This window comes from Dinoponera quadriceps, unplaced genomic scaffold (assembly GCF_001313825.1).
Source record: "Dinoponera quadriceps isolate SergipeBrazil2010 unplaced genomic scaffold, ASM131382v1 scaffold115, whole genome shotgun sequence".
Taxonomy (NCBI): Eukaryota; Metazoa; Arthropoda; class Insecta; order Hymenoptera; family Formicidae; genus Dinoponera; species Dinoponera quadriceps.
The window spans coordinates 743,139-887,317 of NW_014554511.1; the positions used below are offsets into that span (position 1 = coordinate 743,139).

The 144,179-nt window shown below is 46.8% G+C and overlaps 2 protein-coding genes across 2 annotated transcripts; one reads left to right on the forward strand and one right to left on the reverse strand.

Moving 5' to 3' along the window:
- Window positions 1-7,708: 7,708 nt before the first annotated feature.
- LOC106751706 (slit homolog 2 protein) lies at window positions 7,709-75,817 on the reverse strand. Its single transcript, XM_014632733.1, has 3 exons — window positions 71,181-75,817; window positions 8,901-8,974; window positions 7,709-8,156 (listed from the first exon to the last, which is right to left on the reverse strand). Exon 1 carries the CDS (start codon window positions 74,860-74,862, stop codon window positions 71,197-71,199), a length of 3,666 nt encoding a protein of 1,221 aa, XP_014488219.1. The 5' UTR covers window positions 74,863-75,817; the 3' UTR covers window positions 7,709-8,156; window positions 8,901-8,974; window positions 71,181-71,196.
- LOC106751635 lies at window positions 36,539-50,409 on the forward strand. Its single transcript, XM_014632598.1, has 5 exons — window positions 36,539-36,608; window positions 37,083-37,150; window positions 42,700-43,045; window positions 48,509-48,615; window positions 50,383-50,409. Exons 1-5 carry the CDS (start codon window positions 36,539-36,541, stop codon window positions 50,407-50,409), a joined length of 618 nt encoding a protein of 205 aa, XP_014488084.1.
- Window positions 75,818-144,179: the final 68,362 nt, after the last annotated feature.

Here is a 144,179-nt window from a genome sequence, read left to right on the forward strand (position 1 = left end):
AATCTCGGCTGCTTCTTTATACCGTATAATGATCGCCTCCGTCTTAATTAGTCTTTCGCGCAACTTTTAGCACTGGGCCAAGTCGCCTATCCTCTACCCCTTCGTCTTCCTCCTCGATTGTGTCGTAGGGCGGTTAACAACGGACGGATCGAGCGGTGAGATGACGATGGGCGCGCGCGCGTGCGCGATCGATCGATCGGATCGAGTCGTTCGCACGATTAACGTAACGATAATAACGGATCCATCGTTCGTCGCTTGTAGGGAAATACAATACTCAAGGAAATGTTTGCTGGTCCAGCTAGAATTCTTCAATGTCACGGGTAAAATGTATTGCTATTTTTGTATCCGCTAGAAAATTGTTTGTGGTATAATTTACAACAATATGTGCGAAAAAATTCAGGTCCTGTTATTGATTTTTAATTGACTGCAAAACTATTTTTTTTAGTGCAGCGGCGAACGCTCGCTTGAATATTTCGCGAGTGGACAGGGAGAAGAGGAAGAGGAGGAGGAGCGGCAAACTACGACGCGGGCCGATCTACTTCTCAATTCGTTGCTGGAGAAAGATCGCGCTCTCCGATTCGGAGGGGAGAGAGAGAGAGAGAGAGAGGAGAAGGGCCGTCGATAGTCGACATTATCATTAAATGAACATCAGCGTCAGTATGCGTGCGAGACGAGACGAGATTCCTTCTTCTTCCTCCTAACCCTCCTCCCTTTTTCTTCTCCAGTTCCTCCATACTGCTTCGTATCGCCGTATCTCAAGCGCGACCGCGACGACGACGACGAGGATGTCGAGGAAATGGAATATACTTTCGCGACGACGGGCGACGTCGCGTGCCACGAAATAAATCAGCATTCGCACGCGCCTCGCGTGAAAATAAGAAAAAATGATCGTCTTGTTATCTTAATCGTTTTCAGACCTACCGCGCCGGACGACGACAGTGTCGACGAGGGTGTGTAGAAAAAGATAGGTAGAGGTAAAGAAAGAGAGAGAGAGAAAGCTTCTTTCGACGAGCCCTTCGTTGGGCTCGGCGTTAAACGCGAGGGGGAGAGCAGGCAAGGGCAGAGACGAGGAGGAAAAGGGGGAAGTCTCCGAAGGGAAGATATATAGACCGGCGTACAGTCCATTCGCCTTAACATAGTCACCTGCGCGGGACAAATAACCGCATAAATTTCGCCGCAATTCCATGTTTTATACGCGGTGTTAATATACACTAAAAAAAAAAAATGGTTTTGCAGTCATAGCAAAAATTATCTAGACACGAGAAATTAGCTAAGATCGATAAGTGTCCAGCAAACACTTCAATGTCACACGTGTGTTATATCTAATCAATATATAGGCGACAGAGGCAGAATTTTTACCCGAACTATTTGTCTGATTTAGCGAGAAAGAGATCGCGACGAAGGTTCACACATCCGTCGCGAACGCGACGGGAACCCAATGAGCAGCGGACATCGCTTCCAGTGATGACTGGGATAAAAAAAAGCTGCGAACTAAAAATATCGCGATTGCTAGAAATTGGCGGAAATTGAGAGTGCGAGCACACGTTGGGCGCTAATGGATCGAGCGAATAACAAAATTGACATGAACGTTAAAGCGTGTCTGAAAACTTGGAAAAGCTCAATGGAGTCCATTAAATAGGGGGGCTCCATTAAATACACCTACAATTCGCGTTCGCTCGCTCGTTCGTTCGCGAGGACATCGCTTTTGTCCGCCTCTGATTTATGTTTCATAGACGTATCTATTTTTGAAAATGCCACGATTTTATCACAATTTTTGGGCGACGCGACCGAAATGCGGCCCGCACGTTCGTTCGCTCGCTCGTCGTTTTCAACACGAGATCGATCTCCACACAATCATCATCCACTAAAGTGAGCTAAATCTCTCAGATATTCACCGGCCGACAATATACCTCGCGTGGAAATTACGCGGAATCACACCTCGTCGGTCGAGATGATTCTCTGATCCGTTCAACCCTATTGTATCGTTCGGGTCTATTTGACCCGAAATAACTTTTTATCTTCCTGTTACATTTCTGGTGGACTGAGAGTTCCGGTGTTTCATGACTTTGTTTCACAGCTTAGTTCCCAAATTAATGTTCTTCAGCTGTGACAAAGTCATGAAATGCTATAAAATGCACACTGAAATGACATCAAATCACGTAAAAGTGTAACAGGGAAATAAAGATGATTCCGGATCAAATAGACCCAAATCGAAGGTTGATGACACGGTTTCGGCGAGACCGTTTTCGAAGTTTTCTGCGGCGGGAAGTACGCGTCGAGGAAATACCGTTTCCTTGAGCGAAACGTAGGTAAGTACCTACGTATGATCTCCTTCGAGAGATGTCCGAGACGTGTCGATATGGATGAATCCGCCGGTTGATTCACCGGAAGAGGCCCGAGGACATTTGACTTTATTGGAGGAAATATGAGAGGGACGGCGGTAAGCTCTCTCACCGAGGTATTCCCGGTATACACCGGGAATCGGGTGTGAGTGAGAGAGAGAATGGAAGAAGCGTGAGAGGACACGGAGGAAGAGAGAGCGAGAGAGAGAGAAGGGGAGGGAGGAAGGTAGGACCTGCACTTCCAGCCCGAGGGGGATGTACCTGGGAAGGATTCATTCATATCGCGAAACCGAGTCTCATTGTCGGAAACGGAGCGGCGGACAAAGCGAAAGCGGGGGGACTGAAGTGTGCTGTCAGGACCAGTGCACTCCATTGCGCGACACAAATGGCAACCGAAAGTGGGACGAAGAGGAGGGGGTGATGAGGAGAGAGATCGGGAGCCAAAAGGTAAGCTCCACAGTGGTGGTGCACGAAGGAGGCGATCTGTCCTCGTTGCGTCGCAATCGATCGATCCTCTTCTCTCTCTCTCTCTCTCTCTCTCCGTTCATTTGTCCGTTTGTCCTTTCGCTTGTTCGCTCCTTCCACATGTCACACCGGTTTGGGACTCGCTTGTTCGGTTTTCATCTCGATGAGTTCTTGCCACGGAGCTGTGTGTGCTCGTTTCATAAGTTTTTCATTAGTTGAAATCAATCGGGGCGTACTCTAATGAATTTTAGCATTAAATTAAAAATATTGTGTAATTTTGAGAGATACCGTATAAAAAAATCGCAAGATTCAAAAGAGTAGTACAGAATACCATTCAAGAGTAGTATAAATACGTTTATTTCATTTATATACAAGATTCACCAGCTTGATATCATTACATACACAGTTACGTACAAACGCTTGTAACTGACATCTTGCGTGCATTCTTATTGGCACTCTCCGAGTGACGAAAGTTCGCGCCGAGTGATTTCGGATTTTTATGGAAAAGTGCCCGCCAAGGTACTCGCTGAAATTCAATTTCGAGATAGACCTCAGTAAAAATAGACCGTAGTTGAGACTCCGCTGTATTATCTGCCCTCTAAAATTGTTTACGCACCTAGTGAGTGCGTGTCGAAAAGGGACAATCGTTTTTTGCGACTTTGAAGTTTCCAATATATCGCCAATGTATTGCGCCGCGCAGCGGCAAATATGATTCCCGCCCGCGTGGATCCTCGTTGAAATAAAATCGACATAAAAAAAAGAGAGCCGAGCGAAAAACAGACGGCTTCGTTACACACCGGCTGTATCCCTTCAGTCGCGAGCGCGATTTAGTGAGAGTTCCATTATTTCGCACGGTGTCTCCTTACAGGCGAAAATCCACTGGTACGGAAAAAAACATGCGCGTCGGGTGACCCCGGCGAGGCTTCTCGTGCCACCGAAAGGTCGCGTCTCACGGAAAAAAAATATTTCCCGTCCCGCATCGCGCGTTATTTATGTATCAGAGATCTAAATATGTATCAGAGATCTAAATATGAATAGAGAGGTGTCATTGTGTCCGATATATCGAAAATCGCCATCCTATTTGCATGATCACTTGGAGGAAGCGGGCTTCCAGCAACCATATACTACATTTGTTCCTATTATTTTAACTATTATTGCATTAACTTTGCTTTATTTCTTTCGGATTATACATATGCAGAAAAAATATTACAACTTACCTGTGCATGCACTTCATTTAGGATGACTTTCAATAAATTTTGATTCTTATCGATGAACAGTAACAAGAATTGCCAACACCAATTTCCAATTGTATAACATGTTCTGTAACAAGTTCAACAATAATCGAAAAGTTAATAATTTCTACCTCCGTCAGAAAGCAAACGACACTTGACTGACAGCTAACATGTGACACTTGACTGACGGCAATTTCAAATCGTCGATTAGCTTGATCGGAATATGGTGAAAGTCACCTTTTAGTCGCAGTTCCCAAACAAAATAGTTCCTAAATTATGTTATTCGGATAGCCAATTAAATTAATACTTTCAACGACGTTTCTCTAATTATATCTAGGATTTTATGACTGGATTTGCAATAAGTGTAGTAAGCTTTTTGTCTTTTGCACTAAGTACTTGTTGCGGATCGAGCGAGGCTCGATCGCCGGGTTGCAGTACGCTAGGCGAGATGGTCTCGCGCGCGCTAGACTCTTGCCGCCGCAGTTAGCGGCGCTCGCCGCGAGGCGGCGCACCGCCTGGGTGATCCGCTCGTGAGCTAGTTCGCTCGCCGGCGGGTGTATAAGAGCGCTCCTACGGAGCGCTCGGAGAGACCGTTCTCGTCTTCCATACTGATCGGCACTCGCTCCTCCACCCTGTCTGAGCGTTCACAACAATACCAAATTGTAACACGATTTCTGACAAAAAGAGTTTTCCCACGCTACCAGACGTAGCAATTCCTAAGATTTAAACGGAAAACAGTACGAAAGTCGACACTAAGGAAAACGTCTTTTATCAGAAATTACAATTTTATTACTAGGAGCAGTCTAAAGACTCCATTAAGCGAGGTCCACATTGAAAAGTCACAATTCCTCTTCCGCTAAGCGTCTAGCTCATGATCTATAAATGTAAGTTCTAGTCTACAATAAATGTTTTAAGCTTTAAGCCTCAAGAAATTGACCGACCAATCACAATTAATTATTTTTCTAAAATTCGACTGTGATTGGTCAATTTCTTAAGGCTCAAAGCTTAAGACATCTATTGTAAACTAGGACTTTACACCTGTAGTTATAGATCCCGACTAAAGCTTAGCGAAAGAGGAAATGTGACTTTTGTCACGATTGTTGCTGAACCGATGTGGATTTAATCGCAGCGGGCGGCGTGACGACGACAGTCGTCTCGAGTGTGTCGCGTGTATCTGTAAAGCGACTCGTCAAAGAATAACTTGCCCGCTCGTCCAAGTTGTCGATAGCAAAGGCATTAGAGATATTAAGTTTCTTCCCGGGACGTTATTACGCCGTCAGCTAGCCAGCCAGCCGTGTACACTCTTCCCGCAGTTTCCCGGGCTCCGTTTGGACCGAATAATTACAGAAGTAAGAAACTCGCTTTTCCCGGCGGCCCACGAAACAGCTTCCGACGACCGAGGAATCGCGTGCGCGCCAGGAATTTCTTTCTTTCTTCCTCTCCTCCCTCCATCCTTCCGTCTCTCTTTGCGACACATGAGCGGTGAGCGTGCACAAAGGACATCTCGAGCGTCGAAGAAGAGGAGGAAGAAGAAGTAAAAGAAGAAGAATGTCGCGGCGAAGTTACGTTATCGTCTAGGAACACGTTTCGCGATGCCAAAGAAATCTTACGTACACCGTCCGGACTTCGCTCTATCAGAAACTCGGGTGTGTCTATCGTCCCGAGTGAGAAAAGACGATTCCGAAAAGATAAAGCTAACGTCGATATCTCACGGCATCTCCGTCCAGGGAAGCTCCGTTAACGAATCATCATCACCGTCCTTTGTCAGGGGAAGAAATAATTAAGCGCCCCCACACTGAGACGGACGTAAAAGGCACCCGTTCTTCTGGATAAGAGAAGGGCGCCCCGTTATTGTTGTCACTCGAGCTTTTTTCTCTTCGCAAGAAAGGAAAAAAGGAGAAGACGGAGAGAGACAAGGCGAATAATCTTTGCTAATTGCCGCCTCGCTTGGCGCAGCCCGGAGCGCTTATGGGCGTTTACGAGAGGCGGGGAGGGAACGCAGACATTTGTATTTAATACAATTACGGCACATCGATCATCAACGGAAGGTGGCTAATATTTACACGCAGTCTCGATTTTTCCCCGTCTCGAATGTTGATCTATCCCGTGAGTCCCGAAGACTCGATGCGACTTAAATGGAATTAATTCGCCAGCCGCGCCACTGTACCAACGTCGGACCGCTCGCGAGAATTGATGCCGCAGTAATTTGCACTAATTAACTCATCTGAATTTATATACAAGGGCGGTCTAAGCAGTAGGATTTGAAATTAAACCCCTTTCACTTCTGTACGCTTCTTCCAACGATGCTGTAACTTTTTAATGCCCTCCAAAAGTATGATTGTTCAAAGTCTGCAAAATAGGTATCTACCTCAGTGATGACCTCCGAATTTGACGTGAATTTCTTCCCTGTGAACCATTTTTTCATGTTGGGAAACAGGAAAAAGTCGCTGATGGCCAAATCTGGAGAATACGGCGGATGGGTGAGCAGTTCGTATCTCAATTCGACCAGTTTAGCTGTAGCGATTGCGGATGAATGTGCTGGTGCATTGTCGTGATGGAACAGGACTTTTTTCTTTGCAAGATGAGGCCATTCTTTTTCGGCTCCAATTGGGTTGAATCGTCCCAGCAAATCACTAGTTTTGCCCCGTGATAGATCTTCCCTGGTCCAAATAATCGTTGGGGATTATACCGCGAAAATTCCAGAATACCGTAGCCATGACTTTTCTGGCCGATGGGGCCGTTTTGGCCTTTTTCGGAGTTCTTCCGCCAGGGAAAATCCACTGTTTAGACTGCTGCTTGGTGTATAATGATAGACCCACGTTTCCATCTACAGTCACAAAACGACACAGAAGCTCCGCCTGATTGCGATGAAACAGCTCCAAACATATTTTCGAAGTGACTACCCGATTTCGTTTTTGGTCCATAGCAAGCAACCGTGGCACCCATCGCACCGATAGCTTTCTCATGTGCAATATATCATGTATGATATGTCCTGTGCGTTCTTTCGAGATCTTTACCATGTCTGCTAACTCACGCATTTTTACCCAACGCTCGGCCAATATGATATCGTGCACTTTTTCGACAAAATCATCGGTAGTAACCTCATTTGACCGTCCGGGACGGTCATCATCAAAGACGGACGTGCGACCACGACGAAACTCGGCGTATCATCTAAAAACAGTGCTTTTCGAAAAAGCAACACTCCCGTAAACGGCTTCCGATTTTTCTTGGACTTTTTCACATATTTTCCCATCCAAATAAAGAAAACGAATCACCAAACGATATTGCTCTTTTTTCATATTGACGACAATGGGGCCTGAGGCGTTCACTTTAATCGGCTGCCAACAACAAACTAATGGACGGATATGGCTGAAATTTTGACAGGCATTGTTTGAAAGATGGGGCTATATGATGGTAAAACCGGTTTCGCTGCAGTGGCGCCACCATGCGTAAATCCTACTACTTATCAGACCGCCCTCGTATCTCCTCCCTCTCGATGAGAGACGCGGACGGAAGGTGAATCGTGCGAGCGGTGCGTGCCAGGATGTGAGAAAAAAAGTACGCTTGCCTTGTGATTAAAATATATATAAATAACTTTATTGTTTATATTTATATATTTATATATTTATATATTTATATTTATATATATATATATAATAAAATGCCCTATCTATTTTACAAATATACAAAACTCTCGCTATATGTACATCGATCTCCGCTTCGATTGAAAGAAGAGATTTACCGAGAAGAACTGTATTTTTATCCTTTTTTTTTCTCTTTTCCTTTTTCTTTTTTTAGTGAATCGATCGTTGCGATTAAAACTATCGTCGAGTAGAAAGAGGGGGAGAAAAAACGTTACTTCGTTGCAATTACGAATTACAGGTAGTATGCTTCATCGTTCTTACTTTTCTTTCTTTCTTTCTTCACTTTTTTTTGTCTTTTTCTCTTGCTCGCTCTAAATTACATTTTGCACACTACAAAGCTATCACGATTCTCGAAAAGTACGAATAACCGCTTATTTATTCGGACACCGTATTACGGGTACGTATTTGCGATAGTGAGAAATGCTTCTGATAATAAGTAGAGGAGAGAAAAGGTCGCGATAAGTCAGGAGTGCCTGCAACAGAAAGAAAGAGAAACAGTTCAGTGGCGTCTGGCGATGCGAAAGTGTGACTTCGCGCTCGGCTCGCGATTCACGAAGTGCGTATACATGCACAGACTTTAACAACGCACTTTAACAATGAATAATTGATTGCGCCGCTTTTGCATATATATATACCGCGCGCGCAATATGTGATGTAATTATTGATCACACGGAAAGAATTATTCATTAACATTAATATATTACGTTAATAAATCCATGATAATAATAGAACGGTTTATTGTTATAATGAGTTTCAATAAGCGAACGATCAATCATTATCTATAATCGCCGGAAATGGTACTGTATTACTTCATTTGCACACGCAGATGGAATACGATTACAGTTTGGCCAAAACTGGATATTACTGCGGCCGGTTCCCGGAAATATTTATAATCGCTGCTCTCGTATTCACATCGTAATTGCCTATGTTATACAGGGTGTCCCAAATCAATCTCGATTCCCGTGATGTACAACGGGTGAAACTGAGCAAAAAAGTCCTATATCATTTTGTAAATAACACGCGAAAATTCGAGTTATCGATGATTGAAGATGGTCATGTACAGAGGCTTCATTAATTAATAACTAAACAGTTTGCGCGTTATTTGCAAAGTGATATAGGACTTTTCTGCTCAATTTTACCTGTTCTACTTGCACACCATGGGTACCAAAGTTAGTTTGCGACACCCTATATATGTATAACGCCTTTTTGAAGCTCACCTTCCTCGCTGCGATGTCCAATTACACCATACGTAACGTTGCGATTCAATAATACTTTTGGGAACAGTTCACATCTGAAACAAAGAAAATTATGATATACATTAATTAATGCCCGCAGTTCACAACTCATGTCGTTCGCCCGACTGGTACTCGTTATTAAAAAAGACCGCGCGAACGGCATTTAAATCCTATTTAACGAGCACTGCGCGTAATGAGGGACAAGAAGCGGGAGGAAAATCCAAACAAATTTCGGCAAAATTCCGTTCCGCGTCTCCGAAGGATCTTGTCGGTCTCGACGCGCGGAACGTTCCCCGTGAACTCTCTTCCCGCATACGAGATCAAACTTTTCCGCTACACCGAGCGAGAAGCGGCGAAGTGCGCGCGGAAAGGAGGATACGGCTTTAACAAGTTATATTTTTTAATTTTTCCCACGACGAGACGATGCGACGCGATACGACGCGATGCGGCGCTGTGAAAGTTTCCCCACCGTGGTTTTAGAAATGCATTTAAACTTCCGCTTGGTTGTGCTCCGTGTCAAAATGCATTTCCTTTTTGCGTTGCCGGCACGTCGCGCCGCATCAGAGAGATTCTTTCGCGCGCGCGTCGCGCGCGCGAACACCGCGCGCGAAAAACCGATGCGGCGCGTTTGTGCGGCGTCACGGCCGCGCGGCCGATGGTAGACGTCGCGGCGGAAATGTCCGCTGTTTTGAAATTCTGCTGGCTCTGGTACTGCGTTATGCCTCGGTGAGCACGCCGCTCCGCTCCGCTCCGCCGGTGTGACGGCGCGCGGCTGCGTCCAGACATAGTTATATTTTTCCAATACGAATTTCGTATTATTCATCGATTCTTTAAAATTCGCACAAATACACGCGCCGTACGGATAATCTCGTTCTTACAGCCCGGCGTCACAGATTCGCGACACGAAATGTTAATTTTACGTAAGTACCAATGTGCCGTGATATTTCGAAGAATAAGTTACGGCCTGTGTGGTTTCTCCTCCGCAGCGAACGCGTTAAGTTCGCCGGTCGCGCGCGCGGTGGTCACGCGCACAGCTCGTACATTCAACGTGTATATCCACTCTCGGGTAATAATATCTCGCGGGAGGAGGGATCGTTGCGCAAGAAGCGTCCGGTTGCGGCGCACAGCTGGCGGGATATCGAAACCGGCGCCCTTCGCGAGCGAAATAAGAGAAATTCATCCACCTCGCCGGCCGGCCGGTCGCGCCGGTTTAATTAAACGCTCAAAGAAACAATAAATATAGTCATCGCGGTCGCCGCAACGCGCGTTGTTGTCTTTCATCCTACACGCAGCCTCCTCTATCGCGTCGATCGACACGCAGAACCGCGCGGGAAAGCTCTGAAAGAGTGTGGGGAGGGAGGAGGATCGATGAAATTCCGTCAGGAGAATTCTGAAAGCTCCGCGGCGGTGCAAATGTAATTACAATGCCGGGGCCGGCCGCGGGGGCAGCGAAGCGAGCGGCGCCGCATAGGAAGAGCGCGGTGCGTACACAGCCGAGTTATTGATTGCGAAAAATCACTTCTGGCGAAACGCGCGGCGCAGCAACAACAGTACCGACGTTGCAACGGCAGCAGGACACACGCCGGAATACCGGAGTTTGATTGGATCCCCCGCACTGTCGGTGGTTCCGAGTGACTGCAGCAATACCGGTGCGCGAGCGAGGCGGAGGCGCGATCGCGTTCGCCGATCGTTAATTCCGCCGGAGGCTGCGCCCCCCTCGAGCACTCGGGGGAGGGTGAGAATTTCATGGCGTTTACAATTTCGGTAATGACGCGTCAACTCGTCAATGTTCGCGCGATGCAGCGATCGACGGTGATCGCGTACGGCTACGTCGACATCTCTTTTCCTCGGGTTCAACTTGCTCGCGTCACCCACGAGGGCGACGTCGACCCGGACGGGGTCTCTTACGTGGCGTACGGCTCGTGACAGTCCCGCGCGTCGACTCTCCACCAAATTTAGGCAACTGAATCGACGCTCCGCTTCCTCCAATCTTTCTCAGCGTTCGAAACAACTCCCTTGATATATCGCCGCTAAAAACCCGACACTCTACGAGTGTTAACCGTTTAAAATTAGCAAAATATACTCAGCGTACCGTTGAGATCGGCGGCAGGAGAGAAGCGTCGCGCGATTTTCGGAAATCCGTTGTAGAATCCGACGAGTAGTTCGACGCCGAGATTAACGAGCGTCCCTAATATAAACGCCAGCTTGCGCGACGTTCGCTCGCTCGCAAAGTCTTTATCGAAGATTGAGTTTAATGCGACTCCGCGAGGGAAACTGGGTCGGCCGGTGTCCCGCCGCTCCTTCGTCTCTCCTCGATCGCCGTCTCGTGGATTCTCCCGAAGACTGTTATCATTTAACACATTGGCCATCCGGCCGTACTTCCGTTCTCTCTCTCTCTCTCTCCAGGCCGCCTCTCATCGTAGTTCTCGGGCGGAGCCGTCAAGCGTGCCGCCACTTAGAGATACGGTTTCGGGAGACGAGAGACCGCCGAGAGAGAAGCCCATCATCCAGCGGGATTAAATATTCTATATTTCACGAACAACAAGTTTCCCTCCTCCCCTCTCTCCCCTCCACCTTATCTGGAACGCGTGAGACGGTAACAACGCGGCCGCGGTGTAGCCGGGCGCGCCCGGACAAATCACTGGGCGCGCTTAAGTCCCCCCGTCGGGGGGGGGAGAGAAGCCGCAGCACTTCCGCGGGAATTTCGCGGCGGGAAAGAAGTAATATCATTCAAAAGCGGCGGAAGTTATTCCTTGATGCGAAAGTTTCTCCATTTTACATCGGGGCCGGAATAGTTTCGGGCGGGAAGGGCGCATGGAAGAAAACGGTAGCGGCGAGACTAAGATGGCGGGAGGAGGGGGGAAACGTTAGTTGCGGACAAAACTCCATCCCGGCGATAACTTTTCCAATTATTATCAGATGGCAAATGGACACCCCTTTGTGTTTTCTACGGCCGGCGCGACAACTCGCGGTAACTTAAATTGTAGCGCGTGCGATTTCCGGCGAATAAAGTCCGTCGGCGGTTACGCGAGACGTCCATTCGCGCGATTGTCAGCCGGAGGGACGACGGATTGCCTGTCTAATGTCATTTGGGATCCATCTCCGACTCGCACCTGGCCGGAGAATGCCCCCTACCCCCTCCCACCCTCTTCGGGCTCTCGTCGATTTCTTCCACTCAGGGGAATGTTTTGCTGGTCCAGCTAGAATTCTAAACCTGTCGCAGGTAAAATGTATCGCTATTTTTTGTATCCGCTAGAAAATTGTCTGTACGTATAATTCACAGCAGTAGCATTTTAGCAATATGTACGAGAAAATTTCGATCCTGTTACTGATTTTTAATAAGAAATGTGACTGGCTTTATTCCGGATGGGCTCCACAGAGATATCCTCTTGCTAAATTAGACAAATAGTTCAGACAAATAGTAGAGAAAATAGTTTGGTAACAATTAGCAAACATTTATTCGAAATACTTTCAAATAAATCGTCGTTGGATTAAACCACGTTGGCCGTCAATATATATCACTAATAACGCGTTCAATTCGCATATATCTCATACTACTTTAAAGCTAAAAGACTAATTTATTCCCCGTTGGAGAAACTCTCATCAGGTAATTTTTCTCAAATTGTTCTTTTCAAAACTTTCCTTTAAATAACTCATTTCCGTTCTATTTGAAAAAAAAGAATCTTCTCTTTAGTCCGTGAAAGCTCCTTATGAAAGAATAAAAGTTGTGAAATATCAATCTTCACGAATAGTTAAGACCGCGTGAAAGACAGAAAAATTCAGGGACTAAAATTGAATCCAGTAATCCTTGATGGTGTATTGAGGTTAACGAACACTAGAAACTCTTCAAGTTCCTGTGTTCGTAGCGAAAAATTTCGCCTCTGAAGATTCGAGGCTTGGATAACCAAGCAGCAACCGAAACAGTTGCCGAAGCAAACGTCGAACATGCATCGAGTTATTTTTCATACGCATAGAAAGTGTATTCTCTAAGTCATTTTGACTTTTTGAATTCTTAAACCACTAAATTCGTCGTAGCAATTGTACTAATCTATTTGCAAATATCGCATCTCCTATGAGTGGTTCTCACATGTTTATCTCATATGCAACAAAATAGAAATACAGAAGGAACCGGAAAATTTATCAAAATTCACTCGAAACAATATGCCATGTATGAAATATAATACGAAAATGTGAGAGGAACTTTTTAAATAAATTTTTTGGTGCATCAGTATGACGAGAAATTTAAATTATTGCGTGATATAAATTTAATTAATTTTACACGTTTTTTACAAATTAATTAATGTTACAATTTAAACAAAAAATTAGTTTTCATCATCGATCGCTTCACGTTGTAATAATTAGGACGGTTTCTCTGATAGAAGATGACGTTTGTATCATCGAGTCTCCCTGAACGAATAAATGAGGAACGAACGTAGATTAAAGTAAATGTTTTATCCGAATTGTCGACTTTCGTGCTGTAAAAATACCTTTCGGCCGGCAGCTGACCGCTATATTTCTCTTTTGAAAGGAGGGCAGAGAGAGAGAGAGAGAGAGAGTGTATTCGGCGACTCCTGGGGGTTTGAAACGCACACACCCGCCCTTGCAATTTATAAATGTGCTCACTTTACGCTACCATTGGCTGTTTCGGAAGTTAACGGGGCTATATAACGCTACGAAAGGCTACGAGAATAGGCTCTTCCACGGGAAGGAATCTCCAAGCGTGGAACCGACGGAGGCGTGAATAATCCGCAAAACAAAGCGTTCAAAGGGCGGAAAATGAAATTATATCCTTGCGCGCGACCTGTACGCTTCGACGGAGCACGTTGAAGGAAAGAGACAGACAGACAGACAGAGGAGGAGAAAAGAGCGTGGGAGGGAGAAAACCGAGAGAAAGAGGCGGGGAAAGAGAGAATGAGAGAAGTCGGCGGATTTCCTGCCGAGCGAGTCGAATTCGCAGGCCGGTCAATTCTACACCGCTTCCGAGGCTACGTTCCGCGTCTACGCCGCGTGACGTTCCACGGCGACGACTCGATTGCTTTTTCGAGCGGAGGAGAGCTCGTTCTTGGCCGTATCGGTGATTCGGTGGCGACGACAACGACGACGGAACTTTCCGGTGAACAATAACGGAGAGACTCGAGTTCCCCGGCTGGCCGGCTTGCCGGCGGAGTAATGAAATGGACCGAAGGGCCCGCGTCAGAGGGAAAGAGATGGTGGGAGGGGGGATGGAGAGGCCCGGAGAATTCCTCCGGGTGAATGGAAATCCTCCGGCGTGTGTTTACAAACAAGCGAAACTGGTTTCCCGAAGGGAGAAGAAGCGCTTACACGCGAAAGCGCGGACACGCCCGAGCGTGCGAAAGAGCTCCTCGCACGGAGGAGGAGGAACAAAGCGGCCGCTATATCCTTTGTTTCGACCGTTCCGCAGGCCACAGAGAGGATATACTAACGCGAGTGTGTTAATTAAGAGAGCGACGAGAGCGAGGGATAGGCGTAGGTGTATGTACGAGCCGTGAAGAAATACAGGGTGTCCCAAACTAATCTCAGTTCCCGTGGTGTACAAGTAGAACGGGTGAAACTGAGCAGAAAATACCATTTTGCAAATGACACGGAAATTTTTGAATTATTAATTAAAGGAGCCTCTATATGTGGACATTTTTCAATCATTGATAACTCGACATTTTACGTGTTGTTTGCGAAATGGTATGGGATTTTTTCTTGCTCAGTTTCACCCGTTCTACTTGCACAACACGGGAAGATTGGTTTGGGTATATATATCGGACGAGAATCTGAAGTTTTCGTCGGTGTTCGCGTAGGCGTAGGCGGCGCCGCTCGCTCGAACATAAATTCCGGTTCTTATCCGCCGTGTCCATCGGTGCTAAAAGAACTCTCTCGAATCAGATTTCTCAGGGCGCCCTCTTTCGCCGAAGTTATTACGCTCCGGGAATCTCCCTCGATTAATCGTCCTCCTCTTATTGGGCCTCGGCCGCCATCCGCGATATTTTGGTACGGAACGTATCTCGGTGTGTTGTATGTTGTACGCGGAATTAACGCGCTACCGGTTTAGGGCTTTCGCGCATAAATTGTGTGTCGTAATCGCAAACGTGAAACGTTAAACGTTTTAAATGACGGTACCTAAAATGGGAAGAAACGTGTAAAAAGAGCTTCACATGTGTCATTTTTAGACATTTATGCGTATAAAAGTAATACACCTGGATTTGCAGTGTACACGCATCTAAATCAATGTCCCGATTGGTTTTTCAGTTGAGGTTTCCGTCTTACGCTCACGGTCACGCTAATTTGGAATCCTGTCAACACACGCAGCGAATTAATGTTCGCGTAAAAACCGGGATTTCCGTCAGCGTGAAAGAATAATAAATTCACGTGTCTCGAGACGTCCCTTCGGACACACGCTCGAGACGTGACGTCTCAATTAACGTCTGCATCGATTAATTAAAGCCCTGGCCGAGTTGCTTTCCGACTGTAATTTCAGTTGAAACTTCCGATTCGCCGGAGAGAACATCGTCGTCTGTCGTCGAAATTAAGATCGAGCGTTACCCGCTCGGATGTGTCGCCGCCGACGCCGCGTTATCATTTGAAAGCCGTTTCTTACATCTGAATAAACCGAAAGCAAAATCATCTCATCTAAGATGAATTTTTCGAATTTTCGTCTCATCTTCATCTAGAATCTGAAATCGTTTAAGACAAACATTGGCCGCGACTGAACCATTCCCAGACATCCAGAGCGGAAACGCGCCGGTTCCCGACTTTTGATCCCCGATCTCCGCTTCGGAGAATCCCCAAAAATAGCAGAGGAGAGAAGAAGGGCAGGCAGAGGAAGGGAGGGAGAGGCTGTGCGAGCTGTGAAATCGTGGACTGCGAATTAAAACGCGTGACATCTCATTCGGGTATATCTAAAAGCAACACGCCGCGCGGCCGCGATTAAACGCGATTCGGCGGCGCGATTCGACAATTGAACCGGCCGGTATTCGGCGCGATTGCGGGCGCCATCGTTATTATTCGACGGGATTATTCTGCAAAATTCAACGTGCGCCGTTATTATCCGACGCGCGTTATTATACCGGCAACGCGACGCCGCATCGTAATATCGTCCGTCCGTCCCTCCGTTCGTTCATTCGTTCGTTCGCGTACACGCGTTTCCACGATCGGACGAAATCGCGTCGGCGAATTAATAGCGGAACGCTCAATAGTCCCATCCGCGTGTTTATTATATTATATTCCTACGAAAGAAAAGATATCGGAATGTTAGGCCGAGCGGCATTAATTCCTGCAGAAGTAGCAGTATTAAAATGTCGCGTCGATTTGGAAGAGAAAAGAATATTATTGTATAGGTGATAAAGACAGAATTTTCATCTGAACTGTTTGGTTTAGCGAGAAAATCTCTCCGTGGAACCCATCCGGATTAAGACTAGTGGCATTTCTTATTAAAAATTAATAACAGGACCTAAATTTTCCCGCACATATTGCTAGGATGCCGCTGCTGTAAATTATAAGTGCCACGGACAATTTTCTAGCGGATACAAAAAATAGCAATACATTTCACCTGTGACATTTGGAATTTTAGCTGGACCAGCAAAATATTTCCTTAAGTGCCCCGAATTCTCCCCCGGTAGGATTTGAAGGAGAGATCCGGGCAAAACTTTCCAGTCACTGGAAAGAGAACTGCCTTCTCTCTCTTTCCCTCTAGCTGCGGTAGCTTCATTAAAATTGAAGGTTTCTCGTCGTCGTCGTCGTTGCCGCAGCCGGCTCTCGGAAGTCTGCCCGGAAATCTCGCTTGTTCGCTCGCTCGCTCGGCTTTTCGTCGTACGACGACGGCAACAAACGCGACACGGTGCCTGGCACTTTGTCGTTGTATTTAAAACCAGCCGGCTTCCCTTACGAGCGCGTCGAGAAACCAAGCCAGAAAGAGAGAATGAAAGAAGTGTGTGAAAGAGAGAGAGAGAAAGGGTGTTGCAGCAAAAGACGTGGGAGGAAGCACATCTCGGTTTTCATGGCAGAGTCTCGCGAAAAGTCCGTTGTAGCGCGAAGAAGAGTTTTCCGAAAGTCCGAGAAAGCGCCCAATGCGGTGCGTTTATCTCGCTATATCGTCGCGGTCATGAGCGCCATGTTGTAGGTTAACGCGGTTAACACGGAGACCGGACATCTCGTCGACGACGGATGTCCTCCCTCGCACGCGCGTTACATCCTCGTAATCCCTCGTGCATTATCCACTCTTCTCCCTTTGTGCTCGGCTCTTTTATATTTTGTATTTTACGCTCGGTGGAGGACGACAATCGTTACGACGGACGACAATGCGAAGGAGCACTCGAGGAGTACACGCGAGCGAGCGGCTATTCCTTTCATCCGGGAGGATCTTCTCGAGCGACCGACCCTCCAAGAGGAATTCTTGAGGAACTCTCCTCGACCGATCGGCGGCTATTTCTTCTCCGGTCGCTTTCGTTTCTTCCCGAACCAAGATGCAGGCCGTTTCTTCTGCAATCCGTTTAACGTCTCCGGGAATCGTCCTACGGATCGTCCAACAATGATTACCGTCCCAGAATTAATCGTAATTATCCGTGAAGTCAGAGATAACGCATACAATGTGCCTGACACTGTCAATGATCCTCTCTTCTCCGATGCAGAAGTCGCAGCCGTTGTCAGATCTCTCGCAAACAACAAGGTGCCAGGGCTGGCACGCTACGCATGCCAGAACTAGTACTGATGCTCGACGGTCCCGCTGCTCGTCCACGCCTGGTCGGTCCGGGCGGTGAGTTGGTGCGAGCGAGTGGGGTCGGGCGTGCGCCGCCTAGCGGTGCCTCGGTGGTACTACTCTAGTAGCATTGTTGTTCTCGAGAGAACGGAGCTGCTCGTACGCCGCCTTGCGGCGCCTCGGCAGCACTACTCCCCGGGTGTTCGGGGAGCGTCAGGGCGCGATGTTGTGCGCCCTTCGGTCTGTGGTAATGGTAACGAAGGCTCGGAGGCATTTTGTTACAAGGTTTTAATTCTCCAACATGGTAAAAGCTAATAATGATTTCGATTACCCACGCTATACGGGGTTAGCGAATATTAAAAGCCGCTATACATAAAGTATTTAAATATAATGGCACAATATAAGCATTTTGACGATGAAGGCCTTTTCTCAATTTGTTTATTTATAACACTTTTGCAGTTAAAAAAATGTGTGTTTTGACGATATTTTTACATTCACCTATATTTAAAAGACTAGAAAACAAAAATTGCCAAATATAGCAATGAAAATGTTATCGGCAAGAATCTAAAAGAAAAAAGGTGGGAAGTATACCACTTCCCAGCGTGCTTCTAAGAGTTAAGGGCGTCAAAGTAGCAAAAGAATTCCCAAACTCGAAGTTAGCTTCCGGTATCTCGAACGATAGCGCGCGCCGTGAGACTCGCGTCGGTCGGACGTTAATCGTCCGCATCCACCCACCCAGTTCGAGCAATTGCGAGCTCGAATAAAGGAGATGTAAAAGAGCACTTGTACGGAGACTGCCGCTCTCCCAAGTAACTCCCCTTCCAGCTCTCTCACGCCATTTAATTCGGATCGACGGGCTCGCTTTCGCCACTCGCGAGACTATTTATTCAGCGAATCGATCGGATCGGCGGCATCCTCCGTAGCCGGCGGGACATCTCGATCGACGGCAGGCGACGACGACGTGATCATCCCGGCCGCCGTTACGCAATAGGTAAACATAATTTTCCGTAGAAGACGAGGAAAGCGAGGAAGCGCCGAAACGAATCTCGTTGCATGCATCGTCAGAGCTTTCGATATACACGGACGCATCAAAAAATCGGAACCGTTATATTTTTTTCAGTTCACTATTTCGGTTCTTATTCTGCGATTTTAAATAATCTCTCTCTCTCTCTCTCTCTCTCTTTGCTATCATTACTACAGCCGTTCGAACTTTGGATTGCTTAATCGCAAAATTGGCCTGCCGTTAACGCGCAACGAGCGAACAAAGCGAGCGAGCGGGGGGAAAGGGAGGCATTGGGAAAGCGGAAGAAAATAGCAGATTGAAAATCGCCGGGAAGGCACGCCGGTGATCCGTGGCGGGCCGTTTCACCGGCAACAAAAAGATTCGGGCGATCACGCGCTCCGGGACGCGACGGGAAGAACGAAGAGGGAACATTTCGCGTTGCAATCGTTCACTACCAACGCGGCCAACGAGAGAGGCGGAAAGGACAAGCCGGGGAGAGAAGAATGGAAGTAGACGAGCGCCGCGCCACGGACGGCCAATTTGTCGGGAACATTCGCTCCGAATTGCCGATTAATCGGCGTCGTGGGAGATTAATGAGAATTTAAGAGAATGGGAAAGAACAATAAAATGAAACGAAATGAAACAGGGAGAGAGACGGGAAGGACGAAACGCGAAGGATCATTCGATCCTGATGATAGGAATATCGAATAAATAATGGATCATCTTACACGTATTTTACATTTTGCTTTGCGTTTTTTCTATATTTCATCGAAACGTGCTTATTCGATATTAGACACGCTCGATACTGTCGACACCGAGACTTCGGAAAGAATTCTTTCGCACACTCCTCTGCGCACGAGGCAACTTCGTTTTCTCGCTGCAATGAAAATTTGGCGAAAAACGCGCGTGTACGTTTGCGTCGATCTATGGAATCTGGTTATCCGGCGTGACGCTAATTGCGAAGTAACGAACGAGAGAGACGGATAAAAATTTCAATAATCGTCAGGACCTCCGAAAGTAGCCAGGGTTTCGTCGATCAGTCGAGCGCCGAGAGATAATTCCATCCGATTGTTCGAAGGAAACGGCCGACGCGATCGAATTTCGATTGTTTCGGGGCGATCCCTAAACGGGCAGGAAGGGGCAGGAGGGGGAGGGGGGAGAGAAAGGAAGTGGAGAAGATGTGGAGAAAACAGAGAAGGAAAGGCCGAGCAGGTCCTGAGAGGGCGAGAGAGGGAGGGAGGAAACGACAGAAGGGCGCGATCGGATAACGCATCGTTCGACTTTCAAAGCGATTCGCGTAAATGCGCGCCCCGAAAGGGAACGACATTTCGAAATAATACCAATTTTAGTTCCAGCAATTTCGCCTCGCCGTTTCCGCCTTCCACCTCCCCCCCCCCCCCCAGGGGGCCCAGATTNGGGTGCCCAGATTCTCGCCGTGTCGTTACCCGCCGCCATCATTTCGTCGCCGTCGTCACGGGGGAAAAATCCTTTTCAGGGGGGAGAAGCACGGAACACAAGGCCAGCTCGCTCGCTCGGACTGAGAGCGGGACTGAGCGTGTCCGGATTTGTCGCTCTACTTCGTCAGTCGCACGAGGATCCGATGATTTTCCCGCGGAACGGAGATCATTATTGGTATAAGTCGTTACGCGCGGTGTAAGCCGTTACGCGCCGCGACACACGGAGAAAAAATTTTGCTAGAACAGCAAATTGTTTGTTAATATAGTGACAGCAAAAAATGTTACACGGAAGAAATAATTTTGCTGCTGTAGCAAAACGTCGTTGCGACAATAAAATTTAGTTGGCATAACTAAATTATTTTGCTGTCCGTGTATCCAACAAATAGCAATTTGCTGCGCGTGCGTGCCGCGTTCGAATATTTTTTTTTTCTCTCTCTCCCCTTCTCCTCCTCATCTTCCGATACCGGATATCGATTCGTCTCGACCTGTCCCTTTGAAACAAATACTAGAATAATCTCAATGATGATAATCCACCGACTGCACTTTAGAGAGCGATATTGTGATTCGGACAAATCGTGTTGCGATGATTAATTGTCTTTCGTTCGACTCGTGAGCGATGATTACAAAGTGATGCGCACTGTCTCGCTCACGTTCGGTCCGTCACGATGTGACGGCCGAACTGCCGATGTTAATCGATTTCGCTCGGAGCGAAGCAACCCAATTGCGAGACATTGTTTTTCGAAAAAAAAGAAGAGAACAGAAAAAGCACGAAATACAATATTTATTTTTCACGGGCGCGAACGGGTTCGTTATTCGCGCGGCATTACGTACCTCGATTTGCGATGTGTTAATAAAGAAATCGGCCCCGAAATAGTCGAATGAAAAAAACCGAAAAAAAAATGGTAAACGAGCGACAGCGCAAGATATTTAAAACGCACGAGACGTCAATCGCTGATTAAATAACGCGCGATATTTCTGAACCCCCGCCTGAAAAATCGTCCGTTAAATAGTTTGCGAGTTGGAAAAAATACGCGTCTCTCGTTTTCGGACACGGAGTTTTCCATTTTCTCGGGTATTTATTATTAAATCGGCGCGTCGCTTCCACCGAGAATTGCCGAACAGCTCGGGAAGAGCGCTGACTTCAAAACAAAAATAAATAAATATAGGAAATTGACGGCGAGCTGAAAAAAGGGAGGAAATGATGCGAAAGAGAGAGAGAGAGAGAGAGAGAGAGAGAGAGCATAATTTACTCTTCGCTCTGAGATAAAACTGCTCAAGCCCGAATCATAATTATTAATCTAAGTTTACATTATAATTCGCGCCGAGTAGCTGAATGATTACATATTAACAACAAATAAAGAAGAATAAAAATTTCTTTTAAAGAGGGAAGGAGAGAAAGAGAGAGAGAGAAAGAGAGAGAGAGAGAGAGAGAGAAAAGAGTGAAGGAAAAAGAATGGAATATATCGTTTTGTTTGTATCATCGTGTTCTAATTTCAGTTATATTCCCGATCACGGGGGGGGAGGGAAGGGGTTTCGGGAGACTCGGTAAAACCGTGATACCAGATCCGCATTCTGTGCGCTTCCATTTGTCATTTAAGCGGATACGGATACAAGTTGAGCCGTCCGAGCGGGCACAATGGTGCATCTTTCTCGTGTAAACGAGCACGTTCGAGTTCACATGCGTGTATTTTTCGCTCGCTCGACGGATATACGCTTCGCCTATCCGCCCGCAAGTTTTCAACAAAACGGCGAATGCATTACGTGACGCGCGAATACGCGCGCGGATACGCCAGAGTATCGAAAATGCAATAAGCATAGGAATGAACGCAGATAAACGCGACGGCAAAAATCATCGCGAAAGAGCCGCGTCGAGCCAAACTTGACAATTGAATTGACGCACGAGGAGACGTTCCGTATCAGTTGCGATTTTACATTCTTACAAATCGTTGTTGGTTGTCACATGTTTCGCCGAAGCGGGATAATTAAGAATACGAGGGTCAGGATGCGTTGTTTCTTTTTTTAAGTAATTTTTCTCGTGGAATTTTCATTTTTAGGGCGAAAGCAATCTTTGGATTATATAGGGTGTTCCCAATTAATCTCGGTTTCCGTGGTGCGCAAGTAGAACGGGTGAAACTGAGCACAACCGACGTCCAAAAGGGCTCAGAGCACTCCAAGCCTTGATCTGCCCTGATGCAAACTGCAATGTTTGCGAATGTTGGCAGAACGCTGATTCAAGATACGACCTTCGGAAGTAACGCAATTGTGGATTGTACGAGGGTGGATCAAATATAAACGAGCCTTTTTAAATTGCGCGCCCGTCGGCGGCGTGAGGTCTGCAACGTTTTGGACAATGGAGGGGGGTCATGTGGAAGGCAGTAATAACGTTGGCGCGCCACGTGCTTCTTACTCTCAGTAGCAATCACGATGAGCGAGAAAGAGGTACACCCCGCAGTTGCACAACGTGTTAATATTAAGTTACTCGTCAACGAAAATGTAAACGCTGCCGAAATTCGGCGCCGTTTACTTCCACAGTTCGGGGAAAGAACTCTTTCATGGGCTCGGGTGAAACAGTGGTGTAACGAATTTAAGAAAGGACGGGAGCGTGTTGAAAACATTGCCGCCGTTCCCACACCAGCATCACAGCGCAGAACACCGAGGCTGTTTGAGAACTTATCCAAGGCGATCAGCACTTAACTGTTCTTGAAATCTCTCAGGAACTTCAGATCAGCTATGGAAGTGTGCAATTAATCATTCGCAATGAGTTGGGATTTCGAAAAGTTTCGGCGCGTTGGGTCGACAACGCCAGAACTCACACCGCAGCAGTAACACAACAAAAATTGGCTGATGTGCACTGGGCTGTCCTAGAACATCCACCCTACAGCCCAGACCTGTCACCATGCGACTTCCATATGTTTGGGCCACTCAAAGAAGTCCTTAGTGGACAGCGCTTCACAACGAACGAGGAGATGCAGCAGTTCGTGTGCAATTGGTTTGATACATGTCCGCGAACTTTTTATGATACCGGGATTAAAAAATAACCAGACCGTTAAAGAAAGTGTATAGATAGAATGGGGGACTATGTAGAAAAATAAGAAAAATGTAAATTAGAATTGATTTTGGAAAATATATGGTTTTTTGCAAAAGACTCATTTATATTTGATCCACCCTCGTATCAATGACCGTGAAAGTCTCAAAATCAATATCACCACTCATTTTGTAATTACTACCAAACAGTTGGTAATTATCCACCATATCTGGTACTAATTAACAAATATTGCACCGAAACACTCAACCAAGTACATTTGTTATTATTATCAATCTTTTTTTTCAGTGTGTACGTATCGTCGAACGCGCGGCGGGCTCGTATAAATGATTTTTAAATACGAGTTCCATGGGCGGTAGGATGAGGTGGGTAAAGGGGACTGTGATGGAAGAGAAAAGGGGGAGGGTGCAGAGAGGAAGCGTACTGTGTAGATTTCGGCTCTTCAGGCCGGGACGAGGCGTGCTCTTTGATGTCGAGTGACGCATAGAACGACGACGGCGCGACCAATTGTCCGGTCGGTTTCAATTCAATGTTTACGTCGGGGTTGCCGATGCATTTTGCAGCGAGCGAGTGAACGAGCGCGACACAAGAATGCGTGCTTTTCATGCTCGGCGAACGAATTAGGCTCGTCGCTCAACCACGTGCCGCGTGTTTGCGTTTGAAAATGCAGCGCGGAAAGAGAGAGAGAGAGAGAGTGCCACGAGCGAGTATTTTTAATCAGCTCATTCCTGACGTCGTTGCCGGAGCGTGGAACTCCGGTCGAAATTTCGGCGCTGTAAGGTTCGCGGGGGGAAATAATTTTGCCATTGTAGCGAAACCGTCGTTACGCGTTATATTCGTCGCGACAGCGATGAAATTTAGCTGGCACAATCAAAAATTAGCAAATTATTCGAAATTTTTTTAAAGCGAAAACAGTTTTGCGACAGAAAGTATTTTGTCGAATGAATTTGTCCTTAAAACGCGTTGATTTGCTGTCGGAACGAAATAATATTTTCCTACCATTTACCAATTTGTCCTTACAGCAATGGATATATAGGGTGTCCCAAACTAATCTCAGTTCCCGTGGTGTGCAAGTAGAACGGGTGAAACTGAGCAGAAATGTCCGGTACCATTTTACAAATAGCACGCGAATTTCCGAGTTATCAATGATTGTTAATGATAATTGAGAAAAAATGTGCGCTTCAAAGGGTTAACGTATCAGGCCAGCTTTCATCATCATCCTTCACGATTACGTTATCCATTCCCACGTGCTGCCGCGCGCGGGAACAATCCCGGAAGCTAAATATCGCGTTCGGCGAGTTCCGTTCGGTCCGTCCGCGCGTTTATGCCGATTTTTATGCGCGCCACATCCGCAACGCGACGGAATGTCGAAAGCTCTTTCGATATCAGCAAAGCATACGAGCAACGGATTTGTCGACCGATCGGGCATCGCGGTCAGCGCGCGTTCCCCACCGGGTAGGTGGAATTGCGATTGCCGATACCGCCGATATAATATAGCCGATGGTGGCAATATAAAGTTGACATTTTCGCATGCAGTCCTATGGAAATAGCGGGGATAAAGTTGATTCTTTCGCAAACAGCGCGGAGGGACGAAAGCGGGTCGCGCCGAAGGGTCGATATAAAGTTCGCTCGTTCGCTCGCAACCGCGTAAAGTTGCGTGCGAGCGAAAATTGAGACGCATCCCGCCGAATGTGCGAGATAGGTGGAGAAATAAGCAGAGAAGATTGTTTATTAACATTACGGAATGTACCGTAAATAGGGGAAAATATAAGTAGATAAAGGAAAATAAATGAAATTTAATAACTTTCTCGTACGTTTAAGGATCGCAGCAATTCATTAAAACTAATTTTTATTTTCACACATTGAGAGTTGTAAGCGAAATCAGTTTGAAACCGTAAAACATATAGGAATATTTTCCCATATGTTTTATGGTATATCAGACAAAACTTTTAACGATATATTTAATGCAGTTTATAACTACTTTCAAAAATATATTACAAAAATGCATTTAAAAATATATTATTCAGGACATACTCATTTTTCACTAACAATGAGAAAATTATTAATGAGAAAGTTGTTAACCAACGTATTCGGACCTTCCATTATCGGTGTATTTAATTATAATTTTTTGAAAACAGACAACAGCGCGATATTTGGGTTATTTTTATATTCGGTTTCGCGTATCAAACTATCCCACGGAATCATTCAGTCGCGTTGAACTCTCTAATCGAACTTCTCTAATCGTTTCGTGCGCAACGCGCGCCGCGCAAAACGCAACTTTCGACTCTCAATTTCAGCACTTTCAACTTTCACCGCAAAATTTCCCGGTAGCACGCGTTAAAATGAACAACGAACGTTCGTCGTGAAAAATCTAGCTATTGACTCGCGATTTATTCGAAGGCGCGATTTCACGATCGAATTAAAACGGCGCCGAGGCCGATTCCATTAATCCATTTCGTTTTCCGTTAATCCGTCCCGCGTATTTTCGCTATTATTGACGAGTACCGGCCGAGCCAATGATAACCGTCATAAGCTGCGCGATATTATAAACTATTTACGATGCGACTGCAAACTGTAATATGCCATACGTGATACCGCGCATTGCCGGATTGGATGTACATTCCTGCGGCGGTGTACACACCGCCGACCGAAAATTAAATTCCAGATAAACACGACGCGTTACGCGTAACTCCGCCCCCCCTCCCCCCCCTCCGGTTTATCCNAATTCATACGTTCTTGAAAAAATTTAAATTAAGCAAAATTCTAATTTATTTATAAATTTGACAATTTATGCAGATGAAGACAGATAAAGCTTCGTTTAAGGAAAAAAATTCATTATCAAGTCATCATTTTTATGTCACTACAAAAATGAGACAGAATCGTAAAGTCACTATCTTACCTTCCTTTTTCCTCACATGTATGAAGAAGAAGGATCAAGATAAAGCATCAGGATGAAAATAAAGAAATATAGAGAATCTATAGAGAAGTACAGAGAATCTATAAAGAAATATAGAGATCTTTCTTCTTCATATATGTAAGGAAAAAGGGGGTAAGATGATGACTTTACGGTTCGTCGATTCTTTCTCATTTTCGTTGTGACATAAAAATAATAATGAACATCCGAGTGGAAATTGAACCTCGTGTCTGGCCATGAAGGTATTAAAGTTGCTACCAGCCAGTAATTCAACGCCATTAATGCAACGTTCGCATCTCATAATGGCTGGATTATGGCCGAATAAGTAAACTAACTGATGGTTAATCAAAAGAAATTACAGTTACAAGATGAAAAATCATTATCAGTCGACAAACAGTAATGTAACGTTCAATTCTGCTTCCTTAAGATTTTTACGAAATCTGTTTCTGATTCAGGCCGACTAGGCGCACTTCCACGCCAGTAAACTGCTAATTTACGAGACAACGTGCGCCTTTTCATGTTTTGTTTTAAGTCTTCGTTTCGTTTCGGAAATTTATAATCCCTTGATTACCTGCAATAATGTCTGATGAGTCCCGTGAATTCCAACGACAAGTAATTTGCAGCATGAGACACTCATGCAAATGCGCGGAAGCGAATTTCTCAATTCTCATTCTCGTTTGAAAGTCGTAATGCCGCACGGTTTTCGACTTTGTAGGATCCACTGTCGAGGCTGTGCAAAAATGTTAACGTAAAGTCACGATTACGTTTATGCTGCGGGAAAAGGTTATACCGCGGAAACTCGTTTCGCCGGTCGATCCTGCGTTGCCCGCCAACACACGGAGACTCAGCGGGCGATCCCGGATCGAGCTGTCTCGCCCGACACGATGTAAGAGTCATTTCGTGCAAACGAGCCCGGGATTTGTCGAGGGGACACCGGTGACGTAAGCCCGTCTTTGTGTGTGTGTATGCATGCATATATGTACCGCACGTTGTCGCCGGAAGCGGGATGGATGGTTCTCCCTCTCTTTCTCTCTTTCTCTCTCTCGCATTTTCCCCGCTCTTATTTTCCCGCGACTGTAGAAAGAAAAAAGTATGGGACCGGGAGAGAGGAGGGGGTTAGCGCAGAGTAACGAGCCCCGTCGCTCTGTGGAACACTGCGAAATTATGTATTAGGTCGAAAGAACGTAATCTACGGCGTTTTGCTCCTTTCTCAGCCGCGCCGGCGGCTATATTTTCCCTTTGTGTTTTTAACTTTTGCGCTCGTGGACCGAAGCGGCGGTCAGTGTAGAGGCGAGGTCGATCTCTAATTCTTCCGTACGAGTGTATGATAATTTATCTCGCTTTTTCCGCTCGTCCTTTCACCCGCGGATTTTCCCGGACTTCTTTAATGTCGAGGATTCTACGAGCTGCAGCAGGAGAAATGTCGTCGTTAAAGGATCTATGATATGTACGTGGACATTCTATCTTAGTTCCTATCTTAATTCCTACTATGTTGTAGAATTAAAGGTTTAACACAAGGTCATAATTCCGATTCAGGTACGTTCGAAAAAATGTGAAACTTTCGCTTAATTATTTATCTTCAATTCCACGTGTCTACGCGCAGTCATATATGTGACGTTCGAACACCTCTCTGGGCAACCAGCATGGGCGCGAACGTGTGACGGCAACTGTACGAGGATTTAAACGGATCACGTACCCAGATTATCGGTATAATCATTACTAAATAATCTAAGAAGAAATGTAATACGAGGGTTATCTGATACGTCAGTGACTGTGAGATGAAAGAATATTCTTTTATCAAAAACGACTTATTTCTCAACAAAGTCTTTCTTAGCTCGATAAATTATTTCAAACTAATTTCAGTTTGTAAAATAAATAAATAAATAAATGATGTTGCGGATCGAGCAAGGCTCGATCGCCGGGTTGCAGCGCGCCAGGCGAGATGGTCTCGCGCGCGCTGGACTCTCGCCGCCGCAGCTGGCGGCGCGCCGCCCGGGTGATCCGCCCGCGAGCGAGTTTGCTCGCCAGCGCGTATATAAGAGCGCTCCTACGGAGCGCTCGGAGAGACCGTTCTCGTCTTCCATGGCATTCAGGTTGACAAAGCGGTAAGCACATGCCTCGCGTGCGTTTTCGACTTCGTGTGTTTTCGGGTATTGTACGGTTGTCTTTTGATGGTGGTGGTGTCACCCTTCAATATTCTCCCGGTACCGGAACGTTGTTCCGTGACCGTGAGCGCGCTACAAGATCTTCCGGGCAAAAGACCGGAAGATTCGTCCGTGGAGCTACGGCTGATTAAATTCAGGGTCGAGTGTAGCGGTCACCAGGAGCGTAGCTCCGCCCGGAGGGGGGGGGGGGGGTCCGGCGGCAAGCTTCTTACAAAGGGCATTTCGCACGTCGGTAAATCGTTCGCTACGCGCATCGCGCCTAGGCAGCGCGAATCCGATTGTAGGCGAAGGGCCCGAGTCCTTCGCGCGCTCGTGCTCTCGCGTCAACAACGAGAGCGACGTCGACCACGGACGGGGCCCCCTACGTGGCATGCAGCGCGTGAATGTCCCGCGCGCCAACTCTCTCCACCGTTTCGGCATACTGAATCGGCGCTCGCTCCTCCACCCTATCTGAGCGTTCGCAACAAATGAAAAATAAAATTAAACAATTAATTTAATAAACTCGCTTTGTAAATATTGTCCCAGTTAGTATGGCGAACTATTTCATATTTTAGATTGTAACTAATTTTAGTTTGTAAAACATAAATCCACGAATTTTATTTAAAAAAATTAGGCGATCCAATTAACTTATTCAATAAACGGAGAAATATTTTTATTGTGATATCTTTTTTCGTTTTATAGTGAGATAATTTAGCCGCTGTATTAACGCGTACATTAACACGTGTATTAATACGTGTATTTATCAGCTTTATCAAAGATAATTTTCTATCTCTGTGAGCATCGATTTCTATCGCTGCCGGCATCGTTGCTTTAGCAAACTTCTATTGTCCGAGCAACTAATTATTAGTTATAATGAAATTCGTTAATACACTAAATTTCCCTTGACGCAACAGCAAAGGTGGGGTTAGTTATCTCACCAGATACATTCGTTAAATATATTCTGAGCTATTCTATTTTATTTTACTTTCTACTGGTTTGGATCGAAAATTGTCTTTGCTGTGCCGACAAGCCTATTGTATTTTAATATGTTAAAGTTCGATATTACACTGAGAAAAAATTTCTATGTTCAAGTAAATATCTTTCCTTCGTCTACGTACGATTAACGATATCGCCATATCGGATAAATCGCCGAATGTCGGGAATCGCAGGAATATCGTGTGACAGAACGTGTAACGTTGCCGATAAGAAACGTTCGCGGCAGGAGAGCCCGTCGCTGTCTTTCCAGTTCCGATCTCTCGCTGGAACTGGCTTAAAGCGTACCCGCAGTTAAGTGCTGCGCTCGATAAATTTTTTCAAGCGCCCTTCTCACCTTCTTCTCTTCCCCGCGGCCTTTGTTCTTACCCATCTAACCCTCCCCCCGGCTACTCGCGCTTCAACTCCGCCGGATAAAGCTTCTGGTTCCGCCCCCGAAAACTGTTACCAGATTTTCCGCTTCGACTGACGCGGCTATCCTCCTTCTTTCTTCTCCTTCGTGTTCTTCCTCTCTAACTTCCCCTCTGCCCCTCCCCGCCTCCCTTCTTTCTGTCTATCTCTCTTTGTAAAATTAACACAGTTCGTACGCTCGAATTTAAATATCGATCGAGCTTGCAGTTTCGCACCGGCGCGATTCTCTCCTCCCTCCTCCGTTCCATTTTTTCTCTCTCTCTCTCTCTCTCTCTCTCTCGCTCTCTTTTGCGATTTTGGGGTTTTCGCGAAAGTTCGCGGCGACGATGACGACGAAAGAACGGGCGAAGTCCTGGCGCGGACTTTTTGCGGGATTAGCCGGTAATTGGAGGAGAACGAGGCGCTCTCACGCGCGCGACAAGTCCGAACAAAAAACGGCGCTCGTCGCGATTTAATTCCCTCTTAATGGAAGAGAGCCTTGGAATTCGCGGCCAGCACGCCTTTCCGTCCGCGCGCGCGACCCCGAAAGGGTTCAGAAGCGAATAACGTATAATTCGTAACGGGCCAAGTTGAATTGAGGCTTACGGAGTAATCGCAAACTTCCAGTCTCGCCGATCTCTTTTTTCTTCCCGAGGACGTCTCCTCGAGCACGAACTGCGCGCACAGCTCGCGCTTCCGCTCGTCGTCGGATATGAGTCGCTACACGCCGAGGTTATTTGGCTACGGAAAGCTCGAAGGGGCTCGTTTTCGTTTACCCGTCCGTGACACGTGCCCGATTAAACACCGAGTCGCGCATCCCGACTCGGGATTGGCCCTGCCTTACATGAATACCAATGAACGATCGGGACCCGGACCGAAAATATCGGCACGGTTTACGGTTCCGGTCCGACGAAAATACCGATTCCCATATGGTTTTCGGTCTCGGCCCGAGTCCTTTGCGATCGAACGATCGAACTGCTCCAAATTCGATAAATAAAATGACCCTATCGCCGAACTCCCATCGACTACACATCGAGCCGCAGAGAAAACGGCGTATGTCACGCGATTTCCGTTATCGTAGCCGCACGTTCCGCCGCACACATTTCGAACAACCACTTTTGAAAGTGCGCTCAAGCGACGTACCTCTGCGTCCCTTACGCGCGTACACGCTCGCGTGGAAACTTGTACGCGATCGCCAGCGTGTAACACGGGCGAACATGCACATATACGTAACACACACACACACACGCGCGCGCGTATGCACGCGCCGCGCTCGGTCAGCATTATGCAAAAGTTCGGAAAGTAACTTCGCCCATACACGTAGGGGCTGGAAAGTTTTCGCGGTGTGCCACTCCCTCCCCCCCCCCCCNTTCAACTCGAGGAAATAATTACTACCCGGACGGCCGGTGGAAATTGGTTGGTCCGAGAATGCAGCGTTTTCATCATTGACGTCGCGCTCCCGGTCGGTCGTAACGGACGACTAACTCAAGAAAACCTGCGTTCATTCTCAATCAAGATATTTCGTTAAAAAAAAAGTTTCTCGGTTCAAAGTTATCGTTACCATATTGCACAGGATATTTAGGTCGGGAACTCGAGCCATCGTTGAATCTCAGTGAGATAATTTAATCTGCAACTGGATAATATAATATCTTGCGTGAACAAAGCGATAAAGCGAGCCGACGGTTTTTCGGAGCTGAAACGCTGCCGTTTCCATCACATTAAACCCACTCTTTAGCCCGACTCACTGTCTATTTTAATTAATATTAACATTAACCCGTTATATTCGCTTCCACGTGAAATGTTATGATCCTCTCGCGGATTAAATTATTACACTGAGATCCACCGGTGGTTCTTATCGGCCTTCGGATATCTTGCGTGGTTATTATTATAATTAAAATTAATATCACGTGATATTGTTAAAATTATTATTATTATATATTATTAAAAAATTGTTGTGTATTATTAAAATTATATATTGTTAAAAAATTATTATATATTATCAAAGTTGTAATCATTTGAGAAGTGTGAGTCTCGAATTTAGAAAAGGATGAACTTTAAGGAAAACGCGACGGGAGAGAAGACACAATCGCAAATATTAATTGTTATTTATATTTGCAGATGTCGATGGCGAACGATAGTAAATACAAAATACTACGGACAAAGAGCGAATATAATCTTCCATTCCACGGTAAACATAGAACGCATCGATACATACAATAAACAGACGTTCGCGTTTGAACGGATATTTTCTCTCATCGTCTTTATATTTTATTTATATCAATCACACAGCGTCGAGGGATAACTCCGCTCGTATCCTTCGATACACTTATATATCAGAAATACACACTCGTCTCTCTCATCGCTGAGCCATTGTTATTATTATTACTATCATTATTATTTTCATCCGTTCGCGATATCGTATCGACGATATGACGTCTGATTCGTCGCTCGCGTCACTCGCAAAAGTTGCCCCGCGATTTTTCTCCGACGTTCCCGATAAAATTCGAACCGGCAACGAATGTCACGGTAGCGTATCAGATCTCAGCGTTAACTCACGTCACTGTTTATTTGTTAATTCCACCTGCGCACGCGCGGTTATAAATAACCGGAAACCGTCAGAGATGAACGGTGGCGTAAGGCGAGATCGACATCGACGGTGTCGCTATCTTTCCGGCAACGTCAAAACAAGAGAAACGTATAGGAGGGAATTATTTATTTCGACGTATTCACGTAAAAGTTCGGAAGGGGCGGGAGGGCGGGAGGGAGAGAGCGGCGGACACGGCCGGAACCGGAGGCGGCCCGACGCGCTGTTTTATTGCGAGCGTCTGGCCCTCCCGGGCACGGTTATTTTTCGCTTCGGCTTGCCAGGCGGAACTCTCGCGTGCGCGGCACGACAGTTTATTCGACATGTTCCCCCGAATTTTTCGATCCATTCGAAGCCCCAAAGTCAGTGCGCGCGCGTCAAACGAAATTGCTCTTCATCCGCGCAAGGGACAAAACGCGTAAACAGACGGCACTCGCGCGCGGCAATTCGCAATGCGTAACTTTCTCCTTTCTCGTTCATTCGCCGAACGTCACAAATCATACACGATGCACCGGTCGCTCGAATGCGCGCGGTCATACGTTTCCGTACGACAATGGGGCGACTAGTGGATGAACAGGATAAGAGAAGAAGAGAGAGAGAGAGAGAGAGAGATAATAGGCGGCAGATAACGGCGGATGGGAAGCCGAAATGACGGCACAGTCGCAGTTTATCCCTTTCTGACGTGGCTCATAAAACCGTCGCTCCCGCTGATATTTTACCGCAATTTCGCTCACTCGCTCTTTCGCCAGTTTGCTCGTGTGCTCGCTCGCAAGCCCGTTATCGAAAGCTCGCAAACAAGGGGCCAGCCAGGCGGAAATACACGGCCATTCGGAAATAGGTTGAGATGATCTGCCGAGTTTCGCGATGCAGAGGTCGTCTTCGACGAGGATCCCGAACTTAACGACTCTTCCCGTCGCGACGGGGGAGAGAGGAGAGAAGAAATAGAAGGGAGAAGAGGAAGGAACGAGGCGGCGTATATTCCAATGGGGGGACGACGACGACGGTCACGATAGCGGCGACGCCGACGGCGCGGCGGAACCAACGGAAGAAGTTGGATCGTGTCGTCTCGCGGAGGAGCGCAAACGGTTAATGTACGATCTCGGAGGAAGAGGAGGGTAGAAACGTTCGCAGCAGCAATCCGGAACGACCGGAGGGGTTATTCCAGGGTTGAACGATAGCGCCAGGAATAAGTACTGTTCGCCGAGAAAGCTCTCCATTGGGTACGGGAATTGGATGTTCGGGAGGACAGGGGAGGAAAGAGCGAGCGAGAGAGAATGAGGAGGAGGCTCGAGGGGAGGAAAGAGAAGCGGAATCGATGGTGCTCTCAAACAATTCTTCACTGTGTATTGACCGTCGGTAAATCAATCAGAGACAGTCGTTTTGACCTTTACGATCAGATTCCGGTTGCTGCAACGACATGATGAAATAGAGAGAAAGAGAGGAAAAGCGAAGGAGAGAAAGAAAGAGAGAGGGGAGGGGGAGAAGAAGGCAAGAAGCAAACGGAAGAAAAAGACGGACAGGCAAGAGGACGGATAAAGACGTGGAAGACAGAAAGAGGGAACGAAGGAAGAAGGAGCGAAAAACACATGGGCGAGAGAGAGGGGTTAAAGAGCATGAGCTTAACGTCGGAGAGGGGGGGGGGAGAGGGACGGAGTAGAGGGCGGGATCGAGGAAGCGAAGAAAGATGACGTTCTGACGTTGTTTATTTCCAATCGCAATTACGCCATCCGTGGAGCTTCTTGCGCCGAAAAGCGGAGCGTCCCGCGAAAATCCTTTTAAGTGCATCGCCTCGTGGAGATCGGGTCACTGGGAACTTCGAGACGAGATAGCAACATACGGATTTTTTCTTGCGATTGAACGGTGACCGGAATTCACTTATGAATTCCTTCTCGTCTTCGCTGCGCACGCGCTTGTTCTCAAGTAGAACAAGCTCGTATCTCGAATATGCGAGGGCAGTTCCGAGGAGAATTCAAACGAAGGCGAGCTGCCAATGTAGAGCTCGAGTCGTGGATTTGTATACGCTTTAATCGGCAAAATAGCTTTAGTGTGATTAGATCGCTGGTATTTTCCAGAAAATGTCTACGCAGGAAAATTACAGTAACTTATTTGCACATGTTAGCTTATGATTTCGTCGGTAAGTATACGTAAATAATTAATAGTTTAATTAATATCTAATTTGCAAGAGGAGAAAAGAACGACGACGCGCCCGGCAAAACGCCCTTTCTCGAGAGATTTCTCACTACAAAAATGACACGGAAGTTCTCTCAACAAATACGCGAGAATAAATCGCGGGATTGCGTCCCCTTTTCCTCTCTGCAAATCCCACCCGCGGCCGCTATCAGTAGCACCGCAAGGGAAATAATTCCATCCGCGATTCTCGGCTCTCGCAGGACCCATGACATTTACTTTACACGCGTGGACGACGACGCGAAATCACACCGAGAACCGTATCAATTCTGCGTGATGTCGCTTCAATGATGCATGACAGACACCGAAGGGCCGAGACGACCCGGGAGGATTGCCACGATTCTCAGCGATTCCGCCGTTTTCCTGCATGCATCGCCGCTGCGCCGGCCATCCGTCCTACAAATTGCGACGAATCTCTCTTTTACACCGGGAAAACAATTTTTGGTATCCACAAGTCGAAATTTTATAGTAAGTGATATTACAAAGTTTCAGCTTGACAAAAAATATCGTAGATGAAAATACCAAAACCCGGATATGCACCTAAACCTGGACATTCTTATTGTTTTGGTTTTTAACTGCAAATACCTGAACCCGTCGAATGACGAAATGAATGTTGAAAGTTTAAATATTCGTAGACTGAAATAACAAAAATATCCAGATTTAGGTGCATGTCCGGGCATCGTTACTTTTACCTTAAAAGGGAATATAGTTTCGATGTAATTTTTGCTACAATATTTTTTTCCGTGTGCGATTTTAGTGGGATTTTTTTCAGTGGACGTTTCATCGGTAATACGCGCGTATGATCGGAAACTACGCTTATTCTCATGCGCTCCAGAGGAAACTTGATCAACGGTGAACGATGGCAATCTGTGCCAGTGGGCCACACAGGGGGCGATGATTTAACACTTTGTCGCCCGACATTCGGCGGCATAAAACATGCAGCACATCTCGTGATGAATCGCGCCCACGTTCGCCGCCACGTGGCTTGCTTGCTTCCACCCGGCAATCGCCGTACTCCATTAAATCGCCGCCCCACAATTCCGCGGCTACGACTTTATCAACTCTTCATTCGGCGTACCATTTAACATTCAATAAAGTACGTTTCCGCGCCCGCCCAAAGATTCCGACTTTTATTCTAATATTTGTCTTTAGTAGTTCTTTCTAACGTTTCACGTTTTCCTGTGTACGAAATTTTTGGAGGGTGAAATACGTACGTGCGGATGTTGTGCTTTACACACAAACCGGTTTAAGGTTAATTCACTCCACGTTAATAACAATCAGCATTGGCTGTTATTGGCTACTTTTCCTAATTTCTTGATGGAATTATTAATTATTTTAATTATTGTCAGGCAACAAATTATATAAATAAACATTTTTGTTGGCAATTTTCTCAGTTAATCGTCAATTAGATTAAGTGGAATTTGAAGAAAGTTATCCTCGGAAATTGATACGTGCTGAGAAATATTTCGAATGATTTTCGTCAAAAAGGCAACATGATATGATAGTTTCACTGCTCTCGAACGATAACCTGTGGTGTATACATTAGAAGCTATCAGTGCTGTTTCGAGGGTAACGTTGTCGTTTCCTTGAAACAATCAACAGTCATGATACACGAATATGTAGAGGCATGTTGGGCATCAACGAGAAACTCGATCGTAATCAGTGAACACTAAGGCTATTATGCCGGATTATGTACGGTCAGTATCACGTACGTTCCACTCACTGGATCGAAAATTATACGGCTTTCAACACACATACACATAAGGTCAAGATCGTCGTAATTGAAGTCCTATTATAACCTTATCCGAGTTAGTTGTACGACCTCCCATTTTATACATACGAGTATTATAAATTATTAGGTTGGTAAGAAAGTTATGTCGTTTTTCTGTTGCTCCAATTGAAATGTTCATTATTTCATTGTTCTTTGTGCGATTTAGACAATTTTGGTATTAATCGAAAGCTAGTAGTTCCACGTTTTGATTTTTGATATTACAGGTGTTTTTTAATCATTAAATTTTGAGAAATAGCGGTATATGATGGATCAAGAGAAACTTCATTTTAGGCACTTTATGCTTTATGAGTTCCAACTTGGTCATAATGCGACGGAAACTCATAAAAATTTGTGTTTAGTCTTTGGACTATCTAAAGTTAAAGTGCGTACGGTCCAAAGATGATTTGAAAAATTCAGGTCAGGTGACATGATGCTTCAAGATGAACCTCGCACCGGAAGACCAAAGGAGCTTGATTACGACGTTCTGAGGGCTTTAGTGGGTAATGAACCACTATTGACTACAAGGGAGATCGGGGATAAGTTAAGCGTTAGCCACATAACAATTGAAAACCACTTGAACAAGCTTGGCTTTGTCTACAAATGATGTCGTTGGATTCCCCGTGAATTAAGCGAAAAAAATATGGCAGATCGAATTTCTATTGCTTCTTCTTTGCTTGCTCGACAACAATATGAGCCATTCTTGGATCGCCTAGTTACTGGTGACGAAAAGTAGATTGACAATGTAGTGAGGAAAAGAGCCAAGGTAATGCCAGGCAGTTCACCTCCTACCCTTGCGAAGGCCAATTTGCACCAAAAAAAACTAATGTTTTGAGTTTGGTGGGATTGTCGAGGTCCTATCCACTGGGAACTGTTGCAACCAGATCAAACTGTCACAGCAGACCTATATTGCGATCAGCTAACCCGAATGGACACAAAAATATGTGAACTTTGTCTAGCACTGTATAATCGAAAAGGTGTTGTCTTCCAACATGACAATGCCAGGCCTCACGTGACTTTAAGGACGAAGGAGAAGCTGCAGGCTGTTGGTTATGAAGTTTTATCATATCCATCATACTCACCTGGCACCATCTGACTACCACTTGTTCCTCTCGATGCAAAATTTTCTTAAAGGGAAAAAAATTTGGAAATTTTCAGGATGTTCAGAGGGCAGTGGTAGATTTCCTGGCTTCAAAGGATAGGATCTTTTATACATCCGGTATAAATGACCTTGTTGACAGATGGAGAAAGGTCTTAGAAAACAGTGGTCAATATTTCATTAATTAATCTCATTTATAAGCTTAAATATAAAAAATTGAAATTTCTTCAAAAAAACGACATAACTTTCTTACCAACCTAATATATCCCAACTAATCTCTTTGCGTTTTTAAAATTGACTCTAATAAATGACTTTCCCGATTAAAAGTTTTCACGTCCGAATTTCATCGGCGCACCCTGTATATCATAATAATACATAATAATACATAATAATGATATACTCGAACGCGTGCCATGACAAGAACATATGCAACTAGCGCGAAATTGTGCCGCGCGAAATGTCGAGGAGAATGGCGTTTGTTTCAAGTTTGTACGTCGATTTTTCGCCGAGTTACAGGCGTTCGAAGAGTGCGAGATTTTGACGGACGAGCGCGAGCGGGAGCCAAAGCGCGTGCGGTATACTTTGTAGCGCGTTCGCGCAGCGGACTTCACACGTCGCCGCGGCGCGCAACATTGTCGCGAGTCGCAACCGCCGCTTTTGACGATCCGCCGCTCGTCAATATCTCCATGTAGAAAAGTCATAGCGAACTGTGGTAAATTGCATTCGAAAGCTTAAACCGTCCCCTTTCCGACAAAGAACAATCGTTTCTTTTAACACCGTCCATTCATTTTGCGGTACATGAAAACATCGATCGCGCGCGCGATTTACTTATTTTCTTTACATGATGATATTGAATATTTAATATTCAGTATCCAACTCTCATTTACGGCCCGGTACTATCATAGATAACAATTTCTTATCAGACGTTTAAACGTCATATATTAGCAGTTCCGTTGCGATAGAATCGCCGGAATTCCATCGGTAACACCTGGCCGTGTCGGCACGCGGGAGGGATGCGGAGTGCAAACGGGACGAAATTATCTCCTGAATTTCGGACGGAACGCCGAGACAACGAGGCGCAAAAAGGCGCGTAATCCGAAGAGAAGCGGCCGCACGTTAATTTGGTCGACGGCGCAAACGCAATTACCGCCCCGATCGAGGCACCCGTAACCGCCCATTATCATCTCCCCGTGAAAAAAAAAGCGAGATTCTCCGTCTCGCTGTTACACCATTCTCGCCTTTTACGAGGAGAGATGGCTTTCTAATGGATGTTGCTTGTGTGCGCTCGCTCGCTCGCTCGCGGCTTCGCGCGCCGTAAAACGTGGACTCGCTCTCTTCCACGAAGAGCGAAGAACCCCGACGGGTTCCAACGTCTCTCTCTCTCTCTCTCTTTCGTTCCCGTCCTTTCATTCGGCGCTCGCGATCCGGATCCCGAAATTATTAGCTTCTGCTCGCGCGAGGTCCACGCTCCCGTGGCGGTTTGTGTGTACATGTATACGCGCGACGCACACGGCGCTGTAAAAACTGCACGACCGATGCAAGGTGCGAGCAATCATTTTCGGGGGTCGGGGCGAAAGAAATTGCCGGGTAAGTTGCGTGTGTATGTGTGTGTGCATGTGTACGCGTTCGTCTAGAGAAGGGGAACCCGCGGCTGGCGGTGCGAACACCTGCTACTCTCGGCTACGTTCTACGACGTCCCGCTCGCAAACCACTGACAGACGACGACAACGACATGCCTTCCTTCGCCTCTTCGTCCTCTCAACTTTTCTCTCCTCTTTCTCTTTCTCCCTCCTCTCCTTCCCCCTCTGCGTGGCACTTAAACATTTCTGAAGAACGAACGCGGCAAGCCGGCTAACTTCGCGACCCTTGTCGGCGCGCGGCGTTTCCAGGCCGGTGAGAGACCACGCATGGGCGCGCGGAATTTAGTAGTTTCCCCCCCCCCCCCCGCGCCCGTAGTTATCGCTCATCACCACCTGCACCCTTCCCCTCCGCAAAAACACAATGCCACGGCCGCCCCCGTTCTTTCTGGCGCCGTGAACCAGATGGCGGTCGCATTAAAAACTTCTCGCGATTATGATTTCCCGATTTCAATGGTCGCGCGCCCCTCACTCTTCACTCTTTTCCTCCGAAGCATGGGACGGCCCATTCGGGGCGGCGGGCTTTTCGAAAAGCGCAGTTTTACGTCCTTTCGCGGATTAAACGGCCGCGATCACGTAAATTCGCGCCCGACGGATTTTTCCGCGCGGCAATAACCCGGTTCCTTCCACACCGCAAATCCAAGTGGGTTAATGTAGCTGAGACTTTTCCAGAACACATTTCCAGCCATTTTAAATCATTTAACACGATCGGGCGTGTTAACTTATACTTTAACGCGATTAAACATTTTAAATGACATAACCCAAAGCGGCGAGAAGATATACGAGGGCGGTCTGTTAAGTAGTAGGATTTGAAATGAAAACGCAATATTTCGGAAAAATTTCGATTTATTCTTCAACATTGTCCCCTTTCACTTCTATACACTTCTTCCAACGGTGCTGTAACTTTTTAATGCCCTCTAAAAAGTATGATTGTTCAAACTCTGCAAAATAGGCATCTATCTCAGTGATGATTTCCGAATTCGACGTGAATATCTTCCCTGCAAGCCATTTTTTCATGTTGGACAACAGGAAAGACAATTAATACTCTTAACAAATCTTTCCGCTGCTCAAACAAATTTTTTGGTGTCTAAACAAATCTTCTTTGCTGTCACTATATTGACAAACATTTGCTGTTCCCAGCAAAATTTGTTTTCTCCGTGTAAAGATATTTAGTTATAAGCAACATATCTAAATCGCTCTACCTTTTTTTATGTGATATTTTTATACGACGCGCGTGCGTTCTGCTGATTAGTACGCGTGAAACGGCGGCGCAAACGTTAAATGTCACCTACGCGCTGCTCGGGAAATATTGAAACCTCGTCAATCCGGGAGCGATCACCCGCACGATACTTCGTGACGTAAATGATCATCACATAGGAGTGCATTTTGCATCGCGTTTGTGGCAAAACGCCATTACGGCATGTTACGTAAATCGAGCTTTGATAAAGCCTTTTAGTGCTTATTTAGACTGCAACTTATCAGTCTTCCGAGCCGTATCGTGTCTGGTTGCACGTGTCTATTACGATTTGATCGCTGGTCTACACATTTTTTGACAGCGCTTGACATAACGTACAATGAAGAAACATTTTATGGTACTCGTAGATATAATCGCATAGCAATTGGAAGAATTGTAGACGAGAGATATTTCTAGTAAATGTTGCTGTAGTGATTTTGACCAGATTTATTGCAAATCTCTGCAAAACGCGTTCAATAACAAAACTATACAATATATAGGGTGAAAACAAATTTTGTTAGAACAGCAAATATTTGTCAATATAGTGACTATATAGTGACAGCGAAAAATTTGTTTTCCCGTGCGTTTCTTTCTTCTCTCTCTCTCTCTCTCTCTCTCTCTCACTCACTCATTCTTCCCTTTTTCTTATCTGCCGACCGGACGGTCTTCTTCCTCCGCGGAGGAACTTCTGTCTCTCCGGTACTTTTCGAATTTCACATATTTCCGACGTAGACTTCGCGTGAGAAACTTATCGGGTCTTAAACATCGCGCCTAATGGGTAAAACGTCAAACTGCTCTCCGGCGGCACTTAGCACCGTCCTGCCGCTACGGAATTGTCGCCGTCCTGTTTCTTGGAACTACCTCGAGGACGCGCGCGCCCGCGCTGCTGCGAAGGCAACTTCTAAGTCGCCAGTTTCCTAACTTCGCCGGCGTGAGGGAATTTTGTCGTCCTCGCTCGGTCGCTCCGGGAAGTTAATATACATTAACAGATATCGGCTCTCGCGAAGTAATAAAGCGTCGTAAATTCCCCCAGTCTCCCCTCGCTATCCCTCTTTGACGACACGGATATTTTCAACGCGGGTCGCCGCGCGAATCGACGCGGTGCGGCGCGACGAGAACGGCGCGTAAACATAAATCTCGTAAATGGAAATAGTCGCCGAAATCCCCGAAATTAAATCGACCGGCGACATTTCGGGCTATTTAAGTTTACAATGGGACACGAATCGCAATTCCAAGCGACAGACACGGCTCAGTTAGCCAGATAAATGCCGCGCTCCGCGGCAGTTTCGCGCGCGCGTGCGGTTTCTCTCTCGCGCGCGAGTCGGACTCGCGTCGTGCCCGGCTACCAGCGAGCGATGCTCGAACCAATATCTGCTCGTAACTTTGGAGAGTGAACAGACAAAAGAGAGAGAGAGAGAGAGAGGGAGAAAGAGAGAGAAAGGGAGAATTGGTGGAAACGAGTAGAAACGCGCTGCAGGAAGTTTGAGATATTTCCATTAAAAACCGGTTATACTATTTCAAGTATTTTCGTTTACTCGATGAACATACACACACATACACGCATACTCTCTCTCTCTCTCTCTCTCTCTTGGATATGCGTCGAAGTTGAAGATCGAAAACGGCAGCGTGTAAGTGAAGTCCGGATTTAGTTGCGGCTTCGACGTTCGATCGATGACCCACTTGCGAGGCAAATTCCCGAAATTTCGCGTTTGCATAATTAGATAATCGATCAGGATATGCAACTGCAGGATATCCTTGTGTCGAAATTTGAACGTCACTTTGTGGCGCTCTCGCAAGGATAGCCTACATCCACTTAAATGAATCCGTGGACTAGTAAAAATTTATTCTGACCATATCAATACTCATTAACTCTCTTTCTCCCCTCTATAATCGATTTTTCCTTCCGGTGAGCTTTCCGCCCACGCGGAAATTAAACGCGGTATACATGCAAGAACAAACGTATATAAATAATGACGCGAAGTGAGCGCGACGAAAAACGTCGCGATCCCTCATCAATTTAATGCGTTGCCGTAGAAACGACGGAACGGCGAAAAAAAAGAGGGAAAAAGGAAAAACCGCAACGCGGAAGCTGAGCGCGTAAAAGCCCATCGCGTACAAATTTACATAAGAGCGTAAGCGCGGCGCGACGGGCGTCTCGACCAATGAAACCGCCCTAAAAATAAGCCGCCGTATTGTTTTTCCCTTCTCTTTTTGTCGCACAGGACGTGTATAGCGACGTACGAATATTAAATGCGCGCTCAGAAATATATAAAAACGAGGGTACGGGTCTTTCTCTCTTTCTCTCTCTCTCTCTCTCTTCTATTGCATGTAACGAACTCCATATAATTAATTACAATTACGTACGATCGGTTGAACGGAGTGAAAAATACAACCAGAATATTAATTGAATTGTTACATTATCATTAAAATTCGTTGCTCGTTTTTCGACGTTGCGGCCGAGCGGTCGTTCGCGAAGTTACGCGTACTTCGCGCCGATGAACGTATAAAGAAGTTACGGCCTCGTTCGACACGCGGAAAGGATATTTCATTAGCTCTCCTTTCGATATTCTTTCATTTTCGCGAGACCATCTTATTAACTTATAACCCACCGAATGCGACGACAGCCACCGGCAACTGACACTATAATATATTTGCTGGGACGATTCGACGTGGAACTGAAGAAGAAATTGCATCATCTTGTAAAGAAGAAAGTCCTGTTCCATCACGACGATGCACCAGCACATTCATCCGCAATCGCTACAGCTAAACTGGTCGAATTGAGATACAAACTGCTCACTCATCCGCCGTATTTTCCAGATTTGACCTCCAGCGACTTTTTCCTGTTTCCCAACATGAAAAAATGGCTCGCAGGGAAGAAATTCACGTCGAATTCGAAGGTCATCACTATGGTAGATGCCTATTTAGCAGAGTTTGAACAATCATACTTTTTAGAGGGCATTAACCCTTTCGGTACGAGCGTTCTGTCCGCCATGACACTCCTGCTGTACGAGGCGCCGCTCCGAAAATGCACACATAGCACTTGGTCAGTTCTCTTTTGTATGAAGATTTTCCTAAGCATTAAATAAGAACTGTGCTTAATCTAATACGTCAGTAAAATAGAATACTCTGTTACCAACTATAGATGGTGCATACAGGCTGTCACATGGATGCCGGATATATCCGGCGCTCGTACACACAGGTCATCAAATGGATGCCAGATATATCCGGCGTTCGTACACACAGGTCATCAGATGGATGCCGGATATATCTGGCGTTCGTACATACAGGTCATCAGATGAATGCCGGATATATCCGGCGCTTGTACCGAAAGGGTTAAAAAGTTACAGCACCGTTGAAAGAAATGTATAGAAGTGAAAGGGGACTATGTTGAAAAATAAATCGAAATTTTTCCGAAATTGCGTTTTCATTTCAAATCCTACTACTTATCAGACCGTCCTCGTATATCTTCAATGCAATTCGATCATCGGTGAGGTTTCTGCGCAATCAATGGAAGAAGCGCGTGGCGCGGTCAACGTGTTAATTAATTAATATTTCCGCGAAAACCGCATAGTTTCACGGAAACGTCCCGTCGTCGTTGCACAAAAAGCCACTCGAATAATTTCAGCTCGCACATAGCTAGCTTTCCCGTCGACGATTTACGACGACCATTGTTCACACGGTCCCTGCGTTAATGCATATGCAATCTCGCGTGCGTGAGCCTGTCTGTGCTTCTCTCCATCGTTCATGGGCGCGTTCGCGAACAAGACGCACGACGCATCGCGCCGCGGGAACCACGTCGTTAAGGCACTCGTAAGAATTCAGCGCGTGGATCATCTAATAAATATTTCTCCGTGGCGGCGGCGGTATTCGATGTGCACCACGTGCCGCGTATCGTGCGGTATAAAAGGAAGATATACTCGAACGAGAAAACGTTACCGCCTCGGATCTCCGGTATATACATGTGTATACATACGTACATACATACATACGTACATACATACATATATATATATATATATACAGGGTGTCTTAAATTAATTTTGCAAATAACACGTAAATTGATAAGTTATTAATTAAAGAAGTATCTATAAATGACCATTTTCAAATATTGATAATTCGAAATTTCGCGTATTATTTGCAAAATGGTATAGAGCTTTTCTGCTCGGTTTCACCCGTCTACTTGCACACCTCTGGAACCGAGCTTAGTTTGGGACACCCTCTATATAATATATATATATATATATATATTTGTGTATATATATATACGAACTGCGTCCGGCACGGCTATACTTCGTACCTACACCTATGAGAGTTCGGTGAGCCTCAAGATTTTGGCGCCGCTAAAATGCCGGGCGTCGACTCCTCGCCGGGACGCGATGCGCCCGCCGGAATAGAACGCGTCGTTTCGTTATCTCGGTCACGTCCCGTCTGGACCCCCTCGGGCGCCCGTTTCCTCACAGTGGAAAAGAGATACTCGAATATTTGTTGCCCGAATCGCTCGGCCATCTATAACCGTGGTATCTGTACAGGGTGTATCAGGCGTCGCGAGCGCAACGTGGTTTTCCCGTGAGCGACGAGAGAAGGATAAAGGAAGAGATGGAAAGAGGCAGTCTCGATATCGTCGCGTCGATCACGTTCGCGTGTAGCCGAGGGTTCAAGGCACATCGGGTCAGGATGTTTGGAATTAAGCCTTGCGGTTGCATTCGTATTCTTCGATAGACCTCGCGCGAGTACATTCTCTCTCTCTCTCTTGGCGTGAGATTCCTCGTTCGTTTCGCTCGTCAAATTTCAAACGCGCATCGTGCATCCATGTAACGTAATTTTAAGTAAAATGTTATCGGCGCGAAATTTGAGTTGTACGGACGCTCAGATTATTTTCCCAACAACTCGGACAATTCGCGTGATCTCGCGTGTGTGTTGAGAAATGCAAAATTAACTTCTTTATTTTGCAACCTGTGCCAATAACGCTTCGCAACGAGACAGTCAGAGAGAGAGAGAGAGAAAGAGAGAGAGAGAGAGAGAGAGAGAGAGCTGTGCGGCGGCACGATTTTTTAAAATTAATGGTAATACACGCGTGTTTATTCGTCGTCCGGGAGAGAGAAAAATAAATAAATAAACGATATGATGGCAAACGACGGGCACTGTTGAGTAAACAAGTGTTGTTTCGGTTCAATTTTGACGAAGCGAAACGTATAAACCGCCACGAGAATCAAACCACCAAACGTTATCCAGTCTATGCTCGATTTGTCGATAAACACAGAGTAAACGATCCGTTATATGATTTTTACCGTTTTTAACTCGCGCCGCTACGAGCTATTACGCGAGTTTTTTTCGCAATAGAAATTCGCCAGTATAACGAACCGTTGCCAGCAATCAAACGTGCCAATTTTTTCCTTGATCTCTCCGACAGTCGTCATACAAAACTGATCTCACTCGTTCGTTCCCGTCAAACGAGTGTGTAAGAGAGAGAGAGAGAGAGAGAGAGAGAGAGAGAGAGAGAAACAAATGACGAATAAATTCACGGCGATACTAGGATCGAGTGCGCGTGAAGAAAGCCGCAAAGACGCCGACAATCTCAGCCGCGTTTGATATGCGAGAGAACTCACACGATCTCTCAAGCTCAACGCGCAACTCTTTAATCCGGCGAACCGTCGCCGTAGTCAAATGAATGGACGCGAGATAGTTGTTAATTAATGGATGAAGGGAGGACGTGTGACATCTGGAATTTTGTCGTCACACGCGCGCGTGCGAGGCCGGCTGAGGAGCGTGGTGCGGGAGAGAAAAGGAAGAAAACGGACGAGAGAGAAAGAGAGAGAAAAGCGAGGAAGCAGAGAATGATCGCAATAGCGTAGTTGGAGTGGGAAGACGGACAGGCGGAGGAAATAAAAGGCGGAGCGGAAGGCTTGGAAACGCGGAATACATTACACCCCAGAAAAGGATGAATCATACCGCTGATGGAATAAGTACTAGGGTGCTCGGCGGCCGCAGTAATTTGTAGGAGCAACCGACGTGCGGCCGAACGAAGGAATTAACGAGCAAACGAACGAGTGAAAGAACGAACGGACGACGCGCGCGATACGGAAACGGAAAAGTGTCTCGGATGTTGGACGGAGAGAAACCGAGAAAGAAAACGGGAGAGGTAAATGTTTGGAAGTATCACTCCGTCGAAAACTGCTTTCCTTTTTGTGGTAATCAACAAAATAAGTTACAGAAAAGTATTCGTATAAGTTTCAAAGAGGGGATATGAAGTTTTTTTGTGGAGAAAATCGGAAACGTCGAAAAGGTATATTGAACATTTTAAAGATCAATTCTGTGATAGCTACGACTTCGCTATAAAATCCTTTACGTTCGTAAACACATGTAATCAATCCTAAGTATGTATCAGCAGTTCTCTGTTTATCGTTCGCTCAGTTGACTTTTGACGATAGAAATGAGTGATAACAAACTCTTTCTGTTATTTCCATATAAAATAGACTCATTAATTTAGTAAGGCGAAAGATTCAAGCAATACTTTGATAAGATGCAACTTTTAGTAATAAGTATCCGGAAAAAACGCGGTTTTCGGTAAAGTAATACTTCCGAACATTTACTGAACGGGGAAGAGGAGCAGAAGGGACAAGAAAAAGAAGAATCGGCGAGAGAGAGAGAGAGAGAGGAAGAACCCGATGAGCCGGCGAAACTTATAATGGAATCATCCTTCTGACCTAACCTAAGGAAGTCGGAGGAGGCCGTAGAAAACTAGTTCCCTGTAATTCCTCCTTTGACGGGGAGTCCTCGCTGCTGCATCCTCGCGCGTTTCTGTCGCCTTTCCTTTCATCCTCTCGTCCCTTCTCGTCGCGGCCGCATTCGAGTCGCCGCTTATGCTGCGACACACATTAGACACATGCGCCGCAGTCAATGGAATAGCGCTCGACCGTAAACTTGACACAATTGCCACTCCGACGTAACTCAGAGGGATCAGCACAATGCTGGGCGTATACCTTCTCTACGGCGGACGGGCCGAGAGTGAGGGAGATGGATGGACAGATAGGTGGGTAGGTAGACAGATTGGTATATAGGCAGATAAATAGATAGAGAATTAACGAGAGAGAGAGAGAGAGAGAGAGAGAGAGAATAGAATGTTAGAGTAGATATACTGATGGAAGACAGTTCGGGACGAAGGTGAAAGAGATCCCGGGAAAGGTGAGACGCCCCGATGAGAAGGATATTGTAAATCTTCAGCCCTGCGTGGTATAAGGGAAAGGAGGGGGGAGGGGATAAGATGACGAAATGGATAACATGAAACACTTGGGAAAATAATTGCGCGGGCGTTTCCCGCCCGCTTTAAGAAAGAAGCTCGCTGGGTGTGTAGATCGCGCGGGCGCGCGCTATCACTTGGCGATCGCTTCACCAAGTGTGATACGGCAGCAAGCTTTTCGGCGCGTAAACGGAAGAGAAGCGCGCGATAAAAGAGCGCGAGAGCAAGGCGCGTCGTCAAGAGCGAAATGAAAGGAGGGAAGATATTGAGAAGCGCTCTCCGCGACTTCGGAAGAAAGGAGAAAGCTGCCCGTGCCCGTGAGACCCTATTGAGTCGGTCCATACACGTTTACCGCCGTTATTTTTCCCACCGCATCGAACCCGCCCCGTTGTATCGAGGCGTGAGACTGCGGAGTGAGCATCTGCCTCCCTCGATCCTCCTCTCTCCATTTCTTTTTCTCTTCTCTCAAAAGCGGTCCGCACTCGGCCGAGCACTCGAGGTTGCCGCCGTAGAGCTGCTTTTTGTCCAATCATGCGCGCGAAATATTGCCGCCGCGAGACGACCCCGGTTGCCTGTTGCAACGAGCAGAAATAAGAGAGGGAGGAAAAAACCAAAGAGAGAGGGAGGGAGAAAACGTCACATACTTGCCCCCGACGACTGATGCGCATTTAGATCGCGCGCCGGCGGCGGCTCCGGTCGATGACGCGCGCGCGCAGGTCGGTCGATCCTTAAAGTATTGTACTTTTCAGCGACGATATCAGAAGGACCCTTCGTGAACTTGCTACGAGGGTGGTCTGATAAGTAGTAGGATTTGACATGAAAACACAATATTTCGGAAAAATTTCGATTTATTTTTCAACCCCTTTCACTTCTATATACTTCTTCCAACGGTGCTGTAACTATTCAATGGCCTCTAAAAATTATGAGGGTGGATCAAAAAATTTGTCGAAACTTTTCGATATGTTTATTTAACTATCTAAGTGACAAATGTTAATTTTGGACGATATTAATTTATTTGAGAAACATTAAATTCAGCGAGAACGAATATATGCGCAATATTGCGGATATGAAGATACTATTTATTTTTATTCTCCTTATATGTTTGTACATCACTACCAGAAAGTGGTATATAAATATTTAAATATATACATACGTATACATATTTAAATATGTACTATATGTGCGTATATACACAGAATTAAGAGTCTTTCAAACTAATCTCGGTTCCTGCGGTGTGCAAGTAGAACGGGTGAAGCCGAGCAAAAAGTTCTGTATTTTACGCGTGTACTACGCTTTGCAGAAGGTTTGCGGACACGACGTTGTCGGCGCTCTTTCCTTCGGCCACTCGGGAAAATTGGCTCTTCACTTTACAACGGCAGCAGTCCGATGTTCAATAACCGCGATAAACACAACGATTTTAGTCACTTTTTAACACGCACGAACGACTCCGCGTACACTCGCAGGGACACGAGTATGCGGGGGATTTGGTCGACGATCGGCGGATTTATGCTCGCGCACATTAATCGAGTTTTCCTCGAGTACATTTGAGCCCGCTTCATTATCGTTCATTTTTGAATCACGTGTTACGTTCGGCGTGCGTTTATAATGGCGCGCGTTTCTGTCGCATTAGCGAGAGCGCGCGTGCCGTTGTGTTCGGTGCGCGCAATCGAAAGCTTCGGATTCCATTTTACAAAGAGCTATTTTGATATATCCCACGTGTACGAGTGTACTCAATTGATGTCACCGTGAATGCCACCGCGCCGCCGTGTACACATATAAATTTCATAAAATACACGGAAGCTCACCGACGGAAGATACGGAACGCACTAAATAATCGACATTGTTCCGCGGCTTCCGGATAGAAAAATGCGAAAAAAATGGAGGAAGAGGCAAGGGAGGGGAGGTGTGAAAAGCGTCACACGAGCGTTCGAACGAGCGTAAAAATCTCCGTCGTCTGCGCTTTTGAATCGTTTTCTGAACATTGTTCGTTCGGCTAATCCCGACGTATTGTTCGCGTATGTACCCGCGTCGTTCATGTATCTCCATTGTCGGTCGACAATCCCCGATCTTGACTTTAAACTCTGACCCGCCCGTCCGTTTTCGACCTCTAACTCGCGGTCTGAACGTGCAGCGCGCGCAGTGCATCTCTTCGAGTCCTCGAAATACGCGCTCGATCGAGCGCGCAAAAAAGGGAGAAAATAAAAAAGAAACGAAAAAAAAGAAATAACAGAGGGACGAGCAGAGCGAGCATAAGAATCGTAAATGATAAAATTCCCATTTTAATATATTCCGCCAGTCTTCCGTTTTTTTTTCTTCTTCCTCCTCGTTAGTTCCCTGTAGAATCGCACGCGATTTCTGTTTTGGAAACGGCAAAAAATGGCTGGGGCGATCGATATCTGATAAATATGTTACGAATCGGCAAAAAACATCTCACGCTGCACCGTATGTGCGCGCGCGTGGTTTAAAAATGTCAGAGGGGCCGCGCGGGCGGTGCTAGAAGAATACGCATCTTCGCGTTGAGCGAGTGGAAAGCAACGCTGCACATTTTTCGTGCATGTATGGGTTTTCCATCGTCACTCTGACGCAAATCGGTGGAAGGCTGCAGGCGGAGGATGTGCTGCGCGAGTTTTGCGCATCGCCTACCGCGTATTCTGTCCTTCTCATCGCTTGAACGCGGCCGAACTTTGGCATACACGAACGTCATAAAGCCCCGGAGTAATTGTGCGAACGCGAACGAGATATAATTGGAACGGGAGCGAGCGAGCGGATGGGCGGGAACGAGACCAGGTGGAAACGAATGTATCTCGACAGTTATTCGATTAGTCGTGCGAAAAATATAGTAATGCGCTAATTAACTGTGGAGAGAGCGGCGTCCTTGCACGTATACAGGGTGTCCCGTAATTTTTTAGTTATTAATTAAAGAAGCATCTATAATGACCATTTGCAATCATTGTATAAAAAGAGCATAAATGACGTCAAAAATAATTATTAGGTTGGTAAGAAAGTTATGTCGTTTTTCTGTTGCTCCAATTGAAATGTTCATTATTTCGTTGTCTTTTGTGCCTTTTAGACAATTTTGGTATTGATCGAAAGCTAGTAGTCCCACGTTTTGATTTTTGATACTACAGGTGTTTTTTAATCATTAAATTTTGAGAAATAGAGGTATATGATGGATCATGAAAAATTTCATTTTAGGCACTTTATGCTTTATGAGTTCCAATTTGGTCATAATGCGACGGAAGCTCATAAAAATTTGTTTTGTCTTTGGACCATCTAAAGTTAAAGTGCGTACGGTCCAAAGATGGTTTGAAAAGTCAGGTGACATGAAGCTTTAAGATAAACCTCACACCGAAAGACCAAAAGAGCTTGATGACGTTCTGAGGGCTTTAGTGGGTAATAAACCACTATTGACTACGAGGGAGATCGGGGATAAGTTAAGCGTTAGCCACATAACAATTGAAAACCACTTGAACAAGTTTGGCTTTGTCTACAAATGGTGTCGTTGTATTCCCCGTGAATTAAGCGAAAAAAATATGGCAGATCGAATTTCTATTGTTTCTTCTTTGCTTGCTCGACAACAATATGAGCCATTCTTGGATCACCTGGTTACTGGTGATGAAAATTGGATTGTGTATGACAATGTAGTGAGGAAAAGAACCAAGATAATGCCAGGCAGTTCGTCTCCTATCCTTGCGAAGGCCAATTTGCACCAAAAAAAGCTAATGCTTTGCATTTGGTGGGATTGTCGAGATCCTATCCACTGGGAACTGTTGCAACCAGATCAAACTGTCACAGCAGACCTATATTGTGATCAGCTAATCCGACTGGATACAAAAATACGTGAACTTTGTCCAGCACTGTATAACCAAAAAGGTGTTGTCTTCCAAAATGACAATGTCAGGCCTCACGTGGCTTTAAGGACGAAGGAGTAGCTCTAGGCTCTTGGTTATGAAGTTTCATCACATCCACCATACTAACTTGACCTGGCACCATCTAACTACCACTTTTTCCTCTCGATGCAAAATTTTCTTAAAGGAAAAAAATTTGGAAATTTTCAGGATGTTCAGAGGGTAGTGGTAGATTTCGTTGGTTTCATTAATTAATCTCACTTATGAGCTTAAATGTAAGATATTGAAATTTCCTCAAAAGAACGAGATAACTTTCTTACCAACCTAATATAATATATAATTCGTCTCAGTGAGAAAAACTTTTTCCCGATGCACCGAAGCGGTGTCCGGAAAATCTTTCGCCCGGGCGACGACGACAACGAGGCGAAGACACAGCCGGGAGGGGAAAATCGCGAGAGATTTTTGCGCCGCGCCGCGCCGCGCATTAGCGTCGCGTCGCGACCGTAAAATCGGAGATTCCGGTAACGAAACGCAGTATGCGCAAACTGCGCGGACGACCGACGCAATTATGCAACGCTCTAACGATTATTGCCGGGACGACGCCGTTATGAGATTATACGGGGCGCCGCCCGTCGTAACACCTGTCTAATGCTCGCGACCGCCACCGTCGTCTCACGTGAGGTAATCGTTGTTTCGACAATCTCAACGAGCCGAACAATGCTCCGTTGTTCGTCCGTTTCCATTCCCTCCGCCTCTCCTCCCCCTCTCTCTTTCCTCTACCTTTTTCTCTGTGTGGCTCTTTCTCTGTCTTTTCTTCCTCTCTCTTTTCCGTTTTCCGCTTTTCCCTCTCCGAATGCGTGCAAACACGCGGCCGCTCTCTTTCTTTCGCTCGCTCTTTCTCCTTCCCTTTCCTCCTATTTCTCTCTCTCCTCCTCCTCTCTTCCGACGCTTTCGGTGCTCTCGCATCGTGATAAAAAGGACGGCGCGACATTGTGCGTACAAAAACCGACGGCGGCGGCAGGATGGATCGCTGTTTCGCGAGATCTCGCACCATCGCGCTGTGATTTCCTCCCGGCTAATCATCCACCAACCAACCGGCAAGCCGGTTCCCGCCAGCCTCGTTTTCTATGCCGTTACTGTGCCTTATTAATTACGGTGGCACTCGGCAATGCATATACCAGCGGTGTAACGCCAATTAATTTCCCCGAGCACGGGAATTAATGTCAAAGGCAGAATGAAAGCGTGGATGGAAATTGCCGGCGACGACGACTACCACGACTACGACGACGACGACATTTCCACGTAAATATCGCGAGAGGGAGAAAGAGAGAGAGAGAGAGAGAGAGAGGGAGCACTCGCGGGAACGAGTCTCGGGACCTGAGCAGTTGTTATTCAATAAAGTTTCGTTAATTTGCGCGAGAGATTCGAGAGCGATCGGTCGCGATTGAGAGAGAGAGAGAGGGATCGCTTGCTCTCTCGCCTTCTCTTGCTCTCTCTCTCATTAAATATTTCAATTTAACCTGTCCCGTCGGCATTTCATCGCCCCGTCTCTCTCTCTCTCTCTCTCTCTCTCTCTTCGTCATTTTTTTTTAAGTTTAATTTACGTGACCTTGTCTCAGCGTTCGGCGAGAATGTGTACATACAAGAAGGGTGCCTGCATCGAAATATCTCTCTCTCTCTCTCTCTCTCTCTCTCTCTCTCTCTCTCTCGAGCACGCAATTGTAGTGTTACCGAATTATTAATAGCGTAGGCGCAATTTCCGCCGCCGACGAATGTCGTTCGAGTGTTTCCAATTCGTGAATCGGATAACGATTGTTTAACTACTTTAAAAATGTTTAAATGCGAGGGGAGCGAGCGAACGCGCAAGTGGTTCTAAGGAACATCTCCACTTAAATAAAGAGGATTTACACAGCGCGCTTATTTCCCATAAATGTAAATACACTCCGGGGCGAGTAAATATATTAGTCGCGAAACGTTATTCCGTGGCGGTTACCGACTCTCTCTCTCTCTCTCTCTCTCGGCCTTCGCCTCATTCCTTCTCTATACAAATGAACGCTCAAATATATGCTCAGTTATTAATTAAAGCGGCCCATAAGAGAAATAGAATTCGCTCCCCGTGTATTTTCTTTAAAATTTACGCTAACGACATTAGTTTTGTTTCCACCGCCGTTGAAGTCTCCGTGCACGCGCGCTATCTCCGCCGCGCGAGATCTCATTTCGCACTTTACTGTTCCCTATATTCCAGAGATCCTTGAAACTTCCGGTTATGAGTACGCTGGTGAGCTCGGCTTAAAATCAATCGAAACTTTCATCGTTTTTTTCGTCCGTTGCGCATATATCGCATCTCGCTGCGCCTTAAATTGTAAATTTGCACTTGGAAATTCCGTCGCGGCGCCTTCGTGGACGCGCGTCGAGCCGAAAGAGAAGGATCGAAGATTCGAAGACTTCTTTGTTCGCTTGTCGATTACTTCCTTGTGATTCGTTTCGTTGTAAATTTACAGCGCACACCCGAGTCGAAATTTTCGCCCTATGTTAAACCTTTAATTTTACAACATAGTAATAGCTAAGATGATAAAATGGGTTCAACAATAACAATGTTTTTTCACCGAACAATACGATGTAATCCGACGATACAACAATATATTTATTAAATAATATCGAATAATGTTGTTTTTGTGTGAGAGATATTGCTGCGATATAATGGGTTCAAACAAAAAGAAGTACCGAAATCAAGAACGGCTTTTTCTTCTGCACATCAGCGATGTTTATATGTTAAAAATACGCTGACGTTAACCGTTTATAATACTTATTTAGCTTTTCCTATTTTTAGATACAAGAGATGTTAACGTGTTTAAAGATTAGTGGCTGCCTCTCATGGACGATATATATAGAACGCAGTTTATTTTTAACATTATTGAACGATAAAGCGTGTCTGAGATAGACGATAGGAACGGAAGTGTGGGTCAAGTTCTTTCGAGAAGAAAAAAAAGAAAAGAAGATAAGGTGAATATCGCACAAATATTTGTCATTTACGTGATTCGCCGTGAAAAAGGCATCCCGGACAACGCGAAATGACACTTTAGAGACAGAGTTTCCGGCGAATTTCGGACAGACTGATGGAACTTCCCTGGTGGAAATGTCAATAAATATCGTTTCTCTTTCAATTCCTGGCATTAGATTTTCCGACGAGTCGAAGCGTCGATGGAAACTCATTTTAAAGACGCACACGCGGGGAGAATTAAAGGTTTAACATTATGACCAAAATTTCGACTCGGACTGATCATCTAGAAACGCGTGAAACGAATGCTTCGCCGATAAGCGCAAGAAGCGACGGTATTACCTCAATCAGCTGGCAATCAGCTAAGACAAAAAGGCGATGCTTACGACAGCGCGCGAAGGGTAGAAGGAGGAGGAGGAGAGGGAAGAAGAGAGCCCGTTCGGGAGAAAAACTGTCGGAAGGTCTGTATTAAAAAGTAGGTATCTCACGGGCCGAAGACATGCACGGAAGGTCCGAAGTTGAACGGATGGATGGTATGAAAATTACATAGTGGATATATAATAAACCGCGGATCGTACGCGCGAGGATTCCCCGAGAGAGAGAGCGTAATTTCGTCTCAAAGAGCCTAATGACCGGCCGCCATTGCGAGTAGCAAAGCATCGTTTGAACTTTTCGCTTTCGCCGCTCTCTTCGTTTTTTCACCCTCGTCCTCGCCCCTCTCTCTCTCTCTCTATCCGCACTCGTCAGCCTCTCTCACTCTCTCTTTCTACATACATCTCTCTGCACGTTCGAAATATTTCCGGAATTTTTTCCAATTAGGATACATCCGGAAACGGCCATTTTGCGCGCGTAATGTTTTTTCCCCTCTGCTATACGCTCGTCCGTGGGCCATTCGAATGTTTCTCATATATATACACTCGATGGTCTCTGCCTCTTATACTATTCGCGTCGAATACGTTCTCGTTCGACGCAAAAGCGAGAGAATATTATGATAAACCATGTGTGTATATGTGTGTGTGTGTGTGTGTGTGTGTGTGTACGCCGTTTTGCGAATTCCTGACGTACGAAATCCGCCGTGAAAGAGACGTGAAATAAATAGACACTCGACGACGATGCGTCATTTCGGGAAAATCGCGAGAAACGCAGCGTAGACGTGAGTCGGAGCAATTTGTTCAGTTCCACGCAGGACGCAGGGAATATAATTAAATGGATGAAAACGAAGAAGAGCGCGCGGCGCGTGTTCTCTCTCTCTCTCTCTGTTTGAACGAAAGTTCAAAGGACTGCCGGAGCTAAAAACGCGCTTAATTTTAATGACAAAGTTTTCTACGGCGACTCGCATTATTTAATAATTATGCGGGCGCGATTCTTTACGATGCTGCGCAAATTGGAGTTTAAATTCCAAAACTTTCGAGACCTGCGACAGCTTCCGTTTATCTTGGCCTTCTGGCCACGATAGCGCCAGATGAAAATCCTTCCAAAGGCGAAAGCGAAATCTTTTTCGTCGGCACACACTTTTATTTTTTCGCCGCTTATCATTTTAGATTTGTCCTCAGATTCAATCATTTTTCCGATATGCCTTATTGCGAACGCTCAGATAGGGTGGAGGAGCGAGCTCCGATTCAGTATGCCGAAACGGTGGAGTAGACGCGCCGCACGCCATGTAGGGGACTCGATCCGATTAATGGTGCGGCGGAGGTGCTCCGCGGACGAATCTTCCGGTCCTCCGCCCGGAAGATCTTGTGACGCTTACGGCCACGAGTGCAGAACGAGGTTCCGGCATCAGGAAGGTATTGAAGGGTAACTACTACCAAGACAACCGTACAATACCCGAAACACACGAAATCGAAAAGGCACGCCAGGCGTATGCTCACCATTCTGTCAACTTGAGTGGTATGGCAGACAAGAACAAGTCTCTCCGAGTGCTCGCGACGAGCGCCGCTAGCTGCGGCGGTGAGAGTCCAGCGCGCGCGAGACCATCTCGCCTGGCGCGCTGCAACCCGGCGATCGAGCCTTGCTCGATCTGCAACACGCCTTTACTTAAATATCTATAAAAATGCTTATCTGGTGCACAAATGTCGTAGTTGTGAGTATACAAAAGGTAAATATGAAAAATTTATTTCCGCGACAAAAAAAAGAATGCATAAATAAGTATATATTGATAGACAAATAGTATTTGTTCGTCCTACGGCGAATAAATCCTTTCGGTCAAATAGTACAAAATAGTAATATCTATAACAATAAATAATTTATAAATAATCGCGAGTCTATCCCAGTTATAGTATACAAAAGAAGAGAAAGTGTATTAACGAGTGAATAACAGCCGTTAAAGGAAATACGAATAATAATGGTGCTCTCGTGATAGTCTACGATTGCGTATTATCACAGAGAGAAAAAGAGTGAGGGAAAGCATAGAGAATTTCCCCGAGTTTTCGGTGACGCGACTTTAGTTGGCAGCCAACATGAGGGAGAAACACACCGGGGGGAACGCTTGATAATATTATGGAATTATTCCGCCGGTCATGCGGCTCTCCCGGAGTGCGCACTCGGCGCGGCGCTGTAAAATTATGCGCTTGTTTTTCCGGTCCGCCAGCCGGCCCGGCTCTCTCCGCCGCGAATCATTCGTGCGCGTTATTTTTTCACGCTCCATGTTCCCTGGCGAAGAACGTCTTGTTACCCTCCCGCCGCATTGTTACCGTAAAACGAGGATGTTATGATAGGCACCCGAGCTCCATTTTGCGGATTCTCTCGAGAGAAAACCGAGCGAGCAAGAAAGAGAGAGGAAGGAAAGAGAGAAAGAGAGACAGCTGTCTACCTTCTCCCTTTTTCTCTCTCCCAACGACTCGTCTTCTTCCCTCCATCCTCTCCTATCCTCGCTCGCCACGATGGAGGCGTCGGATCACGCTTATCTTGCTCTCAATGGACGCGCAGAAAATTTCGCCTGCCCTCCGCTTCTTGCTCTTTTCAGGAGCCGCATGCCTGGACGACCGAGGCCATGACGCCGCGGTGACAGGTAAAGAGACGGCAATTGAAATAACAAGGGGACGTGAAGGAGGAAGCCAGCTTGAGAACAGCCCGACCGGGAAGAGGAAGAGAAGTTGTCGTCGGTCGTCGCTTCCGCGCCACCTAAGCCCCGAACCGTTTCGGGCTCTCTCTCTCTCTCTCTCTCTCTCTCTGAAAAGAATCTACCGGCGCGCGCTGCAGCCGTCGTCTCTTCCGTCCTGGATTTCGGACGATCGGAGCATTCTCGAAAAAATCTGTCCCTTTTCAAGCCGTTTAACAATGCGGTCTCAGAGGGAAGAGATCGAGGGAGAGATCGAGCGGGGCGAAGGGCGGACGCCCCTCCGACGTCCTCGTGTCTTTTTCTGTGGATACTGGCTGTCTCGTCTTCGTGACTTGTACAACGATCCCTGAGTCGAAATTTTCGCCCTACCAAAACCCTTCGCAAAACCAAACAGACTCGGCTACTTCGACTGCCAATCGTTTTTGCGCCGTGCGAAACGCAGTATCAGCAGCGGCAAGGGAGAAGAAAGATAAGGGACAAGCGAGAAAACACAGTTCCGTAGTTAACTTTATCACGCGGCCGGGCTCTTCCTCCCTCCGGTCCGAGACCAGCGGAGATCTCCTCCGGAGTCGGAGTTGGACGCGTTGATTTTCAAATGCCGGCCTGGGACTCGTTACGGCGAAAGTCACGCGCGCTCCCCAGCGCGCTCGATCACCCTCTTGAAATCACCGACGAAATTCGATCATCCAGATTCGGACAATCCTGGCAGGTTAGGCTGATTCGAAAATTTCCACCTCCATCGTCGTCGTCGTTTGCGGAGGGAGCCCGAATCGAAATTTTTGCCCTACGTTAAACCTTTAATTCTACAATATAGTAGGAACTAAGATAGTAAAACGGGTTCAATTTCAATTCTAATAATATAACTTCCAGTTTGGCCCCGATAATGTCTTAAATTTCCGTCTTCGCTGTTTTAAGCATTAAAATAAAACGAAGAAGGTAGAGTTAAAATTCAATCTGTAGAATTAAAGGTTCAAAAGAGAAGTGACCAGGTGTAGAAGTATGAAACCGGAATTTCCCTATAGATGGTGCTAGCCAACAGTTTAGGGACAGTAAGACCGCTTCTGCAGCGCCATCATCTCCCTCTAACAGCTGACGAAGATTTTCAACACACAACAACCCAAGTTCCATACACCGGTATATTTTTCTATAACCTTAAACATGTCGAGTTTTGTGCCTACGAACTACGATTTGCGGACAGCATTGGTTTTTTGTTATCATTTGAAGAAACTGTTGCAGAATCGCATCGAATGCTTGTCGAAGCTTACGGTGAACATGCTCTTGGTAAAACACAGTGTTTCGAGTGGTTGAAAAAATTCAAAAGTGGTGATTTTGACGTGAGAAAGGAAGAGCGTGGGAAATCACCGAAAAAGTTAGCAGACAACGAATTGCAAGCCTTATTGGATGAAGATGATACTCAAACTCAAGAAGAACTCGCGGATGAATTGAATGTGACGCAGAAAGCTGTCTCAATTCGTTTGAATGCCATGGGAAAGATTCAGAAAGTGGGAAAATGGGTTTCGCATGAACCGAATGAAAGATAGCAAGAAAATCGAAAAACCACTTGTGAAATGCTGCTCGACAGATACAAAAGAAAGTCCATCGTATCATGACAGGTGATGAAAAATGGATATATTTTGAGAATCCTAAGCGTCAGAAATCATGGGTGAATCCAGGCGAACCATCGACATCCACTGCAATCGCTTTGGAAAGAAGACAATGCTCTGTGTTTGGTGGGATCAGAAGGGTGTAATCTATTATGAGCTGCTAAAACCTGGTGAAACCGTTAACACTGATCGCTACCAACAGCAAATGATCGATTTAAATCGCGTGAAAAACGACCGGAATATGGAAAAAGGCAACACAAAGTCATTTTGCTCCATGATAATGCCCCATCACACACAGCAAAACGGGTCAGGGAAACGATCGAGGCGTTCAGTTGGGAAATACTAACGCATGCGGCTTATTCTCCAGACTTGGCTCCGTCCGATTATCATCTATTCGCATCAATGGGACACGCTCTCGCTGAACAACGCTTCAATTCGTATGAAAATGTACGAAAATGGCTCGATAGCTGGTTCGCTTCAAAAGAAGAAATGTTTTTTTGGCGTGGCATTCATAAACTGCCGGAGAGGTGGGAAAAATGTATAAATAGCAATGGACATTATTTTGAATAAAATATTTTTTATCATTTTCAAACAACAGACGTGTAATTTTTACAAAAAATATTCCGGTTTCATACTTCTACACCTGGTAAAAAAGTATCAATATCGTTAAAGTAGATTTTTATTAGTCTATAGGCCGTCTAAGTAGGCGCAAACTATCCTTAAGAGCGTCAGAGTAGCGTCAAAATTTCGACTCGGGAGGCTGCTCACCCCGCTTCATCATTACGTTCGGTTGCAATGCCGTAACAAATTCGTCGCTGGTGCGGTGCATAATCAGGGTCGTTCCTCTCTCTCTCTCTTTCATCCCGTTCTCTCGCGCGCGGGCGCGGAAAATATATTCCGGGAACAGCGCGAACGCATAATCTCCCGGCGCTAAGAGTAGTCATGGATCCCTTCCCACGAACGTCGGCATCGTTAAATCGGCCATATGCTTAAGTCTGGTCACGTTCACTGTGCCCGGCTTCTCTGATAAATTGATTGCATTTCGGAATTCTCTCTCCCCCCCCCCCCCCTTTCTCTCTCTCTCTCTCTCTCTCGTCGGCCGAGTTGCAGCTGTTAGCGCAGCACGACCGAAATTTCCATCGCGCGCTCCCCGTTATGATTTTCTACGGAGCTACGCCTCCTTCTAACACTATCCCGCAGACCCATCGCCCCGCGTCGTTTCCGCGGCTGGAATTCTGGATTGTACCCGACGTTGTAGAAGGTATGGTCCACTTAAAAACAACGAGAGAAAGAGAGAGAGAGATAGAGAGAAAGAGAGGAAACCAGGATGTACAGTGTGTCCCAAATCAATCTCGGTTCCCGTTATGTGCAAGCAGAACGGGAACATGCAAAATTTCGAGTTATCAATGATTGAAAATGATTGAAAATGATCATTTATAGAGGCTTTTTAAATTAATAGTTAAAAAATTTGCGAGTTACTTGCAAAATGGAATAGGACTTTTCTACTCAGTTCCACCCGTTCTACTTGCACACCGGGAACCGAGATTAGTTTGGGACGCTCTGTATAATAATCCCGCCGCGCGCCGGTGTTTGCCTAACCGGCAACGACGACAACGACGACGACGACGACGTTGACGACGACGACATTGCAACGCGTGCGTCAGCCGTTCCAGCAGCTTCAGTAATTAGTCTGCCATTGCCGGCTGCGCGCCGCGTAATAGACTTGACCCACCGCCGTCGTCTTCCACATTCCTGAAACTTCGGCCGCAACATTGCGGCGTTAGAGTTGTGTTAATTACACACGGCAGCGCGGCGGAAAATTGTCGTTGCTCCGCACCGCGTCGCGTAACGTGGCGTCACACGCGTCACCTGCGTAAGCATTTCGCCGAGCGAGCGTACGCGTAACTCCGCGTTAAGCTGTCGCGCGTGCGACAATCGATATTATTCACGGCTCTTATTAACCTCTCTAGTGCGGTGCGCCCGTTTACCGGAGGGGGCACCAGTTCGCGCATTCTCCAATTAGTCCCGAACGTTGGACACGATCCGGCCTGCTCCGAAATTTTAAACCTTCAGAAGCACGGTGGAAAATATACAAGGGCGGTCTGATAAGTAGTAGGATTTACGCATGATGGCGACACTGCAGCGAAACCGGTTTTACCATCACATAGCCCCATCTTTCAAACAATGCCTGTCAAAATTTCAGCCTTATCCCGTCGTCCGAACGGTCGGATAACAGTCCGAATATAACAATGAACATTTTATCGACAAAAATCTGAAAGTACTAAGGGTTAAGGCCGGCTTCTCTCTCTCTCTCTCTCTCTTTCCGACCTTCTCGCGAGCGTATCGCGCGGCCGCGCTAACTTCGTTTATCGCGGAGAATCGGGGTCGAATTAACTTCGATATTCGTTACCCGCGCGCGCGCATTGCATCGCACGTTACAATAGCTACGAATCGGACGATCGCAACGCGTAAATTGCAAATTAACTCTGCGCTCGTAAATTTGTAAATCACGAGGGCGAGCCGGGGGTCTCGCGATTTCGCGCCACGATACGCGCGCGCGCGTGAGAAAAAATTATCGCGCGTCCCCCGGTTAGTTTTCCCCCTACCCTCCCTCGCGCCTGTGTCTCCCGCTGTTCGGCGACGATACCTTATGGCGCGGAAAGTATCGATTTATGCGATACCGGCGATGAGTCCACCGAAATTTTGGCCCCTCCGCGTGACACGATGAGTCACATCCGCCGCACCGTTCCTTCTGCGTTTGCCACTTTTATAATTCCCGCTCATATTTTAGGATGTACGACCACCCTCCCTCCCCCCACAAAATCGAAATGATCAATTGGGATCCAGAAGGGCAATAGGTTTTTTCCGCGATGTTGAAAACGAATGGCGAGAAAACGCGAACCGCACACGTTATTCGTCGTTCCGGCGGAGCGGGGAGCGCAGCGGTGAATGCTCGTAAGAACACGGGGTGAAGAAGAAGAAGGTAGTCGATGTAACCGTATTTTATGGCGTCGGCATTTATATCCATAGTCCGCGCGATAGCGTCGCATCGATCCCGGTAAGGAAAGGCGCGTAATTGCGCGACGGGGGCGTTCTTCCATCCCTCTTCTCTTCCTTCTCCCACTATTATTTTGTCCGCACGTCGCCCGTACCTCCGCGCGAATACAAATACATCGATGGGGGGAAGAAAGAGGAGGGTGATTTTAGCGCGTACAAGGAGAATCCATTAATACGGCAAATATTTTGCTATTAAGATCGGCGTGCCGCGAGGGCGAAATAAGGTATACAAATCGCGCACCGAGCGCGTCTCCGCTGAAAGAAGAAGAAGAGGAGGAAGACCGCGTAAATTTTTCAAGAGCACTCCCCTCGAGTCGTCGTCGTCGTTCCGCGCGAGCTGTCGCTCATTTCCATTGTTTAAGGACAGAAAGAGAGAGAGAGAGAGAGAGAGAGCGCCTCGAAACGCGAAGGGTGAACTCCGGGGGCGCTAATAAAAAGACGGGATAAAAACGTCGCGATAAGATGAAGAGGACGGTACGCGTATTAAAAGTCGGAGTGGTGCTTAAGTGGGACGAGAGAGAGAAAGAGAGAGAGAGCTGATGACGGGCGTGTCGCGGCCCTTGGAAATTATGGGGTGAAGGGGGAGGGGTGCTAAAGGGAAAAGATGCTTTCTAAATTGACCAAACACACCGCGAGATAACGTCCGTTAACGACTTCACCGGAAAACCGTCCTATTGTTCTCTCTCGTGAGAGAACGCGCACGACTTGCGAGGACAGAGAGAGAGAGAGAGAGAGACACACACACACACAGAAGAAGGAAAAGAGAAGCTGCAAAGTGGCGACGATGAGATGACACGTGCGTACGGACCGGCTATAAAAGTGCATGCCTTCTTAAATGTCGCGCGGATACAGGTACTTTACGGGCACATACCATTTCACTCGATAAGATTAGCGGAGATTCGAAGAAGCAGCGCGCGCACCGTCGTAACGGAGAGCCGCATACCTGGTGCGCATCGTGTTGCCGGGACGAGCGATTTGTCACGTGCCTCGTTTCAGAAATACTACAGACGCTTCCGTCTTGCCTGCAAGTTGTTCATGCTTCTTTTTCCCCCTTCTTTTATCGGAGAGATTCTTCTCCGTCTCATGTATCTCCGGATCACTTCCTCAGTCTTAATTTCGATAAACGAATTCCTCGACTGTGTTACCTCGACTAACGTTGATATGGTGACATAATTTTCGAAAGACACACACACACACACGGAGAAAAATAATTTAGAGAGATTTTATCAAATTTTACGTTGATTATTACGTATCCATTTCGGCGGATTCACGCGCACACTGGCGTAACACATTTCGGCTGTCAGCCGGGCGCGAGGAAAGTCGGAAACGATCCTTCGAGTACTGTACTTTTACAACCGGAAGCACGTCCGTCGCCGCAAGCTCGAGGCGTAAACGCCAGTTTTCGGGAGTTTCATGGCCGAGAGGAGTATTGTGAAGACATTGAAGGTCCCGTAGACGCTCCCTCCCCCACTCTTCCCTCTCTTTCTCTCTTGTCAGCTTATATAACTCGTTTCGTACGGGCGCGCGCCACGACGTTACATTTCCACCCCGGCTTCCGGCGGGATCCCCGTACTAAAGGCCGGGCTGGACACAATGGCGAAGCAGACGTAGAGAATGGGACCTCCCGAAGGTATACGACGTGGCGTGCAGCACAATTGCGAAGCAATACGGCCGCCGGTAGCGAAGAGAGAGCGGAGGGGACGGCGGCTCCGTGGAGGAGCTCTCGCGCCATCGTAAAACACCGCGTCGAACCGACAATGAGAGAAAGAGAGAGAGAGAGAGGGCTCTCTCGCACGAGACGCTCCCGAAGTGCATTTCGCCGTCAACCGACGGACAATGCCCCCCGCCGTCCGCGGTCACCCGCGCGCGCGGCTGATACGCCAATCTCGGGGCGTAACGGCACGCTTGTCGATACGCGCGGCATACGCGCCGCCGGCGGCGGCGGCGACCCTCGTCAGCGGTCTCTCCTCTTTTCGATGCCCGACGAGGTCTTCCGGATCATCGGGTCACGCTCCGGGACGTGAATACCGCGTGTTTCCGCGGTAGGGATTCATTCCTCCGTGAGCCGCGCGAGGACGCGTGAATGAGCCGACCTCGGCCGAGGCGAATTTTGTTCGGATACACTGCAAATCCAAGTGTGTTATTTCAGCCGAAGCTTTTCTCACACATCTGTTGCCGTTCTAAATCACGTCGTTTAACACGATCAGACGTGTTAACTTATAATTTTACACGATTATATGACGCTTTGAATGACATAGATACACCCCCAGTAATATGAACATGTATTTATGAATCACTCTGTATTAATACACAGTTTAATATAACAGTATTAATGCAATATTATTCATTACAGTATTAATACGGTAAATTAATACAGTATAATAGACTATATTAATATGAAAATAAATTAAGTTTCAACGTGTTAATGATCAAACGTTTCATATTAAAGAATTACACTAAATAATTATTTGATTGAGATTAATATCTTTTATTGATTAAAATAATGTTTTTTAGTTCCAGAAAAATATTTATTTAAAAAAAGATGTAACATTTAAAACAAAAACAAATGTTAAAATTAAAAAAAAAAGTTCACTTCAATGAAAAATCTTTTCATTTAACTTAAAAGAATAATATCTCGATTAAAATATGAATCAAAGACTAAAATTCTATTAATTTTACCTTTGTTCAATTTCAGCTGAGAACGAGCGTAAGAAATAATTGTAACGTTTTGAAACTTAAGAAATCAACTCTTAATAAGTTATTTGCTCTTGCACAATTTAAGAGGGTGGATCTAATATAAACGGGCCTTTCGCAAAAAAACCATATATTTTTCAAAAACAATTCTAATTTACTTATGAGCTTAAGTGTAAGGAATTTAAATTTCCTCAAAAAAACGACATAACTTTCTCACCAACCTAATACATACAAAGGATATAGAAATTTTATATTGAACGTTAATATATGTAAACATGTATAATAGAATAGGTAAATCCTATTCTTGATCTCATTATATCCGAAACAAGCCGATTTAATAATAACGATTTAATAATTCGAAGGAGAATAGAAATGGAAGGCAATAATTAATGAATTTTCATTGGCAACTCATCTGCGTGTAAAATTAATGAGCCCTCGGCAATGATACATGATAGTAACGAAATATATTATGTTATACCTAACAATAATAAAGCTCATAATGCTTGAATAGTGCTTTCAAATATTTTCACAGACTTCGAAAGGTCGGATAAAAATTTAACGAAGAATAATTCGGGCCGCGAAACCGCGAGATTGCCGTTCTATTTTAATCTTCGCGACACGGAATTTCCGTCGGGAAGCTTCCGCAATACCCCTCCCTCCCTCCCTATCTTATTGCTTTCGTGTCTATCCTGAACTTTGGAAAACGTCGTATCTCTTCTTAATAATAAATTTGTCCTCGCAATTTTCCGCCGTCGTGATCTTCGGCGTTTCGGTCGGAGCCCGCGAGGCTCTTTTCGCGCCATCCTTCTCTGCGTGTTCTTAATTGACACCCGGATTACGATCTTTCTCCGCGAACACACGCCGCCAAGTTTATTCGCGTACGTTGTACATCGTGTAGAAAATTATAATGAGCGACCGTATTACAGAGTCTGCTCCAATTAATTAGGGACGACGAGACCTGCCTTCGACAGGAGTTAGTAATCGAAAAGTGTGCTCGTATGTAGAAAAGTGTGCTTGTGTGTACGCATGTTTATCGTTCAGTGTGAAAGAATATCGTTTTATTGGGCCTTCTTGTTACTAAAACAATTACTCTGTTGTTTTATTCAAATAACTTTTGAAAACATCCGACTCACTTATTTTTCTCGCGTACTCATTATTTTATATACACGTTAATCTCCTTTGCGGTCACTTTCATTCAACCGTGGCCCACGTTCCTCGACCACAATGATCGAACGGGAATTGCCGCTCTCTACGTGATTCGCTCGTATTCCTATGGCTTACGCTTAATATATCCTTACAGCGTTCAGAATATATTATTAAAGCGTACTTACTGGTAAATTTTGGAGGCAACGTAAGTGACGTGCGATACATAATTTATGTTAACGAATCGATGACGCAACGATTGCTCCTGGATTTTCAAGCAAATAGTCAATCGGTTAGTCTAAATACGTAAATTAGTGTGTGTATGTGATTGATCAAATAATAGTGTTCTCTCCCTCAAACAGCATCGTTTAATCTAATGAAACGATGAAATGTTTATCGAACAAAAATTGCGTTTCGCAATGAGACCGCGTTGTTTGTCTCCGTGGAGCGAGTCCAGGTTAAATAAACGGTAATATTGATAAGACATTAGATACATGTTTATATATCGATATTTTCATCTACGATAGGTATCGATACGACATATCGATACATTCGGGTTGTATCACCCATCTCTATTTGCCGTCGTCTGGCCCGCGTTTCTCTCTCTCTCTCTCTCTCTCTCTCTCTCAGTTCCTCCCTCTCTCTATCCCTTTCTTTCTCTCTCGCAATATATTTTCCCCCGTAGGAATTTCCGGGCATCGATTATCTCCGATCCGAGCTCGGTGTTATTTACCTGCGTGGCACGTACGAAAAACCCGAACATTCGAGCGCGCGTGCCGTCACTCTTATTCCCTTATCACGCGTGTCTCTCAAACATCGTAACCCGTTAGATTACGTATGCGAGGCGTTGCTTAAGATAAGATTTATCGTGACAGAGCGCACGACTACCGTGCTCGCGCGAAACTCAACGCCGGCTGTACCTTCTTACCGCGTGCTATCTGCTCGGATGAAGTATCTCGATACGTGGCAACATGTGTATCCTTCTGTGTAACAGGTTCATAAATATGATTTAGTCGGCAACCTCGGGCGAAAAAGGAAACACTTCACAATGCGGAAAAGAGTGGCGAATAAGAACTGTGCCGTATTTTTCATATATTATCGGCTCATTACGACAAAGTCGTTCAGGTAGAAGTTGAACCGTGCATCATCTCCCGTTTCCCATTCCGAAGATGACGAACTTGTAAGACGCGGCGCGTGGCGGAACGCCACGTAACCAAAGGCGGTGCCGTAGCTTAAAATACGTTCGAAACGCCGAAACTTCAAGTTGCGTGCCCTCACCCCATCCAAAAGGAATTAGTATACGAATTACTTTTCAATTTCTTGTTCCTTTTCTCCTACGAGGGAGTCGTATGCGAGCAGTCGACAGCAGGGAGCCATTTGTCTTCTGGACTCCGGGCGTGCCCTTGTCAAGTGCAGGCCGAACCCGCGGTATGCGCAGGTATACGATTGAAGAGATTCTTCCACCTGCCCTCCCTTCTTTATCCACTCTTTCTCTCCTTCTCTGTCGCTCTTTCGTGTTCCGAGAAACGTACGTTCCTTTCCGCCTCGGCGACGGGAAGAGCTTCTATCAAGGTCTGCTCTGCGTCACCGGCCGTCTCGTCTTTTTTCACGGAGATTGAAAAGTATTCGCCGGCCGTAGTCGCCGTCGACACCGCTACGACGTTATCGTAATTAAATGGTTTCCCCGGAGGGATCGCGCGAGGCCAGGCAGGCAGGGAAGGCACTTTACGAAGACGCTCACCGAAAATACGCGGGAATAGAAATCTACCCCTAACGAGTCCTATTCTATACGGCCGTGAGTTCCCGCCGAGGTCGGAGAAGAGAGATGGCCTGAACACTCTCGATGATGATGACAACGACGACTATGGACGTGGAACACGCTGGCGAATTGCCGCGAAAACGAGTGCTCAAATGCTCGTTTACGAACCGCCGTATGACGGGGGGTTAATCGATAAAAAGTTGTTCTCCTGGCCACGCGACGTCGTACATCATGCTCGAAAGCGAAAACTGACAACGAAATCCCGCCCTTAACGGTAGGCGCGTACGGAGCGCGTACGATAAATCACGATGAAGAGAAAAAAAAAAAGAAAACCCGAAAGAGAGAGAGAGAGAGAGAACGCGCGAGGATCGTTTTTCTTAGCGAAACCGACGAAAGCGCCGTTCCCCGCTCGATTTTGCGCTACGATCGTTCAGATCTCACGGAATATCGCGGTCCTCTCTCTCTCTCTCTCTCTCTCTCTCTTTCTAACTCGCGAGCAGAGTAGGAATGGACGAAAACCGAGCGACGATATGCTACAATAAGCATTTCCAGCGCGAGCGCATAGCCCATCGGGCTAAATATCTTCCCCATGTAATTCCGTCGGCAGAGGTAAATGGGGAGGGGGTGGCTCATGGGAAAGACGACGATGAGAGAGAGAGAGAGGGGGAGAGAGAGAGAAAGAGAGAGGGCAGAGCCGGTGTATCGATGCGGCTTATCGGCGGCTTAGCTTCTAATGGAAGCGCGTCGACCACGCGGGCGCTAAACTGGAAGTTTACGGTGTAAAAAGGAACCTTTCAGACCCCCCAGAGGGGTCTGCACGTTTGCAACAGAGTTCCCCGCCGGCGTTTTCGGCTTTCGGGCAATGTGTCGGGTCTCGATATACCGTCGTCTCCCCCCTCCCGAGCGGGGCGCTTTCGGGTAACAGCTGAAATTGAAGCGTGTCGCGGAAAGTTAACGCGCGCGGCGGTGGCGAATGGTCACCTGATACAAAAGAAAATCGAGCAGGGCCCCTGGCGCCTGCGGTCAGGGGGTGCGGAGGCGAGGCATTGTTGCGGGATTGCGGGGAATCGGACGATCAATTGACTTTCCTAATTTCACAGCGCGCGGGCGCGCTCGCTCGCTCGGCTTTAATGTAATGTTCCGCGCGACGCGTACACGTCGTATTTGGCCTCTCTCTCTCTCTCTCTTTCTCTCTCTCGGCCTTTTCCACGCTGTCGATCTCCGCGCGACGGAGATAATTCTATTCGGCCTGGTGATTACAAAGACACGAGTCGGTCCGTCGGACGAGAGGGGGCGGGAGGACCGTCAAATTGCTCATCACTCACGTTTCCCGATGCGGGAAAGTAGAACGCGGAAATAAAATCATCGCTAAAGGCGGCTACCGTGAGATTATGGCCGAAAAAAAAATTACGCTGTTCTTACGGGAATTGCATAATTGTATATTATTGATCCTTGTTAAAACGTTTTTCACTTTGAATGGAAAAATGAGTAAAAATAGAGAAAATTAAGAAAAAAAAGTCGTGTCCGATTGTAATGTATTTTTCGTCGTCATTACGAAAGCAAATCAATAAGTACCCGTGTTAGTAATGGAGACGCAAGTTTTTCCCAAAATTTTTTTTTGCAACGTAATTCCCTTTTAGGAGGATACACACTTCCCAACGCCTCTGTCATTTTTCTAACCCCTCTGAAAAGTACGATTTATCAAACTCTGCAAAATAGACCCCTGTTTCGATTATGGCCTCATCATTCGACGTGAATCTCTTTCCACCGAGCCATTTTTTCAAGTTTGAAAACAGGAAGAAATCGCAGGGAAAAACAAGAAGAAGTCTCCAAATTCGGAGAGTACGGTGGATCCGGAGAATACAGCAGCAATTCGTAGCGCAATTCGACCAATTTGGCCGTGGCGATTGCGAAGGAGCGAGCCGGTGCATTGTCGTGGCGGAACAACACTTTTTTTTCGCCAAATGGGACCATTTTTTCTTCAATTCAACATTGAATTGGCCCAATAAATCAGTATAATACTGGCTCGTGATAATTTTTCCCTTCCCCAAATAATCGATGAAGATCACGCCTTGCACATCCCAAAAAACAGTAGCCATTACTCTTCCGGCCAATGGGACCGTGTTGGCCTTCTTCGGAGCACATCCGCCGAATGAAGTCCATTGTTTTGACTGTTCCTTGGTCTCCGGCGTGTAGTGATGGATCCATGTTTCATCAACGGTTACGACTTGACGCAAAAACTCATGCGGATTGCGCTTAAACAGCTCCAAATATTGCTTCGAAATTGATAGCCGCATCCGTTAGTTGTCCACCGTGAGTAATCGCGGCACCCGTCGGGCCGACAGCTTTTTCATTCCCAAGTTATCATGCAAAATATTGAATGCTGTTCCGTACGACACGCCTACGGCCTCTGCAACTTCGCGCACTTTCAAGCAGCTTTTTACATTTTAATCTAGTAATCTAAAAGAGAACAAGAGACAAACAAGAGCCAAAGCCTTCTGTTAGTAGATTTACCGTGGACAGTTAATTTAAGATTGCGTTCCGAATTAAATGAGGATGAACAAGTTTACATTTACAGAAAGAGCGCGAAATTATGACCATTAGATCTACAATATTTCATTATTCTATTACTCCTCTGTAGATCAGTGTAGGGAGAGGGGGGGGGATGCACGTTAATCGGACCGATCGCGACTGATTCAGAAATTGGCGCTTGCCGAGGTGGGGAAACGATCCGCCGGGTTTACGATCGCTCCCTGACGGAGACGAACCCTCGCGGACTCGATCGCTAATTGGGCGAGAATAGTTGCAAGAGCGCAAATGGTACGATTGACGGACCGTTCCGGGCGGACGGATAAACGACGCGGATTCAATGCGACTTTCCATGTGTTTCCCGGCTCGAACCATATGTTCCCTCTCGCTCGCTCGCCGACACGGGCTCGTAGCAATACCAGCCGTGCGTCAAAGATGACCTCATTCACGACCCGATCACAATAGTTCGAAATGTGTCGCCGTTTAAACGATGGGAGGGGGAGGCCGCAGGTCGCGCGCTCAATGGCGCGACCCCGGCGCGCCTCGTTAGTCTTGTCGTTTAGGAATTATATATAATTCGAACCGTTGCTATTATACGCGTAGAGCGTGCAGCGCGAGAGAACACGCCCCGCTCGGCCGCATAAAGGCCGCGGGCAACATTGATTACGAATTCTATTCGGGTTCAGTCGACAAACGACTCTTCGGTCGACCTGGTCGCGACTTTCGATTCGCTCGTTCGATTAACGGGAGCAACATTACCGTGAACGTTACAAAAGGGGAATGCAAAGGTAGGTTTTCGCGCGGGAAGGATTTCCCCTCGTCGGGCAAAACCGATGAAGACGTCGCGCTCGGGAAGATGGTGAGATTCGCGAAGGCCTAAAGCGGGGTCCACAATGAGAATTTAAGATATGTAAGGTGAGAAAGGGCTACACGTTACTGTATTTGAAACTCAATTAACTGAATATTTTCGGTTGCCATGATCGAGTTAATTTCTTCCGTGTAGCTCACACAACTGAAACATTTGTTCGCCTATATTCAAACGAGAATTTTGTTCGAGCGAAATAAACGAGTTTCTCGATGTGGTTGTCACACTGTTGCTACATTTTCCCCTTCCGCCTAAAAGCAACACACTAACGATAATAAAGAAGAAGACGTTTCCTCTCACGTGGGCTCACCTAAAGAACGGCAGCTCTACGTCCATTGATGGTGGGCCGGGGGAGGCGGCGGCGGCGGCGGCAGCGGCAGGGGCCTCTCGAGAACGGGCAACGGGGACACCTCCGGCATGGCGAACCTGAGCTTCTGCCAGAACAGCTTGTCCCCCCAAACGAGCACGGTGTGCGACGAGATCCGTTTCTTGAGATCGGCGTCGAGATCGCGCGGGCACACACCGCCCACCAACAGCAGGATCACCGAGCGGCCTCTGCCCTTGAGAGCGTCCCTCAGGGCGGCCTTGAACTCGAACCTCGCCCACTCGCCGTGCAGAAAGTTCTTGGAGAGTACGAGGATGGTGCGTCTGGAGGAGTCAGCGGCCTCGGCGACCGCGTCGGCGACGTTGCCGCCGGCCCCGAGATCCCGATAATGCAGGCACAGCCGGTAGGAGTTCTCGAGGCTGGGCACGAGGATCGCGGAGACGAAGGCCTCGTCCACCGCCGAGTACGAGATGTAGGCGTCGAACGGCTTCTCCTGGTCCTCGAACGCGGCGGTCTTGTAGCAGGCGCGCAAGCCGCAACGGCTGGCCGCCCAGGTTCTCAGGGCGCGACGGTGTCGGAAGGCGCCGCACACCAGGGCGACCGTAGCGAATATCAGCACCGCGGTGGCGAGCAGCAGCAGCAGATAGGCTTCGAGGGGGCGCGTCTCCACGGCGGAGGTCGTGCCGGTTAACGCGGCGCAATTCACCACGACCGATCCGTTCGCCGGCAGGGTGATCGGCACGCCGAGGGAACAGGTGACGCTGCGCCAGTCATTGATCTTCGGTCGGTTGCGGGACATCCACTCGCGCGCCCGGTCGAGGTACGAGCACTCGCAGCTCCACGGGTTGCTCGAGAGGCCGATATCGACGAGATAGGGGTTCTGCGCGAGCTGCCAGAGGGCGAAAGTGCCCAGTCGATTGTTCTCCATGCGGAGAACCTCGAGCTGCCGCAGCGGCAGGAACGTGCCGTTGTCGATGTAAGCCAGCAGGTTGTTCTGCAAGTAGAGTTCCTTCAAGTTCTCCAGCGGCATCAGCTCGACGCCGTTCAGCACGCTGATCTTGTTGTTCTCCAGATGGAGCACCAGCAGCCGCTTCAGCCCGCTGAACGTGTGATTGCGTATCGCGATGATGTTGCTGTCGTTCGCGTAGAGAATACGCAGATTCTTCCGGCCGATGAACGAGTGGGAGTTGAGCTCGCCGAAATTGTTGCCGTCCAGGTAGACCTCGGTGGCGTCCATCGGCAATCGGCCCGGCAGGCTCTTGTAGCCGGAGCTCGAGCAGTCGACCACGTTCGCCGACCAGGACTGGTCGTGGTAGCAGGTGCAATTCGCCGGACACGTCATCTCGCAGTCGCACGCGTCGAAGTCGCAGCAGTGGCAGAGGGCGAAGCAGTGGGCCTTGTAGGTGCAGAGGAACTGGGCGGGCTTGGCCTCGAGCAGCGGTATGAAGGACCTGTGACGGTCGTACGGCAGCCGGCAGTAGACCGACTCGAGGTCCATCACCCGCGGATGCTGACGCAGCGTGAGCGAATTGATCCTCTGCAGCCACTCGGTCGTGCAGTCGCATATGAAGGGGTTACCGCCGATGTAGAACTCCGGCAGCTGTCGGCCGGCCGGCACCTGTGCCAACTGCAACGCCGACAGGTTCATCCTGACGATCATGTTCGCGTAGAGATCGACCCGGGTGAGATTCGCCTTGGCGAAGAAAGTCTGCGGCTCGACGGAGTGTATGAGGTTGTCGTTTACGAACAGCAGCTCGATCGAATCCGGGATCGCGCGCGAGTGTATCCGCGTGAGCCGGTTGAACGACGCGTCGAGCGTCTGCAGCCGCATCGCCCGGGGCGCAACGCCGAGCTCGGCGATCGCGTTCTTGTGCAGGTCCATCCATTGCAATTTCTCGGGCAGGTAGCTGTAATTGAACTGGCCGATCATGTTGTCGGACATGTTCAGCCAGAGGAGGTCGGGCGTGCTCGCGAAGATGCTCGACATGTCCTGCAACAGATTCGAGTCGAGTCGTATCGCCTGCAGCGACGGATTCGCGGCGAACGCGCCGTCCTCGACGTATTCGATACGGTTACGCGCGAGATTCAGTATCTGCAGGGCCGGCAGTTCCGCCAGGTCCTCCTGCGTGACGTTGCTGATCTCGTTGCCCATCATACGCAGCCCGTAGAGGCTGGACATGCCGCGGAAGCCGGGTCTGCCCAGACTCCTGATCTGATTCTCGCCGAGATCGAGAGTGCGCAGTATCCTCATGTCCTTCAGCGCGACCGGCACACTGTCGAGATTGTTGCCGGACAGGTTTAGGTCCTGCATGCTCGAGCAATTGCGAAAAGCGTCCGGGTGAATACCCTCGAGCAGGTTCGAGTCCAGCGCGAGCAACGACAGCGCGAACAGCCCGTTGAGGGAGTACGCGTCCAGGTAAGTCAGCCGATTGTGCGCGAGCTCGAGGGTGTGCAGATTGCTCATCGGCGAGAACGTGTCGGCCGGTATCGTCTCGATCTCGTTGAACTGCAGATTCAGAATCTGCAACGTGTAGAGGTCCTTGAAGAGCGCCGGGTCCAGCCTGCCGATGCGATTGTGAGAGAGGTCGAACAGCACCAGCCGTATCAGCCCGGAAAACGTCGCCGAGTTCATCCACTGGCTGGTAAGGACGTTGTGCGACAGGTCGAGGGTGACCAGTTGATTCATGTCGGCCACCAGACCGGGCGACAGCACGCTGATGGAATTGTTCTCAAGTCGCAGCTCCTTCAGCGACTTGGCGGCGTCGCGGAACATTTCCGTCGGCAGCGCGACAATCCGATTGCCCGACAGGTCGAGGCTCTCCAAAGACCTCAACCCGCGCAGCGCCTCGTCGGCCACCATGGAGATCGCGTTGCTGGATAAATTCAACACCCGCAGACGCTTCAGCGAGGAGAAACCGTAGCTCGACAGTACCGAGATCTGATTGTTCGACACATCCAACGACTGCACGTCCAGGGAGCACGAGAGCGGCGCCGACGTTGATTCCTGTTGACGTCGCGACGGTGGTTTCTCACCAACGCCGCCGCCGTCGTCGCGGAAACCGAGCTCGGAGATGTCCTTGAGCGTATTCCACGAGATATTGAGAGTCACCAGGTTGGACAACGGGCAGAACAGCCGGTCCGGAATCTGCCAAATGTTGTTCCAAGACAGATCGAGCTTCTCAATCTGCGGTGTGCCGTCGAACGCGCCGCTCTCCAGCTCCAGGCTGTACTTGGTCCTGTGTCCGTTCAGCGTCCGCACCGTCAGATTGCGCAGGTCGCGCAGACCGCTCAGCAATTTGGCCGGCCAGTGCGTCAGCTTGCAGCCGGTCAGCCTGAGCGAGCGCAGCCGCCACAGGTAGAGGAAACCGTCGACGCTGAGGAGCCCGTCGAGATCGGAGTCCTCGCACACGACGTTGATCGCTGTCACGTACTCGCTGGTCGCCTGCGAGAAGTTCGTTCGCAGCGAGTCGTTGCGAGCGGCGTGCAGGCAGGTGAGCGCCCCATCCTGCCGCGAGTCCCACGAGCAATGCTCCGGCAGGTCCAGGCGCGGCGGCAGCTCGCTCGTCACGGCGAGCACGTGGTGCTGTCGGTGCACCAGCAGGCAGTAACAGGCGGCCGAGAACAGCAGCAGCAACGATCTCCCGGGGCCTTCGACGAGCCCACGCATCTTTAGCGAACTCGTTGCTTGCGCTCGGTACCGCTTGCTCTCCTGACCATCACACCACCGACCGACCGCCTCTTCTTCTTTCTCCTTCCGTCGGCCCCACTTCGCACAGGATTCACTCGGACCGAAGTCCACTTCAAGTCCGAAATCGACTTCCCGCTGAGAGAACCGACGACGCCCGTGCTCAGTCGGTTCGTGCTGAATCTCTGAGAGAGAAGTTAACCGCGCCGACCGTCGCGCGTTCGTTGCACCACCACCACCACCACGCGCGCGTTGCCTCAATTAATCCGTCGAAATTGTTTACACTCTGGAATCGCGCACTGCAGGTTTAACCGGTGAACGATGGCGTCCGCTCTTCCTCTCACGAAGCGGTATCTTCCCTTTCGTCGTTTTGTACCGCGACCAACAACCGATCCTCTGTCCGCCGCCGCGATCACCCCCGCCGAACTAGTCCCGAACTCGGCACCCGATGACTCTCACAGACTCCGCTGGACGAGAGATGGGCATCGATCCTGTCGGCCTGTATCAGAATGTCATCCGCTTAGGGTGACTCCGCGTCCCGCTACGGCATCCCGCATACTTCCGTGCAGGCTACTTATTACGCGCTGTTGCCGCGGCCCCACATCGGCGTCTCGTGCGTACTTGCCGATCCGCGACGCGGAGTGATCTGCCATCACAAGATCCCGCGCATTTCACACTGTTTCTCCGCCGGCGGTGCGGTCGAGCGCCCCCTCGGACCCCCGATCGTGGCCCATCGAGGAGAGATAAACGAAATGCGCGAAGCTCTCCGCCCGGGAAGCCGGACGATTCTGGACGGAAGAGGCACGAAATAGGCGAGCGAGTCTCTCACGAGTTGGAAGACGCGCGACAGACTACTACTGGCACAGAGACGGAGTGAGAGAGAGAGAGATCGCCTGCGTAAACGACGACGGTAGGAGAGCGGCGCAGCGCTCGGAACGACGGCCACCGCACGACTGACGAGCGAGATCTCGGCATCTAACTCGACGCAGCGTCCGCCAATCGTTCCTACCCCCACCTCGCCGGTGGCGGCGGCGCACTCACCCACACGTGCACGCACACAGCTGCGAGCGGCAGCCGAGCGAGCACGCGCCTACCTCGCAGGACCTTTCGGGCGTAGGACGAGGACGTCCTGCGGTACCGTCTTTCTCGCGCGTGTGTATACACGCGCGCGCACACGCGCGCGATCGACAGAGCGAGCGAACGAGCGACGGGCGTAGAGGGAAGAATGAGCCGGCGTTGCACGCAACCTGTCTGTATCTTCGCGCCGTTCCCCGGTTCCCTGCGGGACGGGGGGCTATGGGGACACACACGGCTATCGGGAAAAGGCATCGACACTTCACACTCGTTACTGCAGTCGGCAAAAAATATCGATGTGCGTATTAGCATCGGGGAAAGGAAAGTATTGCTCTGCGAGCACAGCGACGTCGATGGCAGTGCGGGCGGAGGAAATGGTCTTGTTTACGCTCTCTCTCTCTTCTTCTCCACCGTCTGTATCTTTCTCTCTCGCGTGAATTTTTAATACTATCCTCTCTCCTTCGTCTCTCCGTATTCTGCTTGTTTAACCTTGCAAGGGCTACCATTTTCCAACCGGCACTGAAGTCCATTGCGGTCGGTCGGACTGTGATATCTTTCTCGTGTTTTCTGTTATTCTTCTCTCTCTCTCTCTCTCTCTCTCTCTAATAGTGGAGAAAAGTTAGGATAAAGTTACACGACAGACATCAGGCCAATTTATGGTCACAATATTATGTCTCCCTCGAAAGTGCACAACCTTTGTCTGAGATATTTTTTTCTAAAGTGTGATGTTTCTGAGATATTTAGGAGTTTTAGTATATTTTCCGCATCTTGTAGTTACATTAAAAGTTCTTTGAATTTTCCTTACTTTAATCACTGCACGTCTCCAAGACGCGGGATTAGGAACCTAAGCTCCGAGTAATGGGTTAATATTCCAGGGTTAATCCTGGAATTGATGCTAGGATTGAACTCCTCCCCCCTCCCCTCTATGAAACCTTCAATTTTACGAGCTTATTTTATTACGTTAAGACTGATAATTTTGGACGCACTGTTATATTTTTATATGTGAGGTTATACATAAAACATGTCATTAGCATCCTGCATGTCCATTCGTGAGTATGAAAATCATGTATCTGACCCAGGATTAATAATTAGTTCTGAGTTGGGGAATCAAATGTGTAAACATCGGACATTCGCGTCGGGTCAACTCAAGATGTGACGACTACGCACTCGTGATGTATCACAAACGTTAAACTTACTTAACAATCAATTCTCGATCAAAAAATCTACACACAAACCGAATCGAGCGTTCGTGTCAGACTTCTCAATTCGGGACGCGACTTCGCACGCGTGATGTCACCAACACCGACGAAACTCGACGATCTCGATATCTCGAATGAAATTCTATTCGACATTACACAACGCCTTCGACATTGGCAATTTCGAAATTTTTCAATCCGCTACGCAATCGCGCGAAACCGGAGGAGAGCTTCCGCGCGCGCATATCAGAGTTCCTTCTTCTCGTCCTTTTCCGTACGCCTTGAAAAGACGCGTGGGGCGACATGAGAGAGAAAGAGAGAGAGAGAGGAACACGGAGCAGCGGGTACGTCCAAACTAGTTCGAGCGTATAGCGCGCGTTACGTGAATCGCGGACGGTCCTCGACGTCCCTCTCGATGGCCGTCTTTACCAGCCGTCTCCATCTCGCTCGCTCGCTCGCACGCTCAAGAGAGAGAGAAAGAGAAAGAGATCGCATTTAAGAGAGGGAGAAACGCATCTCACACGAAACGACTATTCCGAGTGCGGAGGATGCACACGTAGCTCTCTCTCTCTTTCCCTCCCTCCCTCGTTCTCACGCATACACGGCGTATACCAGGTGTAGAAGTTTGAAACCGGAATTTTTTTGTAAAAATTACACGTCTATTGTTTGAAAATGATAAAAAATATTTTATTCAAAATAATGTCCATTGCTATTTATACATTTTTCCCACCTCTCCGGCAGTTTATGAATGCCACGCCAAAAAAACATTCCTTCTTTTGAAGCGAACCAGCTATCGAACCATTTTCGTACATTTTCATACGAATTGAAGCGTTGTTCAGCGAGAGCGTGACGAAAACGGAGCGGACGAAGAGAGAAAGACAAAGACAGGACAAGCGAGGAAGAGACACAGATAGACACACGGGAGGAATAAGATGGAGAGGGAGAGCCGGTATGCACGACTTTGCGACTCGATTGCCGAACTTGCGAACGAAGAACCGCGAAGAACCGGTCTTCCTCCCTTTCCTTTTTTCCTGTCCCTCGCGCTATGTCGCGGAGATGCGACGCAGACTTCTCCGGAATAACGCGAACGACCAGCCGACCGACGATATTCGGAGCATCCACCCCGGCGCGCCGCTCGTAAAAAGGTCTCGATCAATTTTTAAGTGGCCGCCGAACTGGCACTCACCCTCTCTCTCTCTCTCTCTCGCTTCCGCTGCCGTTTTCTCCCCGTTCTCTAGCAGCGCCGATCCTCCCCCGTGCCTTCCTCAGAAACCGACAAACAACGTTCACCCGCTCGCTCGCTCGTTTTCTCCGTCTCGAGAAGATATTCTCCCGATCTCTCTCGCGGATCTCGCGTCGTCGAAAAAGGGCGAGCGAAGAAGGGAGGGGAAATGCGCTCCGCGTATACGACGTCCTGCTCAATAAGCCTCGCTGATTCATGCCCGTTCGGCCGACAAGCGACTTTCGACCTGATCGATGGGGACTCGAAATAGTTTGTAACTCGGTGGCCACGCTCGCCTCTGTGGTTTCGACTTCGCCGAATATATTCGCGCTCGCGTCTCGCCTTAAGTCGCACCGCTCCGTTTTGCTCCCGCTCGAGGAAGCGAGCATTAATTCATATTAAGTGTCACTTAATCGGGAACTTCGGAACGGAAATAAACGTCGGAGCCTCCCTGCGCGCACCGCCGCCACCACTCAGCCCTTTTCACGCCCCTTTTCGCCCTTTCGCTTCGGATATTCGCAGCGCGATACGAAAGAGACGGATCGCGTTCTCTTAATTGATGCATAGGTGAGAGGAAGGAGAGAGATCCGCGCTCTATCCGAAGGATAGATTTCTTTCTCGTGGAAATTGTGAATTATTATTGCCGCGGGGAAAATTTGTAGATGTGGCTGTGCGTGCGTGCGTGCGTGCGAGCGCGTGAGAGAAAGAGATAGAGAAAGAGAAGAAGAGAAATCGCGCGCGCGGCTTTCCTCCTCCGTCTCTCGTAATGGGCGAAACGTGACTCAAAGCGAGGATATTTAATCCGTCTAACGATATTTTATAGTTCAACGCCTCGCGTTGGTGAATTGCGAAGCTTCCGTCCGGGAAATAGTACAAGTGTCAAGCTGAAACGCTCGAAAAACAGGAAACAAGCTCTTCTGCCACGGTAGAAGCTCCTTCTCTCTCTCTCTCTCTTTCTCTTTCTCCTCTTTTGCCAGCGTTTCCGCGATAAATTACACCTCTAACTGCATAATAACATAAACGTGAGAGCGTGTTAAAGTAGTTGATCCGTAAAAACATTTTCTTAGAAATCCTTTTAAATATTTTAACCGCATACTTTGATGGAAATGTCTACGTGGGGAAAAAGGTTTGGCTGAATTAACGTAACGATGAACGAGTGAAATACATTTTGATTGAAGATAACAGAAGAGTCTCCCCCCTCCCCCAAAAAAAGGTTTTTCTCCACAAATTGCGGGAGAAAACCCTATTTTTCTGGGAGAAATCTTTATTTCTCTATGTATCGATACTGTATCGCCCAACTCTACGATGATGTTTTTCTTCCGGCGAACTTCGAGCTTTCGAAAGCTCGGTTGGCTTGGGAGTTCTATTCCGTAATAAAATATTAATAAACATTCGCGCGGAGTAGCGAGCGAACTCTCGTGTCCGACGCGCTACGCAACGAGGAGACGCACTGTCGTCGTGTTCGTCGATGCGAACGCAACTTATCTCGCGGACGACCCCTTCCCCCTTTATGAACCCCTCCTCCCTTCCACATCCCCCCACGAAGTCTCGCCGGAAAAAGATCAAACGTTTCCTCGAACTGCAATTAATTTGTCGCTCCATTACACGGGGGGAGGGGGGGCGAGTCTTCTTGGCAAGTCACGTTTAATTAAAATTGTTATAACGGGCGATCGCGGCGGGTCGTTATAGCTCCGATATAATAGGTGCCGCGGATATCCGACCCGAGTTTTCCCCCCGGGGCAAAAATATACGCCGTCTTACTCGTACTTACTCCTCAGCGCCGTCTATGAGAAACGGAGAAACGGAGCTGTTATTTCTCGAGCAAGTGGCAGCACACGTTCGCTTCGTTATCGCAATCGATGTTGGAACGGTCGTACGGTATTAGAAACGATCGTCGGTCGGAATCGTAGGTGTATCTTCGTATTTTCGAAATGAAAGCTCGCGTTACGCGAAGCATCTCTCTCTCTCTCTCTCTCTCTCTCTCTTTTAAACGACTTCAAGATGAATTTCGTGGATGAGCTAATATACACGCGTAGAGACGTTACCATTTGTTATTTCCAGGTCTGTGTTTACTTCTCGTAATGATAAATTTACTTGCTTCATCATAATTTTCTTTATTTCTTTCATTAACGAGCGCGAGTCATTTGCGGCTCAATTTTGCATATCCCCTCGACTAAAATAAAGACCAGCCGTGAGGTTCTGCACCCGAGCGTCAATACCATTTATTACACCGTTTCCTTCCGGAGTGGCGCTTTCCCTATTTCCTTCCACTTTGTTACGTTCCACCCCACAACTTTCTCGCACACTCGTAGCTCCGTAGATCGACAGATCGAACACTCGAAGCTACGTTCGCCGTACGCGTCGCGTGAGCGGCGAATTTGAGAATTCCTACGAGACGATGTCGACGGGAGATTTATGCGATGGACTGGGGGAAAGCGAGAGAAGAGGAGGGGGAAGACGCGAGAAACTTAAATAACTATCCGGCAGGCCATCGAGACTTTCGGCGGCCGAAACTGAGAGATTCGCCGTCGAAGACAACGAGACAGACGAGATCGTAGTCTCGACTCTTCGGCGGAATTGCGCGCCTGTCGCAACAATCCGCGCAATTTTCACAGCTTCGGCGGCGGGAACAGCTCGGGAAAGGGTCGGAGGGGTGAAGGGAGGAACGAAGTCCCGCGTTGCGACCGTTCTAGGTTGGAGCCGGAAAGGCGGCCGTGGGGAGGGAGGGATCCACATGGGCGGCATTGCGGTTCTGGACTTTGTCCGACGGTCAATCTCCTTAGAGAGAGAAGAGCGCCCTTCCCCTTTTCCCCCCTCAGGACGTTTCTCACCGTAGCTTCGTTCTCTCTCTCTCTCTCGGTAGGAAAGCGGCCGTCTCATTTGCGGCATCCGGCGAGGTTCGTCGTTGTCTCCCCCCGTGGTGGTCGTTTCTCCACTTGGGGATAATACCGCTCGAAATACGGTTCGTTCGAAGGTGTTACCGCCAGCCCGCCGCCGCCGTCAGTTCCTTTCATCCTGAGAGAAACTTTCCATCGCTGTGGTACCCCGCCTTTCGCATGTGCGCGCGCGCGAAATTGCACGCATTTAAATCTCACTCTCGGAAATATAAAAGGAATCGTATTAACGCGGTCATTCTCTCTCTCTCTCTCTCTCTCTCTTTTTCGTTCTCCCTTTCTCCACTCTCGTCACGCGCTCGCGTGTCCACTTGCCGTGGTGCCCCCTTGATTCTTTTCTCCGACAAGATGTTCCTCCGGCCGCCATCGAATTTGCCGATTTGCATATTGAAACGGCAAACAACACTCGGATACGACTTTAATAACGCGTCGCGCCACGCGGCATGACTTATTCAGAGGTTAAAGTCGCGCGGCAGGACGACGACGACGACGGCAGCATTCGGTAAATTCCGATACTTTATTGTATACGGAGAAGGCGCAGCAGCAGCAACTGCAATACTCCGCCTATCACCTTCGACCCTTCGGGCGGAGTCTTACCTCGTCGTCGTCGCGTCACGAACTTTCGATAAATTGTAAATATCACCGTTATTGAAGGGACAGTTGCACCGATTGCGCCCATTGCTTTCGTGCCCAACTATTTCCCGCCGACCTCCGGAGATCTTTATTGCCGTCTCTCTCTCTCTCTCTCTCTCTCGTCGGAGTCCGTCTCTCTCGTAAAATCTCGAGACGTGCGAAACTAATAACGGATCTCGCCAAATTGGTCATTACGGGGGGAGAGAGAGAGAGAGAGAGAGAGAGAGAGAGAGACAAACGGTTGCGTAACGGAGGAGAGTGAGCGAGGCTTCCCGATTAGATCCCCGCGAAGCGAAAGAGCGGGTGTCCTCCTTCCCTCCTTTGATCGTCAATATTAAACGTTGCGGTAACTTAAATTACAACGGAAATCAGGTTTAACCTTAAGGATCCCGCGAAGTTCGTTCCGTCAACTGCGGTTTGAGAATTCGTCGTTTATATTCGAAGTCCGAAGTTTGATCTGTGAATAGTTCGTTACTATTAATATTATTTGTTGTTAAATAAACAAGGAGAGCAAATATTCCTTTTGGAAAAGTCCTGAGATTGGGTTCCATAAAAAATACAAGATCCCGTAAGGAACACGTAAGGCGCGCGACGAGCGACGTGTAGTTAATTTATAACGACGCCGAGGAGAACTCGCTAGTGAAGACCTTCCTCTCTCTCTCTCTCTCTCTCTCCCACCCTCCTTTTCTTTCTCAGGATTGGTCGCGAGGATTTTTAAATTCGCCATTGTTCTCGCTCGCCGACGTGACTTGCACAAAGACACGTGCCGTGCCGTCCACGGATCGCCAGGAATCAGAAGAATTTGATAGAGACGAGACATTGTGCGCGCAAATAAAAGCGCGAAATCCACCGACCGAGGCGGCGTCATTGCGCGCGTGAAGTCAGGCGTCCCCTTAATTAGACATAATAGAACATTCACGGCGAGATTTCGCTTCGCATATTTACACGGATGGCTTTGCTTGAGGTATTTCAGAAAGTCGGAGCGTCGTCATGGAGAGGAAAAGGGGGTGAGCGTAGGAGATGAGCCAAGGGAGGGTGGCCGGCCAGTCTCTTACTCCTTTGACCCTATGGTCGCTTTAACCCTGCTCCCCTCATCCTCGGGCAATTAATCGCTCTTGCTCGATTAAACTCTTATTCTGGGTTTAATTAAAATTTCTTTTTCTCTGCCGTTTCCAGCCGCTATTCCCGCCCGGTTAAGATTGCGCATCGGTGACGTGATTTGCCCTTCTTCCTTCCATGGAAACTGAATCTGCCACTAATTGATTTCCGAATCGGACAGCAAAGTTCGGCCAGCCGGATGGGCGGAGAGGCAAGGTGGAATTTATTATTTGAATTGCGGAAACACCGCCTGAGAGATGTCACGCAAAAGCGAAATAGAATAAGTGCGAAAGAGGCGTGAGACGGGAAACGCGTGAGGATAAAAGTGCCCGATTTCTAAACGATGTCCCTGGACGCGTTTATCGTTTCGATCTTGAAATAAGGACAATGTTTAACGTGGAATAAAAATCCTTCCTTTGCATCGGAGAATTCTAGTTATTTAGGTTAATAATTCTTTTGATATTGTGATTCTGTTTCAACACATAAACATTAACTGTATATATACGAGGGCGGTCTGATAAGTAGTAGGATTTGAAGTAAAAACGCAATATTTCGGAAAAATTTCGATTTATTTTTCAACATAGTTCCCTTTCACTTCTATACACTTCTTCCAACGGTGCTGTAACTTTTTAATGTCCTCTAGAAAGTATGATTGTTCAAATTCTGCGAAATAGGCATCTACCTCAGTGATGACCTCCGAATTCGACGTGAATTTCTTCCCTGCGAGTCATTTTTTCATGTTGGCAAACTGTCGCTGGAGGCCGAATCTGGAGAATACGGTGGATGGGTGAGCAATTCGTATCTCAATTCGATCAGTTTAGCTGTAGCGATTGCGGATGAATGTGCTGGTGCTATGCCGTGATGGAACACAGGACTTTCTTCTTTACAAGATGAGACCGTTTCTTTTTCAGTTCCACGTCGAATTGTCCCAGTAAATCACTGTAGTATTGCCCCGTGATAGATCTTCCCTTGTCCAAATAATTGATGAGGATTATACCACGGGAATCCCAAAATATCGTAGCCATGACTTTTCCGGCCGATGGGGCCGTTTTGGCCTTCTTTGAAGCTCTTTCGCCAGGTAAAGTCCACTGTTTAGACTGCTGCTTGGTCTCTGATGTATAGCAATGGACCCACGTTTCATCTACAGTCACAAAACAACGTAGAAACTCAGCCTGATTGCGCTAAAACAGCTCCAAACACATCTTTGAAATGACTACTCGATTTCGTTTTTGGTCCATGGTGAGCAACCACGGCACCCATCACGCCAATAGCTTCCTCATGTGCAATATATCATGTATGATATGTCCTGTGCGTTCTCTCGAGGTCTTTACTATGTTTGCTATCTCACGCACCTTCACTCGACGGTCGGTCAATATGATATCATGCACTTTTTCGACAAAATCATCGGTAGTAACTTCTTTTGGCCGCCCGGAACGGTCATCATCAAAGACGGATGTGTGATCACGACGAAACTCGGCGTACCATCTAAAAACAGTGCTTCTCGAAGGAGCCACACCCCCATAAACTTCTTCACACGTTTTCCCATCCAAATAAAGAAAACGAATCACCGAACAATATTGCTCTTTTTCCATATTGACGACAATGGCTGAGGCGTTCACTTTAATCGGCTGCCAACAAAAAACAACTGGATAAACAAAAACAAATGGATAAGGCAAAAATTTTGACAGGTATTGTTTGAAAGATGGGGGTATATGATGGTAAAACCGGTTTCGCTGCAGTGGCGCCACCATACGTAAATCTTACTACTTATCAGACCGCCTTCATATATATATATAAGCTCGTACGTGCGCTATCTGAAGTTTCACACTATCTTTAGATTAGAATGTGAAATCGTCGCGCGGAATTCATGACAACATTGCCGATTGGATCGGTTTCTTGCGGTGAACAAGAAGCTCGTCTTGTTAAATCGTCTCGCAAAAGGAGGAACAGGTTCTTAAGAGGTCGATCCGTGTGCAGCAAATTTTTATCTCGACTCGTTGCAATTCAGATCAATTCGAAGAATGGTGGTCCTCTTTTTGTTTGAACCCCGCACCGAATTCCAGACTCTCTACTTCACTCAGCCGTACGTTCGTCCGATTTAAATCGATCCCTTTACGTGATTCAGCCCGAGTTTGAGCTTTCCTTCCCCGGACAGAAACAAATTGCGGAAACCGACGCGCGCCTCTCGTTAATTAAAGCGATCTTCTCTAGATTACGTGTTTTACGCGTTCTTTTTCGCGAGAAGAAGCCGTTGAATATTTCAAGCAATTCGGCGAGACGTTTTTGTGAAATTTACGAAACATGTAAATATAATATACATAATTTAACGATGCAGAAATGTTCGTAAAATATTTTTTTTCGCAATATCTCGTTCCTAATTTAATGAAAATGCTCACACACACACACACACATATACACATACGCGCGTACATATACTCGTATAGAGACACATATAGAGGAAAGTGGTGTAATTTCAGCGGATTCAGATTTCAATATTATAATTACACGAAAATGACGTCTCTGTTTATTTATGACAGCCGAAATGCGATAATTATTATGACACACGATCGTTCCTCTCGTTGTAATATCGATAAATTGAACTCATTAAAATTATATTAGCCTCGATACTCGATCGGAACGGCTGAGCGGAGAGTGGAAATTGTTATCCAATCTTGCCGAGTGATATCTCAATATTGGTAGGATTCACACACGAAAATACCGGACATACGAGAGCTTCTCGGTACGAGATAGTTCTCAATGAGGCTGTTGCATCGTGTCGTGTTTGCTTGAGAAAACCGATAACCTCCCCTCACCAATTTGCCAATCCTTCTCTCACCGACAACTCGGCGAGCGCACGGGCGTTGACGAGAATTCGGACCGTCGAAATGCGGTTGCACTTCTCGTCACGTTCATCTTGCAAGGAAACACACAAATGTCTGTAACCGGTTTTCAAGTGCCTCAGATACATTACAGAGCAAATAAATGTAAGAGATACGATTGCTTCTACATGTACATTCGCACAAGTACTTCCTTATTTATTGTTCATTTTAAATCAATTACTATTTCTTTGAGTAATTTGACACATGAAAATGAAAGAAAGAGAGAGAGAATTTGGAGGTTAGTATTCTTTTTTCTTTTTTTTTTATAAAAATGAATGTTTGGCCAATTCTGTGAAAATATAAGTCGGGACGAAAGTAACAGTCCGTTACTTTTGTCTCGAAAATAATCATTGTTACTAGTGTCTGTCGTTAGGTACAATAGTTGTCCAATAGTAGATTAGACTATTCGGAACAAAAAAGTATCTCACCATTTTGCCAATAACACACAAATTGTTGAGTTATTAATTAAAGAAGCCTTTATACTTGGTCATTTTCAATCATTGATAATTCAAAATTTTGCGTGTTATTTGCAAAATAGTATGGCACTTTTCTGTTCATTTCCACCTGTTCTACTTGCACACCACAGGAACCGAGATTAATTTGGGACACCTTGTATGTGATAAACAAGTGTTTCTTAATTTTATCTATTCTCCAATACATCCGAACCCCATAAAAATATCGGTAAACGGAACTCCAATGATATTTCCTCGTTAGATCGTTAATTCGATGTGCAGAGCATAACGCTGGAGAAAATAACATCAGTAGTCGCGGTGCCGTTTTCAATGCAGCGGGGATCCCTTTCAAGCCCTACCGGCAGAACCTGAACGACATTTAGCCGGAAACCTGATATCGATGGACATTCGTCGTCGCCGGGACTCTCTTTCAATTGATTGTACGACAACAATAAGGCTCGACGACACCGGGGTGGGCGCACGGGGGGTGCTGCTCGCTGCTGCTGCTGTTGGGTCGGTAAGCGCTCGTCGGAAACGCCACGAGAGAAAACGAAGCGGTGGCCTGTCAGCTCTTTGTGCACAATCGTGTCACATTGTGTATTGCGCTCCCCGACCCGCGGGGATACTTCGACCTCGGCCGTCCGGAAGTCGATAATAAAATCGAAAATGCCGCGCCGTAACATCGTGTCGTGGATTATGAAAAAGAATTAAAAACCAGAAGAAAGCGAGAGGCGAGAGGGAGATGAGGGAATGGATAAAGTTCTTAACTATCGGAGACGATGAAAAACCGCCGAATTCGTTCTATGATTCCTGCTTTTAACTACCGACTAGCAGAGGGATCCGCGTGTCGGTCGGTCGTGTTCGGCTTGAATATTCAAATCGCTTTTCAATGTGAACGCCAACCGAACGATGTTGCGTCTCATCCTCCCATCCTCTCTCTCTTGCCCTTCCTCCCTCCTTCTGCAATCCCCCCCCCCCCCGTCGTCTCCAATGGGGGTAAATCAATAAGCCTCCATTATTATTTACTTCGGAAGATTGATCATCCCGAGTTTTTAACGTTCTTATCGGCGTCCCGTCGGTGATCGGCGAATATCGAAAGCTGCCGAATTGAGGCAATTACCCACGTGATTTATTGCGTGTTGCGACAGTCTCGCGTCTACCCTCCTCTCCTTTCCCCTCGCCTTTTCCCGCGTGGTGACGGTTTATACACGAAGATACACACATACACTCGCCATCGTCGCCGCCGTAAATGCTCCGATAGTCGTATTACTCGGCTATATAACCCGATGGAGTTCAAACACGAGAGCGAATCTCGCCCCCCCCCCTCTCCCTCCCTCGATATATCTTCGAGTATACATTCGAGGCGTTCGCAGTTTGCATGTCGCTTGTACGTGAGCGCCGAAAATGTGATGACAGATGCAACAATTTATGCCGGAAAATTGGCGAAGGGCGAAGTCGTTTCGTGATTTCCTCGCATCTCGCGGACGCCGAGAGGACTCGAGTGGCGAAATATTCGAGAGGCCATCCTGACTCGAAATTTGAAATCTACTGTAGTACTAATAATACTTTTGTGGTGTTGAAACATAAAGGATGTTCTAAAATCTGCAAACGCTTTCGCGCCTTACTTTCGCTTCTGCATAGCATATTTTATTATTATAGCTTAAATATTATTATTATTAATATTATTATAGCTTTTTCATTTGTATATTCTTTTATTTACATGTTTTCCTAATAACAAAATTGTAAATTTCCATAGATTCCCGATGCTACAGACTTTTCACAGATTATCATGAGAATAAAGGAGCTTGCACGACGTAACTCCTGCCACCTCCTCGCTGATCATGTTCTCCTAATACCAATCTAAATTTCCATAGATTCTCAGATGCTGCGCAATTTTCGCAGTATCAGTTCGTATCAGGATAATATAATGAGCGAGGAGCTTGCATGATTTACTCAGCAACCTCCTCGCTGATCATGTTCTAATACCAAACTAAATCTTTATTTTATTCTTCTATATTTTTTTGAGAAATTAATTTACTATTTTATGAAGGGTACGTATTATATTGTAGTAACGAAGTTCAGAACAAATTTCGTTTGTTTAAGAAATGAATAAACAAATGTCGACTATCGTCAAAGATGTGTGACGCTGGGTTCTCAATATAAATCGGTGTGTCATACATATGTGACGCTGGTAGCGAACATGTGTTAAAAATGAGCTCCCTTTCGACGAAACGAATTCTCACCTCTCAACCTTTCACCTCTTTAACAATTAAATCACTCGTTTCATTAATAAGCTCAATGTTCGCGCTCGTCCCTCTCTGGCGGTAATCCGACCGGAGTTGACCTCGATGTAGGATTTCACGGCCAACAAGCGACACGGTCAAAGACGATAGATCGTTCTTTAAATATTACTCGTGCAAATTGGCTCGAGTTGCCGTGAATTATTGCTCCTAATTATGCGATGAACTATACTATGCGTTTCCGCAACGGAGCGCCGAGAGACGCGTCGATTCGTCCGCGGCACCGATATTGGAATGACTACGACATCGACGACGACAACGACGACAACGTCGGCGTTACGATACAGCCGGGTTCGCTAATTTCGAGACAATGGCCCGTCTGCAGTCTTTGTTCCCTCGTAAGGCAGAAAAAAAGAGGACGAAGGGCTGCCTGCCGGCGCGCGCACTCGACTCGTGTTTTCGCCTCGCAGACTAATGAGCGGCGTGTCGCGCGGATAACGCGCGAGGAGTGGCGGGAGGGGAGACCGACTAATCTAATATCGAACGCGAAATTACGCATAAGGGAAGACAAATCCCCGGCGGTCCCTCTCGCTTCTTCCCCGTCTCCGCTCTGTCTCTCGCTCGCTCGTTCGCGAGAACGAGCGCGCGTCTCCACGGAGAACGCCGCTCTCTCGTTCGTCGGCGCGCGCGCGTCCTAATAAACTCCTTTCATTAGAGAGCAGCCCCGCGTGCGCGCCCACATGCCGAATGAACAAACTGTGTGCAGTCGTAACACCGTCGGCTTGGCGACAGCTGCGGGACGAAGCGCGTAGTAGCGGGTACGTCGGCCGCGGTTTCCTCTCCCTTCGACCTGTTCGTTCCGCTCTGTCTCCCTCTCTCGCCCTACGTCGTTCTCTCTCTTTCTCTCTCGCTCTTCTTTGACCTCTCTTTCGTTCTCCCCGCTCACCCTTGCGACCCTATTCGTGTCCGTGAGATCCCTTCTTTCACAGCCGGCGACACCGACGCATCGACCATCGTCGCGTGTCTCTCGTTCTTCCTCCTTTCTTTCTTTCTCTCTCTCTCTCTCTCTCCCTCTCTCTCTAAATAAATAAATAAATAAATAAATCTGTCCATCGACCACCTCTCTCGAGTTAAATCACCTCTCTATAATACGAATTTTGCATCTCGTATCTAATATAAACATCTCTCACTAGAATTTGGCAATACAGTATCGATATATAGGGAAACAGAGGTTTTCCCCAGAAAAATAAGGTTTTCCTCCACAAATTGCGAGGGAAAACCCTATTTTTCTAAAAGAAATCCTCGTTTCCATCTGTCCATCTGTACGTCTGTTTATCGTTCCCTCCCGAGCTCGGGCTTCTTTCCGTACTGCATTATACTGCTGCAAACCTTCTTATCGTCTCCGCCGTTTCACTCAGCTCGCTTCAGTCCGCACGATTCCGGGGTTGTCTCTTCCGTCTTCGTTCCTCCCGCGGTCTTTATTGCGCGCTCGCGAGTTACGCGCTACTGCAGAAAACTAGCGGCAGCAGCGGGAGCGCGTTTGGAATTCTCCGTCCGCTTCTCTCGCGATGTGCGGAGTCGGCGACCGAACAAATATCAAATAAATGAGACGGCTGCGCGAAACCTCGACGTTTTAATTACTGGTGTTTAGTCGCGCCACTGAAGGGAGTCAAGAGGCCCGTCACTCTCTCTCTCTCTCTCTCTTTCGTGCTCGTTTTTTTTCGCTGTCTTTCTGTTTCTCGCTGCCCGTCGCGGATATTCGACGCGCTGCGTCAACTGCAGCCGCGTGTTTTCTCTTTCTCTCTCTCTCTCTCTCTTTCCTTCATCTTTTTCCCCGGATTCCGACGTCGTAATGCCAACTTTACCGCACCTCCACACACACTCGCCAAGAGTGTCAGTGACTTTCGGATGCACGGGGTGTTTTTATTACGCGTGCTCGCGTAGTTCATTATATACCCCTGGTCGTGGAAAGCTCGGCACACGCTGGAATTCGTGCAACGGCACGGCGCCCGAGAGTTCTTCCGCGCTCTATTGCGAGTGTGCGTGTGTTAACACGCGCGATTATTTGCGAATGTGTGCGCTTTGTCTTGGCTGATGATTGCGGTGCGAGCCCGGAATTTTTCAAACTCGGGAGAACGCACCTCGCGAATCCGACAAACGAACATTTTATTTTCGAAGTCCGGCAAACGAAATTTTCATATATTAACAGTTATAAATACTAGAAGTTATTTTTTACAGTATACTCGTCGGCTGAATTTCATCGTTCGCTCTATACTCGGCGCGACGACTTGCCGCAACACAGAGAATTTTGTACTTTTTTTCCGACGTAGGTGCGCTCTCGGCCATGATTTATTACAGATTTCTTTCATTTCCCCTTTCTCCTTCACCTCCTCCTCCATCTTCGCTTTTTCCTTCGTTTTGTTCTCCGTTGTCCCTTTCTCGTCTTTTCGTTCAAAGACGCGTCCGTGTTCGCGGTGCGCTGTGCAACTTTTCAAATTCCAGTTTCGAAGGAAGCTTTTCCGATAGATGTGGACAGCTTTGCATACAATATTTCGGATATATCTGAACCGCGAGTAAATTGCACGAAGTATGAGAGAAACTTCCTTCTTATACTCTGGGCTGTTGCCGAATCGTCACCTGCTGACTTTGATTTGTCGCGGTCGCAAAACAGCGGCAGCGATACATTTAAGAAGTGAGAGAGAGAGAGAGAGAGAGAGAGAGAAAGGGACAGATCCATCTGCCTCGCCTTTATAAGTTTCAGCCGAAACGACGATCTCGTTATATATATTTCATCCAACGTTGTACGAAATTATTTATAATTTTATTGATATATTGAAAATAATGTGTAGCCGTTTTCGGCGAATAGACATTTCTATATTTCGTTATATGGACGATGTTAGAGGAACGGAATGGGAGAGTTCACGGGGAATGGGACAGGTCGATAAGATCTCTCTCGCGAGAGAGAGAGAGACAAGATCCATAATTAAGGTCGATCTAAGAAGAGAGTGGCTCGCAATTGCCGGCCGGTCAGGGAAACGATCGAGGCGTTCAGTTGGGAAATACTAACGCATGCGGCTTATTCTCCAGACTTGGCTCCGTCCGATTATCATCTATTCGCATCAATGAGACACGCTCTCGCTGAACAACGCTTCAATTCGTATGAAAATGTACGAAAATGGCTCGATAGCTGGTTCGCTTCAAAAGAAGAAATGTTTTTTTGGCGTGGCATTCATAAACTGCCGGAGAGGTGGGAAAAATGTATAAATAGCAATGGACATTATTTCGAATAAAATATTTTTTATCATTTTCAAACAACAGACTTGTAATTTTTACAAAAATATTCCGGTTTCATACTTCTACACCTGATATATGTGTGATGCTCGCTCGAATAATCTATATATATATATATATATATATATTAGCTATATCGCGGTAAGGGAAGAGGGGAAGGGAAGAAAGAGGGTGACGGCAGCAATCGGAAGTATCTTCTGATCGCCGCGACATTTTCTCAGATACCTCAGTCGGAAATATCCTCCGTCGAATAACTTCGAGCAACGTCGTTCGCTTTCTCCCCCCCACCCCCCTCCTTTTCTCTCCCTGCCCCTATCCTCTCCTTGACACTTCATTACCCTGAAATAATTAATTTCTATCTGGGTGTACGATGGATGTAGCGGGCCGTTAAAGTCCGTGACACTCGTAATACGCTCGGTTAATGATATCCGTATCACGCCATGATGTACGTATCGTAAGCTGACGTGAGACGTACAGCTACTCCCTAAATATTTCACTTTCCAGATTAGCCGACCAACCTTGGCGGCTGGTATATCCCGACGCCATTAAAAATGGATCGGCGTTATTCGATATTATTTCGTACACGGAGATTCGAGAAAAGGAGAAAGGGAGGTGAGGCCAACACGATGAGGTCGACGGTGAGGATCGATTTGTTATTCCCGGTTCTCCGTGTTCAGACGCGCGTCGTATAGCCGCAAAACAAGTGCGTGTAAAGCTTTACAATGAGAATTGAAGCTGTAACCCTTAAGAGACTGAACAGTTGATTATTCTCTTCACATTCGACTGTGATTGATCAGCTTCTTAAGGCTTAGAGCTTAAATTCTATTGTGTATACTAAAGGGGAGAATTATTTGCCGTTAATAGATAAATAAATAAAATAAAATACAATGAAAAGATTGTTGAGATTAGTCAACTAATAATATCAATAATGATTTTCGTAACAGTATTACACCGATGCGGACGTAATAATCTTATGGATGTCATGACAACAACTCCCTCCCAAGTCACTTCAATCAGGAAATCAACGGAATATTTACGCGGAAGTGAAATTCAGACTCCGTGAACACGAACGTGTTCACTGAATTTCTATAGAAATGAAGTGCTCATGATGTACTTCTAGACTTTAGCTCCGTATAAAGGTCTCAGTTTAAGAAGATTTCAAGGAAAGAGAGGGGGGTGGGGGAATACGAGCGAAAAAAGGGAGACAGTAAGTAATAAAGATAACAGGTTTCTTGCGGTGCCATCGAGGAACATCGAATGAAATACGGCGGCCGGCAAAGCTAGCTGGTCGGAAGTCTGAAACATTTTTGCGGTGGCGTAGGGGAACCGAGTCTCGTCCTCCCGCCTCCCCCCGTCACTCCTGTTCCATCTCCTCCTGTGCTCCTTGCCTCCTCGATCCACCAACCCCCACTGGTGCGTCTTCCTGCGGGTATCCTCGACTCCTGGCTCTCGGGATGAGGGAATTGCTAGCACGAAACGTGCAGGAAGTTTAACGTGATCTATTGGCTGAGTTTTCGCAGCGCGGGAGCGCCGTTGGAATTTAACGAGCCACTCAGAATGAATATTTTGTTCTCTCGCGGACCCGATGTGTAATGCATCGGCAGTGCTTGCCTTAGGTAATTTCAGGTTCATCTGGATGAAAGATGAGATGAAAATCCGAGAAATTCATTTTGGATGAAATGAAGATGATTTTACTTTTGATTAATCTAAATGAGACACAAAAATCAAAAAAGATCTAAAAATTTACACGTGTGTAGATCGTGATTGATACGCTGTTAAAACTTGAAAGGAGCCCCGAGAAAATGGATACACAGGCCCATCTGTAAATCCCATCCTTAAGAACATCAAAGTAGCAACATCAAGATGTCGCCTCGGGACCTCGCGACGTCTACGTCTACGCAACTGGATTGATAGCGCGCCTTTCGCGCGACCGTGATAGCCCTCCCCCCCCCCAAAATGAGGAAATTCGCACAGAATGATTTTAATTATTCAACTTCGGTCGCTTTCCGCATAAATGGCGGAAGTCTGGCCGTCTCGTTCCCGGGGACGCGACGCCAAACTGCGGGCGGTGGATCTTTGTTTAATGAATTACCCTCCTCGACGTGGCATTAGATTAAATCCGAAGCAAGTCGATGGACAAGTCGGGAGGGGGCGACCGGGCTAAATTGATACAAACGACACGAGCTGCTCACGCTCTCTTTCCTCCCTTCCCCCCGACCCTTCCAGCGGCTTTCTCCTCTTCCACAGCCTCCCTCGCGCCTTCGTAACTTCGTTCACCCTTCGCGTCGCCCGACCATTCTCCCCCCCCCCTCTCTCTCTCTCTCTCTCTCTAGCGCTCTCTCTTTCTCTGACTTACCGTGATTGGAGAAAGGCGAAGGTGTTCGAAGTTATTTCACCGTCGTATCTCGCCGATCAAAATGCTGAGAGGTGCGGGAATTAATCTCGAAAGTACTTCCGTTCCGTCAAACGTCAGCCCCGACGCGTCTCTCTCTCTCTCTCTCTTTCCCTCTCTCTCTCGCTCACTCTCTCTTCCTCTTCCTATCCCCCACCCCCTATCTGGGATAAGTGTGGGTCTTGCAAATTGAAATTGAAGATCGGCAGGTGTGCGCCTTCGCCCTTTTTTCTCCCGGGACCGTTTAAATAAGGCGCGATAAACGGGATAAACGCCGCGGCGAGGAACCCGAGTCGAGGAACCGTAATGCGCGCGGACGTGACGCGCGCGCGAATTTGTCAGCCCGTGGATTACGGTAAAGTATCGTATTAAATCCGCACTCGCCCATCGATCTCGCTATCTATCTCGCCTTACCGCTGCTGGGGAGCCCATTCCCTCCCCCCCCCCCCCCCCCCCCCCCCCCCNCTCGCTGTTATTTTTCGATTACATCGACAACATTCCGCTGGCGCGTACGCGTTTATATTTTGCCGATCTCTGCGAAATTTACGTAAATTCACGTTATTCGCAAAAACGGACCGATCGTCCGCTATAGGCTATCGTCGACCGGATGTTGTCGAGTCTATTTTTCAGTTGTTCCGGTTTGCTCGAAGAATGAGAGAGAAAGAGAGAGGAAGAGAGAGGATGAAGGAACACATGGATCGGTTATCAAAACTTCCCCCTTTATTTTCGATGTTGCGTTTGATTAGAATTTATCTGAACTTTTCAAAGAGAGGGGAGGCGGTGACGGGACAAATATGCGAGTTTTCACGCGATGCTCTTTCTTTCCGCACCCGTAGAACGAACGGTAGGTGGGTAGGTAGATTTCACGGGATCGATTTATCACGCGCTGTTGTGCATCCGGGTGGGAGTCTATCGGAAACAGCAGCGGCGGTGGGAAAAAATTCGCGCGCGAGCGGCTTTTTTCGCAGATTCAAAATACCTAATGTAAAGTTCCCCACGATTCACGCCGGCCGACTTGTTTTTACCCGGTGTTTATCGCGCGGGCTGAGCGAGAAAACTCCCGGCCGAACGACGACGCACATTTCTCTCCCCGCCGCCACCACACCTCTTTTCTTCCTCCCTTTCATTCTCTTTCCAACACTTCCTTTCTCTCTCTCTCTCTCTCTCTCTTTCTCTTTTGTCCCTTTTGTCGCATCCTCGTCCAACAGTGATCGAGCCGAGGATGGACTTGCGGCAGTATTGTTGCATCGACGGTGGTCGACGTCGGTACTTGTTTATTCGCTTCGCGGCTCGCCGGCTCTCGTTGCTATTTTGCAGCCGGTAAATTAATTTCAGACAGCGGGGCCGACAAATTTCTTCCGACGGCCAATGAGATGCGTCGAGTCACGATGCGGGGAGAAAGGGAGGATGCGAGGGAGGAAGTGAGAGGGAAAGGGAGAGAGAGAGAGAGAGAGAGCCCGGCGAGGGCCACCTAAGAGATTATCCTAAGAAAACTTTTACGGGAGTTCCTCTCTCGTATCCTGCGTTAGCCGGGGTTAAACAATCTACAAAATTGAAATAATATGCAGATGTAATTTCGAGTAACTTTATATTACCGGCCGCCCCGGGTCATACCCTTTTCGAGAGTATCCCCAGGGCGGCGCAACTTCGGCGACGATACTCTTCTTCTCCCTTCCTCTCTTCCTCTTCCTCTCTCTCTTTCTCTCTCTCTCTCTCTCTCTTTCTGCTCGGGTTGGTCATGGCGAGCAACGACTGGCGAGTACGACGCGCATCCCATCGACCGGGGGGACAAATATTTTTTCAGCGCCAGCAACTACGGGTTATTATATCTCGTCTTCTGGCGAATTAAACTCGGTTCTTTGGCCGACTGAGACGCCTTCGCGGATAAACAGGTTTAAATTCACTTTCGCTCTTTCTCGTTCCCTGCACAAGGAAATGTCTCGCTGGTCCAGCTAGAACTCTAAATATCATGGGGAAAATGTATTCCTACTTTTTGTATCTGTTAGAAAATCGGCTATGATATGTATAATTTATAGCAACAGCGTTCTAGCAATATCCCGAGCAGAAATATGTCCAGCAGATAAGATTTCAAAACTAGTAGCTAGATAGTAATGACTAGTAGCTAGATAGTAACGACTAGTAGCTAGATAGTAACGACTAGTAGCTGGACAATAATGACTAGATAAATTTTCTAACAAGTAACTAGCTTGTGACTAGCTAAATACTCCTAATCAATCTTTAATAATATAATATATTATAATATGATAATTCAATTACGATGCTCGATATTTGCGCGCCATTCGATTCTTCGATCCGTGACACTCGCATATTTTTGAGACGTATATGCGAGTATAAAATTATCCGGATTGTTTGGGATCCGAAATGGCGGTGTTGCAAAACCGTGAACCGTCGGCGTGTGCGAAAACAACGCGATGCAAAAACAGCACGTGTAACGTTTCGCAGCCGTGATGCCGCTACCTAAACCGGTATTTTTCAACCGATGTTTCACCGTTCCGTCGCGGTGACGTCCTGACAAAATTGCCCGCGAGAGGTATATTTTCCCTTCGACTTTCAGCATTTGAAGTGCACTCGAATTATATTATTGTAAAATGAATTGTGCGTACATATACAAACCAGTGTAAATTCGAGGAAAACAGGAGTGAAGTTGTAAAGAAATCAAAATAAAAATACAGAATAGATCAATGCTGGTGAAGTATCGTCCAGGGAAATGCGAAATGCCTCGCGATGAACAGGCGGCTCCGTCGAGTAAGGATCGCTCGAACATAAACGAGACGCGAATAAACACCGCGACACATAGTGTATCGCGATGAACTGGCGCGTGCTCGCCTTGCTAATCCTCCTGTCCGTGTACGAAAGCTCGTATCGTCGATCAGAAAAGCTGAGAAACGACCGAGCTTGCCGAGTTGAAATTTTTGCTCCACGTTAAACTTTTAACCCTTTGCACTCGAGGGCTCCGGAACGGAGCCATTTAAAATTTGTCTTCAAACTCTTCAAACTCAAATGCAAATAGCAAGAGCGAAATATCCTATACACAATAGTTTTTACGATTTGTCTTTGTCCTTATGTTATGAACTGAAAGTTATTTGCATTGTCTCCATAGCGGAGCCCTCGAGTGCAAAGGGTTAATTCTACAACGCTGTCGATCTATAATGTAGCTAATATAACTTCACGGTAGGCATGAAAAATGAATCTGTAAAATTAAAAGTTTAAGGGAGAAGTTAACAAGAGTGCAACATCGTCCAAGTAGATATTTACTAGTCTATGGGCTATGTAAGTAGGTGTAAACTATCCTTAAGAGCATCAGAGTAGCATTAAAATTTCAACTTGGGATTGGCTGTTCAGCGGACAGAGACAGTCCCGAGTCGAAATAAGCTCCTACTAAGGTGACCCAATATTCTCTTTTGAACCTTTAATTCTACAGATTTAATCTCAGTGTTATGATGAACAACACATTTTGACGCTAAAATAGCGACAAATTTAGGACATCGTCAGGATTAAAAATCAGACCTAATTTGTTATCTCGTCTCCTACTGTGGAATAAGAAGTTTAATTTTCGGCAACAGTTTTTCCAGTACACTCCCGAGTGAAAATTTTGATGCTACATTGACGCTCTAAAGGATAGGATTTGCGCTGACAGTTTGTTCTTACTTACATGATCTATGGACTAATGAAACAGAAACTGAATCTATTCTGCTATTTCAGCTCCTTAACTATGTTGTAGAATTAAATATTCAACACTCGAAAAGCGGCTTTCAATCAGTCGGGGAAGACTTCGATTCGCAAGTTCGCGCTGCGGTAGTCAGTTTTTTTCCTAAATAACTGCGGTCGCGTTTGGTCGAACGCTCAGCTGGATGTCCCATAGATTCGCCAAGGTGTCATGGCGGATGTCCGGGACGCGACGTGGTTCGCCGCCGCTATCGACCATCGATCGGCTGACCACCGCGACTGAATTTCAGACAGCCTCTTTTACTTTGGGGGTTCATCGTTGCCCATAAATCTCGGTCGTTTCTTCCTTGCGCGGCTGAAACGTCAGCGATGTTCACCATCGCGCGAAAAGCGGGAGAGGACACGCGGCTTGAAGGTGCGCTGCAGACGCAGAGGAGGAATTATTGCGGCTCACCGGCAACCGTCGCTGACAATTTCTTACCTTCCAGGAGTAGGAATTTCAGTGCTGCGACTACGATCGTTAGCCGCGAAAATCGTACTTGTCTCTCCTTCTCTCTCTCTCTCTCTCTCTCTATCCTCTCTTTCTCACTTACTGTCTGCTTCTCTTTCTCTCCCTTTTTCTTTCAGCAGTTCACCTCTATTTCTTCGTTCTCGCCACGATTCTAGCGGATCGCTTCCCCCCCCCCCCCCCCCCCCTTCCCCNCATCTCTCCCTTAACTTGCCCGTATGAAGAAGCCACTATGAATTCTCGCGCGTACGCGCGTATAGACGAATTCGCGCGTAATAACAGATCGGAGCGTGCGTGCGTGCGTACGTGGTTGTGCGTGTACACTGCGAGCGAACGAACGAGAACGCGCGCGTCGTTCGTGTGTCCGCTGCCGAAAATGCCCGGTATGCGGCGCCGTATATCGTGGGCTATGGTCTACCGCGGCTTCCGAAATGCCATGAATACTCGGGCACGTATATAGTGCCCGTAGGTAGCTCGGACCGCGAATAAGAAGAAGTAATATCGATCCAGCATCATCCATCATGGCTCACTCTATTAAACCACCGTACCCTATTTTCCCTCTGACCCCCTTTTCGCAATCACTTTACTCGTACCATACCGCCTTCTCCCTCTCTCTCTCTTTCTTTCGCGCACCCCTCTGTTTCCCCACGCGGAGCGTTTCCCCTTCGATCTCGGCCCCGCTTCTTCTTCATCATCTTCTTCTTCGTCGTCGTCGTCGTCGTCATCGCGCTCGCTCGCTCGCTCGCTTCCACCCGACCCGTTGCTTTCTTCCGGCGTTTCACCGCCGCTCTTTATCTCTCGACCGACATCACGCGAGAGTCTCTCTCTCTTTCTTATGCTCGCTCGCTCTCCCTCATATCCTCGTCAAACGAGAGGATACGAGAGAGCCCGCCTTCAACCCGCGCTGCCGTCGACGCGGCCCGCTTCGCTCGGCGCTCCGAGGTTTTCGTCAGCAACGCCCTAACCCAAGACAGCTCTGACGGATGTGAGACGGGCGGCCTGCCTGAGAGTTTACACCCGGGCTAATTACGAACCTCTCTCTCTGCCGAAGGGTGTACGAGGAAAGGGCGTCGTGTTGCCTGCCTGTAGCCGCCGGTTTCACGACAGAGAGGCCCGCTGCGGACCCTACCGGCACGCCAAGTGGCTCGTTCGCGTGTTAGCGCGGAAATAAGATTTCTGAAGATGTTGAACGCGATTTGCGCCGCCTTGAATGAATCTTTGTAAGCTGCGACGACGTGAAGGCTACATTAATTCTGGTCCACGATAGGTGCTTTAAGCTCTAAGCCTTAAGAAATTGACTGATCACAGTCGAATTATATTAGGGGTTCGCATCAATTCGTGCCGCTTTTTTTACTTGGAATATTCATTGTTTTCATAATATGTTACAATCTGTCATCGATCAAAGTAATTGCCATCGCTTTCGACTACTTTTTTGCCAGCTTTCTAGTAAAAGCTGAATCCCTCGTCGAAAAAAGAATCTGTTTTTCGAGGCGATCATCCAATCATCACAGTCATTTTCAGAGTTCGTCGAAGTTGGCGAAGTATGTATCTTCCAGGGCGTGTTGCATGGAGCGAAACAGATGAAAGTCGGAAGGAACAAGATCGGAACATAGAAACGACCTTTGTTGTCTGGACGTTGTTTACAAATGACATGCATAACCATTAAAACCTAAGGACGGCGGCATGAATTAAAACAACATCCAGAGCTATCTGTTGACAGTGGCACGGAATTAATGCAACTCCCTAATAGAAGATATACCTCCCAACGTGTTGCAAGATTCCTAAGGATGGTGAAGAATCTCCGCTGGACGCGAGCATTTCGGCAAGCAAAGACGCGGTGAAGGGAAGAGCGAACCCTTCGCGACGAGACGAAGGCAAAAATACACGGCCTTTTCACCATCGTCACCGTCTCACGCCTCATATCGCGCGTTAATCGCGTTTCACGACAATAATTACACGTACGGTATTGAACGGTAATTAGATTACCGCCGGCTCAGTCAGTTGGAGTTACCCGCGTAATAGCGCAACGCCCGGCGAGAGAGCGCCGGACTTTATCCAACTTCCTCCGCGTTCTAAATTGACTGCTAAAGATTAACCCCTTAAGTCCGCCTAACTCTATCTATGTCGTGTTAGACGAACTTACGAAAATCAATAATGCATCTCGCTCTCCGTCTCGTCCCCCGCGACCGTCGTCCCTTCGCGTCCTCTCCTACTCTGTTCCCTTCCCTTCTCCCTCCTTCCCGCACCAGTTTTACAAGATTGAGAGCAAAGTTCGTGCCGAGCGGCTAATCTATCGCGCCGATACTTTCGCGCCGTTGCATGATGAAAAATCCGCCGGCGACTACGACGACGTGTATCACGACTATCGAAGGAAAATAACATGTGAGCGCGCGGCGTCGTGTTCCTTAAAAATTCTACACGGGTCATTTCCGGGATTATTCGGACGTATTATTGATATTAATGACGGGAAGGGGGGGGGNAGCGCTGATCGCAGCCCGCCGGCGCGGAAGGAAATTGCAATGGCAAAACACAGTCCCCGAGTAATCGGCTTTGAAGGAGCTCGTCTTCGCTTTGTCTTCGGTTCTTTAGCGGCGCGAACAAACAGAGTATCGTCGTCATCGTTGTCGTCTTCGTCGTTCGACTCCTGATGAATTTTCATCGGTACTTCTGCTGCGCGATGAGAAATTGATTGGATCTCGATTATCCCAGACGGATGGAAGGGTTGGACGGGGAGGAGGGTCAAGCGATCGTTTCATTTCTGCCTCGTGTTTGCCAATTATGTTTACTCGGGACTTTTTCAAAGACCATAATAACTTCGGAGCGACGAATAACGGATTTAACCCTTTGAAGCACATATTTTTCCTGCTCATTTTTTGTCAAACTTGGCATTTGGTGATTTTTTGGGTCGCTGATCACGAATCTGAGGTCAAAATTGACAAATTTTCAAAATCTAAGACGGCAGACCCAATATGAAGAACCAAAATTGCAGCTAATCAGCCGAATCACTTTAAATTTGGTATCTTTGAATTTTTGGGGTCGAATCTGATTACGAATCTTGAGTCAAAATGGAAAACCTGACAAAATTCAAGATGGCGGAACCGATGTGGCCGACCATAATTAACATTTCCTTTCAAATCTTTTCTTATACTTCATATATTATGATTATATATTTTGTTTTATTCGCGTTTAGTTTTAACTCATTCACATTCATGACAGAGACAGAGAGAGAGGAAAGGGAAGGAAGAGGCGGATGGCTTCACGATTACGCGGTAAATCGATTTCCTATTATCGAGCAGTTCCCCGCTATAAAGGAGAGACCGAGGTAGATAGATTATCCACCGTGTTATCAGGCCATTTTTTTCTTTACGGGCGGTAATAATGGATCGCTGGAGAGCCAATGACACGCTCCGTCCTCGAATTCGCTGCAAGATGTCGGCGATATCTGGGAAAACCGAGAGTGTACGCGTTCGCGTGCGCGTATGCGTAAAGTGCGCGAATGTCAGAATTATTGATTTCCCTTTAGAGGAAGGAAACCTCCCTCTCTCTCTCTCTCTCTCTCTCTCTCTCTCTCTTTCTCTGATGCGAAGAAGCGCAGCGATACGAGCCGTACGTGGGGAGCACCGCCGAACGCGATTTCCGATAATATCGACGAATGCGAATGAATCCGTCCCGATGAAGCAAAACGCGAAAAGATAAGGAGCGAAATAGTAGAAGGAGTGCTTAAAATGCGCGCGACTTGATACAAAAACTGCTTTTTGTGTGCCTTGAAAGAGGTGTGAAACGCAAATGTTGTAACCGATTTTGAATAGCCAACTAGGACAACTCATGTGGAATCCATTTTCCCTCCTTCTGGATCTTTCCCGTGGCTTTTAAATGATCAACCGGTGGTTCGACAGATATTCAATTATTCTGCGAATTCTTTAGAGCGTTTGAATTGAATCTTCGTTCAATAATGCATCTAACAGCCTTCAAAACCAACCGGACGACTAATATCTAAAACAATGCTTCGTTTCCCAGATAGTCGAGACCGCAAAACACAATTCGCTAAGAGGATTTAACAATTGTGTGCGACGTGAAACAATTCAATAAGCGTCAACGTACTGATCTGCATAAAACGACCATAATTTGTAGCAATTCATCCGACCTAATGTCTGCCGTTGAAGAGGCAAACTTGATGTTTTCGGAACATTGATATTCTCTATTTCGACGTTGAAGCAACACATGCTGCATGACACGAACATTCGCGAGTTAATATGGCAAATTCGGTCCGTTAACAATACTGTCCAAGTGAACAGCAACCCGCAACACACATCAATCGGCTGTATTCATATAAAAATACTTGTTCCCTACGTGTGTTATCGACATCATTCGCGATTAAAGTGACTCGTTTCCGACAGCTGGCACGCATTATCTCGTTTATATTTGACAGAAGTAAAACGTATATCTCACTATTATCGGCCGGTTGAGCGTGCCTTTTCGATAAGCCGGTGCAAATGACGCGAAACAATAAACGATTGTTCGATCGAAATTGCATTTTTCGCGGAGGATACGCGCGCAGAAAGCAACCCGCGATTACGAACCCCATCGTTTCGATGAGAGCACGGAGGGGGAGGGGGGGAGGGCGTCAGCAGGCAGAGGCGCGTTTCCTTCGCGCTCACCGTTAATTAAACTATTCAGCGGCGTCTCTATTTGGACGTTCTCTTCGGAACATTAACAGCTAACTCAGCGCATCCCTGGGCTTCTTGCCGAGATGAGAGAGCACGCTCGCTCACTCGCCGCCGCTCGGGAGGAACCCCCGGCCGAAATCTCCCTTTCGAAGTTCCGAACCGTAGTTTTGCAGCGAGCGGGTGGTGGAACAGCGGCGAATGACTTTATGGCATCGCTCAAATACCTGTCTCTCTACATTTTGCTGCTCGAGCACCTTTTCGAATAGCCGTTGGAGCTGTTGTTCACGGGACAACGACGGCACGATCGTTCGGCATGAAGTGGCGGCAACCCGGACGATGCGTATACATTGAAAAAAGAATTTGGTAACAGTTACCAAACATTTAGTGAAATAATCTCAACCAAATGATTTGGTTACAATAAACAAATCATTTAGTTGGAACTATTTCACTAAATGTTTGATAATTGTTACCAAACTCTTTTTCCAGTGTATCACCAGCCTCTTCCAACGACTCTCTCGGCGGGCGTCTCACCTCAACCAAGCCAAGGCGGCGGGCTAAAGCTCACACGGCGATAAGCTCAATACGGTGACTATAGATCGGCAAAAGGACGAGATTTCGCGTCTCAGCTCGTCTCGGCAGAAATGTTCATCACCTCCAAAACCTCCGTGTAATTTTACGGCGGATCGCAGAAGATTGCCTCGTTTTAAGGAGATCACTCCCTCTTCCCCTTCGCCGTCTCTTCGCCTTGTCCCCTTTTTCCTAGAGGGTGGGGGGTCCACGCTCGCTCCGGGAAAGACGAAAGAAGAATTTTTCACTCGACCGAAAGGAACAATCGGTCCCCTCCCCCCTCCCCTTCTCCACGAACAGCCGCTTCTCCACGTCCCTCCCTCCCTCCATTCCTGCCGCCTCTCTTCGCACGCTTAATGGAGCCTCGGCGGGCCTCGTTCCGGGCAGGATAACGGAGAAGATCTCGGGAATAAAATTCTCCCGCTGAGATTTAACTCTTGACGGCAGCCGATGCGACGTGTTTCCGGACCAATGAGTCTCTGGCCCGTTCGCGAGAACGCCGCCGCAGTCGAGGGAGGAAGAGAGAGAGAGAGAGAGAGAGAGAGAGATATCGGATATTATTTATTGCGCGAGTTGGTTTATTAACGAGCCCGTAAATGCGATCCGGCCTGGGAACTGGTTTCCCGCGCGCTAATTAACATTGACGCTTTAACGAGGCCGTGAGTGCGATTGCACCAATGCTTACGCATGTGTTTCGGATGCTCGACGACGGCTCGCGCTTCAAGACGACATATCAAAAGCAAGATCGAGGCGAGAATGTAACCCGAGCCGAGAAGGAAGCCCTTGGTGGACAGCGCTTCACAACGAACGAGGAGGTGTAGCAGTTCGTGTGCAATTGGTTTGATACACGTCCGCGAACTTTTTATGATACCGGGATTGAAGAATTACCAGACCGTTGGAGGAAGTGTATGGATAAGATGGAGGACTATGTAGAAAAATAAGAGAAATGTAAATTAGAATTGATTTTGAAAAATATATGGTATAAATATATGGTAAAAATATATTTTTGCAAAAGGCTCGTTTATTATTTCATCCACTCTCGTATAATTTATTTCTACTTTGGCACAGATGATGTCATAAATTTTCGTTTTAGCATCAATATAGATCGTTTAAGATAGCGTTAACATTAAATTTGTAGAATGAAGATATACAGGCACGAAGAGAGAATAACGGCACCCCGAAATATCCCGATAAATAGAAGTTCTATAGAAAATCGCGTTGCTGCTTGTGATGAGGGCCTCTGGATGAGATTTTACAACGCATTACTCGAGGACAGCGGAGCGAAATTGTTCGTGCGCGCGATTTTAAATTCGTAATTCTTAATACGTATGAATCAGGCAACGGCGCGCGCGTGTCTGTCTCGCAGCTTTTCATTCGCGCGAAATTATCAACTTCCTTCCTGACCCTTTTCTCTGCAGTTTCTCCGCCGAGCGAGGGGGCAACTTGTACGCGCCGCATTTTCAGAGAATTATGCGTGTTCATGTCCGCGGAGTTAATGCGGAATATGCGCCGAGGCGGTAAAGCGAAATATGGAGCGTATTTTTCGCTCCGCCACTTCCAGCGGGAAATTATAGTGTCTAATAATTGAGGTTCCGCCCCCTCCCTCCTCCCCTTTTTCGTTAAATTCTTTCCGCCGGTTGCGCTCGAACCTTAATACGATTCATTTTTTAAATTAATGCGCAATCCGATTTATGTAGAAACAAATGTGACCGTTGAAAATATTTTCAAAAAAATGTACAAAGGGAAACTAATGGAGATTTTCGGTTTGATTCGGTATGATTATTTACACAGCTCGATTGTAGCTTCCATTCAAATGTCTCGAGTGCCAATAACTGTTATTGTCTTTTTCTTTTGCAAGCAGTCAATTGGGATAATTCCTTGGGGATCCCAAAAACAGTGGCCTAACAATCAGAACAGTGGATCTAACGATCATCCGATGAAAATTTTCCAAACATTTCATAAATGTGCCCGATCGATTGCAAGTGTCATTTTATGAACACATCTTTTCATTTCAACTTTTGATTTTGCAGAAATTTTGGATGTGCCTTTTCTCAGTTCCGACATCATCAAACAAAATGATTACAGCGAGGGATCGGTAGCATTAAGCGATGCTTGTTATACTCGAAATATAGCATCCGATGAATATAACTCAAGCTGATCTCCTCTCTGAGCCGCTCTCTTTCAGTCCATTTGCTCCGTTCCGGATGAAGAAGCCGTATCTCCCGAAATGCGGCGATTTCATGAATCCCGGCCTATTCATAAATAACAAGACAGCTTACATGCAGTATATACACTGAAAAAAAGTTTAGTAATAGTTAACAAATATATTTGGTTGAGCGTTTCGGTGTAATATTTGTTAATTAGTACCAGGTATGGATAATTACCAAATCTTTTTTTTCAGCGTACACAAACTGTCACGAACAATTCGATAAGATTATAATAACGCCGTCCGACTTAATTGATCGTACCGATGAAACTCCTTCTGTCTGATACGCGCTCGCACGAAACATCTCGACTACTACTTCAACAGGATTCATCCGAGAAATTCGTCCGAAATCCTTCAATCGCAACTTAACACGGCCCCGCTCGGCTCACCGGCGAGGGAAGGAGGGAACGCGTAACACGCGTGTGTCGATCGATAAATTCAATTATGCATTAGTACCGCCAAAGGGTTCTCGTGTTGCAACCACCGTGAGCGGCCGCTTTCTTATTCCCCGGTGTATCGTCACGTTCTCGTTCGGAGCGTTCGCTCCATTAAGTCGGAATAAATGCGCGCCGGGCGAACGCACGCCGGCAATTGGGTCGTCGTCGTCGTCCATGCACGTTGTCGAGAAAGCACGGCAACAGGTGAAACAGATATTGATATTACAATTCGTAAACTCTCTCCGCAGTAGCAGGAGAGAGAGAGAGAGAGAGAGAGAGATTTATGCTGCCGCGCACGTTCCATCTCGAGCGATCTCGAGAACGACAGAGAGAGAGAGAGAGAGAGGGAAGAAGGAGAAGCGGAGAGAGAGAAAGAACGGTGCAGGTGGCCGGACGATTCAACTATTCGCCGTGAAACTACTTCGCTGTTGTCCTCGTCGGCGAGTTCGGCAGACACCAACTGAACGGATACCTTCCTCCCGAGTCCGCCCAGAAACTGTGTTTGGCGCCGGCCGTTGTTGCTGCTCGTCGACGCATCGCTGCCGCCGCCGCCATTGCCAGTGTTGTTGTTTCACTGACAGCGCGCGTGTCTTTCGAAAACTGTCCCCGACAACGACTCCGCGAGTTAACTAGACGGCAACAACCACTTGTTGGCCTCCCTCCTTCCCGCCGGCTCGAGAGAGAGAGAGAGAGTACGGTCAGGACTAATTGTCCGTGTCGATGGTTCGGAGAGAGGTCGTCGCGCAGGCGAACTCGCCGCGTATGGTGATCACGGAATCAGTTCTGGCATGATGCTTTTAGCGACGCGAACGAGCGAATACCGGCGAAAAGCTCCAGTCCTCATGTCCTCCATGAATTTAAAGGAGCAATATACAATAGTAGGGGGGGGAGGAGACTTGGTGAGCACCGTGTATGGAGGCGGCGGCCTTGAGACGAGATCAAGATGCGCCGCCGACGCGCGGGAAGATACCGCCGTTTGAAATAATGTTTAGCGTCGCCGAGAGAGATTCGTAGCGGAGGACGAGAGAGAGAAAGAGAGAGAAATACTGCCGACCCCGTTTAATCCGTTCTTTTTTCTCGTTTTTCTTCCCCGAGAATTTGTCGTGCGTCAGCTGGCCTCGAGAACGATTGTCATATTAGGGGGATCTGTCTCTCTCTTTTTCCCCTTCTCTCTCTCTTTCTCTCTCGTTTTCCCTCTCCCTGTCGGCGGAAAGCACCGAGTTTGCCATTTTTTAGAGAGATATAACGCGCCGAAAGAGACTCCTCGCTCGGGGATGTCGTCATGCCATTATTGCGCCATTCATATTTCCGAACAACGCGGAGGAACGTGGTGTATATTCTAAGCGCTGAGGCTTATTTATTTATTTATTATTCAAATTGTATATATGCGCGCGCAAGCGTATCCGCGTTTTGATTTATCGCCGCTCGTATTTCGCCGTCGCATTAATATACTCGCGTCCTACGTACGTATATGCGTACTGTTTTTCGGATTTCGTTTGCAAACGTTTCTACAATCTCCTGACTTATTCAAAATGGGGAGTTAATGAGGGAACTTACGCTTCCAGTATGTTTCGTGTTCGCGCTTGCCGTTCCGTAACCGCATTTGTCGTGTCCGGTATTACCGGCGGTTGTTAAACGCTCGCAACGTTCAGTTATTTACACACATAATAAAATCACAACTAGAAGAGAACAAAACACTGTACAAAAAAAGATAAAAATAAAAAATTGGCGAGAGAGAGAGAGAGAGAGAGAGGGAGAGAAAGAGAGAATAAAATAAATTTTTGTAACGCACGCTTGTTCTCGCTCTCGTAAGAGATTTTAACCGGTGTTAGCGTGTTAGGAAACGTTGACAACTTTTTTAATTTCATACAGAATTTTTCGCGGTCTTTTTCTCTCGTTTTTTCCGTCTGTCGCGGTCGAGATGTAAAGACCTAAATAATACCGCGTTCTCCGCTAGAAAATTTGCATTCCCAGCGAAATACACCGAGTCCATTCTCCCCCCTCCCTACGTAACACAATCTATGGAAAAACAAGCGTCGTCGTACGAACGAAAAAAAGAAAAATACAACGGCCGGGATCAGAGGAAATTATTAACTACATGTATGACGTATTGGGTGCGCCGTTGATGCTGAAATCCGAGAGATCTCGCCGACTACCTGGCGTGAGCACGTTGTCGGGCAACTAAATGATTCAGTTACCGTAATCAAATCATTTAGTTGAAACTATTTCGCTAAATGTTCGGTAATTTTGGTTACCAAATTCTTTTTTTCATTGCACGTTTTCACCGCGAGGCCGCTTTATTGCGCTGCCATTCCTTTTTTCTCTTTGTCTGCGCGCGCGCGAATACGCTGCTACAACGGAGATACGAACCTATATAATTCAAATTCCGATGGCGGTGGTTCGCAAGATGCAGTTTTGTTTCGCGGAAGCCTCGCAACAACTGTAAAAAAGGATACCAGGTCGGAAAGTCCTCCTTTTCCCTTTCCTTCCCGCTTGCAATCTCTCTCTCTCTTTCTCTCCCTGTCGCTTTCCTCCTCCGATCCGCCTCGATCCCGAAGCCGGTAAAACGTTCGCCGAAGTGAAATATCAACGACGGCTGTAAAACTGTACTTCCTTTCGTTCCTTCCGGCGTCGAGGTATTCTCGAACTCCCGGAAAGTGCAGTGTTCGTCTCGTCACAGCGACGATTCTTTGTTGACGAAGTTGTAGCGCGAAGTGACAGTCGATTGTATTCTCGGACGTTCGTTTATAATTGCGATGCACGTTGAATTCTTAAATTCTCAAAAATGTTACGCATTTAATTGTAACGCGAGTTCTCTCCCTCTCTCTCTCTCCCTCTCTCTATCTATCTATCTATCTATCTTTGTCTTTTTTGCAAAAAGATTGGCGAATGGACGTGAGATTTAAGAGAAATTATACGTTATTTTCTTCGTGTTCATTGTTCTTCTTTATGTCGTTTATTCTTCTAATAAAGACAAAGAATGAAATGCGTTCGGATAATTTGATGATATAAATAAAGATGTTTGACTTTGATTTGATTTTTACTACTCACTGCAGTGAATATTGATCTTAAAGCATTAAACAACCCGTGCTTAGCTCAATACGATCTTAATTTAGTATATTTTATAGTTTCAATATGAGCTTATTTGTTAAATGAAAAAATTACAATTTCGCAATAAAACTTTTTCCACACCCCGTCCTGATTATTTGAGAGATTAGCCGTTATTTGAAGTAACGAGAGATAAGCCGTTATTTTAAGCAGTTTCGATGCGTCGTGACGCTCACAATTATGATACGTGCTTTACGTCGTCCGGTCGAGTTTCGCCAATTGTTTCGCCCTCGTTGCTCACGAATTTCTCCGTGGCTCGCTACAGTCCGATCTCGGCATCGTTCTTTTCGCGAAACACGCTTATCTCTTTCGGCTCCCCGAGCCGCTCACTACGGCGCGTTTTTCTCGACGACATTCCGACGCGACACTTCGCTTTGACCCGAGGACGTTAACTCGATCACGGGCTCTTCCAGCAAGGGACTTCAATCACATGACGTTAATTACAAATAGCATTCGCGACTCGTAGCCGAGGTGAGAGTTTTCGATTATCGCGTGCTCAACAACGCGCGGACAACAGAAAAAGGGAAGCAAACTTACGTCTGTTCGGCGTCCTCGCATAGCTCGACGCGGCTAATTGCCGCGCTTTAATGGGAAAAATATTCCGCTCGCCTATCGGGGAAAACTTGTTCTGTGAACTGGTATCTTATTTATATATCTATATACAGTCTATCATATCTATATACCTTGGCTTTTAGCGGGTCTCTAACGAAAACCGTATTGCCGCTCATTCACTCCTTTAAGAAAATCCCGCTCTCGAGAATGCCGTCCGTGGGAGGAAGCCGTGAGAGAAAGAGGGATAATCGCGGCAAATCCACCGTCAGAGTGTTAAAAACTTTGGCTGTTTTAAGGGACGAACCACGAGGCATGAAGAAAACCTCACAAAGAGAGAACCCACAAAACGTTCGCAACGGACCTCCGGATCTCAGGATCTTAACGAGTCGCGGATACCATCTCGGGACGAGGAATTTCGTGTGCCCCGTGAATGTACAAATTGCTTCCCAGAGAAGTCGAAGAATCAGCTCCCATCAGAGTTACAAGTGATCTTCTATTGCAAGGAATGAGTAAACGGAAAAAAATTAAACCTTGCGTCAAGAATAGATATTCTCATACATAAGGAAGAATATCATAATCTTCTCAAGAGACTTTTAGTCTTGATTTGATTGAATTTATTTTGATGCGAGTATTAATTTGAGACTAAAAATCTCCTGAGATTATAATATTCTTGCTTATACAGGGTGTTCCAAACTAATCTTGGTTCCCGTGGTGTGCAATTGAACGGATGAAACTGGGCAGAAAAATTCATTTTGCGAATAACACGCAAAATTTCGAGTTATCGATGATCGGAAATGGTCATTTGTAGAGGCTTTTTTAATTCGATTTAAATAGAATAACTTAGTTTAAAATAAATATATGTTATTAACACTCGATCAAATAAATCGAGAATTACTTCCCCACCCCTCCGCTTCCCGTTTTCCTGATATAATAAACGCGAATCGAGACTCGTTCAATATTGGCGATCCTTCCGCATGCGGCCGCGGCGCGCCAGGTAGACGTCCCCCTCCCCCTCCCCTCTCCCCTGTGTGTATACTAGCTTATACGAAGTAGAACGTGTATGTACATACGCGTACACGCCGATACGCCGAGATGATTTTGCACGCACACACGCACTTACGCACGCACACACGCACTTACGTACGCACACCGGCGGGGTACATCCAGCGGCGACGGTGGCGGCTGATATTACCGAGGGAAAAACTCTCGGAAAGAGACCCTCTCCCGCGTTCGCTTCCCGTCGTTCTCCGACCCGGGGGCAATGTTTGATCAGTTAGTCACTACCGGGACCCGGGATATTGTTACCGATGGCCCCGGTTAATATTCTCGGATTACCTTCGTAACCGGATGGCGGTGATGGCGGCAGGGGGGAGGGGGGGTGGAGTGGTGGTGGCGGTGGCCCGAGTCGAAATTTCCCTGTATATTAACACGTTCGCTATTACGTCGCAGAGAAGAAACCACCACAAGCCGTACCTTATTTTTCGAATTTCCTCGAAATATGCCTGTAGATTTGTACTCACATGCAATTAAAATTTAATATATGAGAATATAAATCGAGTTTTTTACGCTAGTAGCGAAAGTATTAAATCTTTAATTCTACAACAGCATATATATATATATATGTAATAGACGATCGCGATGCACGGAGAAAGAATGATTTCGAGGATCCCGCCGCTTTTCTTGTGGTAACTTTGCGAGAGGAAGCGGCGAACTTTACTGTACGAAGATTATTAGGAATTCTAAAGGAACACACTGTCTCTGTCTGTCTCTCTCTTTCTTTCACTCTCTGTCTGTAGGTAATACGCTCTAATGGAAGGGAAAACTAGTCGTACTGGTATATCGTGTGTAAGATAGAAAGCAAAGAACGAGGGTGGAGAAATAACATTGTCGCATTGTAAAGAGGAGATGATAAATTAAATTGACACTCGGAGGATCGAAGATCGGATCGAAAAAGACTCGATTAATTTTTTTACACGTGAGTTCCTAGGTAGCACATGTTAGTTTCTTTAAATTAACATATGTAAACTTTAAATTATACTCCCGAATTATCTCCTCTCGCGAGCATCCAGATGGAGCAAAATTCTAACCTTTTCCTTTATTTTTTCCTTCATTTCGAGCACGGCTCAACGAATAGCAATAATCAAACTATATCTACATTCCGGTGCAGCATATCGAACGTAATTAAGATTTTTCAAATATCGCTTACAATCGCTTCCACGTACCGAGTGATTACGGGAAAATTGAGCGTGCAAATATCTCTTTTTTTTCTCATCCGGTTTACGTACATCCAAATTTCAGCGGACGATAGATAGCTCCATTTTCGGAGCGGCGTGCACACAGGACATCGGAGAAATAATATTATATATTGCTTTCCGATATTGATTTTAATGAAATTGGAATACAGAGCTTTTATTATATTAATGTTCCCTCGCAACCCGGGCATACCCGGGTATACGTACACGTGTGTATATACGTACGAGCGCGAATTTCTCTTATCTCATAATGCAATCGAGGCGAAACTGTTATTGGCAATATTCTGCAATCTGCATAATTAAAACGATATTTAAACGCCTGAGATTTCCGAATAAGCAAACGTGTGCCCGGCGAAGACTCATAAATCTGTGGTCACCGGTTACTAATGCATTATCCGACCGGACTTTCTTCCCACTCCTCCCCTCTCTCGCCCTGCAGTATATAAATATACTGATAACGAAAGGAAGAAATGTTCGTTTCTTACGTCTCTTTTGTCACGTACACATCGGCCGGGAAATACCGATAAACGCGTGACCGGGGATTTCGAAGCAGAACGCGAGCAACGAGCGCCGATAACGAGGCGATTCCGCGCGGAGAAGACGATGAAGCGGCCGCCGCGCGGCCGACGGTAATTAATTGAACGTTAAGACCGCACCGTTTACCGAATGCCAGATCTCGGCCGCGTACGCGCCGAGGATTTTCGAGACCGAACGTCTAGGTACACCCTCTCTCTCTCCCTCTCTCTCTCTCTTTCTCACTCTCTCTTACTGCTTCTCGTTCGTTCGCTCGCTCGAGTTCTGCTAATTGAACGCGTAATTGATGAGGCTGCAGTCTGTACTTACACAATGCTCCAATTGTGCTCAGCCGAGCTGCGGCACGGTGTGCCAATATTAGCGATGCACTCGACGTCCCTATAACGGACGCCCTCTCCACGCACAAATAATGCCCCGAGTACCATAAATACTCGACAGCTTCCGCAATATGCCGAGGCCGCGCTGCCACCGCCGCCTCTGGTCCGGTCTTTTCAAAAACTCGAGGAGTCCTCGAGAAGGAAATGAAACCTCGCGTGCCGGCAACCGCGACACACACGCACACAATGGCACACAAACGTACGCGAATTGTTTCTTCCTTACCTTCCTTGGTGAATTCTAATCGTCAGCGGGAGATATCCGCAAAATACGCTTCGCACGACTCTGATTCGCGTACGTGTCAACGTAAACGGAGTGTTAATTATTACGTTCGGAGGCGATCGTGTGATTAGTCAGATTACGCGGCATTATTGCGGTGTAATTAATTCGGGAGGATTAGAAGCAAGCGAGCGAGCGAGCAAGCAAGCCGAGCACGTGTTTCTTGATCGAAAAAAGCGTCCTCTCATAACGTGGATGTTCATTATGGGTGTTGGCGTTAGTATTTAAAACCAGAGACTCGGATCGGAACCGGAACCAACCACTGTATAGAAATCGATATTTTTGCCGGACCGGAAGCGAAACCGGAACTGTTAAATTTTTATGGTTCCTGTCGGTTCATTATTTCGGTTCTTGTTCTGTAATCCGAAATAGTCAATTGTTTCATTTCATAATAAAATTGCAGTTCTCACGAAAACACAACACATTGATTGGTTATCGCGAAAAATAGGAATGAAACTTCAAGCATGCGACATTGAAGAGAAGAGGATTAATAGAAGAAATAATATGTTACAATTTTGGAGTGATCCTGAATTGTACAAATTACCCTAACGGAACATGTATATTCTGAGAATGTTCGGAGAATATCGAGACATCGAGAACAAGAATGTTCATATAATATTCTAGGAATATTGCGCGCTTATAGGGTGTGTACGTCGGAAGTACGGAATGAAACCCCGACGCAAACAATCGATATCGCGGTATCGAGGTATGAGCTCGCTCGTGACCACCATCGTCTCTCTTCGATATTTCCATTCCGCGAGAATCTATCGCCTATCGTCCGTCGGCGATATTATGTTCGTAACCGGCTAAATAAGTCTGATTTATATGCGCGGCTGGTTCCTTCGCGCGAAAAATAACGCGTTGCATCTCGCGCGGGAATAACGCGCGGCCGAAGTGGCGCGTATACGCTTGTTCATCCGTAGTTCGCTTCATTCGTCCGTCCGTCCGTCCGCAACGGATCGACGACAACTCGTTATCCTCCCGGCTTCCTCTTCTGCCCTCTTCTGAGGAGATCGAGAAAAGTACCCGAAGGAGAACGTGAGGCGCGAATCCCAAAAGACGTGGCGCGACAAATTGTTTTTACAAAGTTTCGACGGGCCGAGAGAGGAAGAGACTTTGTGTGTGTGTGTGAGGGAGGAGGACCGGAGAAGCTAAGCCGGATTCTTTCTTTCTTTCCGCCTCCTCTTAAAAATTCATCGCCGCTTCGCGGACACGAGGCGCGCGCGTACGCGCGCTCGCGCATACTTCACGGTGATTACGCGGTCGGGCACAGAGGGAAGCTCCGTCAATCCGGACGACTCGGTAATTGTGAAACCCTGCACAGCGGCTGTGCCGCTGCTGCTGCTGGAGTCTTCATCGATTGTCCGAAATCTTGACGAGGCTATCGCCCACTCGGAGGATTACCTCGAAATTTTCAGGATGTTCAGAGGTGGTAGATTTGTGGTAGATTTCCTGGCTTCAAAGAATAGGATCTTTTATACATCCGGCATAAATGACCTTGTTGACAGATGGAGGAAGGTCTTGGAAAACAGTGGTCAATATTTCATTAATTAATCTCACTTATGAGCTTAAATATAAGAAATTGAAATTTCCCCCAAAAAACGACATAACTTTCTTACCAACCTAATACGTAAATTGATGAAAATATGACTTTATTTTTAAGAGGCTAAAAAACAGGTAATTACGTTTACTTGATTCCAGCATTTTCTTTTCTGTGTAGTAAAAATTATTGACTAAGACTTAAAGGACTAAGTCAAGGAGTGGAAAATCCGATCGAATTGAACGTTCCCCCGATTCCGAAAAAGTCGCGTTTTATAACACCGTGTGTGTGCGAAACAAAAAAAAGCAACACCGTCCTTCGCCATGTACTGAATTCTTGAATACACTTAACCCGTGTTTTTCGACCTTCCCGTTGAAAGTTGCAGTCACGTACATGAATACAAAAAGTACTGCTCGGTTTTATGAGACTCTGCATATATACGAGCACGTATAAGACGACGACGACGACGACGGGGCGACGAGGACTACGAACGACGACGGCGATAGGAGGAGAGGGAAAGTTCTGCTCTCCGAAACTTTTATAATGCGCACAGTGTGGGGCACCGTAGATTCGAATTAATTCGGCGGCGAAGTTTCGCCGGGCAAATAAAAATAATTCACCGTATCAATTTAATATCGCTTTACGGTCGTTCTCCTCCACGTGGTGGGGGATTCCTCGATACACGCCTGGAGTACGCGCGTATCAGCCCTGTGCATTAAAAGAGACACGAATTACAGAATAAAGAGATATTTTTATACATGAAAACTTTGCTCTCTCTCTCATTCGGGATTTTTTTCGTAAAGGATTATTTTAATCAGTCGATGTGGCGTAAAAAATTCTCTCCTCCTGTATAAAAATAGCCCCTCTTTATTTCCCCGCAAAACTTTCATGTGCTCGCAATGTAATCGCGATTATGATTTTTTTATATATCCCATGTCCATGTCGCGTTTCGTCGCGATAATTGTAAACGGAATGTCGATCACGCTGATGCAACAGCCTGGTAGAAATCTATACAGTTTTTACTGGACACCTAATCAGTTACTGTCTAGTAATGCTGCATTTCACAGATGTATCGAAACTGCGCAAAAACTGGAAAAAAACTAAACATAGTTCTATTAAGTTTTATACCGCATGTACACGCGTGATAAAGATTATATGATATTAAATTATATTAAATTTATTGTTCGAAGACATCGCGTTATATCTTGATCAGGATCCCAGCAGTTTAATTCGTTAGTTGTCGGGCGGAAGTTAATATAACTGTTTATTAACCGTTTGAAAACTGTACGAAATTTCTACCAGGGCAGCTCGTTGCGCAATTCGAGTTTCTTCCCTTCAGCCGTTCTTTTCGCTCAACGTGATCGCGATTGGTGAAGCGATTTTTCCTCCATTTATCGATCATTCACGCGTACGGTCTGATTTGCCGCATCTGCCGCCGCCGCTGGCGCGCGAGTTCTCCTTCCCTCGTCGGAGAAGGAGGTGGAGGAAAAACGAGCGCCGGATGGGAAGAAATCTCGGCTTCTTCCGCCATTATTAGCTTCAGCTTCTCCGCTCTCAGGAATTGGTCAAACAGTAACGACCGGAATTACTCTCTCGTCCCGAAGTGGGGAGAGACTTCGAGTGACGATGAGATCGCGCGCGTCTCCTCGGGGGTGCTCGCGAGGGTGCGCGAGTTCGCTCATGCAAACAGGACGACGTTATTAAAGCCGCCTTTATTACGGTCATTGCGCCGCTCCGTAACTTCGCTAAAGCGAGTTACGTCGCCAAATTGATAATAATCCATCCGACACTTATGAATTGGCGGCGAGAGAGGGAAGGAAAGAGAGACGGCAGAGGGATGGAAGACTTGAGAGGGCGAGCGGGCGCACTGTTATTAAGGTGTTCAACCGCGCTCGGAATTCAGTTCAATCGAATTAACGGAGATTAGAACGGCTGGTAAACGAGACGGGCGCTTTATGCTTATCATATGTTAGTTGAAGCACCATTCGAGACTCGCGGCAACATCCTCCCGGATTAACAACGCATGCGGTCCGGACGCTTGAAAGTCGCCGAGTGCGACTCCCTCATTGTGCGCTGAGGAAACGATTTTGGTCTCTGCGACAAAATTTGCATAAGCGAGGAAGAATTATAGTTAGGACAACAATTTTCCCAATCAATGTTACCACAGTGCTAGTAATATTAGGTTGGTAAGAAAGTTATGTCGTTTTTATGTTGCTCCAATTGAAATGTTCATTATTTCGTTGTTCTTTGTGCGATTTAGACAATTTTGGTGTTAATCGAAAGCTATTAGTTCCACGTTTTGATTTTTGATATTACAGGTGTTTTTAATCATTAAATTTTGAGAAATAGGAGTATATGATGGATCAAGAAAAACTTCATTTTAAACACTTTATGCTTTATGAGTTTCAACTTGGTCATAATGCGACGGAAACTCATAAAAATTTGTATTTCGTCTTTGGACCATCTAAAGTTAAAGTACGTATGGTTCAAGATGATTTGAAAAATTCAGTTTACAATTTAAATCCATAAAAAAAAATCTGCTAGATGCTTCAGTAAATAATTGCTCCAACAGCGATAAATACTCTTTGGCAAACTTTTATTTCGGTCAAGCAATATTTACTTAATAATATTCACTCAGTCCGAGTGAAATTTCTTCCAAGTAAATTATTCCAGTGAAATATATATTAACTTGCACGGAGAAAACAAATTTTGCTAGAACAGCAAATGTTTGCGAATATAATGACAGCAGAAAGATTTGTTGACACGGTGAGATCTCAGATCCGGGAGAAGCTCAAGTTCAATTATTCTTCCCTTTTTCTTTCCTTTTTCCTTCGACGTGTTACAGCAGGGGGCGAGAATTACAGCTACGGGAAGAGAAACGTCCGGAGGTAACGCAAACAACGAGGGACAATTTTCCCCCTCACTACCACTATCCTGCCACCACGTGGCCCGCTGGCCAACGTAATTCGTTTACGTTTAATTCCTCATTGAGCAGGGCGAATGTATTATTTCGTCGCGGCCCGGCGCGGGGACTCTATGTTTTCATGCCTCCCCTCCCTCCGTCGAGTAACATTAGAATAGTCGGCCGCCGCCATCGTGGTACATTTTACGGCTGGCCAGCGGATAATGCCGGTAATTAACGTTTCTTTCATGCACTCTTTCGTTCCCGTTCCGTTCTAAACCAGCTGCGCTTTGTCGCGCTGCGACCCCGGCTACTTGACGGCCGGTGGTGGTAAACAGGTACGTTGAACGTGCGTGTGTTGCTGCATGTACAGTCAACATCATGTATGCTGTATCATTCCCTCTAGAAAATCACGCGATTTTCAGCCTTGTATATAATCCGCAAAATTGAGGATCGCATAAATTATCCTAAATAATATAATAATGACAGGGTTTTAATGTCACTAATTATGACGATTTTGACTTTCCACATAAAAGGTGTCGCAAACTATCTCGGTTCCCGTGGTGTGCAAGTAGAACGGATGAAACTGAGCAAAAAAGTGCTATGCCATAACACGCGAATTTTTCAGTTATTAATTAAAGAAGCTTCTATAAATGACCATTTCAGTCATTGATAATTCGAAATTTTGAGTGTTATTTGCGAAATAGCATAGGACTTTTTTGCTCAACTGGTTCTAGACCTCCACGAAGCGGAGATACTCTGAGACAACCTGTATAATGTGAGCGCGACGCGGCTCCGTCGTTCAATATGCCGACGTAACGACGCGGCGTGATTATACAATTCACTTCGCGTTACTTCAAAATACACATTACGGCTCGCTTATCGCGTCAAAATATTAATTTAATTTGGACAGTTTCAGTCATCGTGACACGATGCGCTGTGAACCAGATTTCATATGTTGCGCGCGCACTCAATTGTGTGCCTCTTCCCCTCCTCTTGTCTTTCGTTCACGTAACGTGGAATTTGTATTTCTCTTCATCGCCGGCTTGCGATGAGCTGACGATAACGCACTCACTCGATGATTAACTCATTCATTGCGGAGTTAAAATATCGGGTAATACGCACACACGTGCGATATTATCAACGTCGCTGTTACACGTTGCTGTTGTAGCTTTGGCACTTTTAACAACGTTTTTTCGCTTATGAAAAATACGCCGTATATATACGGAAAAAAATGATGATTAAACGTGACGGGATGGGGAGAGAAAATTTGTCTCCTATATTCCTTACATCTTATTTATTTCCTTATGTCCCTGATATTTTTGAACGTTCGCCGAACATTCGTGCAAGATTCGTGAAAATGTTTCGACCTTCCCCCGCACCTCCAGGGTGAAAATCACCACGCTGCCCCACCGATCCTTATCGCAACAGACTGGAGAAGGGGGATGGGAAGGGCAATTCGCCCGATGACCTGCCGTTAAATGTATTTAAGCATCGGCTCATTAAATGTTCGTTTGTGGAAAATCATTCGATATTTTCGGCACCGTATGGAACATTTAATATCGCGGCATTAATTAAACCGGCGCAGCTTGCTGGATCTCTTTGAAACACGCAGACGCGCCAGTTTACCAGTTTACGGCCCGGCACGCAAACTTTTCGAATCGCATCTCCCGTCAAGCGTTTCTGCTTTTCTTTTTTCTCTCCACAAGAAACGCAACGACTTCATTATGCTGACATTTAATTTGCCAAATTGCGAGCAACTTCCGGCAAATTAAATTTCAAACATGCAGCAAACACAGACGAGAATGTCCGTTTTCCGAAAGTCACTTTAGGTTGAATTTCGTTCAATGGGAATTTAATATTCTGAGATACCTCTTTTCGTTGAAAATTAACTATCGCATTGCAACTATCGAAAAAAAAAATAGAAGGGAAAAGCAGGAAGGAAAAAATGAGGGAAAACAAATACGAGACGAGAGAGAAAGAGAGAGAGAGAGAGAGAGAGAGAGAGAGGGAGCGGCGTTTTGCTGGTGCACGCAAACAGATGAATCTACGCTCGAAAGATAAGCGGAAATCCGATATCTGCCCCGATATTAGGTATGATAAACCATCCGGATTAATCGATGGTACAAGAATTTACGGGATTTAGACCGCGGCGTTACCTACGTTCGCGGTCGCGCCCGCACATTCGGCGCTCTCTCGCTCTGTTCGGCGGCCGCATCGCATTGTTTTTCCGTATTCATATATTTTTATTGCTCGCGCCATCAGGAATTGAGACACGGTAGAAATGAGAAACACTTTGCATTCGCCGCCGCTGCCGCCGCAATGCGCGCACATAAAAAGCGTGTTCGATTGCCGATCGAATCGCGCGGCTCACTCGGAAAGAAGAGAGAAAGAGAGAAGTCTCGTAAAATTGCAGCAGCACAACGACGCTTCACAACAACGGCAAAATTATTCTTTCCGTGTGACAAATTTTCCTGCTATCACTGTATTAACGAGCAATTTGCCGTTCTAGCAAAACCTGTTTTCTCCGTGTGGCTGTTGATGAAAAAGGACGCGACGAGTCTCCGACTCGGTTTTTCCCGTGTGCGTTTCCCTGGTTATGCGCTTCCCCGCCAGTAACCCGGAGGAGCCGAGGAAGCTCGCTCGCTCGTTCATGTACGGTAAGTGTTCTTAACGGTCGGTTCCGCCGTTTTCCGCGCGTTATTTTCACGGGGCCGCCGCTAAGCGCAATACGAAGCAGCGAATTCCGGCGGATCTTGTTGCGAGTTCCTGTAACGGTTATGGCCGAGCGTGTACCCATCGCCGGCTTACTTACGGCGTAAATTTGCGCGCTGTGTACTTGCCTTCGCATTTACGTGTACGCAAACGTACGTGCGTGCGTGCATCAGTGCGTATGTTGGGAAGCGATAAGATTTGAACGCCGGCAGAGCAACGGACCATCACAATTGGGAGTCATCAGAGTACTAAGTACAAACGTAGAAGCACCATTGAAAGGATCGGTTTGATTGGCTAACTGAAAAGTTATACAGGGTGTCGCAAACTGATCTCGGTTCCCGTGGTGTGCAAGTAGAACGGATGAAACTGAGCAGAAAAGTCCTATACCATTTTGCATGTGACACGCAAAATTCCGAGTTATCAATGATTGAAAATGGTCATTTATAAACGCTTCTTTAATTAATAACTCAACAATTTGCGTGTTATCTGCAAAATGGCGAGAGACTTTTTTGTTCTAAATAGTCTAATCTGCAAGTATATGACAACTATCGTCCTTTAGTCATACCAAATCATTTAGTTGAAATTATTTCACTGTTTGGTAATCGGTACTAAACTCTCTTTTCATTGTGCATTTTCTAGCGATGTCGAATACCTAGATACAAAATCAACGAGATCGTCAAAAAAATTTCTCCTCTTTCTCTCTCTCTCTTTCACGTTCTTCCACTTCTCCCCCCTTCTCCGTACACAATTAGAAACAAACACTGAGACGACAACGGAAGCCGTTAATCGAACGGACGCTTCTTACGTAATTACTCGCGTAATGTAAAAGCCGAGTCGAGAGAGAGAGAGAGAGAGAGAGAGAGAGAGAGAGCCACTCGATGGCACTCGGCCGATGTCGAGGACTCTCTCCTTCGGCTTCTCGTCGAAGTTACTTCGCGCCCTGAATAAATCTAAGAGCGCGTGTTTATAACAGAGAAAGATAGAGAGAGAGAGAAAGATAGTAAATCGCTGACGTAGAAGCTCGTGCTTCCCTGCTTCTCTCCACCCCTCTCCCCCATCCCTTTCTTCCTCTTCCTGAGCGTGAGAGACTCGCGTCGCGCTTTTACACAATACTTGTAAGTGAAGGCCGACATAAAACAGACCGGCCGCGCTTTATTACCGCGTATTACGGCTCGTTTTACGTTTCCTTCTGCAGTCAAAAGTCAATGATATATACAGGGTGGAGAGAAAAGGTCGGTATCCCTAAATAACTTGGAAAATATAAGTTTTATAGAAAAGTGTTTCTAAATAAAAGTTGTGGAGTATAAGAAGATCCATTTATTGATATTATCAGTTTGACCTTAGATAGTGTCGCTAAGATCAGAACAAGGTGACCATGAATTTTTTAAACGAAACCCCATACTTTTTACGTATTCTTATAGCTCACCGTGAGAGCTTTTCCCCACCCTGTATATATCCGACAGGCAGGGAACGATGGCGGCGGCGGTGTTTTCGCGACGCGACGGGAGGCGGCGTGTTATGTCCGATAGTTAGAGCAATACTTCAATCGACGCGGCAATACCGGAAGGACGTTTTTATGGCCGATCCGATGTATCGCGATATTCTACCGGCCCCGCTCGTCCCTTGGGAAATTTAAAAAATCCCGGACGCTACGTAGACGCGCGCACCCATGGCGGGCAGACGGGCCGGGGCGGTAAAAGCAGCATGCCCCGTGCACGCGGGGGGCCATTCGTCTTTCCAGTTTGCCATCACTTCCAGGCGAGGCACCACACGTGGATCGCTAAATTTCTCGGGGGAAGACAACGCGTACGTAGGTGAGATCAACGGGGGTTGCGTTTCCCGAGATCCGGCTGACACACACTAAAAAAAGGATTGGGTAATAACTGATAAAATTTGGTAAATATTTGCCGGCCAAATATTTGATTAATGCAACCAAATAATTTAGTTCCGTGTACTAAATATATAATACATGGAATTATAGCACTGTACGTGATCTTCGCGAATGAAGAATATTCTTCTTTTCCGTGTACGAAGACCGGTGGCGGTAATTATCAATTTTCGCGTGTACACTTCGGCGCAACGATGCGCACGCGCGCTCGTCGGATGGCGTAATGACGGGTCACGACGAGGTGGAGAGCGGGTCAACCAGCGATGGAGCGAACCGGGCGATCGGCTACGGTGGTAACGCGCCGTTTATATGTACGGCCACCTCGTACACGGGCTCGCTCGTAAACCTCGTCGTAATACAAACTTCCGGCCGGACAAAAAATACGGCCACCGGCCGTAAAATCTAAGAGGCGAAACCGAACGCTATTGCAGTTTGCGGAATAATCGCCGAAAGGACAAAGCTCGCGTGCGAACGGAGTGTATTTTGACAGACAAGTCGAGTTGAGAGAAAGCACGGCGTTAAACTAAATTCAGACTTGCCTGACACTTGCCGGCGTCATCGTTGACGGATGTTGACTGGCGGGATACACGGCAAAGGGGGAGCCAGCCCGGCAGCAAATGACGAGCGAGAAGACCAACCTCCGACGAAGAAGTGTGCGAATTTAAATATTTGACAGACGCTGCGAAATGAGCGGGATCAAATGCGAGCGAGCGATCCGAGTGCCGAGGCCAATTTTTATTATCCGCACGCGCGTAATTTCGGACTGGACGATTGCGTTTCCCAAAAGCGTGGCCGGATTACATCAAAGCACCAAGCTTTTAACGCGTTCCGCACTTTCACGCAAGACAAAATCTGCGAAGGGTTAATTCCGCGCCGGCGGAATCGGCGGGACATTCACGCTCGGGTGAGCCTTTTATGACGAAAAGTATTTTGTTTTGTTAAATATCGTCCCGCCCGGAAAAAGATCTGCACATTTAAATATTACACGTATACGTGTATATTTTTGTGCAAAAAAGACGTAATACGTAATTTTCCTTCGTATCGAATATAATTCGTGCCGAAGAGCCGGTAATTCTTCGCGTGGAAATAATTAAAAAAATATAGTGAAATGTTTTTGTAAAGTCTAGTAGATTTTTTTTTATTTTAGTTGTACATCGGAAGAAGTTGTAAAATGGACGCGCATTAGAATTTGTTTATGCTTCCTCAATTTGTCGAGCTAAACTGTACACGGCGATGGGGGGACATTTTTAACAATATTTGCGACATAACGAAAGACAAATAACGCGTAAAAATATGTTGTATTCTTTAAATCATATCACTTCAATGTTGGCAAATATTAACAGAGGTAGAAACTAAATCAATAATGGACGACACGCCAGGCAAGCTGTATTCAGTCGTTCTCGTATTTAATGAAATTCCAAAATTGATTTTCTCAAAAACAAAGCTTCATAGAAAATAGAAAATACTTTGTACTTGTATTAAAATCTTGTTAAGATTTCGTTAAAATCCTATTTCCTTATGCAGTAACTTCCTTAAATAGTAGTTTCGACTAGTAACTTCGAACAGACTTTAAACAGTTCGTGCAACAGAGTTGTACGATTTAATTCCTGCAACCTCCCCGCTCATTATATTCTCCTGATAATCTGTGAAAAATCTATAACATCGGAAATCTATGGAAATTTACAGTTTGGTATTAAGAGAACATGACCAATGAGGAGATTGAAGAAGTTAATTTGTGCAACCTCCTCGCTCATTATATTCTCCTGAAAAGAATCTGTGAAAATTCCGGAGCATCGGTAATCTATGGAAATTTATAGATTTGATCTTAGGAGGACATGATTAACGAGAAGGTTGCAGGAGTTAAATCGCGCGAGGAAATCTAAACCTAACCACGTGATTGGCGATCAGCCGTGCGCGCATGCGCATCGCACGACTCGATACAATCGTTAACATTTTCATTTCTAAGGCTCGTAGAAATTTCAACTTGGGATCGTTAGAAAACTGAGACTCCACGCATTTTCTGCGAAATGGGAATCAATTAGAGAAATTAAATCATCGTAACGGGGAAAACTGAATGTTTTCGAAGTTAAGCCGAAATTAATCTATGATGGGTATTATATAATATTAGTTTGAATTAGTGATATTACAGAACGTCAGTTTTTTTTTATTTTTAATAATAGTAAAGTATAATTTAAGAAAAGGAAGGAAATAATTGAGAATGTTCTTGCACGATTTTTTATGTCTCTGAAGAAATTAATCGAATTTCTCTACTGTAGTATTTCCTACGTAGTATCGATACTGTATCGTCCAACTTTAGCGTGCCAGCCGCGTCACTTAACCATCGATAAAGAGGCTCAGTATGTACGGGGGCTCTCGTAAACCGCGTCGACGTGTACGTTTATCGCCACTTTAAGCAGATATACTTGTGGACTCTTTCCGCACTTAATTGCGCGAGACGACAATTGCATGAGCGCGCGCGGCAAGCGAGCGCTACCGAGCCAGCTTGAACGTGCCTAGGCGGAAACATCGTCGTTGTTTCCGCTTTGTTCAACCGCTCGTAAAACGTCTCGGGACACGAGAGACATTCGATAAACAACTCGCGTACTAAAACATGTAAGTCACAACGGCGACGACGTTACGGCTTCGCCGTAAAGAATCGTTCGCCGGATGTAATGAGTACGAACGCGCTGCTGCGCGCGCTGATCCGAGATGAAGGGATTTATCGGAGAACGCGCGGTATGTAGATCGCGATGATGTTCGCCCCATCATGATCGTGAAAACGCAATGATGAAAACGTACGGCGTACGTGCGATCCGCGCCGGTGTTACATTCGAATGTTGAGGCAACGAGAGCGAAATTCCGCCTTCAATGAGAGATCGTTCATTTCTTAGTATCATCGATCAATTTTATGATTTACATTGTAGAATCCAGTATCGTTTTCTTTTAAACTAAACTTTGATCATGATATTGAAGATTACATTTCAGAGAAATTGCAAATTTAATTTAATAGTTAACAATTTTCCGATCTCGACTTTTATTCGAACGAATTGCAAATGGAAAGAAACGAATGCAATTTTCCATTTGTTATGGTACAAAAATGAATTATAATTTAATATTTTTTTTTATTGATATTAAGTTTCAGTTTATATACGTTCTCGTTATCCTGAAATAATGCATTCAGCGCGTCAGCGCGATTTTCGCGCGCAACGATCGTCATCGTGCGCGGTATAAATTATTCCAGCAGATTTTGCGTGCTCTGCACTCCCCCGCCCTTCTACAATATAACGATAAAAATCCACTGATATTTAAACTACGGCAATCCCTTTTTTCGAACGCGACCGACTGTCGGGGTTTATGGAACAATGATCATAAATAAATGACGCGTCCGACAGTAAATATCAATGTCAAGTTGTAAAAAAAAGCAAGAAATATCGCGGAAAGCGCGGAGGCGCGAGGTGAACGTGCGTATTATGTGCGCATATCGCGGTGAAAAAGTGAGTTAGCGGTGCAGCCTGCGGGAAATATGCGCCATAACCGGCCGTGATAACTTATAACCGATATAGTGATCCGCGACGGGTAATCGATAGAGCGCCAAATATACACGACAAGCGTATCTCGCGTAAAGCGTCGCTTCGCGTATAAAAAGGGCAATGCTTCCAACTCGTGCAGAGTTATCGAGATTTCGGTGTACAGAGTGTAATTACATTTCTCAGCGCGCGATGTCCCCGAAAATACGAGGGTGGATCAAATATAAACGAGCCTTTTGCAAAAAACCATATATTCTTCAAAATCAATTCTAATTTACAGTTTTCTTATTTGTCTACATAGTCTCCCATCTTATCTATACACTTCCACCAACGGTCAGGTAATTTTTTAATCCCAGTATCATAAAAAGTTCGCGGACGTGTATCAAACCAATTGCACACGAACTGCTGCACTTCCTCGTTCGTTGTGAAGCGCTGTGCACCAAGGGCTTCCTTGAGTGGCCCAAACATATGGAAGCCGCATGGTGACAGGTCTGGGCTGTAGGGTGGATGTTCTAAGACAGCCCAGAGCACATCGATCAATTTTTGTTGTGTTACTGCTGCGGTGTGAGTTCTGACGTTGTCGACCCAACGAGCCGAAAGTTTTCAAAATCCCAACTCATTGCGAATGATTGATTGCACACTTCCATAGCTGATCTGAAGTTACTGAGAGATTTCAAGAACACTTAAATGCCGATCACCTTCGATAAGTTCTCGAACAGCTTCGGTGTTCTGCACTGTGATGCTGGTGCGGGGACGGCGGCAATGTTTTCAACACGCTCCCGTCCTTTCTTTAATTCGTTACACCACTGTTTTACCCGAGCCCATGAAAGGGTTCTTTCCCCGAATTGTGGGAGTAAACAGCGCCGAATTTCAGCAGCATTTACATTTTCCTTGACGAGAAACTTAATAATAACACGTTGTGCAACTGCGGTGTGTACCTCTTTCTTGCTTATCGTGATCGTTGCTGAGAGTAAGAAGTACGTGGCGCGCCAACGTTATTACTGCCTTCCACATGACTCCCCTCCACTGTCCTAAACGTTGCAGACCCCTCACGCCGCCGACGGGCGCGCAATTTAAAAAGGCTCGTTTATATTTGATCCACCCTCGTATTAATACGAGTCACCGTGTGTACACATCACCAGCTATCTCGGCAGCTGAATGTTGCGCAGAGTCTCGCAGCCGATGTCAAAAGCCGCCGATTTATTCGCGCGCGCGATCCTTATCGCGCGCCCGTCTCCTCGGCGACATGGTTCGGAACTGTCGCACATTTTGCTAGAGGCTCCGAGCTCGAGCGGGACTATTCCACCGAAGAGGGGTTAATGAGGACTCCGGAGATACATCGCTCATGCCACGGCGGTGGATTAACGTCGGACCGTATGTTGTGCTATTAATAAAAGTGTTTAATTGCCGGGCGGAACCGCGCTGATCGTTCGCGATTAGCCGCTCAACTAGCTGAATTCTCAACGGACAGCCGAGGCAAGAGAGAGAGAGAGAGAGAGAGAGAGGGAGAAAGAGAGCAAAATGTGCGTAGAGTAACGAGTGTGTTGCTGTGCGTCCGTTCGTCCGTTGGGCGAACTCGCGCGCGGATAAGCGTCTCCGGCCGCTTATCGGGGCCGCGCGCCACCTTCTTCCTACCGAAACTCGCATTATTTAATGTGCGAGGCTATATATATATATATATACACGAGAATCCGCCCAACTTTTTGCCAGACGACGGAATTTATCGCGGGGGAGTATATTAAATGGCGAAACTCCAACTCTCCGGACGAGCATTCGCTGTGCTCGCGTGATGCATGCCGGCGCGGCCTGCAGTTTATATGTAAGCAACCGCCGCCGCCGTCGGCATCGCCGGCGACGTCGCGTCACGCTCGCCGCCGCCTCGGGAAGATAATTTCATTTCCGATATCGAGTTCAGCGGCGGAAGAGAGGGAGGGAAAGATGCTGGAAGAAAGAGGTGAAAGAAAGGAGAGAGGTAGGTCGCGCGGAAAATAACAGGGGCGCGGAATTTCCGCGAAGCGAGTGACAAGGCTCGTCCGATATTATCTCGCGGCGGCGGCGACGGAGTTATGTAATCGCGGCGAACAAATATGTTGTCAAGCGATATCCTAGATAATCCGTCGATTACGCAATTATTCATCGTAATTGGTTACGGGGGATGCCTGACGATGTGGATAACGCAGGTTTAGAGTCGCGAGGGGGCGAGTTCTGACGGTACCGCCGATCAAAAAGGAGGAGGGGAGGAAAGTGTGCGTATGTATATTTTTAATTAAAATTGAACAAAGAAGCGGCGACGGACAAAGTCGAAAGAGGAAGATCGGACAGACGCTTATTATTACACACAAGGAGGGAATACGTTGCCGCGGAGGGAACGAGGAATTCTTAATAAGGACCCATCGTATATCGATCGGTCGTTTCAGGGACGTTCTCGAGAGCGTGTAAATCTGCTTTGGCTGCACTTTGCGCCGGTCAAGTCGGATGCGACTTTCGAGTCGTCGCTCGCGGCTATCGTCAATTGAGAACCCAGGGCGAGGGAAAGCGAGCGAGCGAGAGAGAAAGAAAGAGCTTCGACGATCAACGAGTGCCTATCATGAAGAAGGATATTTCCGGAAGCAGAGAATGAGGAGCACTTTTGCCAGCAGATTCTATATATATATACATATATATATATATATATATATATGGAGTATGTTCTATGGAGTCATTCGATTCTAAGGTCTGGGAATATCTAAGCTTCGCACGTACGTACGATTGCATGTATATGTGTGAATGAGTGTGTGTACGTGTGTGTAGGTGGGTGTGTTCGCTGACAAGCTCGAACGAGGTGCTCGAGCACACGTGGAGCCACCCGGACGGTTACCGTCGGCACTTGCACGTTCGCGCGTTCTCTCGGCAATAATGCCCGGCAAAACGGCGGTCACACACACGCCCGGCCGAGGCGATCGTCCGCTTTCTCGTGATTTTTCAGCGGTTGCGCGGAGTTGTGACACGTTCCCTCCTGTCGTGTGATCCGGTAGAGTTCTAGTTGTATCAGGTGTAGAAGTATGAAACCGGAATTTTTTTGTAAAAATTACACGTCTGTTGTTTGAAAATGATAAAAAATATTTTATTCAAAATAATGTCCATTGCTATTTATACATTTTTCCCACCTCTCCGGCAGTTTATGAATGCCACGCCAAAAAAACATTTCTTCTTTTGAAGCGAACCAGCTATCGAGTCATTTTCGTTCATTTTCATACGAATTGAAGCGTTGTTCAGCGAGAGCGTGTCTCATTGATGCGAATAGATGATAATCGGACGGAGCCAAGTCTGGAGAATAAGCCGCATGCGTTAGTATTTCCCAACTGAACGCCTCGATCGTTTCCCTGACCCGTTTTGCTGTGTGCGATGGGGCATTATCATGGAGCAAAATGACTTTGTGTTGCCTTTTTCCGTATTCCGGTCGTTTTTCACGCGATTTAAATCGATCATTTGCTGTTGGTAGCGATCAGTGTTAACGGTTTCACCAGGCTTTAGCAGCTCATAATAGATTACACCCTTCTGATCCCACCAAACCCAGAGCATTGTCTTCTTTCCAAAGCGATTGCAGTGGATGTCGATGGATCTACCAACGTTTTCAAATTCCGAGCGCGCGAGGACACTCCTCAAGGCTCCCCCGATTACGGCCAACTGCCGCCCTCGTTCGTTTTCATTTCTTTTCGCCCTCTTACTTTCTTCTTTATCGTCTTTTTCAAGACCAAATCGAGCTGATAACTGTCAAGATCATGAATTTCAGGTTTCATCGACGTTTCGCCGAGCGAACGAGAAAGAGAGAAAGAGAGAGAGAGAGAGAAAGAAAGAGAGCGTGAATCGCGCTGAATGCTAAAAAATGAAAAACGTTGCCGCGCAACATGAATTGACACTTTATTGTTATTCGATGGCGCGGCGATGGGCGTTTTTTCCCTCTCTCCATCATCACGGTGTCTCGATTTTCGATTTTTGTTATATCACGTCATTCTCGTCGCACGCGCGCGCGCGCTTCGTGAATGTTAAACGGGGGATTTTTGCAGGCCGACTGCGAAATTCTAAACTCCTCATTTAATCATCCGTCGTCGTCGTGTAACTTTATAAACTACCCTCGGTCATGGCGACAACGCCGCGTTAAGCTAATGTAAATATGTTTGAAATTACGACGCGGCGGGCTCACGTGCACACACACCGGCGGGCGCAAATCCTCGGGCGAAATCGCCATTTCCCAGTAGCGCGACGGTGAAACCACTCACGGCATTTTTCTCGACGCCGGCCGGGCGGGCGAGGGCGAACGACCCTTTTTTTCCGTCGTTTATTCCGCCGTGCGACGTGGCGAAAAGTTTAAAAATTGGCTCGAATTTTCTCGCGCCTTCCCGCGTACCACGTGCTTATTTGTCCGTATCGCGATCTATTATTAGATTTCGTGCGACAACTGCGATTTAGGTTTTCTTTCCTCCTTTCTTTCTTCCTCTCTCTCTCTCTCTCTTTCTCTCCCCCTTGTTCTCTCTTTCTCTTTGCTTCGCGATTGCACGTCACAGAGAGTCCTTCTTATCTACGGTGAAAAAGTTGAAAAAATATTCGAAGGAGTTTCGAAGCGCCGGAGAAATTCGCCCGTAGCCGCCCGTAGATAGTTGCAAAATCCTCCCACAATAATTTCCGACTTAAGAAAGTTAAACGGGATCCTACATTGGCTCGAAGGCGCGTTCCGCGCGGATATACGTGCGGAACGCGCGGGAACTTGCGGCGCGCGCGAAGCGAGATCTAAGTACTCTTAAGAACCGCGCTCGGTGTTTACCTTGCGAGGAGGAGCAGCTGCAAAAATATCGGGAACATCGCAGGCAGGTATTGTCTCGTCGATCCGCGCTCGGTAGACGCTCGTATCGGACGACTTTCGTCGAAATTCGCAGACGGGGACCGAAATTGCCGATCCGCTTACGGCGACACCGACACGATGGAATTCATGCGAGAGGACGCGCATGTGCGTTTTCGCGCATCGCGTCCTTTTTGTTTATATATTTGTTGTTTTATTAGTCGGTAGGCCATTTGAGTAGGCGTAAAAACTGTCCTCGAAAGCGTCCAGTAGAACAGAAAAATTTCGATTCCAGTTGAAGGAAACGTGCGATTGAATCCGCACTCGGCGGTGGTTCGATAGCGCGATTATATTCCCTTGTGATTCTGCACGCGTTTATTTCGGTCACTTTGTAGGTTTACCGCGAGAGAGGAAGAGAGAGAGAGAGAGAATTCGTGTAGATACACCGTAAATAAAATACCCACTGGGGTAAATAAAATACCCACTGGGGGGTAGTTTATATATAGCGCGCGCTGTTAAATGCACTTGTCCCGGAAGAAAGGAAAGCAATTTGGAAGCAGATTGCATTACGAGCCAAGGCAAGACGATAACATTTATCCCACAGTTGAAACGGAAAAAAAGAGGAATGTCCGAGAGAAAGACATCCGATAAAGTACGAATTATCGTCCGAAATGTCTCTTTAATTCGTAAAGCTTTCATACATTCATCATATGTGTTGTATGTGTGTGTGTGTGTGTATTAAGCCGTTCATTTTCCGATCTTCCTTCTCTCTCTCTTCATCTTTTAATTTAACGCCGCAAATATCCAGTAACGCAAATATCGCTCGCCGAATGATTTCCTTGACGTTGTTGCGTGGGAATAACGTAATAATATGCCCGCGCGATAATTATCTCCCGCTCGCAACTTACCGAAACTTGCTGGATAACACTGGGGATTCAGAACGACAACGGTCTTCTGGACTCTGCATTCTAGTAGCGCGAATTATCCAGCAAATACCGGGGCGGCCTTAAAACGCCCTCCGGTTCTGTTCTGGAAATCAGCCTGACTGTTATTAAATTTTCGTATGCGCGATACTATATCGCAATGCGACCTAAGGTATCTGAAGAGGTAGGTACAAGGAAAAACAAACAGAGAGGGAGAGAGAGAGAGAGAGAGAGAGAGGCAGCGAGATTAAAACGGCCAGGTGGGTAATATTGCCGACTTGTTCATACAGTTAGCAACACATGGCGCTGTTAATCACATCGAATTACAACACATGCGAGCAATGCATTTTGAGATATGCGAATCCAGTTAGTCCACCGCTGGTGTTAATGCAGAGAGTAAAGTGGGGGGAGGGGGGGGATGGCTGGAAGGGCCGGAGGGAGAAATTGGTATACATAGTTCGAGCGCGAGTTGAACGTTGTGTACTCGTATCGTTTATGACTGGAGAGCTATTTCGCTCGCGTGCGTGCCGCGCACATCGCAATATCGTGCGTAAAAAAAAAAAATTGTGTGTGTGACGGACGGCCGCGTTGGTCTCTCGCGTTGGAGGACATTTCGAAAGGGGAGGACGCGGTGGCGCTATTTCCGATAAAATTTCGCTAAAAGATGCGGCAGCAGCGATGAATAGCCGGGCGCGGTTAATATTTTTATCGATATACGGTCGCGACGCCGTAGACGCGGCGGCGAGCCGCGTTTTCTGAAGAACAGTCGAAAATTCGCGGCGCAATTCTTTATTCCGTAAATCCGCATTTCTCCGCCGGAAATACGATGGCAGCAGCAATTTCGGCCGGGTGTTGTGATTTGCAATCGTTGCATGATAGCTGATGATCCGACGTCACGGGTTCGTCGGCAGTGTCGTTCGATTTTTTTACATTCCTATTCCTAAGATACTAGATAAGTGACAGAAAAGAAACAGTCGAAATATAGCAATGAAAACGTTATCGATGAAAATCTGAAGGAAAAAAGGTGGGAAGTACACTACATGCTTATAAGGGTTAAAGGGTGAATTCCTGGATATCGGCAAATCGGTTTCGCCGCGATGTTCGTCGCTCGGCACAATAAACATTCGCGCTACCTGGCCAGTTATCTTCATCAGCTGGCCGCGGATGAGCGCGAGAAGGAGGAGAGGTAACCGAAAAGCGTATATCCCTTAATACCCCCGATACACCACCGGGACTAATCAGATGAGATCTAATCGTTGATCCGCTCTTGGGTCCGCGATATTTGTGTCACGCCGTGAGGAGGATGTCGTCGTCGGGATTGAAAAAGGCGGTTAATAATCGTAGACGGGACCCGGTGAACAAGAAAAATAGGCGGAAGAAAGAGCCAAGGAGAGGAAGGGTGGGATTATGGCTCAGCTCGCCAATGTGTCGCGCTCGGCGACACACACACATACACACACACACACAGACAGACATATACAGAGGAGAATACGTCTCAAGATTTCCTCGGCCTGTTTAAAAAAGGCTGCGGGACGATGGGAATCGCCATTGTGCGCGCGACATGCAGGCATCGGCAAACATACGGGTGAATACGCGTGTGTGCGTGCGTGTCTGCGCAGCACCGGAGAGGGAAAGCACAAAAACCACGCCACGTAGGTAGATCTCATCGTCGTCGTCGCGGACCCCTTTGCCAGAAGAATGCCGGAGATAAAATCGCGCAACCCCTGCATCGGCGCAACCCTTCGCTGAGGGAGTTGACGCACCACTCTCATTGTATCCCTCGTTGGCTGTGTGTATGCGTGCGACCGAAAGCTGAGCGGCACCGCATAATACGCACACACCAATGACGTCAATAAATACACGTGCGTCTAACACGGTCTCTCACACATCCGAGAGCGCTCCCTCGCGTATCCTCGGCACTGTCTTTGGCTCTTTTCTCTTCCCGCTTGTCGTTCCCATTTCCTACCATTTCCCCTCCCCGTCCTTCTAGTCCAACACACACACACCTCTTTCTTTCCTCTCTCTCTCTCTCTCGTCCTTCCCCAACTTCGGGCTTTCCCCCTATTTCGTTCTCGCGGGATAGTTCCTTGCTATTTTTGAAGCTTATCCCGTACGGAAAGTATGTGACAGTTCGGGCGGCGCGGTGGGAGAAGCGATTCTTCGTGGCCTGCTGACACAGCCGAGGCGCGTTTCTTCGCGCCATTGTGCGCGCGACACACCCGCGCGGAGTTTTGAAAGTTTAATAGAGTTGTACTCCCTCCCTCGGCGGAGGGAAGGGAAGGGAGAAAGAGAGGAAGGCGAGGGAATGTCGATGGATATGACGATGACGAGCACGTCCCGCTGCGGAATCTTAAGAGGCGGCGGCTCGGAGCAATTGATAGTTTCACATCGACTGGATTTTGCGGATTTTCTTATCTCCCGCGGCAATTCTTACAGATGGTTATGAGAAGCGAACGGTGGTCTTTGGCGTGTTCTTCAGGAGCGGATTGCTTTGGTTTGGCGAAAAGAAAAAGAAAGGAGCGCATACAAGTCGACGCAGAGAGTAACCAAAGAGATAAATCGACGGTTCGGGCGTGGAAAATCGTGCGTCCAGTCTCGCGGTATCGAAGTGTCGTCGATCCCGAAAATTCCTCCTTGCATTTTTCTCGCTTCGACAAGGGATCAAGTTATGGCGGAGCGAAGTAATAGCGATAACAGCAGTGGTGGTGGAGAAGCTGACATACATTGAGGATTTAAGATTTAGAATTCAGGACTCAAGATCGAAGATTCCGGATTCCATCCAGAGGACGGATTCTCCCTCTTGCATTCTTTCCCGAGGAATTTCACGATGTCCCAGTCCGCAGAAGGGCTTGAAGTTGAGGGCCTGCGAGGCCTCGAGCGAGCGATCGCCGATGAGGGCAGCGAAGTGAGAGGCGTCCCTGCTGTCCGTTGGACAACTCCAGAGTCTACTTGACTGACATTTTGAGGTCCTTCACGTGCACAATGACGGAACAGCTCGTCCGTTTCGGCAACCTGGGTGTAGCCCCTCCTTGATGATGAACCGTTCGCCGCTTTTCTCGTCGATGCAATTGAACACCACCGTCCCGCCTCGAAGTGACCATGAACGTGGTGGGGGCCTTTGTGTCGTCGACCGAGGATGCGCAACTTGATCAGGCTCATGATTAAGGCTACCTCGTCGGCGTCAACCTCTTTTCAGGGTAGTCCATCGGCACTAAACCAAATACATTTGTTAACTATTACCAAACATTTTTCCAACGTTGCTGAAAACTCGCTCGATTTTTAATTAAGAACGACGCGCAGACGCAAGTGAAAACACTTTGCGCTCGAAAACGCAAACGTTCGCGTTCGAGATAGACGTGGCGATCTCATGAAGTTCTCTGTAGGTGTTTTTCTATCATCTAGAATCAACGACCGTCTCGGGGGGTTCCTCATAACCTCGGCACAAAATATCGCGAAACAATTTGTCGTAATGAAACTTCGTTCCCGGTTGCGTTCGCGGCCGAAGCCATAATATAACAATTCACCTACCTAGAGGTAAAAACGGTGCCGGTAAAACGGCGTGTGCGTGTTTATGCACGTGTATACGTGCATAGGTTTTATCTACACACGCCTGTAACGCAATTACTGCAACAATACCATCCGATGCGGTATAATTGAAGGTGAAGAAAATTGAGGTAAACTGTAACGTGAGAAAAAAAAGAACACTAATTGACGGCGAGAACCGCACGTTCTGATTTTCCTGAGAAATTACTTTCCCGCTTGCTCGCGAATCACTCGCGAAATTTCTATTTTTTCCTTCTCGCTCCTTTTTCTGTTCGGTTGTCTCGCGAACGCCCCGTAAATTACATCGCGCGCGAGCGCACGTTAATTTGTATTTCTCGTCCCGCTTCTTTGCGTGCTCTCTCTCATTTAAATCGCAATTCCGGCTTACTCATATACGCGCGTGCGTGTTTCCTTCTTGCGAGCGTACGTATCTCTTACGTCTGGTAGGCGGCAAATGAATTCTGAGATTCATACGGATGTGAATTCAGAGGACTTACGCGCGCGCACTGGAAAAAAAAGACTGGTGATACTAAAATGCATTTAGTCAGAAATTCCGACGGAATATTTGGTAACTGTTATGAAAATTTAATATTAATTATCAAATATTTAGTTGGCTTGCAATATGAACGACTTTTATTCAGAGTTGAATCAATTAAATTAAATAGTAATTTATAACATCTGTTAATTAAATGTTTGATGATTATTATTAGATATTTGAGAGGTATTACAAAATCATTAATGTCCATTCTTATAAAATACTTGGTAAATATTAGCAAATATTTATGTCTCCTCTCTTTCTTTATACAAGAACACATTATAAACACGAGATACAAATAGACAATTAAAGATCGATCAGGAGTATTTAGTCATGAGGTAATGACTGGCTAGAAAATTTATCTAATCATTATTATCTAACTAGCCATTACTAGTCATTACTAGTCATTACTAATCACTACTATCTAGCTACTAGTCTTGAAATCTAATTGAGTTTGTAGAATTTGTCGGTTTCTAACAGTTGCTAAATTTGGTTATATATTACCAAATCCTTCTTTCAGTACGCGGACGCGCGACCATGTCGCCGTAGATTGCAATTCGAGTAACCGTATTTGCTGTTAAATGTCGGCGCATCGATATGACACGTTTCGGAGGAAAGCGTAAAAAGCTACGCGCGCGACGAGGAGCGCGTATCGACCGTCCGTTACATTTTGTTCTTCTTTTTTTTTCGTTCTCCTCCGCGTGCGCGCGTATATCTTTAACAATTCCAGATTTATATGGTACCTCCGAAAAAAATTTGTAGTTGCAGCTCCGCACAAACTTCTGCCCGAAAAATGCATCCTGTCGCATAAAAAATATCCCAGAAATATTCGTATTTTTCATGAAAAATACGCTCGTGAAAAAGGTGAGGCGGAGAGGATGAGCGAGAAGAAGGGGGAGGGAAAGGAAGGGGAAAGGAAGAAGGACGGGAGGGAAATATTCAAAGGTGCGTCATGCATAGTTTTCGTCCGGTTCCGCGCGGTTCATCATCGCCGTGCCGATAACGCGATGATCGCGCGAAAAACTTTGCCGCACAAATAATCCTAAGCATGCGGGCGGGCGAGCAAAGTTCGTCTCTCGGAGGAGAGACCCGGGTGGTACTGCGTGATCGAATAAAAATGATGTCCCGCGCAGCAATCTCTCCTCTTTTTCTCTCTTTCTCATCGACGGCCACGAGCGTGTACAGTCGGCGCCATATATGCCACACCATTCCCTAAATCGAAAACTATAGGATTTTCGCAGCATCGTAAGAAAATCCAAGGGATTTAAATCAGGGGGGATGGGATCGAAGAGGCGTTTGGTCCGTCACGTCCGATCTATCTTTGACCGAACATCATGTTTAAATGCTCTCTCATTACAATCATTAAGATCCGCCATTGAATATGAATCTTGAACTGATATTAATGTTTCTCCGTATATATGTTACGCGATTTTTTAATTTTATAGGTTATGTATAGGTCGAAAATCGTTTAATTTCCCGTTTAGTAAATGGCACAGCATATATGACGTCGACTGTACAACGCAGTCTGTTCTAAACTTTCGGCCGACCGAAACTTTTTTATCCACTTCGAGGGTCGCCAGACTTCAATTTTTTTACGAGGGCGCGCGAACTCGCTGGCGATCGTCGAGCGCAATCGTGAAAGTTGCCGGACCGTCGTCGAACTTCCGTGGGCGAGAAGAAAAAAAAGAAGAAGAAGAAGGAAAGAAGGAGCCGCCACTCTCTTCGGGGCGGCGGTTGGCGGCACGGTGTAAATAATTTCCGGCGTGGGACAAATCAGAGGAAAGCAGCCGCATACTTTCGTGGCCCTCACGTCGATTCCCCTTCTCGCCGCGCCGGCTCCTTCTGGTATTACCCGCGGATACGACGGTGGCGGTCGGCCGGGTAAGAGGATCTGAATAATGCATGAAGTGCGTTTCATTTTTCTATACCGACCCCGAGACCGATACAAAGTTCCCGTCCCCGAGGATCCGAAACAAGCTGCAATCTCCGTCTCTGCAGTCGATGCTTTGTAATCCCTGTGATTTATGGCGTTAGATTTGATTCGAGCGTGGGGAGGACGCGCGTCGCAGCGTCGAGACTATCATTGGCCGATAAGAATCGGATCGAGTGGCCCGTTCGTACGTTCGTTCATTCGCTCGTCGCATAATTGCTTCGACAGTGTTTGCCGATATCTAGATACAATTATTTAAATAATCATCCAGATTTAAATAATCATTCAAATCAATAGATCGTCTTTATCTTTATCCAGATTTTCGTCTCATCTTCGTCCAGATCCGAAATCTGAAATCATCTAAGGCAAACACTGCGAGTTAATACATCTGGGTGCATCCCGGACGTCATCGCGATTAAGTATCGAAAGTTTTGAGCGGGTCGCTTTTAGAACCGGCGTTCGGACGGGCCAGGAGAATCCGACGACGACGTGGACGCCCGCTCGCGACTTCGCTCGCGTTTCCCAGTCCAGAACGGGTAAATCCTCTTTGGAGAAACAGTGAAACGAATTACGGTGCCGGCCGTAATAATACGGTTACAGATAAACGCTTTCAAGTTAAGCGCATTTAGAATTACGTGACTGCTCGGCCCGTAGCGTAGGCGTGTGCGCGCGTGTACACGCGTATTTGTACGCGGGTGTGTATGTGTATGCGCACTGCCCGGGCGTACAACTTGTGTATGTACCGCGCTTAGAGCGCGCGTCGTGAAATATTGCGTGCGGGGATGCGAGCATAATTTCGCGCCGTGTTAACAGCCGCCCTCGTGTTTTCCTACGGCTGTTTCGGTTTAATGTTTCGTTAGTCGCACCGCACTGGGCGTGACGCGAATACGCGACACGACTCCGCGACGAAACCTATCATTTGCGGATTAATGACGTCAACGAAAAAGATCGGAGTCTCTCGTTTGACATACACTCGGTTCGAGAACAGTTTGAACGGACTTTTCCCCGTACAGTTTGAAACACAGTCGATTGCTCAACAAGAGAATTTACCTTTGATCAATTTTACCAGAAGTTAAATCTCTCGGGTTAAATTCTTTCAAGTGTACACATGGCGTCACTTAAACCTCGTTATTCCCTAAATCGAGAATTACACGATTCTCAGTCTTGCATATGTACGCACATATGGTCGAAAATTGCATAATTTATTCCAGTTGCGATGATAAGGCATATATGTTGCAATATGTGCAGTAGAATCCTAAGCCGGTATTCGTTCAGATCTTATAATTAAGAACGTGTTGAGGTTATCTTAAGATGTTGTAAGGATCATTTCATTAGTTACGGAAAACATCTGAAGATGAACTTGAGACGGTCTTAAATATAAGATTCGACTATAACCCAAGCAGAAATGTATCTAGTAGATTAGATTTCAAGACTAGTAGCTAGATAGTAATGACTAGTAATGACTAGTTAGATAGTAATGACAAGATAAGTTATCTAGCCAGCCACTAGCTCATGACTAAATACTCCTAATCAATCTTTAGTTGTCTATTCATTAGATAGACAATAATAGTAGATGACGCCACCGCTTCGCTGCGCGAATCACAGTGACAATTCGAGCGCGCGCGGCGATCGTGATGAAAGAGAAAGAAACGCGGAACTGTCCGGTCATCGGTTCTAATTGTAAGTCGTAATAATAATTTCAAATTGCAATAACGCGGACACGAGAGTGCGAACGCGCGCGCGCTTCCAATTACACGGTTCTCCCATTTCGCGGCGCGCGCCGCGTGTGCGGCGCGAATGCGGCGAATTGAAATTACGACGATGACATTTAATTCGGCGTTTAATAAAAGGAAAGTTTCGCTTTAATCCATCCGCGACGAAAGCCACTTTGTACAGAGAGAGGGAGAGAGACAGTAAAGTAAAGCCGATGGGTAATAAACGGATTAGAGAGTATTCGTATAATAGCGGTGGATAAACGGCGGCAATTAAGTTCACGCATTGCTGGAAAGGCCATTGAAAACGTATTATTAGCAGTGTTTGTCTAGATAAAATTATTTAAATAACCGTCCAGATGAAAGATCATCTTTATCTTTATCTGGATGGAAGAGGTACAAAATATATTCATCTTCATCTTAGATAAAAGAGAACATGTTAACAAATTCGCTGAATCGAAACCGTACATCTTAAAAATCGCGAACGAAACGTCATCCCACTGTGTGTAACGAAATCGCAACGGAAGTCTCGCCCCCCCCCCCTCTCTCTCTCTTTCTCCCTCGACGTTTCGCAGTAATGAAAGATCATTTCCGCCTTGATGCGCTTTACCGTAATGAAGAAATGAAGACGTTGTAATAAGAGGACCACGGCGTGCGATACGTCATTCCGCGCCGCCCAGCTTTTTTCGTCGCTCGATCTTTATTTTTTTTTATTCTCCCCGAGTCGGGTAATAAATTTGGTAACAAATTGCGAGAACACAGCTTGGTCTCGGAGGGTCCTCCGACGGGTGGGATGAGACGGATAGAGAGAGAGAGAGAGAGAGAGAGAACTCGGTAGTGTTGCCGGGCGCTTTAACTGGCTCATAACCCCGGACTTGAGCTTACCACGATTAATGGCTGAAGCCGCACAGGTGACGGCATTAATGGCGGGTAAGTGCTTCCGAAGCTTGTTCCGATTTTTGTAATTAAATCTTGACGACGAGCGATATGAAACGTTCGATACATTAATTCCCGGCGGTGCCGGCGTCGACGCGCGCGCATGTCGACGATACGGCGGCGGAACGTGAAATTTCCCGATACATGTTCGCGCTTAGATTTCGACCCTCCGCATTCGCACGTTGCGTCGAGGTAGACGCGTGTTGGGACAAACGGTGACATTAATCATGCGCGTGAGCATGTGAGTACCAATGATCACCGGTCGAAATGCATCAGGACGGCGACAGTGTTCTTCGCTACCGAGCCGGCGACGAACGGACGGCCGACCGTCAGCTACCGATCGGCCGGGGATTTCAAGCGTTGAACGTCTCGCATGAGAAATATTTAATTGAGCATCGTCAATCTAACTACTAATTAATTTTTCTGTTACACCCACTAGGAGAAATGAGCGTTACATTTTTGCCTAGTGGCTACTTGAGATATTTTATCTCATAACTATGTACTATTTTTTGTCTAGCTATTAGTTAAATTAGCATAATTTTTCTGGTACAGCCATTAGAAGAAGTGAGCGTTACATACCGAGCTAGTGGTTAGCTAGTACTAACTAGTACTAACTAACTAGTACTAACTAGGAGCGACTAGTGGTAGTAAAACCCAACTTTTCTATGTCATGACTAGACAATTACTAGATTCAATTTCTATTCGGGGTACTTTTAACGTTATTATGCTTAATAGCGCACATATAACGTGTGTATGTGTGTGTGTGTGTGTGTGTGTGTGTAAATTATAAATATTTAAAATGTTTTGTATATTTCGTTTATTCGTAGTGTAAAATGGAGACCAAAAAATATCTTTGAGAAATCCCTCGTCTTTGCCTTTAACCAGACTCTGACAATCTTTCGCACCTATCACTAATCAGTTACAGATCTCAAACGCTGTCGGAAAGACGGAGTGTAATTTCTTAACGGATGGACGGTCGATAATTTAATTTAATATGATCGCGCGTGGCACGAGACATTACTTATCGAACGGCCGATACGTTAATGTTTCGCTGCACGAAAGACTTGAAGTTTTTAATCGTGTGAGAATGTGTCACGTGTCAAAATAATCATCTTAACTTCTCGCGAAAGAGCGACATTTACGCGAGACGCATATAACGCGTCTGAAAGACGCACGTCGAGCTGCGCTTCGAAGACGCTTGATTTAAATTAAATGCATTTGCGCGGCTCTCTCTCTCTCTCTCTCTCTCTCTCTCTCTCTCTCTCTATCGGCAAACATTAATCATCGTTGCTGCCAAAGTACACGATGAAATCCGCCGGTGAGCACGCCGGGGTCGAGGACGCGCAGTCGCGTTGCTAATTACAACATGAAACGATATCTAAAAAAACAATGGAGCACAAAGCGGCACAACAACAACGAAGTTTATTGCAATTCGACATACGTACGTACACAATTTAACCAATGCGCGCACGCACGATTCAGGGCCGTGTAATCGTGTACAACCGGCGTCGGCCGCTCCTGGGTGAATCTTGGCTTTAATGCTGTTCATTGCGATATAAACTGATTGCCGATAATTTAATAAACTCCACGTCAATTAGACAGCGATTCGGCGATTCACGACAATAAGGGGCTTTATTACAAAATAGCCGTAAAAGCGTTATCCGACATGCATCCGCTGAATACAATTCTGTTTAATCCGGAAGCCGACGGCGGCGGCAGGACGGATGGCAAAAATGATAATAAACGCGCGGGTGCCGCGAATCGAATGATCAACGTTACGACACGTACATCTCTCTCTCTCTCTCTCTCTCTCTTCGTCATGTAATCGCGTTTACGTAATTCGACTCTAAATCCTGGCGGATTAATTGGCACACAGCGTAATTAATTTCTCTACCGCCTAAACGCGCGAGCCTTCGTTCCCTCCTCCCCCCCCCACCCCTCGCCCACGCCCGTGTCCTCCTCATCTACTCCGCCGGCCCGTCGCTCTAGTTAATCGGCATCGCCGATCCGTCTGTCACGCACGTCGCATTATTTATTGCCAATTACGCGTAACGGTCACGACGGCGCGCGCGCTCTCGTTTTCTTGTTCCGTCTTATTAGGTAATGGCCGAAACGCAATATCCACGAAGATTGGATTCCAATGCGGAAAGCGCGCGAAAGGAACGCGCGGCGCGGATGAGATCGATCGATCGGAACGCGCGAGAGACAGTCGGATAAACCGAGGGAGTGAGAGAAAGAGACGTTTTTATAATCTCGCGGTGCTCTCGAGTGCTTAATCGCTCGATCAATAAAGTCTCGCTGTCTTGTATATTTCTTCTCGCTCGCTCGCGCGCGCATAGCGTGAACCTCGTGCGTCGCCCTCGCGAGGATGAATCGCGTGGATACACGCAGACCTCTGAATTTCTCATGCTTCGGACATCAATCGATCCTTGAGAGAGAGAGAGAGAAAGGTGGAATATACATCGAGCGATTATTAATCTGTCACTCACGATTAATAAATTTTATCGCATTCGGCAGGTTCATCGTCGATTTGAAAACGCGGTCTTGGATATCTTGAAGCTCGCACAACTCGATACGCCGAGATATACGAGTATTCCAACTTCTCTCGTCTTCGATAATAATGCCAATACGTGTATACCGCGTACACGAACGTACTCGGATCATAAGCGTGAGTATTGTTAAAGTAGGTAGTTTTATTAATTTATATCTTGTTGAAAAAACCGGGTTGGAGTCTATAGAGAAAATCCATATCGAATCTTACGGTTGCCCTCTGGGGATTTCCGCCAAACACCCAGGCCCTATATTACGATCCTATCCCAGTTCTTATTTGTAGGGATTCATGTGGATTCTTATATAAATGTTCACAAACCATGTGAGATCCGACGTGAATTTTTATCATCCCATGTGGATTCGTATGAGTTCCATTGGATTTTTGCGGGAATCCTAGAAATTCTCTACACTGCGGGCTATCTAAGTAGGCGCTAATTATCTCCGGCCCATAAGTGGGGATTAAGATTCAAATGCATGAATGTTTCTCCATTTCGTTTTTATCTGTGAACTATAAATTAATTAGCTGTTTTATACCTTGGATCACTCTCACTCCCGCGCAAGTACGTGCGTAACTTTCTGCGGTTCAATTCAACGTATTGTCTAACATTTTATTTGTATTGTGTGAATTATTTTTATCAAAGAGTCTACAGTTAAATAAGAAATATTACGGTTTTGCTCGAAATATAAAACTGTAATATCCGTTATTAGAAGTTTCAACCCACGGTGCCCAAATCGTCTAACGATACTCGCCGATGTCAGGCTCGTTAACAATTAACTAGCGTGATTAATAAATCGGCGGGCTGAACGAACAAGATAGGAATAAAGAAAAAAGAGAGAGAGAGAGAGAGAGAGAGAGAGGGGGGGGGGNGGGGGGGAAGAAGAGAGCGTGGAGTCGTCACCCGCGCAATTTCCTCGTTAGCCGCCGGGGAGAAGGAGCGAGAAGTCACGGCGGAGTCAAGCGAGCGAGATCGATCGGCGATTACGAGATCGCGATCTGCAGGGTAGCCCAACGGCGACAGCACAACGTTACAGACGCGCGTTTTGCAACTTTACGAGCCCGGGCACTTTGTCATCGGCCGCATTGACGTTTCGCGAAACAAGCCTGTGTAATAATTTATAAGGAAGCCACGAGATGTGTGCCTGCAATCATCTATGAGAGGAGAGCAACTGAAACGTTTATCAATAGCATGTTTCACGGGGAGAAGGGGGCGGTAATGACACCATGAATATGTATATGTA

What these genes read in the sequence shown, in the direction of transcription:
- LOC106751635 (XM_014632598.1), top strand. Translation starts at nt 36,539, where the DNA reads ATGCTTCAAGATGAACCTCGCACCGGAAGACCAAAGGAGCTTGATTAC. An exon ending in CGTTCTGAGGGCTTTAGTGG is followed by an intron (nt 36,609 to 37,082) that starts GTAATGAACCAC and finishes ATAATCGAAAAG; the next exon opens with GTGTTGTCTTCCAACATGAC. An exon ending in AGAGGGCATTAACCCTTTCG is followed by an intron (nt 43,046 to 48,508) that starts GTACGAGCGTTC and finishes GTATATACACAG; the next exon opens with AATTAAGAGTCTTTCAAACT.
- LOC106751706 (XM_014632733.1), bottom strand. Translation starts at nt 74,862, where the DNA reads ATGCGTGGGCTCGTCGAAGGCCCCGGGAGATCGTTGCTGCTGCTGTTC.